The following is a 130,515-nucleotide window of genomic DNA, read 5'->3' as shown; positions in this document are numbered from 1 at the left end:
AAATAATTCAAGTGGATTATTTTCTAACAAAGCCAGTTTTATGGCAATTCTTTTTTTAAGCTTGATTCCTTTATTGCTCAAACCATTTTATTTCATCAAAAAATAATTTCTAATGAACTTATAAAGCATTGGGTTTTTTATCTCTTCTTTTATGAAATACATTTTTATTTTATTTTATGTAACTATTCATGTATGTTTTACACTTGTTTAACACTTAAGGTGTTTTTTTTTTTTTTATGACCTGTGGTGTAAAATCTACATCACAATAATGTTTGTACTGTACGGAATGATATCATGTTTGTACTGTACGGAATGATATCATGTTTGTACTGTACGGAATGATATCATGTTTGTACTGTAGGTAATGATATAATGTTTGGACTGTACGGAATGATATGATGTTTGTACTGTACGGAATGATATAATGTTTGTACTGTACGGAATGATATAATGTTTGGACTGTATGCAATGGTATGATGTTTGTACTGTACGGAATGATATCATGTTTGTACTGTACGGAATGATATCATGTTTGGACTGTACGGAATGATATAATGTTTGGACTGTACGGAATGATATAATGTTTGGACTGTACGGAATGATATAATGTTTGTACTGTACGGAATGATATAATGTTTGTACTGTATGGAATGGTATGATGTTTGTACTGTACGGAATGATATCATGTTTGTACTGTACGGAATGATATCATGTTTGTACTGTACGGAATGATATGATGTTTGTACTGTACGGAATGATATAATGTTTGTACTGTACGGAATGATATAATGTTTGGACTGTACGGAATGGTATGATGTTTGTACTGTACGGAATGATATAATGTTTGTACTGTACGGAATGGTATGATGTTTGTACTGTATGGAATGGTATGATGTTTGTACTGTACGGAATGATATGATGTTTGTACTGTATGGAATGGTATGATGTTTGTACTGTACGGAATGATATAATGTTTGTACTGTACGGAATGGTATGATGTTTGTACTGTATGGAATGGTATGATGTTTGTACTGTACGGAATGATATAATGTTTGTACTGTACGGAATGATATAATGTTTGTACTGTACGGAATGATATGATGTTTGTACTGTACGGAATGATATGATGTTTGTACTGTACGGAATGATATAATGTTTGTACTGTACGGAATGATATAATGTTTGGACTGTACGGAATGATATGATGTTTGTACTGTACGGAATGATATAATGTTTGTACTGTACGGAATGGTATGATGTTTGTACTGTACGGAATGATATGATGTTTGTACTGTACGGAATGATATGATGTTTGTACTGTACGGAATGATATGATGTTTGTACTGTACGGAATGATATAATGTTTGTACTGTACGGAATGGTATGATGTTTGTACTGTACGGAATGATATGATGTTTGTACTGTACGGAATGATATGATGTTTGTACTGTACGGAATGATATAATGTTTGGACTGTACGGAATGATATCATGTTTGTACTGTACGGAATGATATGATGTTTGGACTGTACGGAATGGTATGATGTTTGTACTGTACGGAATGATATGATGTTTGTACTGTACGGAATGATATGATGTTTGTACTGTACGGAATGGGTTTTCATTGAACAACATAACTCACAATTCAGTTAATAAGTTACATTTCACTGAGCTGTATTCTTTAAACACTAAAATGAAGTGAAATGAATACCATATTGCAAAATGTAGACAAACATAACAAATCAGCTATTTTTGCCTACATTTTACAATTCAGTTTTACACTTTTGTATTGGTGAATTAACCTCACAGTGTAATAATGTGGATTGTCCACAGGGGGGCAGTACATGGGAAATGTAAAAAGGGTCTTTCAGGCAATGACAAAGGAAAACATATGCCTTTCTAGGGGTGGGAGGTACACCTCTACTTGTATTAGAGAAGCACTGCCCCCTGCGTTATGATAGGTTAACGTGGGGGGGTGGGGGGTGGGGCGGACTGCAAGAAGTATTTATTTTTTATTGTCATTAAATGTACGTGTCCTTTGTATGTATTTTATGGACTTTTAAAACTGGTGCTATTGTAATATTGGAAATTCCATTTTCTTACAATATTTCTCTATATTTATATTGTTTGTAATCTGAATAAAAATATATTTATATTATTTTTGTAAGTTTAGTGCCTTTATTATTATATATTAATTATTGGGTTAATAACTCCATCCTTCATCTTTTCATTTCTCCAGCTCCACGAAAAGCCAAAACGAACCCAATTAATTCCTGATTTTAAAAAAATACCTTGTTTGTAAAAAATACTCATGGTCTGCACCCAGTTTGTTTTGTTTGTTTTTTAATGTTTTTGTTAATTATTAAATTAATAATAATAGTAATTAATACATCATACCCACTAAATACATATCACACAAACTATACCCCTTATACACACAGTGCACCCCTTATACACACACCCTACATCCCCAATACACACAGTGCACCCCTTATACACACACCCTATGTCCCCAATACACACAGTGCACCCCTTATACACACACCCTATGTCCCCAATACACACAGTGCACCCCTTATACACACACCCTATGTCCCCAATACACACAGTGCACCCCTTATACACACACCCTATGTCCCCAATACACACAGTGCACCCCTTATACACACACCCTATGTCCCCAATACACACAGTGCACCCCTTATACACACACCCTACATCCCCAATACACACAGTGCACCCCTTATACACACAGTGCACCCCTTATACACACACCCTACATCCCCAATACACACAGTGCACCCCTTATACACACAGTGCACCCCTTATACACACACCCTACATCCCCAATACACACAGTGCACCCCTTATACACACACCCTACATCCCCAATACACACAGTGCACCCCTTATACACACACCCTACATCCCCAATACACACAGTGCACCCCTTATACACACACCCTACATCCCCAATACACACAGTGCACCCCTTATACACACACCCTACATCCCCAATACACACAGTGCACCCCTTATACACACACCCTACATCCCCAATACACACAGTGCACCCCTTATACACACACCCTACGTCCCCAATACACACAGTGCACCCCTTATACACACACCCTACATCCCCAATACACACAGTGCACCCCTTATACACACACCCTACATCCCCAATACACACAGTGCACCCCTTATACACACACCCTACACCCCCAATACACACAGTGCACCCCTTATACACACACCCTACATCCCCAATACACACAGTGCACCCCTTATACACACACCCTACATCCCCAATACACACAGTGCACCCCTTATACACACACCCTACACCCCCAATACACACAGTGCACCCCTTATACACACACCCTACATCCCCAATACACACAGTGCACCCCTTATACACACAGTGCACCCCTTATACACACACCCTATGTCCCCAATACACACAGTGCACCCCTTATACACACACCCTACATCCCCAATACACACAGTGCACCCCTTATACACACACCCTACATCCCCAATACACACAGTGCACCCCTTATACACACACCCTACATCCCCAATACACACAGTGCACCCCTTATACACACACCCTACACCCCCAATACACACAGTGCACCCCTTATACACACACCCTACATCCCCAATACACACAGTGCACCCCTTATACACACACCCTATGTCCCCAATACACACAGTCCACTCCTTATACACACACCCTACATCCCCAATACACACAGTGCACCCCTTATACACACACCCTACATCCCCAATACACACAGTGCACCCCTTATACACACACCCTACATCCCCAATACACACAGTGCACTCCTTATACACACACCCTACATCCCCAATACACACAGTGCACCCCTTATACACACACCCTACATCCCCAATACACACAGTGCACCCCTTATACACACACCCTACATCCCCAATACACACAGTGCACCCCTTATACACACACCCTACATCCCCAATACACACAGTGCACCCCTTATACACACACCCTACATCCCCAATACACACAGTGCACCCCTTATACACACACCCTACATCCCCAATACACACAGTGCACCCCTTATACACACACCCTACATCCCCAATACACACAGTGCACCCCTTATACACACCGTGCACCCCTTATACACACACCCTACATCCCCAATACACACAGTGCACCCCTTATACACACACCCTACATCCCCAATACACACAGTGCACCCCTTATACACACACCCTACATCCCCAATACACACAGTGCACCCCTTATACACACACCCTACATCCCCAATACACACAGTGCACCCCTTATACACACACCCTACATCCCCAATACACACAGTGCACCCCTTATACACACACCCTACATCCCCAATACACACAGTGCACCCCTTATACACACACCCTACATCCCCAATACACACAGTGCACCCCTTATACACACACCCTACATCCCCAATACACACAGTGCACCCCTTATACACACACCCTACGTCCCCAATACACACAGTGCACCCCTTATACACACACCCTACATCCCCAATACACACAGTGCACCCCTTATACACACACCCTACATCCCCAATACACACAGTGCACCCCTTATACACACACCCTACACCCCCAATACACACAGTGCACCCCTTATACACACACCCTACATCCCCAATACACACAGTGCACCCCTTATACACACACCCTACATCCCCAATACACACAGTGCACCCCTTATACACACACCCTACACCCCCAATACACACAGTGCACCCCTTATACACACACCCTACATCCCCAATACACACAGTGCACCCCTTATACACACAGTGCACCCCTTATACACACACCCTATGTCCCCAATACACACAGTGCACCCCTTATACACACACCCTACATCCCCAATACACACAGTGCACCCCTTATACACACACCCTACATCCCCAATACACACAGTGCACCCCTTATACACACACCCTACATCCCCAATACACACAGTGCACCCCTTATACACACACCCTACACCCCCAATACACACAGTGCACCCCTTATACACACACCCTACATCCCCAATACACACAGTGCACCCCTTATACACACACCCTATGTCCCCAATACACACAGTCCACTCCTTATACACACACCCTACATCCCCAATACACACAGTGCACCCCTTATACACACACCCTACATCCCCAATACACACAGTGCACCCCTTATACACACACCCTACATCCCCAATACACACAGTGCACTCCTTATACACACACCCTACATCCCCAATACACACAGTGCACCCCTTATACACACACCCTACATCCCCAATACACACAGTGCACCCCTTATACACACACCCTACATCCCCAATACACACAGTGCACCCCTTATACACACACCCTACATCCCCAATACACACAGTGCACCCCTTATACACACACCCTACATCCCCAATACACACAGTGCACCCCTTATACACACACCCTACATCCCCAATACACACAGTGCACCCCTTATACACACACCCTACATCCCCAATACACACAGTGCACCCCTTATACACACCGTGCACCCCTTATACACACACCCTACATCCCCAATACACACAGTGCACCCCTTATACACACACCCTACATCCCCAATACACACAGTGCACCCCTTATACACACACCCTACATCCCCAATACACACAGTGCACCCCTTATACACACACCCTACATCCCCAATACACACAGTGCACCCCTTATACACACACCCTACATCCCCAATACACACAGTGCACCCCTTATACACACACCCTACATCCCCAATACACACAGTGCACTCCTTATACACACACCCTACATCCCCAATACACACAGTGCACCCCTTATACACACACCCTACATCCCCAATACACACAGTGCACCCCTTATACACACACCCTACATCCCCAATACACACAGTGCACCCCTTATACACACACCCTACATCCCCAATACACACAGTGCACCCCTTATACACACACCCTACATCCCCAATACACACAGTGCACCCCTTATACACACACCCTACATCCCCAATACACACAGTGCACCCCTTATACACACACCCTACATCCCCAATACACACAGTGCACCCCTTATACACACACCCTACATCCCCAATACACACAGTGCACCCCTTATACACACACCCTACATCCCCAATACACACAGTGCACCCCTTATACACACACCCTACATCCCCAATACACACAGTGCACCCCTTATACACACACCCTACATCCCCAATACACACAGTGCACCCCTTATACACACACCCTACATCCCCAATACACACAGTGCACCCCTTATACACACACCCTACATCCCCAATACACACAGTGCACCCCTTATACACACACCCTACATCCCCAATACACACAGTGCACCCCTTATACACACACCCTACATCCCCAATACACACAGTGCACCCCTTATACACACACCCTACATCCCCAATACACACAGTGCACCCCTTATACACACACCCTACATCCCCAATACACACAGTGCACCCCTTATACACACACCCTACATCCCCAATACACACAGTGCACCCCTTATACACACACCCTACATCCCCAATACACACAGTGCACCCCTTATACACACACCCTACATCCCCAATACACACAGTGCACCCCTTATACACACACCCTATGTCCCCAATACACACAGTGCACCCCTTATACACACAGTGCACCCCTTATACACACACCCTACATCCCCAATACACACAGTGCACCCCTTATACACACACCCTACATCCCCAATACACACAGTGCACCCCTTATACACACACCCTATGTCCCCAATACACACAGTGCACCCCTTATACACACACCCTACATCCCCAATACACACAGTGCACCCCTTATACACACACCCTACATCCCCAATACACACAGTGCACCCCTTATACACACACCCTATGTCCCCAATACACACAGTGCACCCCTTATACACACAGTGCACCCCTTATACACACACCCTACATCCCCAATACACACAGTTCACCCCTTATACACACACCCTACATCCCCAATACACACAGTGCACCCCTTATACACACACCCTACATCCCCAATACACACAGTGCACCCCTTATATACACACCCTACATCCCCAATACACACAGTGCACCCCTTATACACACACCCTACATCCCCAATACACACAGTTCACTCCTTATACACACACCCTACATCCCCAATACACACAGTGCACCCCTTATACACACACCCTACATCCCCAATACACACAGTGCACCCCTTATACACACACCCTACATCCCCAATACACACAGTGCACCCCTTATACACACACCCTACATCCCCAATACACACAGTGCACCCCTTATATACACACCCTACATCCCCAATACACACAGTGCACCCCTTATACACACACCCTACATCCCCAATACACACAGTGCACCCCTTATACACACACCCTACATCCCCAATACACACAGTGCACCCCTTATACACACACCCTACATCCCCAATACACACAGTGCACCCCTTATACACACACCCTACATCCCCAATACACACAGTGCACCCCTTATACACACACCCTACATCCCCAATACACACAGTGCACCCCTTATACACACACCCTACATCCCCAATACACACAGTGCACCCCTTATACACACACCCTATGTCCCCAATACACACAGTGCACCCCTTATACACACAGTGCACCCCTTATACACACACCCTACATCCCCAATACACACAGTTCACCCCTTATACACACACCCTACATCCCCAATACACACAGTGCACCCCTTATACACACACCCTATGTCCCCAATACACACAGTGCACCCCTTATACACACACCCTACATCCCCAATACACACAGTGCACCCCTTATACACACACCCTATGTCCCCAATACACACAGTGCACCCCTTATACACACAGTGCACCCCTTATACACACACCCTACATCCCCAATACACACAGTGCACCCCTTATACACACAGTGCACCCCTTATACACACACCCTACATCCCCAATACACACAGTGCACCCCTTATACACACACCCTACATCCCCAATACACACAGTGCACCCCTTATACACACACCCTACATCCCCAATACACACAGTGCACCCCTTATACACACACCCTACATCCCCAATACACACAGTGCACCCCTTATACACACACCCTACATCCCCAATACACACAGTGCACCCCTTATACACACACCCTACATCCCCAATACACACAGTGCACCCCTTATACACACACCCTATGTCCCCAATACACACAGTGCACCCCTTATACACACAGTGCACCCCTTATACACACACCCTACATCCCCAATACACACAGTGCACCCCTTATACACACAGTGCACCCCTTATACACACACCCTACATCCCCAATACACACAGTGCACCCCTTATATACACACCCTACATCCCCAATACACACAGTGCACCCCTTATACACACACCCTACATCCCCAATACACACAGTGCACCCCTTATACACACACCCTACATCCCCAATACACACAGTGCACCCCTTATACACACACCCTACATCCCCAATACACACAGTGCACCCCTTATACACACACCCTACATCCCCAATACACACAGTGCACCCCTTATACACACACCCTACATCCCCAATACACACAGTGCACCCCTTATACACACACCCTACATCCCCAATACACACAGTGCACCCCTTATACACACACCCTATGTCCCCAATACACACAGTGCACCCCTTATACACACAGTGCACCCCTTATACACACACCCTACATCCCCAATACACACAGTTCACCCCTTATACACACACCCTACATCCCCAATACACACAGTGCACCCCTTATACACACACCCTATGTCCCCAATACACACAGTGCACCCCTTATACACACACCCTACATCCCCAATACACACAGTGCACCCCTTATACACACACCCTATGTCCCCAATACACACAGTGCACCCCTTATACACACAGTGCACCCCTTATACACACACCCTACATCCCCAATACACACAGTGCACCCCTTATACACACAGTGCACCCCTTATACACACACCCTACATCCCCAATACACACAGTGCACCCCTTATATACACACCCTACATCCCCAATACACACAGTGCACCCCTTATACACACACCCTACATCCCCAATACACACAGTGCACCCCTTATACACACACCCTACATCCCCAATACACACAGTGCACCCCTTATACACACACCCTACATCCCCAATACACACAGTGCACCCCTTATACACACACCCTACATCCCCAATACACACAGTGCACCCCTTATACACACACCCTACATCCCCAATACACACAGTGCACCCCTTATACACACACCCTATGTCCCCAATACACACAGTGCACCCCTTATACACACAGTGCACCCCTTATACACACACCCTACATCCCCAATACACACAGTTCACCCCTTATACACACACCCTACATCCCCAATACACACAGTGCACCCCTTATACACACACCCTATGTCCCCAATACACACAGTGCACCCCTTATACACACACCCTATGTCCCCAATACACACAGTGCACCCCTTATACACACACCCTACATCCCCAATACACACAGTGCACCCCTTATACACACACCCTACATCCCCAATACACACAGTGCACCCCTTATACACACACCCTACATCCCCAATACACACAGTGCACCCCTTATACACACACCCTACATCCCCAATACACACAGTGCACCCCTTATACACACCCTACATCCCCAATACACACAGTGCACCCCTTATACACACACCCTACATCCCCAATACACACAGTGCACCCCTTATACACACACCCTACATCCCCAATACACACAGTACACCCCTTATACACACACCCTACATCCCCAATACACACAGTGCACCCCTTATACACACACCCTATGTCCCCAATACACACAGTGCACCCCTTATACACACACCCTACGTCCCCAATACACACAGTGCACCCCTTACACACACACCCTACATCCCCAATACACACAGTGCACCCATTATACACACACCCTATGTCCCCAATACACACAGTGCACTCCTTATACACACACCCAATGTCCCCAATACACACAGTGCACCCCTTATACACACACCCAATGTCCCCAATACACACAGTGCACCCCTTATACACACACCCTACATCCCCAATACACACAGTGCACCCCTTATACACACACCCTACATCCCCAATACACACAGTGCACCCCTTATACACACACCCTATGTCCCCAATACACACAGTGCACTCCTTATACACACACCCAATGTCCCCAATACACACAGTGCACCCCTTATACACACACCCAATGTCCCCAATACACACAGTGCACCCCTTATACACACACCCTATATCCCCAATACACACAGTGCACCCCTTATACACACACCCTATGTCCCCAATACACAGTGCACCCCTTATACACACACCCTACCTCCCCAATACACACAGTGCACCCCTTATACACACACCCTACATCCCCAATACACACAGTGCACCCCTTATACACACACCCTATGTCCCCAATACACACAGTGCACCCCTTATACACACACCCTACATCCCCAATACACACAGTGCACGCCCTATACACACACCCTACATCCCCAATACACACAGTGCACCCCTTATACACACACCCTATGTCCCCAATACACACAGTGCACTCCTTATACACACACCCAATGTCCCCAATACACACAGTGCACCCCTTATACACACACCCAATGTCCCCAATACACACAGTGCACCCCTTATACACACACCCTACATCCCCAATACACACAGTGCACCCCTTATACACACACCCTACATCCCCAATACACACAGTGCACCCCTTATACACACACCCTACATCCCCAATACACACAGTGCACCCCTTATACACACACCCTACATCCCCAATACACACAGTGCACCCCTTATACACACACCCTATGTCCCCAATACACACAGTGCACTCCTTATACACACACCCAATGTCCCCAATACACACAGTGCACCCCTTATACACACACACACAATGTCCCCAATACACACAGTGCACCCCTTATACACACACCCTACATCCCCAATACACACAGTGCACCCCTTATACACACACCCTACATCCCCAATACACACAGTGCACCCCTTATACACACACCCTACACCCCCAATACACACAGTGCACTCCTTATACACACACCCTACACCCCCAATACACACAGTGCACTCCTTATACACACACCCTACATCCCCAATGCACACAGTGCACTCCTTATACACACACCCTACATCCCCAATACACACAGTGCACCCCTTATACACACACCCTACATCCCCAATACACACAGTGCACCCCTTATACACACACCCTATGCCCCAAATACACACAGTGCACCCCTTATACACACACCCTATGTCCCCAATACACACAGTGCACTCCTTATACACACACCCTACATCCCCAATACACACAGTGCACCCCTTATACACACCCTACATCCCCAATACACACAGTGCACCCCTTATACACACACCCTATGTCCCCAATACACACCCAATGTCCCCAATACACACAGTGCACCCCTTATACACACACCCTATGTCCCCAATACACACAGTGCACTCCTTATACACACACCCTACATCCCCAATACACACAGTGCACCCCTTATACACACAGTGCACCCCTTATACACACACCCTACATCCCCAATACACACAGTGCACCCCTTATACACACACCCTACATCCCCAATACACACAGTGCACCCCTTATACACACCGTGCACCCCTTATACACACACCCTACATCCCCAATACACACAGTGCACCCATTATACACACACCCTACATCCCCAATACACACAGTGCACCCCTTATACACACACCCTATGTCCCCAATACACACAGTGCACTCCTTATACACACACCCAATGTCCCCAATACACACAGTGCACCCCTTATACACACACCCAATGTCCCCAATACACACAGTGCACCCCTTATACACACACCCTACATCCCCAATACACACAGTGCACCCCTTATACACACACCCTACATCCCCAATACACACAGTGCACCCCTTATACACACACCCTACATCCCCAATACACACAGTGCACGCCTTATACACACACCTTACATCCCCAATACACACAGTGCACCCCTTATACACACACCCTATGTCCCCAATACACACAGTGCACTCCTTATACACACACCCTACATCCCCAATACACACAGTGCACCCCTTATACACACACCCTACATCCCCAATACACACAATGCACCCCTTATCCACACACCCAATGTCCCCAATACACACAGTGCACCCCTTATACACACACCCAATGTCCCCAATACACACAGTGCACCCCTTATACACACACGCAATGTCCCCAATACACACAGTGCACCCAAAATATGCACACCTCTCTGTACGCACATTATATCCCTAAAAATACAAACTATGTCCAAACACACTGAACCCCCATATACAACACGCTGTAATGATCTTGAGCAGGTCAGAGAGGAGGCTTATACCAGGGTTTTTTATTGGAGTTATTAGACATGGTATGAACAGGATATCCTAGAATAGAAATTATAGGAAAGAGAGAGAGAGAAAACAGAAATAAGGGGGCTTAGGTAATATGCCCTAAATAGATAAAAACCAGGAATTAAAGAAAATAATAACAAAACCTATAAATCGTATTAGACCCCCAGCCCTGAGCCCTCCATGTGTCTCATTAGCCCCCACCCAGCCCTCCATGTGTCTCATTCCACCCCCTCCAGCCTTACATGTGTCTCATTAGCCCCCACTCCTCCATGTTTCTCAATCCATCCCCCCAGTTCTCAATGTGTGTCAATACTTTCCTCACCCCAATACCTCCAAGTGCCTTATTACCTCCCTTAGTCCCTCCATAGGTCCCATTAGCTCCCTTCCAGCCCCCATGTGTCCTATACCCATCTCCCAGCCCTTCATGTATCCCTATACCCCCCCAGCCCTTCATGTATCCCTATACCCCTTCCCAGCCGTTCATGTGTCCCTATAGCCCCCCCAGCCCGCATGTGCCCCCATTAGTTCCCCCCCAGCCCGCATGTGTTGCATTAGTTCCCCCCCCAGCCCCCATGTGTCCCATTAGTTCCCCCAGGCCCCATGTGTCCCATTAGTCCCCCCCCACAGCCCCCATGTGTCCCATTAGTTCCCCCAGGCCCCATGTGTCCCATTAGTCCCCCCCCCAGCCCCTATGTGTCCCATTAGTTCCCCCCCCGCCCCCATGTGTCCCATTAGTTCCCCCCCAGCGACCATGTGTCCCATTAGTTCCCCCCCAGCGACCATGTGTCCCATCATTTCCCCCCCCAGCGACCATGTGTTCCATCATTTCTGCCCAGGTGTCCCATCATTTCCCCCCCAGCCCCCATGTGTCCCATTAGTTCCCCCCAGTGGCGTACATACGGGGGGGGGGGGGGGGCCCGGACACCCTGCGACCCGGGATGTATGCGAGGCTGGCCCTGGTATCACCGGGCGGGCTGGCAGGCTGGCATGTTTGATGATATATTTCAGTAAATTCCCTTGCTTAATCAGCCCTCAGACAGTCACTGGGTTTATTGGGGGGGAGATAATATTATATACTTACATTAGGCCAGGGCCCGGAGCTGCTGCAGCTTTCTCCATGTGTTACTTCCAAGATGGCTTCCTGCGGACACTCTAACCCCGCCACCTGGCGCTATCAGCCAATGACGGCCCCTGAATCCTGCGGACAATCTAACCCTGCCCCCTGGCTCTATCAGCCAATGATGGCCCCTGAATCCTGCGGACACTCTAACCCCGCCCCCTGGCGCTATCAGCCAATGACGGCCACTGAATCCTGCGGACAATCTAACCCTGCCCCCTGGCGCTATCAGCCAATGATGGCCCCTGAATCCTGCGGACACTCTAACCCCGCCCCCTGGCGCTATCAGCCAATGATGGCCCCTGAATCCTGCGGACAATCTAACCCAGCCCCCTGGCACTATCAGCCAATGACGGCCCCTGAATCCTGCGGACACTGTAACCCCGCCCCTGGCGCTTTCAGCCAACGACGACCCTGAATCCTGCGGACACTCTAAACCCGCCCCCTGGCGCTATCAGCCAACGACGACCCTGAATCCTGCGGACACTCTAACCCCGCCCCCTGGCGCTATCAGCCAACGACGACCCTGAATCCTGTGGCCACACTAACCCCGCCCCCAGGCGCTATCAGCCAACGACGACCCTGAATCCTGCGGACACTGTAACCCCGCCCCCTGGTGCTATCAGCCAACGACGGCCCCTGAATCCTGCGGACACTCTAACCCCGCCCCCTGGCGCTATCAGCCAACAACGGCCCCTGAATCCTGCGGACACGCTAACCCCGCCCCCTGGCGTTATCAGCCAAAGACGGCCCCTGAATCCTGCGGACACTCTAACCCCGCACCCTGGCGCTATCAGCCAACAACGGCCCCTGAATCCTGCGGACACTCTAAACCCGCCCCCTGGCGCTATCAGCCAACGACCACCCCTGAATCCTGCTGACACAGTAACCCCGCCCCCAGGCGCTATCAGCCAAAGACGACCCCTGAATCCTGTGGACACTGTAACCCCGCACCCTGGTGCTATCAGCCAACGACCACCCCTGAATCCTGCTGACACAGTAACCCCGCCCCCAGGCGCTATCAGCCAACGACGGCCCCTGAATCCTGCGGACACTCTAACCCCGCCCCCTGGTGCTATCAGCCAACGACGGCCCTTGAATCCTGCGGACACTCTAACCCCGCCCCCAGGCGCTATCAGCCAACGATGGCCCCTTAATCCTGCGGACACTCTAACCCCACCCCCTGGTGCTATCAGCCAACGACGGCCCCTGAATACTGCGGACACTCTAACCCTGCCCCCAGGTGCTATCAGCCAACGACGACCCCTGAATCCTGCGGACACTCTAACCCCGCCCCCTAGCACTATCAGCCAATGACGGCCCCTGAATCCTGCGGACACTCTAACCCTGCCCCCTGGCGCTATCAGCCAACGACGGCCCCTGAATCCTGCGGACACTGTAACCCCGCCCCCTGGCGCTATCAGCCAATGACGGCCCCTGAATCCTGTGGACACTGTAACCCCGCCCCCTGGCGCTATCAGGCAACGACGGCCCCTGAATCCTGCGGACACTGTAACCCCGCACCCTGGCGCTATCAGCCAATGACGGCCCCTGAATAGAGAGGCCAATCGCATGCCTCAGTTTATGGACAGCTGACTCCGCCACCCGGATGGCAACTCAATGGAAATCCCTTCTTACAGGACAAACCAGCCCCAGATTAGGAACCTCTCCAAACAGCTATCAATGAGGGGGAGGGGCCGGCAGAACTCAAACCTATGGCCCAAGGGGTTACTATGGTGGCGGTTGCTATGTTATACTGGCTGCTATGTTACAGGTTGCCATGGTATCCTGGTTGCCATGTTATACTGGTTGCTATGTTACAGGTTGCCATGGTATCCCGGTTGCCATGTTATACTGGTTGCTATGTTACAGGTTGCCATGGTATCCCGGTTGCCATGTTATAATAGTTGCTATGTTACAGGTTGCCATGGTATCCCGGTTGCCATGTTATAATGGTTGCTATGTTACAGGTTGCCATGGTATCCCGGTTGCCATGTTATACTGGTTGCCATGTTATACTGGTTGCTATGTTACAGGTTGCCATGTTATACTGGTTGCTATGTTACAGGTTGCCATGGTATCCCGGTTGCCATGTTATAATGGTTGCTATGTTACAGGTTGCCATGGTATCCCGGTTGCCATGTTATACTGGTTGCCATGTTATACTGGTTGCTATGTTACAGGTTGCCATGTTATACTGGTTGCTATGTTACAGGTTGCCATGGTATCCCGGTTGCCATGTTATACTGGTTGCTATGTTATACTGGTTGCTATGTTACAGGTTGCCATGTTATACTGGTTGCTATGTTATACCGGTTGCTATGTTACAGGTTGCCATGTTATAATGGTTGCTATGTTATCCTGGTTGCCGTGTTATAATGGTTGCTATGTTATACTGGTTGCTATGTTACAGGTTGCCATGTCATAATGGTTGCTATGTTACAGGTTGCCATGGTATGCCAGTTGCCATGTTATACTGGTTGCTATGTTATACTGGTTGCTATGTTACAGGTTGCCATGTTATACTGGTTGCTATGTGTAACGGACCGTTTCAGCATAAAAGGGGAAAAATGCGTTTAGGCGATAATCCCCTTTTCCATAGACAGGCACAGCTACTGCAGAACATCAGAACTCACGAGCTGGATACGAAATAACACTCCGAACTGGAACCCCACGAACACTGGAACAGCTGAACAAGAAAAGCAGACATCGGCTTACACTCTTGGCAGTCAGCATACAATCCCATTCCCCCAAAGACCGAGACGACACATCGCTTTGAGGGTTAAGCAAGAACTCAAGACTGGGACACCCAGTCTGGCTTTTATTACAAACAAGTACATACAGGACACTCCCAGGGGGAGGATGAATTTAACCAATCACATGGATGTACCTCCCACACATTTCCTCCCCTTAGATTAGCACTTAACATAATTATACCGTACACCCTTTTCCCCAATTCCTGGATGTACCCCAAAAACAGGGGGTACACCTTTAAATTTTTGGCATTTTGGCCCTGCGGTCGGTCACAAACAAGGGAATGAAAACAGGCGAATTGCCTGTGTTATAGAGCCTGGAGAGGGTTTGAATGAATTCCCTTGTTTGTGGGGTTCTTTCTACCGAACGGCGGGTCATTCGGTAGTTTCCATACGAATTTCTGGAAGTATGGAGGTCTCAGCGGTGTTTGCCTAGTCAAGTGTCCGATTTTAGTTCCAGACACTCGACGGCAAAACACCGCTGTTCGGTAGTTTAAGATGGCCGCCGCCACGTGTTTGTTTCCCGAATGGCGGCCACCCAGAGGACAAAGGATACATTACACTGATTGCCAATTACCCGTTTGCAACATTGTTGCAAACGGTAATTGGAGGCACACTTAATCCTGGGTGGTCTGGTTGTTCGGTAGTTTCACTCAATACAATGAATGGAGTGATTCTACCGAACAATCAGATGAAGGCTGCATATATATAACCCAGGTAACTGCATACCACAATACATACATGACATTAAAGTATTAAAGGCAGGATTACTGTACTACGCTCCACAGTCTTAAAGGTACAGTAGTCCCAAAAGTTCCAATATGTCCATCGCTGCTTTTAAAGGGCCAGCAGCAGCAATACAAATTATTACCTGCCCAAATATAGTTTCTAAAGTGCAACACGTCCAGGGGCCATAGTCAGCGGGCAGGAGGCCAGCAGCCAGGCCTCTCCAGTTCACAGTGGCGAAGCTGGTTTCGCCACACTATGTTACAGGTTGCCATGGTATCCCGGTTGCCATGTTATAATGGTTGCTATGTTACAGGTTGCCATGGTATGCCGGTTGCCATGTTATACTGGTTGCTATGTGATACAGGTTGCCATGTTATAATGGTTGCTATGTTACAGGTTGCCATGGTATGCCAGTTGCCATGTTATACTGGTTGCTATGTGATACAGGTTGCCATGTTATAATGGTTGCTATGTTACAGGTTGCCATGGTATGCCAGTTGCCATGTTATACTGGTTGCTATGTGATACTGGTTGCTATGTTACAGGTTGCCATGTTATACTGGTTGCTATGTTACAGGTTGCCATGGTATCCCGGTTGCCATGTTATAATGGTTGCTATGTTACAGGTTGCCATGGTATGCCGGTTGCCATGTTATACTGGTTGCTATGTGATACAGGTTGCCATGTTATAATGGTTGCTATGTTACAGGTTGCCATGGTATGCCAGTTGCCATGTTATACTGGTTGCTATGTGATACAGGTTGCCATGTTATAATGGTTGCTATGTTACAGGTTGCCATGGTATGCCAGTTGCCATGTTATACTGGTTGCTATGTGATACTGGTTGCTATGTTACAGGTTGCCATGTTATACTGGTTGCTATGTTACAGGTTGCCATGGTATGCCAGTTGCCATGTTATACTGGTTGCTATGTGATACTGGTTGCTATGTTACAGGTTGCCATGTTATACTGGTTGCTATGTTACAGGTTGCCATGGTATGCCAGTTGCCATGTTATACTGGTTGCTATGTGATACTGGTTGCTATGTTACAGGTTGCCATGTTATACTGGTTGCTATGTTACAGGTTGCCATGGTATGCCAGTTGCCATGTTATACTGGTTGCTATGTGATACTGGTTGCTATGTTACAGGTTGCCATGTTATACTGCTTGCTATGTTACAGGTTGCCATGGTATGCCGGTTGCCATGTTATACTGGTTGCTATGTGATACTGGTTGCTATGTTACAGGTTACCATGGTATACTGGTTGCTATGTTCCCTGCGACCCTACAGGTGGCGCTGTCCCCACTCAGGTCACATGACCCTCTCTCGTTCTCTCTCTCTGAGCTGGCAGTCGCTGTGTTATACTGGTTGGCCGGCAGGTGGCGCTGTCCCTGCCCCCTCCCAGGTCAGGTGACCGGATGTTCCCTGTGAGCTGGCAGTCGCTGTCATCTTAGACAAATTCTATATCTATGGTTGGCACCATGCACTGTCCCCGCCCCCTCCCTCCCAGTGAGGTCAGGTGACCGGATGTTCCCAGTGAGCTGTCATTTGCTGTGTTGGTTGTACAGGTTGGCACTGTCCCCGCCCCCTCCCTCCCAGTGAGGTCAGGTGACCGGAAGTTCCCAGTGAGCTGTCAGTGGCTGTGTTGGTTGTACTGGTGGTTGGCACTGTCCCCGCCCCCTCCCTCCCAGTCAGGTCAGGTCAGGTGACCGGAAGTTCCCCGTCAGTTGCTGTCATGGCGGCCGTGGAGGCAGGCTCGCTGTTCCAGGCTCGCAGCGCGGAGGAGATCCGGGTGTTGGAGCGCGCGGTGCGGGCGGACATCGAGCAGAAGAAGGAGGAGCTGCGGCAGATGGTGGGGGAGCGATATCGCGACCTGATCGAGGCGGCCGACACTATCGGCGACATGAGGCGGAGCGCGGGCCGAGTGCTGGAGGCCGTCAGGAACATGGAGCGATCCTGCGGGGCCCTGGGAGCCGGGGGCCACGGGGAGAGAGGGGGGGACCAGAGCCCGGCCGCCATGGTAACTACCACTCCCAGCATCCCTGATAGTAACTACCACTCCCAGCATCCCTGATAGTAACTACCACTCCCATCATCCCTGATAGTAACTACCACTCCCATCATCCCTGATAATAATAACTACCACTCCCATCATCCCTGATATAATAACTACCACTCCCAGCATCCCTGATAGTAACTACCACTCCCATCATCCCTGATAATAATAACTACCACTCCCATCATCCCTGATATAATAACTACCACTCCCAGCATCCCTGATATAATAACTACCACTCCCAGCATCCCTGATATAATCACTACCACTCCCAGCATCCCTGATATAATCACTACCACTCCCAGCATCCCTGATATAATCACTACCACTCCCAGCATCCCTGATATAATCACTACCACTCCCAGCATCCCTGATATAATCACTACCACTCCCAGCATCCCTGATATAATCACTACCACTCCCAGCATCCCTGATATAATCACTACCACTCCCAGCATCCCTGATATAATCACTACCACTCCCAGCATCCCTGATATAATCACTACCACTCCCAGCATCCCTGATAATAATCACTACCACTCCCAGCATGGAGCGATCCTGCGGGGCCCTGAGAGCCCAGAGCTGGGAGAGAGGGGGGGGGGAGGGCTCTACACTTAAGTGGAGGATTCCCTTAACCTTCACAAACAGTCACATGCAAAGAAATAGAATATAAGTGGAGCACTGAAATACCTGTACAAACGAATACTAGATATATGTTGATGGAACCGTAATTACAATGTCCTGTAAATAATAAACAACCAAATCATATAAAAATAACATAAAAGATTCTACTGAATCAAAATAACATAAAATAAGTCCTTCAAGTAAGTCCAAAACGCGTTTCGCCAGTAACTGGCTTCCTCAGTTGGTGTAAATACTCGAATGCAGCCATCTCCTCTTTTATGTGGCTGTAATTGCCGGCAATTGAATGATTACAGCCACATAAAAGAGGAGATGGCTGCATTCGAGTATTTACACCAACTGAGGAAGCCAGTTACTGGCGAAACGCGTTTTGGACTTACTTGAAGGACTTATTTTATGTTATTTTGATTCAGTAGAATCGTTTATGTTATTTTTATTGTGATTTTTTATTTCACCCAATAAATTACTTCTCAACCATTTGGGAATCTTCCTATCTACATCTCTACTTAATCATTGGGAGTGGAGGAGACAAAGAAAGGGCAGTGGGTCCCCTTTAAAAGATCCCAAGGCGTTTACCACTAGAGCCAGGTGACCTTTTGGCTCTATTTTTGTGAGTTTGAAATTCATATGGTTTTTACTCTGTTTTACATCATATTACAAATATCTGCACTGTGATTTCGTTGTTTATTATTTACAGGACATTGTAATTACGGTTCCATCAACATATATCTAGTATTCGTTTGTACAGGTATTTCAGTGCTCCACTTATATTTTATTTCTTTGTATACAACTCCCATCATCCCTAATAACTACAACTCCCATCATCCCCGTTATAATAACTACATCTCCCAGCATGGAGCAATTCTGCAGGGCCCTGAGAGCCGGGGGGGGGGCCACAGCCAGGCCGCCATGGTAACTACAACTCCCATCATCCCTGGTATAATAACTACAACTCCCAGCATGGAGCAATCCTGCGGGGCCCTGAGAGCCAGGAGCAGGGGCCACAGCCAGGCCACCGTGGAAACTACAACTCCCATCATCCCTAATAACTATAACTCCCATCTTCCCCGATAATAACTACAACTTCCATCATCCACAGTATAATAACTACACCTCCCATCATCCCCGATAATAACTATAACTCCCAGCATGGAGCGATCCTGTGGGGCCCTGAGAGCTGGTAGCGGGGGCCATGGGGATAGGCAGGCCGCCATGGTAACTATAACTCCCATCATCCCTGGTAATATAACTGCAACTCCCAGCATCCACGGGGAGGCAGAGATAGCCACTATAGCGCGCCCATACAGCAACTCCCAGCATTCCAAGCCTCTGGATGCCTGTGCATACTGGGTATAGAAGTCATTGGTACAAAGCTTCTCATACAGTGTAATGATAAATAACCAGAAGGCAGCCCAGCCCACCTAGTCTTTGGCTGCCTGTGCATGCTGAATTTAGGAGAAATGGATGGTTGTCAGACACCTTATTATCTATAAAATGCAAATTGTCCAGACCTGTTATTTACAGCAGATGTTTCATGTGTTGTATTGCCTTTTGTTGACAGCAACTCCCAGGAAGCTCAGTCCATCACGTTAGGATTCCTGGATAGGCCAGAAGGTTCCCCTCGGTTTTAAGGAGATCTAAGGGCTCATTTTATTCCGGCTGCTGTGATGTGAGACATGCTGTGTATTTACAATAACTGGTCTATTCAGGGCAAATTAGTGAGTGTGAAACACTGGGGCCAACCTTTGAGACTTCTCTTTACACAATACTCAGCTTTTCCAAGTGTTAGGAGATGGATATTATATTCTGTAGAATCGGTATCATTAGATTGTCACAGGTTTAATCTGTGGTAACTTTAATAACGTACTGATCTGTGATATAACCCTAGGACTTTATTGTTGTTGTTTAGCCCCAGGAGAAGTTTTACAGCATGGCCGCTCAGATCAAACTCTTGCTGGAGATCCCAGAGAAGATGTGGAGTGCGATGGAAGCCTCTCAGTACCTGCATGCGACTCAGCTTTACCTGCTGTGCTGTCACTTGCATTCACTCCTGCAGCTGGACTCGTCCACGTCTCGCTATAGCCCGATCCTCGCTAGATTCCCCATTCTGGTGCGCCAGGTAGCAGCCGCGGGGACTTTCCGGTGAGTATTGTGAAATTACTCTTTAAAGGGCCGGTAATACCTTAGATGAAACTTTGACAAGTTCAGGGATAGCAGAGCTTGCTCCAGCAGATATTGTAAAACATGTGCATCTTGTGTTTCCTTCCTGGTCTCTGTATTGTCTTTAGCTATTAACATCCCACTTCACCCGCTCGTCATTCCAGAATTCGGGGTCAATTCGGGGGTGGAGCCATGGCTGGATCTCATATCTTACAGTAGTGATGGTGCGCAACAACAAAAATCGTATTCATTATGGACCTCTTATAGAGAGTGAAAGTAACCCTGTGTACATGAAATGAGGTGTTTACAGAGTGGAAATATTATAAATAATTGAAAAACAAACAGTGGTTGTGGTGAAACAAAACACAATCTGTAAGTATACTTGCAAACATGGAAATCACTCTGACACCTATTAAGGAGACAAACAGAAAGAGAGCTCCTAGTGCAGCATAGTAATTTACTTATAAATATATAGAATAAAGCAAACAGAGGTGCCTTTTAGGTGTTACACTCACAAGATTGGAGTGGTAAAAGCACCACTCGTTGCTATAGCACTCAGGGAGGATCAGCCCCTAGAGTGCGTGGGATCCGTGGAAAGGAAGCTTGCAATCCGGATCTCAGGTAAGTATACTTTAATAATAGCAATTTAAAAACAGCAAAACTTGTTGTGGAGGTAGTTAGTCCGCTCACCAGCCCCAGGAAACCGCAAAGAAAGTTCCATATACTCATGTAATGTAAAAAAAATCTTCCGGCTGCTATCCTGGCTGCTGTTGCCGACTGTCTCCAAATCACTTCCTGGTTCTGGGTCCGTAATGCATTTCGCCCCACCCACAGGGCTTTGTCAAACGGCTGATGCTTCCTCCCACTGTCCTGTGTCTTATATACACCAGTCCATGTTACCCACCATTTTAAAATCAATCCAAACTTTCTCATCAACATTTCAACTGATAGAAATGGGGTCTCAGATATTCAAAACTATGAATATAAAAAATAAAATAAATAAAAAACTAAGTTTTTTTTTTAAACTTGGAAAAAAATGGGTTATATTTCCTAAACCGATTTTTCACATATTTCTGTGGGCAATAAGAAACTCTACAAAAACTTATTGTATTCAATTGGCATTATGAATTTAAGTAAATATATGCATTTAAAATTCTAAATAAAAAAGACAATGTATTTTCTTAAAATGGCAGCACACATTCTCATAATACCACTAAAAGTTCATCTAAAAAACTGATTAGGGAACAAAAAACATATACACCCCTACATAAATGGGGGTAGTTAGCACTTTGAAACTTATTTCATGGCAGCTCATTTGTTTAGAAAAAAAGAGACAAAGAAACAACTACTTTTGAAAATACTTAAAACTTGATAAAAGGGGGTATATTGCCTAAACCAAATTTTGCACATATTTCTATATGTAATAAGAAATTCCCCAAAACTATTTTTGCTTAATTAGCATTGTGAATATAAATAAATATGTTCACGATGTAACAGTCAGTAAAAAATCTATACTACAAAAAAAAAAAAAAAAAAAAAAAAAAAAAAATATCCTTATATCATGGAAAGAGGAAAAAAAAAAAGCACAATTTAAGTTTAAAAATATAAAAACATAAATTTTTTTAAAATACTACAGAAAATTACAAAGTTCAAAATCTTTGTTAAGACCGGACCGAGTTAGTGTTTCCATTTGGAAGATCCATCTCATCTCCTCCTGTCCGATCTTACGAATAAAATCACCTCCCTCCAGTCCCGCTGTACCTTCTTAATGCCTATGAACTCTAGTCCCTGTGGATCCTGTCCATGCACTTTCTTAAAGGGACACTATAGTCACCTGAACAACTTCAGCTTAATGAGGTTGTTTAGGTGAGTGCTACAGCTACCCGGAGCCTTTTTCTTGTAAGCACTGTATTTTCTGAGAAAATGCAATGTTTACATTGGAAGCTTGGAACACCTCTTGTTGCAGTCAGACGGCCACCAGAGGGACTTCCGAGTTCAGAGGCCCTAAAAAGGCCTCTCGTCCGATGCATTCTGGGTGAATACATCAGATGGGCTATCAGCACACAAAGCACTGTGAACGCGCTGTGGGCGTGGCTTCAGCTGACAGCTGAAGCCCGAACCCACAGGGATGCTGTCTGGCCACAATAGTGGTTGAAGGGGTGGGGGGGGGGGAAGACCTACTCTCCTCCCCCCGGCCCCCACCCCTGTGAAGCGGGTGGGGGCCCTAAAATTACAAATAAGGGGGGGACCTACTGTCCCCCCCGGCCCCCACCCCTGTGCGGCGGGTGGGGGCCCTAAAATTCACAATAGGGGGGGACCTACTGTCCCCCCCCCCCCGGCCCCCACCCCTGAGCGGCGGGTGGGGGCCTTAAAATTATCAATAAGGGGGGGACCTACTCCCCCCCCCTCCGGCCCCCACCCCTGAGCGGTGGGTGGGGGCCCTAAAATTATCAATAAGGGGGGTCCTACTCCCCCCCCCCCCCCGGCCCCCACCCCTGAGCGGCGGGTGGGGGCCCTAAAATTATCAATAAGGGGGGGACCTACTCCCCCCCTCCGGCCCCCACCCCTGAGCGGTGGGTGGGGGCCCTAAAATTCACAATGGGGGGGGACCTACTGTCCCCCCCCCCGGCCCCCACCCCTGAGCGTCGGGTGGGGGCCCTAAAATTATCAATAAGGGGGGGACCTATATTCCCCCCCCGGCCCCCACCCCTGAGCGGTGGGTGGGGGCTCTAAATACAAATGGGGGGGGGAGCCTAGTTAACCCTCCCTCCCCCCCCCCCCAAATTTTTTTTTATCTCCCTACCTACCCCCCTCACCCTAAAAATAATGAGGGGGGACCCTTTAACTAAAAACCTGTAAAGAAAAAAAATAAGATAAAAACAACTTACCATTCGATGTTTTCTTTCTTCTAAAATCTTCTTTCTTCAGCCCCAAAAAAGGCCAAATAAAAAGCCATAATAACCGACGCAATAAAAAAAAAAAACCCGAGCGCAAAATAAATAATCCATCTTCACCCATGGAGGGCTCCGCGCAGACTGAGCTCCGCAGGGCGGGGAAAGGCGTATAAAGCCTTGCCCCGCCCTGCAATTAGGCTAAGAACACTCTGATTGGTGGGTTTAAGCCAATCAGAGTGCTCTTTGTTACATAGTTACATAGTTACATAGCTGAAAAGAGACTTGCGTCCATCAAGTTCAGCCTTCCTCACATATGCTTTTGCTGTTGCTCTGTGTCATTTTATAAGCGTGGGAAAGTAATTTGGAATTTTCCCACGCTTGTAAAATGACACAGAGCACTGTGATTGGATGGATTTCAAGCCATCCAATCACAGTGCTCTTTGTCATTTTACAAGCGTGGGAAAGTTCTTTGGAATTTTCCCATGCTTGTAAAATGACACAGAGCACTGTGATTGGATGGATTTCAAGCCATCCAATCACAGTGCTCTTTGTCATTTTACAAGCGTGGGAAAGTTCTTTGGAATTTTGACATAACTAGGGTCCCCCCCCCTTTGTGTTTAGGGCCCCCACCCATCGCTCAGGGGATGGGGGCCGGGGGGGGGGGGCAGTAGGTCCCCCCCCCTATTGTGAATTTTAGGGCCCCCACCCGCCGCTTAGGGGTGGGGGCCGGGGGGGGGACAGTAGGGCCCCCACCCACCGCTCAGGGGTGGGGGCCGGGGGGGACAGTAGGTCCCCCCCCTTATTGATAATTTTAGGGCCCCCACCCGCCGCTCGGGGTGGGGGCCGGGGGGGACAATAGGTCCCCCCCCTATTGTGAATTTTAGGGCCCCCACCCGCCGCACAGGGGTGGGTGCCGGGGTGGGACAGTAGGTCCCCCCCCTTATTGTGAATTTTAGGGCCCCCACCCGCCGCACAGGGGTGGGGGCCGGGGGGGACAGTAGGCCCCCCCCCCCTATTGTGAATTTTAGGGCCCCCACCCACCGCTCAGGGGTGGGGGCCGGGGGGGGACAGTAGGTCCCCCCCCTATTGTGAATTTTAGGGCCCCCACCCACCGCTCAGGGGTGGGGGCCGGGGGGGACTGTAGGTCCCCCCCCTTATTGATAGTTTTAGAAAGCGAGCTGAGCTGTCAGTCAGACAGCTCAGCTCGCGAACGCGCATTCCGCGCACATGCGCGGTAAAGCGCTCAGGTTCTTCATAGGGCGGCTGTCAATGCCGCTCTATGAAGAACGCGATTGGTGCAGCGCGAAGCCGCGCATGCGCACCACATCGCGATGACGCTTCTCTCAGAGAAGCGTCCTATTGGGCCCCGCAATTTCGTCATTTTGACGAAAAAGGGGGCGCGGCATGGCTGGGAGCTCGGCGCTGGAACGGAGGTAAGTTTTTAATATAAAAACGCCTCGAATTTTTTTTTAATTAAATGTAAGATCATATAAAAGCAAGAAGGAAGGCTGGGGGACCTGTCTTTCTTGCTTTTATATGGTGACTATAGAGTCCCTTTAAAATGTTCTGAGACACTATGACTTTCTAATCCTTTTCTAATGTTATACATATGTTCTCTTATCCTTATGTGGAGTGGACGGGTCGTCCTTCCCACATACTCCAGTCTACATGGACATTTCAACAAATAGATCACATTATTGCTGTGACAAGTGATGTGCTCTTTAATTTTGAATTCTCTTTGCGTTCTCTCTGACCTAAATTTTTCCACTTTGCTCTCTTTAATATTCCCCATATTCTTACACATCTGGCATCTGTAGAAACCGATGGGGTGTCCTAGGAAATTCTCCGTTACTCTCTTAGGCTTTTCTCTCAAGTAACTTTGTACAAGATTGCTTCTTAAACTCGGAGCCCCCCTAAAGGTAATTTTGGGTTTGGACGGGAGTAGCCCACTTAAGTCTTTGTCTGTTTTTAATATTGGCCAGAATCTGTTGATAGTTTTTTTTCAAATATTTATGCTGATTATTAAAATCAAAGACTAACACTTCATTAAAACTTTCCTGATTCATATTTTTCACTTTTTTTTTTTAATTAGATCTATTTGTGCAATTGGTTTCACCTCGTTAAAAGCTTTTTTTTAGGATATCTTCTGGATAGGATTTTTCCCTAAATTTCTTTAGAATGTCTTCAGCCTGCTGATCAAACACTTTTTCCTCTGTACAATTCCGTTTCAACCTAAGTAGTTGGCCCTTGGGTATGTTGTTAAGCCATGGTGAATAGTGCCCACTGTGATATGAAACATAACCATTCACATCAACTTTTTTTTAAAAAAGTCTGTGTTTTCAGGACCCCATTTTCTATGTATATCTTGAGATCTAAAAAATCAATGGATAAAGTGCTGATATTACTTGTAAGGCGTATGCCCCAAGTATTATTATTTAGGTATTCTAAAAAATCTCTAAAATGGTCTTCTGTGCCTTCCCAAATAAAAATCATATCATCAATATAACAGTGATAGGCCCGCACCCGCGCAGTCCAGCTATGTTCATTATAAATAAAAGAATTCTCCCAGTGGGCCATAAAAATATTTGCATAGCTGGGTGCGTAAGTGCTGCCCATCGCCGTCCCTCTTTTCTGTAAATAAAAGGAAGAGCCAAACCAGAAGTAATTGTTATTCAGAGTCCATCTAATACATTCTACTAAAAAATCAATTTGTGCAGGTAATAGTGTCTGATCTTGTTCTAAGAAATACTTGACTGCTGCACATCCTATATCATGTGGTATACATGTATATAGAGAAGTGACATCTCATATCTGTGTTTAGACCTTTGTTAGTAAATCTGTGTGTTTTCCAATACCATCTCAATGTGAATTTTGATTCTTTTATTTACTGCAATATACACTCTGCGTCACAGAGACACTTCAATTTAGAAGCAATAATAAAACACAATCAAATATTTAATTTGTACCAAGGATACATACTGACTACTAATCCAGGTATCGCCTTTTATTGATGTTTACAAACTACAAAGGCAGCATACAGGTAGCGTGTTCGTTTGTACCTCGCCCCTGTGTCTGCCTGTGTGTGCTGCGTCATGTAGGCTGCAAGCTTAGACCAATAAAATATTCTCCAGGTTGTGAAAGCCAACACGCTGCTTCCCGGGTTGTTGATCCAGAGCTTCATTAATAAAGACCTGCTTCTTGTTTTAGGATCATTTTTGAGATAGCCACATGTGGATTACCCTGGCCCGTGTCTGATGCAGGTCTATTATCTCTCCAGGTCCACCATCTTACAGGAGAGCAAGTCCCTCCTGAGATGTCCATCCGCCTCTGACCAAGCTGTTGCAGAGGCACTTTGCTCCATCATGCTCCTGGAGGGAAGTTCTCCTCGACAAGCTCTTGCAGACTTTCTATTGGCCAGAAAAACTGGGATCCAGCAGCTCTTAAATCAACCTCATCATGGTGTGTAGTTATTAATCTGCTCCATGATGTTCTTGTCAGCATCCACCATACACGTCTTGGGTCATTCAGTATGTTAAAAGAAATGTCAATCTTGTGTTTTCCAGGTTTGGGTATAAAAGCCCAGGTTTGTTCATTGGTGGAATTAATGGCCAACACCCTGTACCAAGCACATGCCCTCTTCTACACACAACCAGAGGAGGTCCTGCCTAGCGATGACCTTCCCTGTGGACTCCTGTTTTCCATGTTAGAGAGTGTTACAGCCCAACAAGCAGGAGGTAAACTCCCTGAGCTGCTCGGTGAACGCTCTGTATTGTTAGTCTGTTTCAGTGTGTCGGTCTGCGTTCCCCTGTTGCGCTGATAAAGTGTAATGTGCTTAAATTTTGGTAACTGGTTTTAAAAGAGAAATTATGGAACTACGAGGAGTGCAGCACATGCTACAACCTTTAATAGGGAGAATGGAAGATCCTGCATGAAAAGCTATGAAAGTTTTTTTCCTGTACAAACATTAACCGCACTGACCTGTTAATTAACCGTTATCTCAGTGATTTATTTCCAGGTTAGTTCGTCTCGGCCCAGCTTTTGTCTTGTATTACTTTAAAGATATTTTGTGACATTAATAGCCACAAAGATTACATGATGCAGCTTGTTTCATTACTCGTAAAGTAAAATGGGGTCAGCATAGTTAAAGGATGCCTCCTGCCCCAAAAAGTACCCAAACTCCCACTAGAGGTCGGGCATGAATTTAATGTCAACTTTAACTAAAGGCTAATATGCAGCTTCTATATCCCCGTTCTTTAAATACTTAGCAGGGAATTTGTAATTTATTTTTCTTTAATTACATTTGTGCATTTTTTACACGTGTTTGTTTTGTAATTCGATTTATATGTTGAGTGCGCCTGATATAGGTATACTAACTAGGCTAAACCCAGCCTGCTATGGGTATACTAACTAGGCTAAACCCAGCCTGCTATGGGTATACTAACTAGGCTAAACCCAGCCTGCTATGGGTATACTAACTAGGCTAAACCCAGCCTGCTATGGGTATACTAACTAGGCTAAACCCAGCCTGCTATGGGTATACTAACTAGGCTAAACCCAGCCTGCTATGGGTATACTAACTAGGCTAAACCCAGCCTGCTATGGGTATACTAACTAGGCTAAACCCAGCCTGCTATGGGTATACTAACTAGGCTAAACCCAGCCTGCTATGGGTATACTAACTAGGCTAAACCCAGCCTGCTATGGGTATACTAACTAGGCTAAACCCAGCCTGCTATGGGTATACTAACTAGGCTAAAACCAGCCTGCTATGGGTATACTAACTAGGCTAAAACCAGCCTGCTATGCGTATACTAACTAGGCTAAACCCAGCCTGCTATGGGTATACTAACTGGGCTAAAACCAGCCTGCTATGGGTATACTAACTAGGCTAAACCCAGCCTGCTATGGGTATACTAACTAGGCTAAACCCAGCCTGCTATGGGTATACTAACTAGGCTAAACCCAGCCTGCTATGGGTATACTAACTAGGCTAAACCCAGCCTGCTATGGGTATACTAACTAGGCTAAACCCAGCCTGCTATGGGTATACTAACTAGGCTAAACCCAGCCTGCTATGGGTATACTAACTGGGCTAAAACCAGCCTGCTATGGGTATACTAACTAGGCTAAACCCAGCCTGCTATGGGTATACTAACTGGGCTAAAACCAGCCTGCTATGGGTATACTAACTAGGCTAAACCCAGCCTGCTATGGGTATACTAACTAGGCTAAACCCAGCCTGCTATGGGTATACTAACTAGGCTAAACCCAGCCTGCTATGGGTATACTAACTAGGCTAAAACCAGCCTGCTATGGGTATACTAACTAGGCTAAACCCAGCCTGCTATAGGTATACTAACTAGGCTAAACCCAGCCTGCTATGGGTATACTAACTAGGCTAAACCCAGCCTGCTATGGGTATACTAACTAGGCTAAACCCAGCCTGCTATGGGTATACTAACTGGGCTAAAACCAGCCTGCTATGGGTATACTAACTAGGCTAAAACCAGCCTGCTATGGGTATACTAACTAGGCTAAATCCAGCCTGCTATGGGTATACTAACTGGGCTAAAACCAGCCTGCTATGGGTATACTAACTAGGCTAAAACCAGCCTGCTATGGGTATACTAACTAGGCTAAACCCAGCCTGCTATGGGTATACTAACTAGGCTAAACCCAGCCTGCTATGGGTATACTAACTAGGCTAAACCCAGCCTGCTATGGGTATACTAACTAGGCTAAACCCAGCCTGCTATGGGTATACTAACTAGGCTAAACCCAGCCTGCTATGGGTATACTAACTAGGCTAAACCCAGCCTGCTATGGGTATACTAACTGGGCTAAAACCAGCCTGCTATGGGTATACTAACTAGGCTAAACCCAGCCTGCTATGGGTATACTAACTAGGCTAAACCCAGCCTGCTATGGGTATACTAACTGGGCTAAAACCAGCCTGCTATGGGTATACTAACTAGGCTAAAACCAGCCTGCTATGGGTATACTAACTAGGCTAAATCCAGCCTGCTATGGGTATACTAACTAGGCTAAACCCAGCCTGCTATGGGTATACTAACTAGGCTAAACCCAGCCTGCTATGCGTATACTAACTAGGCTAAACCCAGCCTGCTATGCGTATACTAACTAGGCTAAACCCAGCCTGCTATGGGTATACTAACTGGGCTAAACCCAGCCTGCTATGGGTATAGTAACTGTGCTAAAACCAGCCTGCTATGGGTATACTAACTAGGCTATACCCAGCCTGCTATGGGTATACTAACTAGGCTAAACCCAGCCTGCTATGGGTATACTAACTAGGCTAAACCCAGCCTGCTATGGGTATACTAACTAGGCTAAACCCAGCCTGCTATGGGTATACTAACTAGGCTAAACCCAGCCTGCTATGCGTATACTAACTAGGCTAAACCCAGCCTGCTATGGGTATACTAACTAGGCTAAACCCAGCCTGCTATGGGTATACTAACTAGGCTAAACCCAGCCTGCTATGGGTATACTAACTAGGCTAAACCCAGCCTGCTTTGGGTATACTAACTGGGCTAAACCCAGCCTGCTATGGGTATAGTAACTGTGCTAAAGCCAGCCTGCTATGGGTATACTAACTAGGCTAAACCCAGCCTGCTATGCGTATACTAACTAGGCTAAACCCAGCCTGCTATGGGTATACTAACTAGGCTAAACCCAGCCTGCTATGGGTATACTAACTAGGCTAAACCCAGCCTGCTATGGGTATACTAACTGGGCTAAACCCAGCCTGCTATGGGTATACTAACTGGGCTAAACCCAGCCTGCTATGGGTATACTAACTGGGCTAAACCCAGCCTGCTATGGGTATACTAACTGGGCTAAACCCAGCCTGCTATGGGTATACTAACTGGGCTAAACCCAGCCTGCTATGGGTATACTAACTGGGCTAAACCCAGCCTGCTATGGGTATACTAACTGGGCTAAACCCAGCCTGCTATGGGTATACTAACTGGGCTAAACCCAGCCTGCTATGGGTATACTAACTGGGCTAAACCCAGCCTGCTATGGGTATACTAACTGGGCTAAACCCAGCCTGCTATGGGTATACTAACTGGGCTAAACCCAGCCTGCTATGGGTATACTAACTGGGCTAAACCCAGCCTGCTATGGGTATACTAACTGGGCTAAACCCAGCCTGCTATGGGTATACTAACTGGGCTAAACCCAGCCTGCTATGGGTATACTAACTGGGCTAAACCCAGCCTGCTATGGGTATACTAACTAGGCTAAACCCAGCCTGCTATGGGTATACTAACTAGGCTAAACCCAGCCTGCTATGGGTATACTAACTGGGCTAAACCCAGCCTGCTATGGGTATAGTAACTGTGCTAAAACCAGCCTGCTATGGGTATAGTAACTGTGCTAAAACCAGCCTGCTATGCGTATACTAACTAGGCTAACCCCAGCCTGCTATGGGTATACTAACTGTGCTAAACCCAGCCTGCTATGGGTATACTAACACTTTATTTGTGCTTCTATTTTAGGGAAGGGTCTCAAGGTTTTGAAGGAAGAAATGAAGTCTGTTGGCTGGTTCAAGCACCTCCCTCCTTCCATCGTAGCTTTTCAGCCTGCGCTTCGGACATTGGCTCATCCTATAAACCAGGACCACCTCCGGGAGACACTGCAACAGTGGATCAGCATGTATGGAAGCTAATCTTTCTTTATATTAACTGCAAAATCTAAATGTTTAGAGTGCGAAATGGACGAGCCAAGCATTACGGGTGATCTAGCACACCAGCTTTCTCTATGTAACCCTTCGTGGGTCTCTGAGTGCGGAGCTCTAACCAAAGCTTCCATGCCTCTTAGGTGCAACGATGACATCAAATCTGGCATCTCTGCCCTGCTAGTGTATGTCAAGAGTCTGAAGGGCTTAGCTGCAATCCGAGATGCGGTTTGGGAGCTCCTGACCAGTGAGTCGATGAGCCAGAACTGGAATAAGATCTGCAAGAGGCTGCTGGAGCGACCTGTTCGGTTTTGGGAAGATCTTTTGCAGCAAATGTTTTTAGACCGACTGCAGGTCCAATTTCCACCTGATTCTCTTTGCATGCTCCTTTTACAGTCTAAAATCTGACTCCAAGTACCATAACAACTGCAGCATGATAGTCCATTTCCCCTTCTCCCTGCTAAATGTTTTGCATAATATGGGTGCTGTTACTTTATCAGTATTGTTGGATTTTCTTTGCAGACATTGACCAGAGAAGGGTTTGAATCCATTTCCAGTTCGTCTGTGCAGCTGCTCCTCGCTTCACTGCAGGAACTGGAAGGGAATCCAGAAACATATAAACACATCCAGCACGAGAACAACATCTGTTCCTTCCTTTGGTGTGAAAACCCGAGTGACCTGGCACCAGACGCAGCTTGGGTGAATGTGGGCAGCCGGGTCCCGCACCACAGCAGCGGTTTATACCTGAAAGCCCAAGCGGTCACTCCATGCATTCAGAGCTTCTGCGCAGCATTGGATTCCAAGCTAAGGGAGAAACTGGAAGATCTCTTCACTTATCTGCCCCGAGAATCTCCTCCAGCCGCTGCCAAGCTCTCCGCTTTCGATCGGTATGGCGATGCCAGCACAGTACGAGAAATGCTAAGCTATCATTGCCTGAGTTGCATGCAGCACATCCAGGACTCGATCAGCGATCAGCTGCAGGCCGCTTCCCACACCAGACTGGGTGAAGACAAGGTGGCGCTCTTTAGCCCCAAGCTTTGTGCTGTCCTCTTCTTGGCCAGACTCTGTCAGTCACTAAGTGAACTGTGCCCTCACCTGAAACAATGCATTGTGGGTAAACCTGGCAGTCAGGAACACACTGTGCGGGATTCCCGGACTACCAAGAAGACTGGTAAAGGGAAAAATGTCAACACTCCTCCCACGTCTTGCAAGTGGCAGGAGCTCAAAGACAAACTGATTAAGCAGTCCCTGGATGCCTATTCTATCTGGAATTTTGCCGTGGTAAAGGTAAGTACATCTGGGAGCGTATAAATTCCTGGGTTAGAATCTAGTTCCTCCTCTTCAGTCTGGATGTACTACATCCTGTCATTGCTTGATTACACTCCTTGTGTTTAAATCACTGCTGTCTGTCAGGGTCCATATTGGGGATCAACCGATATTGATTTTTTAGAGCCAATACTGATCATCTGTGAACTTTCATGCGGAAGAGGACCCAGAACAGGTAAGTGACAGAAGGGGGTTATTAACCCCTTCTGCACCATGGGGGGACCGGGTCTTGATAGAGGGGAAAGCAATAGTGCCAGGAAAACAAATTTGCTTTCCTGGGCTGCCTGTGCCAAGTTAACCCATTGGCCATAATACAGAAAAACGTGTCACCCCTCTCCTCTCTGTATGATTAACTTCTCTTCATCTCATTTTAATTTATATTTCTCCCAGCAGCACATATATCCAGTACGAAGGGGGCACTTGTTATTATCAATTGTATAGTGCTGATATATTACCCAATATAATACCCAGGGCTTTATTATCATTTATAATATAGTGTCAATATATTACCCAATACAATACCCAGGGCTTTATTCTCCTGTATAATATAGTGCCAGTATACTACCAAGGGCTTTATTATCATTTATAAGATAGTGCCAATATATACCCAGAGCTTTAATATCATATAGTACCATGTGACATTCCCTCCCCCCCTCACTGACTGAGTGAGTAACTATGTTTATTGGTAAATTTCCTTTTACAGACCAGAAGGATACATTTGGCAAACCAATTGGTACACAAGCAGCAGAGCAGACTGCACGGCAGCTAGGCAGCACTACTTAAGGCGCAGGTCTCCAGCACCTCTCTAAAAGTCTTGCGAATCGCTTGCCTGTGTTTGCCACATTCTTTGCCACATTCTTATTAGACGGATACAGCGCCCATATTATATACACATTCTTATTAGACGGATACAGGGTCCATATTATATACACATTCTTATTAGACGGATACAGGGTCCATATTATATACACATTCTTATTAGACGGATACAGCGCCCATATTATATACACATTCTTATTAGACGGATACAGCGTCCATATTATATACACATTCTTATTAGACGGGTACAGCGTCTATATTATATACACATTCTTATTAGACGGATACAGGGTCCATATTATATACACATTCTTATTAGACGGATACAGGGTCCATATTATATACACATTCTTATTAGACGGATACAGCGCCCATATTATATACGCATTCTTATTAGACGGGTACAGCGTCTATATTATATACACATTCTTATTAGACGGATACAGCGCCCATATTATATACGCATTCTTATTAGACGGGTACAGGGTCCATGTTATATACACATTCTTATTAGACGGGTACAGCGTCTATATTATATACACATTCTCATTAGACGGATACAGGGTCCATATTGTATACACATTCTTATTAGACGGATACAGGGTCCATATTATATACACATTCTTATTAGATGGGTACAGGGTCCATATTTTATACACATTCTTATTAGACGGATACAGCGCCCATATTATATACGCATTCTTATTAGACGGGTACAGCGTCTATATTATATACACATTCTTATTAGACGGGTACAGGGTCTATGTTATATACACATTCTTATTAGACGGGTACAGGGTCCATGTTGTATACACATTCTTATTAGACGGATACAGCACCCATATTATATGCACATTTTTATTAGACGGGTACAGGGTCCATATTATATACACATTCTTATTAGACGGATACAGGGTCCATATTATATACACATTCTTATTAGACGGATACAGGGCCCATATTATATACACATTCTTATTAGACGGGTACAGGGTCCATATTATATACACATTCTTATTAGACGGGTACAGCGTCTATATTATATACACATTCTTATTAGACGGTTACAGGGTCCATATTCTATACACATTCTTATTAGACGGGTACAGGGTCCATGTTATATACACATTCTTATTAGACGGATACAGCACCCATATTATATGCACATTTTTATTAGACGGATACAGGGTCCATATTTTATACACATTCTTATTAGACGGATACAGCGTCCATATTGTATACACATTCTCATTAGACGGTTACAGGGTCCATATTATATACACATTCTTATTAGACTAATACAGCGTCCATATTATATAACATTCTTATAAGACGGGTACAGGGTCCATATTATATGCACATTCTTATTAGACGGATACAGGGTCCATATTATATACACATTCTTATTAGACGGATACAGGGCCCATATTATATACGCATTCTTATTAGACGGATACAGCGTCCATATTATATACACATTCTTATTAGACGGATACAGCGCCCATATTATATACACATTCTTATTAGACGGATACAGGGTCTATGTTATATACACATTCTTATTAGACGGATACAGGGTCCATATTTTATACACATTCTTATTAGACGGTTACAGGGCCCATATTGTATACACATTCTTATTAGACGGATACAGCGTCCATATTATATACACATTCTTATTAGACGGGTACAGCGTCTATATTATATACACATTCTTATTAGACGGATACAGGGTCCATATTATATACACATTCTTATTAGACGGATACAGGGTCCATATTATATACACATTCTTATTAGACGGATACAGCGCCCATATTATATACGCATTCTTATTAGACGGGTACAGCGTCTATATTATATACACATTCTTATTAGACGGATACAGCGCCCATATTATATACGCATTCTTATTAGACGGGTACAGCGTCTATATTATATACACATTCTCATTAGACGGATACAGGGTCCATATTATATACACATTCTTATTAGACGGATACAGGGTCCATATTTTATACACATTCTTATTAGACGGATACAGGGTCCATATTTTATACACATTCTTATTAGACGGATACAGGGTCCATATTATATACACATTCTTATTAGACGGGTACAGCGTCTATATTATATACACATTCTCATTCGACGGGTACAGGGTCCATATTTTATACACATTCTTATTAGACGGATACAGGGTCCATATTATATACACATTCTTATTAGATGGGTACAGGGTCCATATTTTATACACATTCTTATTAGACGGGTACAGCGTCCATATTAAATACACATTCTTATTAGACGGGTACAGCGTCCATGTTATATACACATTCTTATTAGACGGGTACAGCGTCTATATTATATACACATTCTCATTCGACGGGTACAGGGTCCATATTATATACACATTCTTATTAGACGGATTCAGGGTCCATATTTTATACACATTCTTATTAGACGGATACAGGGTCCATATTGTATACACATTCTTATTAGACGGGTACAGCGTCCATATTAAATACACATTCTTATTAGACGGGTACAGCGTCTATATTATATACACATTCTGATTAGACGGGTACAGGGTCCATATTATATACACATTCTTATTAGACGGGTACAGCGTCTATATTATATACACATTCTTATTAGACGGTTACAGGGTCCAAATTATATACACATTCTTATTAGACGGGTACAGCGTCTATATTATATACACATTCTTTAAGACGGGTACAGGGTCTATGTTATATACACATTCTTATTAGACGGATACAGCACCCATATTATATGCACATTTTTATTAGACGGATACAGGGTCCATATTTTATGCACATTCTTATTAGACGGATACAGCGTCCATATTGTATACACATTCTCATTAGACGGTTACAGGGTCCATATTATATACACATTCTTATTAGACGGATACAGCACCCATATTATATGCACATTTTTATTAGACGGGTACAGGGTCCATATTATATACACATTCTTATTAGACGGATACAGGGTCCATATTATATACACATTCTTATTAGACGGATACAGGGCCCATATTATATACACATTCTTATTAGACGGGTACAGGGTCCATATTATATACACATTCTTATTAGACGGATACAGCGCCCATATTATATACGCATTCTTATTAGACGGGTACAGCGTCTATATTATATACACATTCTTATTAGACGGGTACAGGGTCTATGTTATATACACATTCTTATTAGACGGGTACAGGGTCCATGTTGTATACACATTCTTATTAGACGGATACAGCACCCATATTATATGCACATTTTTATTAGACGGGTACAGGGTCCATATTATATACACATTCTTATTAGACGGATACAGGGTCCATATTATATACACATTCTTATTAGACGGATACAGGGCCCATATTATATACACATTCTTATTAGACGGGTACAGGGTCCATATTATATACACATTCTTATTAGACGGGTACAGCGTCTATATTATATACACATTCTTATTAGACGGTTACAGGGTCCATATTCTATACACATTCTTATTAGACGGGTACAGGGTCCATGTTATATACACATTCTTATTAGACGGATACAGCACCCATATTATATGCACATTTTTATTAGACGGATACAGGGTCCATATTTTATACACATTCTTATTAGACGGATACAGCGTCCATATTGTATACACATTCTCATTAGACGGTTACAGGGTCCATATTATATACACATTCTTATTAGACTAATACAGCGTCCATATTATATAACATTCTTATAAGACGGGTACAGGGTCCATATTATATGCACATTCTTATTAGACGGATACAGGGTCCATATTATATACACATTCTTATTAGACGGATACAGGGCCCATATTATATACGCATTCTTATTAGACGGATACAGCGTCCATATTATATACACATTCTTATTAGACGGATACAGCGCCCATATTATATACACATTCTTATTAGACGGATACAGGGTCTATGTTATATACACATTCTTATTAGACGGATACAGGGTCCATATTTTATACACATTCTTATTAGACGGTTACAGGGCCCATATTGTATACACATTCTTATTAGACGGATACAGCGTCCATATTATATACACATTCTTATTAGACGGGTACAGCGTCTATATTATATACACATTCTTATTAGACGGATACAGGGTCCATATTATATACACATTCTTATTAGACGGATACAGGGTCCATATTATATACACATTCTTATTAGACGGATACAGCGCCCATATTATATACGCATTCTTATTAGACGGGTACAGCGTCTATATTATATACACATTCTTATTAGACGGATACAGCGCCCATATTATATACGCATTCTTATTAGACGGGTACAGCGTCTATATTATATACACATTCTCATTAGACGGATACAGGGTCCATATTATATACACATTCTTATTAGACGGATACAGGGTCCATATTTTATACACATTCTTATTAGACGGATACAGGGTCCATATTTTATACACATTCTTATTAGACGGATACAGGGTCCATATTATATACACATTCTTATTAGACGGGTACAGCGTCTATATTATATACACATTCTCATTCGACGGGTACAGGGTCCATATTTTATACACATTCTTATTAGACGGATACAGGGTCCATATTATATACACATTCTTATTAGATGGGTACAGGGTCCATATTTTATACACATTCTTATTAGATGGGTACAGGGTCCATATTTTATACACATTCTTATTAGACGGGTACAGCGTCCATATTAAATACACATTCTTATTAGACGGGTACAGCGTCCATGTTATATACACATTCTTATTAGACGGGTACAGCGTCTATATTATATACACATTCTCATTCGACGGGTACAGGGTCCATATTATATACACATTCTTATTAGACGGATTCAGGGTCCATATTTTATACACATTCTTATTAGACGGATACAGGGTCCATATTGTATACACATTCTTATTAGACGGGTACAGCGTCCATATTAAATACACATTCTTATTAGACGGGTACAGCGTCTATATTATATACACATTCTGATTAGACGGGTACAGGGTCCATATTATATACACATTCTTATTAGACGGGTACAGCGTCTATATTATATACACATTCTTATTAGACGGTTACAGGGTCCAAATTATATACACATTCTTATTAGACGGGTACAGCGTCTATATTATATACACATTCTTTAAGACGGGTACAGGGTCTATGTTATATACACATTCTTATTAGACGGATACAGCACCCATATTATATGCACATTTTTATTAGACGGATACAGGGTCCATATTTTATGCACATTCTTATTAGACGGATACAGCGTCCATATTGTATACACATTCTCATTAGACGGTTACAGGGTCCATATTATATACACATTCTTATTAGACGGATACAGCACCCATATTATATGCACATTTTTATTAGACGGGTACAGGGTCCATATTATATACACATTCTTATTAGACGGATACAGGGTCCATATTATATACACATTCTTATTAGACGGATACAGGGCCCATATTATATACACATTCTTATTAGACGGGTACAGGGTCCATATTATATACACATTCTTATTAGACGGGTACAGCGTCTATATTATATACACATTCTTATTAGACGGTTACAGGGTCCATATTCTATACACATTCTTATTAGACGGGTACAGGGTCCATGTTATATACACATTCTTATTAGACGGATACAGCACCCATATTATATGCACATTTTTATTAGACGGATACAGGGTCCATATTTTATACACATTCTTATTAGACGGATACAGCGTCCATATTGTATACACATTCTTATAAGACGGGTACAGGGTCCATATTATATGCACATTCTTATTAGACGGATACAGGGTCCATATTATATACACATTCTTATTAGACGGATACAGGGCCCATATTATATACGCATTCTTATTAGACGGATACAGCGTCCATATTATATACACATTCTTATTAGACGGATACAGCGCCCATATTATATACACATTCTTATTAGACGGATACAGGGTCCATATTATATACACATTCTTATTAGACGGATACAGCGTCCATATTATATACACATTCTTATTAGACGGATACAGGGTCCATATTTTATACACATTCTTATTAGACGGATACAGGGTCCATATTATATACACATTCTTATTAGACAGATACAGGGTCCATATTATATACACATTCTTATTAGACGGGTACAGCGTCTATATTATATACACATTCTTATTAAACGGGTACAGGGTCCATATTATATACACATTCCTATTAGATGGATACAGGGTCCATATTATATACACATTCTTATTAGACGGATACAGGGTCCATATTATATACACATTCTTATTAGACGGATACAGGGTCCATATTATATACACATTCTTATTAGACGGGTACAGGGTCCATATTATATACACATTCTTATTAGACGGGTACAGGGTCCATATTATATACACATTCTTATTAGACGGATACAGCCAAACTGAGTATTTACGATAGGCATCAAGGAGTGATAATAAAGTCAACCACCTGATTTAATGCCTCAGACGCCAGTTTCTAAACGCCTGTTTCCTGCGAAACACATTGGTTAATTCAAAACCACCAGCAGATGTAGGGTAGGAGGAAGGGGCAGGTGCACTAAGCAGTTAGCTCTACCAGGCAGTACATGGATTCAGCTATTTATCAAGTTAGTTATAAACCAGTGTAGTTTAATTATAACCTTAAATGTAATAAGTGCTGAACTTTCTGTACTGCCAGATTTAACCCCTCCATGTTTAGTGCGCCGACTCCTTTATGCCCATATTATTTGTTGTCACTTGTCCTAATGACCAGGGATCATGCTTTAAGAACGAGGGACGAGCCCCGCAGTATTTTAGATTTTCTTAGCATGAATTCAGGACTCCTATACTCACAGATAATCTGTTTCTTTCTCCCACAGTATTTGGTCAATTTGTTCTCACAAACCCTTCTTCAAAACACTGCTGGATCGGTCCTTGCCACTGCCACTCATTGGGATGAGATTGAAATTCAAGAGGAGACGGAAGCAGGAAGCAGCGTGACTTCTAAAATCCGTCTCCCTAGCCAAGTAAGTCACGTTGGTTTTGCCTGATGATTGAATCTATTTGTTCTATGGGGCAGATTGCTATTTAACCTCTGGCAGTGAGTGTTATCCAGTTACTCAGTCTGTCTTTGTGCCGGTAACGTAGTGTGAATACGAAGTATTTGTGTCTTCCTGTAGTGCTCCTGTTATGTCCAGACCCTCCTATTCAATCTGTGCCAAGCTGTGAACCGCGTCGGAGGGCATGCGCTTCCCAAAGTCACCCTACAAGAGTTAATGAGGCGCTGTCTGGAAGAAGTGATCGCTGCCTACGAGAAACTGTGCCAGCGGTCTGTGGGCAAGATGAAAAGTGTAAGCCTTTATCTGTCTCTTGTGTATAAAACTTAGATTCACTTTCTCTCTGTTTCAGTGATTAGAGCACTGCACCTTTTGTAATACGCAGCCATCCATAAAGCAGCTCGGTCACCATCTGGGGTCTTTACATAATTTGCTAAGACCCCCCCATGGTGACATCGCTGCAGGTGGTCCGGTGGGGCAGAATATACTTTCTGAACCTGTCTCTCGCATGCGCTGCCATCCTCTCCTAGCGCTTCAGCTGCCAGGGGCCATCGTCGGCTCTGTACTCTTGTGCATGCGGGAGAGTACTGCATCGAGATCTATGGAGGATCTCGTGAGACTGGTAAAGATATACTGAGACAATGCAGGGACAACTTACTCGGTATCTTGGTATGTCTGAATTCAAAGGTCTATCTTGTCATTTCCCCCAGCCATCACGATTAAACATTCATTGTGTTATAGAAAATTGTATCGAATAAGCTCCCAGCAGAACTGCCATTTTTTTTTTTATTCTGTTTTTACGAAAAGCTGAATGGTGACCGCTGCTTTAAGCTTACTGTGCAACATGAGACCTAGATTTAAATCTTCTGTAGCCAAGATTAGACATCACTTGGTTAGGAGGGCACAATTAATTACACCAGAGGAACTAGTATATATGGCTTTATGTACAGGCAAAGAACAGCACACTCTGACAAAACCCAGTAACCCCAGAAAAGCTGAGCGACGCTGATCACACCACCACCCGTGACTTTTACATTTTCTGTAAACAAACATTTACTGGAATGGTCCGAATTCTGTGTTTTAGAGCGCAATCTGTTCGGTAAAGCGATGTGAGCGTAGCCTGTATCAGGGGTGCGGTCTGTAAGGGGTCAGTTTAGATCTTTGTAATTTACTTTGAATTCCTCACCGTGCACACGTTAGTGAATAGCTCTTTCTGATTCAGACTTGTGGAAAGGTCCCAGCATTTCAGCCATTGGTTTATTTATAAAGATCTGCAGTGTATTCATTGTCTTCCGTCCGAATAAAGCACAGCCGATGGTGACAGTAGGTGTGCTGGACCATTTATTAGTCTCTTCACTGGAATATACTCTGTAGAAGAGCGGGCTTGCCACCACAACATCTATTTAGCATTTAAATTTTGACCTGTAGCTTATTTTAATGGTATGAGTATGACAGAGGATTTTATTTCGTAGCAGAAAGAAGGAAATCCCCTGACACAGAGCCGAGCCCTCCAGCTTCTGTTTGACATGCGGTATATAAGTCTCATTCTCAGCTCCCGCTGCGAAGATGTGAAAAAGAGCAAAGAAGGCCCCAGGTGAGTTTAGTTCAAAAACTGAAATATCGCCAGATTGTCAAATCCCAGCAATTATCTAACCCTGTGCTTTGCTTTAGAATTCAGCAAGTTGCTGATCAGCTTGAAAGTTGCATAGATCCCTTTGACCTCGATGTGTTTACTCCACACTTGAATGCAAACCTGAATCGCCTGGCACACAGAACGTCTGTAAGTTCAACACAATCACTGCGGGCGTTATTGGCCCTCATAGTGAGGTGACTGTGAGTGTTACCGGCCCTCGCATGAGGTTACTGTGAGTGTTACCGGCCCTCGCGGCGAGGTGACTGTGAGTGTTACCGGCCCTCGCGGCGAGGTGACTGTGAGTGTTACCGGCCCTCGCGGCGAGGTTACTGTGAGTGTTACCGGCCCTCGCATGAGGTTACTGTGTGTTACCGGCCCTCGTAGTGAGGTTACTGTGAGTGTTACCGGCCCTCGCATGAGGTTACTGTGAGTGTTACCGGCCCTCGCATGAGGTTACTGTGAGTGTTACCGGCCCTCGTAGTGAGGTGACTTTGAGTGTTACCGGCCCTCGCGGCGAGGTGAATGTGAGTGTTACCGGCCCTCGTAGTGAGGTGACTGTGAGTGTTACCGGCCCTCGCGGCGAGGTGACTGTGAGTGTTACCGGCCCTCGCGGCGAGGTGACTGTGAGTGTTACCGGCCCTCGCGGCGAGGTGACTGTGAGTGTTACCGGCCCTCGCGGCGAGGTGACTGTGAGTGTTACCGGCCCTCGCATGAGGTTACTGTGAGTGTTACCGGCCCTCGCATGAGGTTACTGTGTGTTACCGGCCCTCGTAGTGAGGTTACTGTGAGTGTTACCGGCCCTCGTAGTGAGGTTACTGTGAGTGTTACCGGCCCTCGTAGTGAGGTTACTGTGAGTGTTACCGGCCCTCGCATGAGGTTACTGTGAGTGTTACCGGCCCTCGCATGAGGTTACTGTGTGTTACCGGCCCTCGCGGCGAGGTGTCTGTGAGTGTTACCGGCCCTCGTAGTGAGGTGACTGTGAGTGTTACCGGCCCTCGCGGCGAGGTCACTGTGAGTGTTACCGGCCCTCGCGGCGAGGTGACTGTGAGTGTTACCGGCCCTCGCGGCGAGGTGACTGTGAGTGTTACCGGCCCTCGCGGCGAGGTGACTGTGAGTGTTACCGGCCCTCGCGGCGAGGTGACTGTGAGTGTTACCGGCCCTCGCGGCGAGGTGACTGTGAGTGTTACCGGCCCTCGCGGCGAGGTGACTGTGAGTGTTACCGGCCCTCGCGGCGAGGTGACTGTGAGTGTTACCGGCCCTCGCGGCGAGGTGACTGTGAGTGTTACCGGCCCTCGCGGCGAGGTGACTGTGAGTGTTACCGGCCCTCGCGGCGAGGTGACTGTGAGTGTTACCGGCCCTCGCATGAGGTTACTGTGTGTTACCGGCCCTCGTAGTGAGGTGACTGTGAGTGTTACCGGCCCTCGCGGCGAGGTGACTGTGAGTGTTACCGGCCCTCGCGGCGAGGTGACTGTGAGTGTTACCGGCCCTCGCGGCGAGGTGACTGTGAGTGTTACCGGCCCTCGCGGCGAGGTGACTGTGAGTGTTACCGGCCCTCGCGGCGAGGTGACTGTGAGTGTTACCGGCCCTCGCGGCGAGGTGACTGTGAGTGTTACCGGCCCTCGCGGCGAGGTGACTGTGAGTGTTACCGGCCCTCGCGGCGAGGTGACTGTGAGTGTTACCGGCCCTCGCGGCGAGGTGACTGTGAGTGTTACCGGCCCTCGCGGCGAGGTGACTGTGAGTGTTACCGGCCCTCGCGGCGAGGTGACTGTGAGTGTTACCGGCCCTCGCGGCGAGGTGACTGTGAGTGTTACCGGCCCTCGCGGCGAGGTGACTGTGAGTGTTACCGGCCCTCGCGGCGAGGTGACTGTGAGTGTTACCGGCCCTCGCGGCGAGGTGACTGTGAGTGTTACCGGCCCTCGCGGTGAGATCCACTGACTATTTTTATATTCTGTCCAGGTCTTGTTTGGGTTACTGACCGGAGCTGAAAGCCAGTTTACCAGCAGGAGTTCTACTTTGGGATTGCAAGAAACACACAATGTATTGCCACTGGCATCCAGTCAGATACGGTAAGATTGTTTTTGGATAGATTTTAAACTTAGAAATTCATGCTTTTGATAAAACTTGCAGCAATTTACAGGGAAATCATAAGATAAACACATTAGTGAATTGTGCTGATGAATTAAAAATCACAACAGAATCAACCCAAAAGGCTCAGAGGTTTTATTACACATCAGTGCCGTAATAAGCTATTCTTGTAGGATACACCCGGCACCATCTCTGCAGTAATCCATCCAATAACTGCTGATCACCGGGAATATTTAATTAAGATTAAATCTAAATACTCTTATTGATGGTTTGAACATTGAAATTTCAGTGCAATCAAATGCTGTCATAAGACAAAGTAGAGACTTATGGGCAAAGTGCAGGTTGACAGACAGAGCTTCCACTGTCCACGTTTGTCAATGGTGGCAGCTGTTAGTGGATAGTGCATTGATATCATCTTCTGCCCTGCATTCATTACCTGGGTTTTTAGTCCAGTGTTCACCAACAGTCCAAGTTTAGTCAGTAAAACAGGGAAATGCATAAATCCTGGATTGTTGGTGGGCCACGAGGACTGGGTCGGGGAATCTGCACATTTTAATTTAATTTGCATTTTCTTCTACATTTTTTTTCTTTCTCTCTCACAAGATTTGGACTCCTCCCTCTCAGTATGTCTAGTTCACGGAAATCAAAACCATTGAGCAGAACTACGGAAGATGTGAAAATTCAGGTAGGTAAAGAATATAGGCAGTCCTAGTCTCAGTATGTATATGGAATGAGCAGGAATGGTGGTCTGTACACAGAAGATATATTGTGTTTCGAGCTCTGTCATTGTCCCAGTGGTGTAAATTCACATTGCTGCAAGCAGTTCTCATTACATACAATGTGCATTGAGAAATTTCAATGTTTGTCTTTTATTTAAATTGCATCAGGAACCCAAAAATGTCTGCTGCTACGCTATCAGTATGGTAATGCTGCGGCTAGCGATGGACGTTTTGGTTATTTGGCCAGCTGTACACACATCCCTCATGGTTCAATTTCACAATGCTGTCCATGCACACAGCATGCTGGGACTGAGCCAGAAGGATTCTTGGAGGTGAACCGATCATTGCAAGATCTCCTCGAAATGTGCTGTTCAATGGAAGGTAGTAATGGTATAGTGTACCACGCTGGGCGCACGTGCTCTGACTTATTTACTGGAACTAGTTCCCATCCTGTTTAACGGGCCTAATGCAGGACCTCAAGCTTGGAATACCTCTATGGGACATGAAATGTATAGAATATCCATAAACCAATTCATTAATCACAGAGGATTTTCAAAAGGAAACGATTTATCATTTTACTCCTCCAACGCATGAATAGTACTGAGCAGCATTTGATGTTCTAAATGACCAGTAAAATGGTGTGAACGTAGTGGGGATTTACTGCCTTCCACTAATAACTGCTCTCATAGAAGGTTATGTAGGCGTTTGTAATGTGTCTGGAGAATATTTTGTGTTGTGTATAAATGATTCATTCCATGATCCCTTCTAAATGTCTGTAAATTCATTTCTAGCTGCTATACCGTGATCTTCATCTTTAGAGATCGCAAGCTGACTGCTGGGGTATTTAATGTCTGCGTCTGTGTGCATTTCATTAGCTTCACGTCCTATTGTTAATGCAACTTGCTTGGTTTGACGCCGCTTTGCCCAGAAAGCATTTTATTGGAACTGTAATGCTTTAACTAAGAGAGTGTGCTGTGGAAACTATATTATTATATCTAACCACTGCTTCTTAGCACGCAGTGCTCCCTACCCAGTCTTTGATTTGGGCATTTCACAATTCTGTGCCATTGGTGCTTTGAGGATTGGACTGGCAAGCACTGATGCCCTGCACAGGAACGCCACTTTCAGTGTTCTATATCTGATAACTGTTCTCCCATTTAGCTAAAAGGGGGTTTAAATGGATAATGATCTCTCCTTTCTTATAAAGCATGATATAAGGGAACTGCCAGCCAGCAGATGGTGGTGTGGACTTTAACAGGATCATGTCCTTTATCGATGCTGTAATGAAGGGCTAGTGGATTAGGCTATTTTTTTATTAATCTCTATTGTTCCTTATTATGCCAGGCGGTCTCCGTCTTCTGTATTCTAAAATAGATCAGTAGACAAATCTGCACATTATGCTTACAGTTAGTTATTCCACTCTGTGTTATTTCTCAGTTTGTCATTTATACAGGACATAGTCTTAAATTAGAAGGGCAAAGGTTTTAAAATAATATCAGGAAGTATTACTTTACTGAGAGGGTAGTGGATGCATGGAATAGCCTTCCAGCTGATGTGGTAGAGGTTTACACAGTAAAGGAGTTTAAGCATGCGTGGGATAGGCATAAGGCTATCCTAACTATAAGATAAGGCCAGGGACTAATGAAAGTATTTAGAAAATTGGGCAGACTAGATGGGCCGAATGGTTCTTATCTGCCGTCACATTCTATGTTTCTATGTACTTGTTGGTGCCTGAAATGTTCTCTCTTTACAGGACGTTGCAATAATCCCACCACCTGAGGAAGATCCCTTCCGCCCCGGCTCCTTGTTCAGACAGCTGGCCACGCAGGAAGAGGACACGCAGGCTCCATCTCTCTTTAAACTGGGTTGGCTTTCCAGTATGACCAAGTGACCACCCCGACCCCTCTGAACGACACTATACGCAGTGTATACGCTAATTTGGAAATTAAATAATTTTATTGTACAGTAATTGTTGGCATGGTCTATATTCCTCCTGGTCATCTTGTCATTATTTTAGGTGGACATCCGACGAGTTCCTCTTTAGACAGCTCACATTCAGAATCTTTGTCGTTCTGGGAGAGGGCAGAATTGGCGATGAGACCCTGTAACATTGAGTTTCAGGAAAAAATAAAAACAAAACATTGTCATTTCCGGATCAAACATGGCAATATATACCTATTGGCAGAAAGGAAAGGAAATAGAACTCTGAAATTGGTATAAATATATCCACCCCCTCCCAAACAGGCAGTTTAATTTTTCTTTTATGCTCATCAGGCCAATATTTGTCTGGCACAGCCAGGGTTCTGCCTCTAGTCTCTGAAGAACCAGCAAACCACACACACATGTTGCCTCCCTGGGCACCCCCTTTAGTGACCGGAGATCTGCGTTAAATGACGGCAGTCCAGTGGATACATGAGGTCCGGCTGGGGCTCTTTCTCTGAAGACCCAGTAAACAGCACTTCCATAAGGTGACCACCTGGGTATACCTCTTGTATGAATACCACTATGTCCGGGGCCTGTTTTAAACCTTCTCCCACTGGTGATGGTGTATGGAAGCCTAAAGTTTAGACTGTCAGTTGGTCAAATCCCCATTTTGACGCTGAAACACAGGCCAGCAGCTGTTCATCTGTCCCCATGGCTGTTTAGTATGTTTTTCCACCACAGGTAAGTGCATTAATATTTTACATTAAAGTCTAGTATAAGAAGCTGGGTTTCTATTTCAATTCCTCCCGGTTTCTTATTTTCGGCTTCTTTCTAACAAGTCGGTCACATTTAGGAGGTTTTTTTGTGAGCGTTTAGGTTGATACGACTCATGACTCACGTTGATAAAGGTGCGTGAGTGGTGGTTTGGCACTTACGATAGAGCAGAGTTGAAGGTATTGTGAAGAGAAATCCAGCAGTCGCCCAATGCTCCTGGAGTTCCTTCAAGTGCTTTGGTTACGCTAGTTGCCCAATATTGTGAGACCATGTTTCTTTTCTCCATGATTTGAACGACACATAAGGAATATGTTCAAAATATTTTATGAGTGTAAGTTCCGTTAGATTAGTTAATGCCGAGTGTGTCCTGCCCACTTTATCCGAGACCTTTATTGAGAGCCTGGAGGTTGGCAGTGAGAAGACAGTGAAGGTCTCTGTGATGGTGGAGTCAGGAGAAAGGACTGGATCCTCCAAGGACTGACAGAATCTTCGATATCCAGATTAAAAATTTATTTTTCTTAATTTTTTATTTTTTTTTTGCCTTTGGATATGTACAGCTTTTGAGGCCTTTATTTGAAACAGAGATAAGTATACATTCAAAACATTGTTTAAATATTTATGGATTGGAGTCCATGCTATAGTTTGTTCAATCATTGACTATAAGGTGAAGAAGAAATGGATTAGTAGAAATGAACTAACAATCATAAAATCGCATCATGTGCACTTTCCAGCACTGAGCTTAGGTCAACAGAATCTTCGATATCCAACCATTGGTCCTACACTCTAGGGACAAAGAAGAAAGGTTGTGCCTCGTGATTTCCTAACTAGAGTCTGAACAGGAAGGAGAGGTGCGGAGCAGCGCTTGCTGGACCTCCGGTAAGAAGTCCAACCTGCAGCAGTTTGACTAGATAGACTGGGATGTTAAAGAAACACTATAACATTATTAATGCAATGTGTATTCTTAATGCTATAGTGCATTGTTAATAGTTTGCGTCGGGCCCCTCTTTGTGGAAATTTACTTACCTTTTCTTTCTCTCTCACAGCATCCCGCCTGTGGCAAAACCGACTTCGCCACGTGTCCTTGGAGGGGGCTGCTTGCCTTCTGACTATGGCCCGGGAAGATGTGGCCCTTTAATTACAAGATTTTGGCATAATGGATTTTTGTTGTGCTGCTGCTGGCCCTTTAACTCCCAGAGACAGGATTTGTACTTTTAAATTGGCACTTTGAATGCTTCTGAAGTAGTCGAAGTGGCCGCCATTCGAAAAACGAACACGTGGTGGCGGCCATCTTGGTTCCTTACATGCGGTCAGCCCGCGAACACCGCTAAGCCTTACCTTCTCCCACGGTGATTTTGCAGCCGCAGAGACTAAGTCCTGTTCGAAGATTCGAACGCTCATTCGAATGGGACTGTCATTTTTTCAGCCTGAAATAGGCCGACCGCACAGCCAAATCTATGGAACTGTTTTGGGCAGGAAAATGTGCTTGCGGTCGGTCCTAAAGTACTTCCATATAACTTTTTAACCCCTGAACCGATTGCCCTGATTTTTGAGTATGTGTTTATTTCTCGTATGCTGATTATGAAAATATGTTTTTTGTTTGTGGCATGTATATTTTAGAAGTTATTAATGTTGTGTAAAAACTGTATTCCTCTGCCTGTGATAATGAGATTACCCATTGTGTTCAGTAATCATATCACAGGCAGAGGGGAGGATTTTGTGTGGGAGTGTCTGTGTGTATTGTACGGATGGATTGGTTGTTCTGTAAAACCCTGTGGGCTGTACTATGTTTGTGGATTGAGAATAAAAGAGACTGTATGTGCCAGTACAGTGAGATTCTGCTTCACCCTCAAAACAAAGTGTTGTCTTGTTCTTGGGGGGAATTGGATTGTATGCTGATTGCCAGGAGTGTAACACTTTCGCATGGTTTTCCTGTTCGGCTGTTTCCCGGGTTCGTGTGTTTCCAGTTCGGGAGATTGGTGCTTACAGTAGCTGTCGGTGCATCTGGAAAGGGGAATATTGCCTAAACTGTGTTTAACCTCTGGTGAGCAAAATGGTCCGTTACACCGCCTCCCTGGCTGAGATAATCCAGCATTTTCCCATAGGAAAGAATTGGGGTGCCAGCGAGGACGCTGTGCTGCACCAATTGGATGGCTTCAGTAAGACTGTCTGTTAGAAATGGCTGCATTTCAGTTGGCCATTTCGTTGGAAGCGCCTCTAGTGGCTGTCTGTGAGCGATGCTAGAGCCATGTGAATCCTGCAACGTAAACTGCTACTCCTATAGAATTTCAATGTTTAATTATGTATTTGTGGTCGGGGAGAAAAGCCGTGGAATAAGTATGTAGGTAAAGGGAACAGGCGCTGTGGTGTGCCGGAACAGAGGTGTAAAGCCGCAAGTAAAATAAATAAGGCATGTAGTTCCACCCCCAAGACTGCATCCCTGGCAATAACTATAACAGAACTAGGAGCCCTCCCATTAAGATAATATATGAAATGGACAAACCAGCGTTCTCCAATAGTGAACTAAGGAAAATAAAAGCTATATCCCATATCCACTATTAGCAGGGCATAGGATGTTTTATTATTGACGATTGGACATGGAGGAGGTTGGACTGATTAATGGCTAGTATGCAATTTGTACAGAGGTAACCAGGTACTGTCACACCACCTGTATGGTGGTATTGGAGCCCCCCACGTCTAACTGTGGGAATGTAGCTTGATGGTAATCTGTAAATGTGTTAATCGAGTTATTGTGATAAGTGGGTAGTTGTATATAGGTGACTGTTTGAAGAAAAATAAACCATTTTAAAACTAATTAGAACCAATGCATTGAATAGAGGTACTAATCCAAGTTTGTCTAACCGCCTTCACATAGTATTACCCAGTCTGCGTTCCGTGATTGCCGCTAAACCAATTGGACAGGTTGTGCGAGTGATAGGACATTTCTTAGTTACAGTTACCATTGAACAAAAATGCTTTGTGAGTTTTAGAGGTGGAGTTTGAGATGTATCTATGTCAAGACAGCGGTAGGACATGTCTAGCATGGAGGTGGATAGTGTCAGGTGGCGTAGAGGTAAGCTTCTGGGAACAGGCAAACAAGGAGGCTACAACAGCTCCTGTCCCCCAGAATAGAGGAGTATGAACAGGCTGGTAAATCCCTCTCACAACTGCAGGCTTAACACCATTTTCATCTATTTAAAAAGAACAAACTGCCATTTTATTTTTGTTTGTTTTTTTACTTCAAGTTTGTTGAGAACCAAATAATTATTTGAAAACGCATCCCAAACCTTTCCATGTATTGGTAGCATTTATTGGTGGCAGTCCAAGGAGACGTAATGACGACGTTGCAGGCAGTAAAAATGAGCTTCCTTCAGCATCGTATTGATGTGGACGTAATAACTCTGAGCATGGTAAGGTGGCTCTGATGAAGAGTTATGCTGTGGGGTCACATCCTGAGTTTTGATGGCATTCGTACTTGTGCTTTGTGAAAACTGGAGAGAAAAATAAATATCAAAAATATTAAAACCTATAACCATACACAACAAAACTACATCTGGTGCTAGCTAAGCTCTGGGCACTTCGTGTTCTATATCATTACAATAACGTTTAATTAAAGAATTCAAATCTGACCCATCAATGCTAAGGCGGGCATATTTCCAAAACTTGGGAAAAGGTAACGGTAATAACATTGATCCATTTCCAGCACCCCATGAAGTAATTCTTAAGTCAAAACACCAATGTTTAATTATGTACTTGTGGTCGGGGACAAAAGCCGTGGAATAAGTATATAGGTAAAGGGAACAGGCGCTGTGGTGTGCCGGAACAGATGTGTAAAGCAGCAAGTAAAATAAAAATGGCTTCTTAATATTTCTGTTCTATCTCATTTTTACTGAGGACATCACCTGACTACCTTACCTACTCCCTATTCATGCTTCTTTGGTCAGAATGCGTGGTTGTATAGGGAGAGGTATTAGCAGTAGAAAGAGGGAAGTGCTCATGCCATTGTACAGAACACTGGTGAGACCTCACTTGGAGTACTGTACGCAGTACTGGAGACCGTATCTTCTGAAGGATATTGATACCTTAGAGAGAGTTCAGAGAAGGGCTACTAAGCTGGTTCATGGATTGCAGGATAAAACTTACCAGGAAAGGTTAAAGGATCTTAACATGTATAGCATGGAGGAAAGACGAGACAGGGGGGATATGATAGAAACATTTAAATACATAAAGGGAATCAACACAGTAAAGGAGGAGACTATATTTAAAAGAAGAAAAACTACCACAACAAGAGGACATAGTCTTAAATTAGAGGGACAAAGGTTTAAAAATAATATCAGGAAGTATTACTTTACTGAGAGGGTAGTGGATGCATGGAATAGCCTTCCAGCTGAAGTGGTAGAGGTTAACACAGTAAAGGAGTTTAAGCATGCGTGGGATAGGCATAAAGCTATCCTAACTATAAGATAAGGCCAGAGACTAATGAAAGTGTTTAGAAAATTGGTCAGACTAGATGGGCCGAATGGTTCTTATCTGCCGTCACATTCTATGTTTCTATAATGTCTATAGTGCCTGCGCTCACAATTTTGAAAAGTGACAGACCCTTACAAAATAGTGAGCATCATAGATCTGACAATCTGACAAAAGGTGTACAAAGATGGCAGTCAGAAAGGGGGGAAGGTATGTAAACAATTTCTTGAAAAATTTCAGTTTACCTAAATTTAAAATAACTAAACAGGTGGCATTACATAACTACATTAAAGGGACACTATAATCTCCAGAAGAACTGCAGCTTCATGTATTCTGGTGAGTAGAATCATTCCCTTCAAGCTTTTTGCTGTAAACACGGTCTTTTCAGAGAAAATGCAGTGTTTACATTACAGCCTAGTGATAACTTCACTGGCCACTCCTCAGATGTCTGCCAGAGGTGCTTTCTGGGGCAGTGCTGCACTGTGTGACTGGCATTCATTGTCTCCACCCTCTGCATGCAGACACTGAACTTTCCTCATACAAATGCATTGATTCAATGTACCTCTATGAGGAGATGCTGATTGGCCAGGACTGTATTTGGCTTGTGCTTGCTCTGCCCCTGATCCGCCTCCTTGGCAGTCTCAGCCAATCCTATGGGGAAGCACTATGATAGGCTGAGAGAATCACTTCTGATGATGTCAGCAGGCAGATGAGGAGCAGAGGCAGCAGCTGCAGGCTTGAATACAAGTAAGATTTTGCAATGGGCTATATGGTGGTTTTAACACTATAGGGTCAGAAATACATGCTTGTGTTCCTTTAATCACCTCCTGTTCACGTTCTAAAAACTGATAATCCATTCTATGGACAGTTTATCCTAAAAATAGATAATTCTGTAATATCTGCTACCCATGGTCCCCAAGTTACCAATAACTGATCAGTCTCTGAGATCTGATTATTAATGTGAATACCCATCTATAACCGAAACACGCACCTTCATCTCCCGGCACATGCAGCTTGGGGTGCTCCGCTTGGGGTGCTGGAACAGGTTGGCCTCATTAGAGCTTCTTTGTCTCTTCCTACAGAAAATAAAAAGATAAATTGTCTGATCTATTTACAGATCATTCCAGAAACAAGTTGGAACAACATTCTTTCTGGGTCAGCAAACCGATCTCTGCAGATTAATAAATTACAATATTTACCTTAGCACCTCCACTAATAATTACTAAAAGTTTGTGCTATGATGGACTAAAATTGTTTAGTTTAGAAAAAAAAAATATATATATATATATATATTCACCTCATAAAGGCCCACTCTGACACGGAGCATGCTATGTATTGGCAGTGCATCATGGGAAATGTGGTGTAAAAACATCTGACACTGGGCCTCCTCAAAATGATTTGTTGGTAATTTCCTCTCAGTAAATCTCAGCTACGGCCTGAAGCTGGATTGAATTTCCATCAGGAAATAAATACACAGGAACTGACAATTTTGTGGCCAAAGTATCTGAATTAGAAACACTCCCAACTCAATTATTTAACCAGCTTCACTATTTTTGCTCAATATGTGAAATTCCCTCATCCTTCCTGTACTATTGATCGTTCAGTTAGTAAACCCCTCAGTACCATTTCACAATGAAAATGTCTGTCACTTACATGATCGAAAACAGCGTATCAGTAAGTAGACAATATATAATCCATGGTGCTAGTTTTTTTCTGGTGCCTTGTAGCACATGCTTGATTGAAGTATACAAACTCCTGTTGCACTATGGGTAACTAACAAGCAGCTCCTCGTAGGTAGAGACTAGTGAATGGGTGTTAACAAGCAGCTCCTCGTAGGTTGAGACCAGTGAATAGATGTTAACAAGCAGCTCCTCGAAGGTTGAGACTAGTGAATAGATGTTAACAAGCAGCTCCTCGTAGGTTGAGACTAGTGAATGGGTGTTAACAAGCAGCTCCTCGTAGGTTGAGACCAGTGAATAGATGTTAACAAGCAGCTCCTTGAAGGTTGAGACTAGTGAATAGATGTTAACAAGCAGCTCCTCGTAGGTTGAGACTAGTGAATGGGTGTTAACAAGCAGCTCCTCGAAGGTTGAGACTAGTGAATAGATGTTAACAAGCAGCTCCTCGTAGGTTGAGACTAGTGAATGGGTGTTAACAAGCAGCTCCTCGTAGGTAGAGACTAGTGAATGGGTATTAACAAGCGGCTCCTCGTAGGTTGAGACCAGTGAATAGATGTTAACAAGCAGCTCCTCGTAGGTTGAGACTAGTGAATGGATGTTAACAAGCAGCTCCTCGAAGGTTGAGACTAGTGAATAGATGTTAACAAGCAGCTCCTCGTAGGTTGAGACTAGTGAATAGATGTTAACAAGCAGCTCCTCGTAGGTTGAGACTAGTGAATGGATGTTAACAAGCAGCTCCTCGAAGGTTGAGACTAGTGAATAGATGTTAACAAGCAGCTCCTCGTAGGTTGAGACCAGTGAATAGATGTTAACAAGCAGCTCCTCGAAGGTTGAGACTAGTGAATGGATGTTAACAAGCAGCTCCTTGAAGGTTGAGGATACAGAATAGATGTTAACCAACTGAATGGTTGCTACCAACAAACTCCTCATAGGTTGGGCTTACGGAATCTAATGACATCACATGGCCGGCCTTAAAGGAAAACAGCCATGAAGTTTCCACATTACATTTTTCAGTAGTATATGTTCGTTTAATTTATTTCTGTAAATTGGCCCATTACCGTTACTCCATTCTTCTGACAGTTGCCATTTTCAATGTACGAGTCAGAAGGAACTTTTATCCAACCCAATGATCATTTGCTTTCCTGCGGTGTTCACCGATTTAGGGCTAATCTGCTCAGGCTTCCAGTCTGTCATCACATTATTACATTTAGCAATTTCATCTACAGGATTATTTACTAAAGTGAGACATTGTCAGCTAATCAAAGTGAATTTCCAATGCAAGACCAAAATATCCAAATGTGGCCTTGGTTTAGAGTTCACTTTGAGTTCCTGGCAATGCTCACCATTGTAAATGACCATGTTAGATTTAAAATGGCAGAGAATCAACGGCTTCCCTTTTCTGCCCTCCCAGTTACTTTAGAATGGTTGGTTCCCAAGACACTGACTGTACAGGAGATCCAGATAAAATATGTTTCATGACAATTGTCATTTAGTAACGCTGTAGCTTAGTTTTCCAGTATGACCACCCGACCCCCTGAAAGAGACTGCACGCAATGTAACACCAGTGTGGAAATTAAATCATTTTATTGTACACAAATAATTGTCACAATCTATATTCCTCCTTGTCATCACGTTAGTAGAACACAAAGGCTTTGCACTTTTTAAATATGATTTGCCCCACAAAGGGGCAGCGTGCACCGAAAGAGATCTTTCACCTACAGTTTATTTTATTGTACACATTTCCTTGCATCTCTCCCAGTTTGTGGAAACACCTCATCATAGCACACCCCCTATACACACACTCCGGGTGCTATATATCATGGCATCCGTCCAGATCCATGCTCACACCTCACATGCCTGGAGTGAAGCCTTAGTGATTTGTCATGTTTGACAGATGGGGAGAGTGGTCCATAAGAAGCAATGAACAGCTGGCATTTTTCAAAAGTAAAATATACATTATAAAATAGTGAGCTGCAGGTACAGTAACCCCAAAGTGCCATTTTATTTTTAACTTCCCAACCCAATATAATAACTGGAGTTACAGAACACACTGGATTAAACGGGTAAAGCTGGAGGCTGTTTTGAACTCTCTAGACTTCATTCTGTTCAGATCGCCTTCTTTTCCAAAATCCACTTCAATTATTACTTCTCCACAAAGAAAGAAAAAAAATAAATAAAACAAAATTGTCTATTGGAGCCACCAGAAGACAAAAAGGGCAGGTCATATTTAACTGATAGCCTGCTAATCAAAGCAATATCCGAGGCAACGGGCAGCAGCTGCTGTAACTGGTTTGCACATTAAAATAATGGCGCTTCTCAATGGTTCATGTGCTGAATGCATTCATAGATGGCTGACCACGGAGGCATTGGAACGCTGCTGTAAGCTGGAGAAGTGCGCCTCCTTCAGGATTTGATTGATGTGGACGTACGGTCCTTGATTGAGTGCAGACTGCTCCGGTGCAGAGACTTGCTGTGGCGTAGCTGGGCCAAATCCAGCCACAGTCTGTGTAAAGTCATTCGTGTTTAAGGTGCCGTTACTGCTGTCGCTGCCTGAAGACTGGAAAGTAAAAGAAAATAATGTTAAAATCTATCAGTGATACACTACATCTGGTGCTAGCTAACCTCTGGGCTGTTTCCTGTACTATACCGTTATAGTAACGTTTCATTGAAGCATTCTCTTCTGACCCCCATCAATTCCCAGAATGGAATAAATTACACCCAGTTCCATCATCCCATGATAAAGGAATGCAGGGATTGCTTTCTTTTTATAACACACCTGACATAATTAAGGTGGCCACAGCGCTTAATTAATTTGCCGAGCTCAAGCGTTAATACAATGTGAATATCGCCAGGAAAATGGTTAGGTATAATGAACACGGCATTGGCCACATACAGGCATCTAATATACCACATTGTGCCGGCACAGTTCAGTGTATAATCAAAGCCCTGTTATAAATTATTACAAAGATGCAGACAGGAGCCGCACTCAATCCCAGAGAGTACCCGGTGCACTGGAATAGGACCAGCAATCCCACAACGATAAGGCAACAAAAAGAAAATCTACAGACCCTCAGGGTGTTCAAGCTGTAGGCAGATTTAATGGTACAAAAAAAAACGAACAGCGACGTTTCTAGCTGCCAAGAGGTTTTGTCAAGCTGTCTTAGCAGGTCGAAACGTTGCGGTTCTTTTTGTACCATTAAATCTACCTGCGGCTTGAACACGCTGAGGGCCCGAGGTTTTCTTTTTGTTGTCAGAGTTTTTTTTATTGAATATTTTCAAAGTTATTATAATACAATGTTTCAAAACTGAATATTTTTTTTATAAAGATTTTCGTTTGGTTGCCTGTTATAAACAATGACTAATTTGATTAGGCATATCTTGCGATCCAAATACTTACATCTGTCTCCAACTCCTGCAACACAGAGTTTTGAGCACTCCTCTTGGGTTGGGGGAACTGGGTGGCTTCATTACAACTTCGTTGCCTTTTTCTGGGGGAAGAACATTCATTGTCACAATTTTTATTTATTTTTTCCCATTACATTTTTATTGAGCAGTATACATATATCATGTTACAGACATCTGAATAAAAATTGCAGCACATCATCATAGTAAGTTTAGAAGAAAAGAGATTTACTTTACAACAGGGCTTGACAAGTTTATTTGGAATCTAGGAGCCAGCTAATAAAGTTAGGAGCCAGTTTTTTGTTTTTTTTAAACTAACAAAGTTTAATTTAACGAGGAAAATTCAATTCTAAAAGGGACACTATAGCCACCAGAACCACTACAGCTTGATGTGTCTGGTGTCTATAGCATGTTCCTGTAGGCTTTTCAGGGAACACCTCTAGTGACAGTCACTCAGATGGCCACGAGAGTGTCCTGGGTCACTCCTGCACAGCGTGCAGCACCCATGTTCAGGGTCTCCAAGCTCTGCATGGAGGCGCTAAATGTTCCTCATAGAGATTAATTCATTCAGTGCACATTGCTTGGTACATTTGCTGCGCATGCACACAATCCTCCCAATGCTTTCCTAAGGGAAAGCATTAGCTTAGCTGAAATCATAAAGACTGATAATCTCAGTCATGGAGGTGGGACCAGCCCTGGCAAAACTTGCACAGGGTGGGAAAAGGGGGGATTAAAAACTACTTTCTCAAGCCATCGGAGGCGGCAGGTATCTGAACGTGCTCACATTTTTGTATACATTGAAACCCACTCAGCCTTCATACCTTTGGGAGAGCTGAGTGGATCTTTCCCTGTGGTCCAGTGCGGTCTAATCTTCTTGCAGCTCCTCACGGCTTTCTGCGTGATGCCGGGGCCGTAGTGACATCATACTCCGGCTCCCGATATCACTAAGCAGCGCGAGGGAGCTGCAGGAACAGTACTGCTCCCTCGCGCACTGCCTCAACCAGCCACCTCCATGCTCTTCAGGCCTTCAAAGCTCCCTCGACAGTCACATTAACTAACTTAACCGTGGCATCTGGGATTTGCCAGCACGTGAAATTTCTAGTCGCCGTGGCGACCTGGGATTTGTCGTGCCCTGGATTACCATATTGATGATGGTGTCTTTCAAAACCAATTGTACACATGATTTCTTCAAAATGTTTAAACATGAATGGAATTTGCCCTTTAACCCCTTCCCACATACCAGATAAGTTTGACAATAACCGTCCGATAACAACCTCGGACGTACCTGGTACGTCTGATAGTAAATCCCCACTTACCTAATCACTGGCAATCCCCCGCTGGCGATCGAGATCCTGGGGTCTGCCTGGGAGCTCAGACAGAACCCCTCTGCCCGATTCAGCCCTCCCATGCCATGTGATTGCGGGGTCCTCACGATCACATGGCCGGAATAGCCTGCTTGTGCAGTGCCTGCAGGGTGCCTGCCTGAGCTCTCAGGCAGTACCCCTAATGCCTGTACAAATGTTTAAAAAAGTTAGTAAAAGTTGCAAAATAGTTTTTAAATAAAATAAAACTACTTAAATCAAATATCACACATAAATCATTAAAAGTGTATTTTAATATTAATCTATATAATTACATATATTAATATTAAAATACATTTAGAATAATGTTAATTATATAACAGGACCTGTTATCTGACCCTGAGGAAAGTCCAGAGCGGGGACTGAAACGTTGGTCGCTGTTTTTAATTTGACTGAATAAAGAATTGATATTTAAAGACCGGTGAGCAGCTACTTTTTTGGCATTGTATCTTTGGAGTCCAGGCTTTGGCACTCGGCTATTGAGAAACTTCTAAGCGTGAGTGCGGGGGGAGTGGTGTGCGCGCGTGTGTGTATATATATATATTAAAAATCAATAAATAAATTTAATTAAAAAAATAATGAAATTTCATTTTAAGGAAATTATATACCGGTTTAAATTTGTTCTAACTGTATTTTGATATTAATATACACTGCACACTGCAGTGCTACCACTGGCACAGAGGACATTACAGTCCATATTTAATGTGGTGGACTCCTGCTCCTAATCGACTATTCTAATCAGACGTAAACCTATACAGTTATCTTATACAAAAGCATGACCTAACATACTACTAGCTAAGCTGGTTTGCACAGTAGCCTCACTGTTAATGTTGACACTTTGCTGACCTAACCGACCAACCTGCTTGCATATCAAACCTACTAGTGACGATGATGCTCCAAATGACATAACTGACCAAGCATGTCCACATGGAAGTCTTTCTGACGCTAAAGAGGCTCTAATGACACAACTGACCAAACTTGTATGCAATGTGTTAACCTTTACCTAACAAAAAAAATGTGCATGTTCTCTCATATTACCTCAATGTTATACATAACTATGAAACGCTGGAGGATTGCCATTGGGGTACCTCACATGCGACTCTTACATGACTATGCACTGCAAAAATTAAAAAAAAAAAAACCTTCAGCCACCTTAATCCAGCGCCGGGCTCCTTTGGCGCTGGTGACCTCTCCTTCCCCGTCGACGTCAGTTCCCGAGTGGAGCCGAATGTGCATGCATGGCCGGAGGCGTGCACGCATTCAAATCCACCCATAGGAAAGCATTACTCGGTGCTTTCCTATGGGGATCTTATTTGACACTGGAGGTCCTTGAGGACGTCCAGCTTCAAAAAAGTGCAATTTACTCAGTGTAAATCGCGGAAGCGGCCTGTAGCGGCAGTCAGGGAGCCACTTCATTGAGCGGAAGTGGTCTAGGTGCCTATAGTGGTCCTTTAAGTTCAATGAAGTGTGAGTGCAATTCCAATCATTATTATTTAGATTTTATTTTCCTGCTTAAGCAGTCTGCACTATTAGCTTTCATTTTGAATCTTGAACTGATACTTGTCAATGTAAAAGCAGCTGGGATTGTGATCATTGGACTTTATACATTATTTACTCATTTTATCTTTATATCCAGCCATTGGCACAACCTGTTTTTGTGTATTTTTTGTTGCTCATGTTTTAGGGTTCGAGAGTATCCTTTATATCCAGGGTGTGCTGCCTATATTTTGTCAGTTCTTCTAGCGATTATCCCTACCTGTGTTTTTAGGGAATGATTATACTCACTAGAACAACTTCATTAAGCTGTATACCGTACATTAAGCTGTATACCGTACATTAAGCTGTATACCGTACATTAAGCTGTATACCGTACATTAAGCTGTATACCGTACATTAAGCTGTATACCGTACATTAAGCTGTATACCGTACATTAAGCTGTATACCGTACATTAAGCTGTATAATATACATTAAGCTGTATAATATACATTATGCTGTATAATATACATTAAGCTGTATAATATACATTAAGCTGTATACCGTACATTAAGCTGTATACCGTACATTAAGCTGTATACCGTACATTAAGCTGTATACCGTACATTAAGCTGTATACCGTACATTAAGCTGTATACCGTACATTAAGCTGTATACCGTACATTAAGCTGTATACCGTACATTAAGCTGTATACCGTACATTAAGCTGTATACCGTACATTATGCTGTATACCGTACATTATGCTGTATACCGTACATTATGCTGTATACCGTACATTATGCTGTATACCGTACATTAAGCTGTATACCGTACATTAAGCTGTATACCGTACATTATGCTGTATACCGTACATTAAGCTGTATACCGTACATTATGCTGTATACCGTACATTATGCTGTATACCGTACATTAAGCTGTATACCGTACATTATGCTGTATACCGTACATTATGCTGTATACCGTACATTATGCTGTATACCGTACATTAAGCTGTATACCGTACATTAAGCTGTATACCGTACATTAAGCTGTATACCGTACATTAAGCTGTATACCGTACATTATGCTGTATACCGTACATTAAGCTGTATACCGTACATTAAGCTGTATACCGTACATTAAGCTGTATACCGTACATTAAGCTGTATACCGTACATTAAGCTGTATACCGTACATTAAGCTGTATACCGTACATTAAGCTGTATACCGTACATTAAGCTGTATACCGTACATTAAGCTGTATACCGTACAGTAAGCTGTAGTTGTTCTGGTAAATAGATTCTATCCAATGCATCCACTTTGGACCAATGCCCAACATCTCCAGTTCCGAGTTGAGGAAGAACAAGTCCTCTCTGTCGAATGCCTTTTCAGCGTCTATAGATAATAAAATAGAGGGTACCCTTTGTGGATCCGGGCCAATGTACAAAATATAGCATTTTTGCGGTGTTGTCTTTGACTTGACGGTACAAAACCTTTGTGGTCAGGGTGGACTAGGCCCTTCAAGAGCCGCCGGAGCCTGCAGGCGCTTCACGTTGATTAAAGATATGGGGAGGTAACTAACTACCACAGGCATCTGGATCTTTCAGTGGTTTAGTATTAAGAGTTATAATGACTTCCAGGCTGGGCTCCGGGAGCCGGCAGGTAGGGGAAAGGGAGTGCTACGCTTTAAGAAAGAAGGGACTCAACTCTTTCTGAAACTATGTATAATAAAGTGCTGAAAATCCATCTGGACCCGGACTTTTATCGGACGGTTTATTTTTAATTGCCATTTCAAGTTCATCCTCTGAGAATGGTTTGTCTTAGGAATTTATTAGATTACTAGTTAATGCCTTTTTAAATTTATCCTGTAAGTATGCCTTTATGTCATTTTTTATTTGGCAATCCGGCTTTTAAAAATCATATAGGGAGTGGTAGTACTCCCTAAAAGCCTCCGCAATATCTGCAGTAGTATGGACTAGGCTGTTTTTCTGGGAATATACATTGTTTTCGTTTCAAGTTTTCTGCATCTGTTACCATGGGCAAAGGATTGTTGTTTAACCCATAAGAGAGTGTTTTGGTTTTTTTTGCTTTGTAATTCAACAATATTTTCCAACCAGTTGGCAGTGAAACTAGTGCATGGTAGTCCGTATCGGAGAGTGATTCTTACATCTTCTCGTTAGATGCACCCGATTTAATTTTAGTTTCTCCCAGAGGACACATTTGTGAGCCTCCCATTGTATAGGCAGGGGATGTATCTGATAATAATCACCTAATGCTTTCAGCAGTGGCTTCACGCACCATTTGGTTTTTCAATATATTTGGGACACTTAGTCACCTGAACAACTTTAGCTTAAAGCGGCACTGTCATGCCGAACTTACCTTTCCTCAATCTCTTCCTCTTCTCCTCCTCTCTCAGGATCTGTTCTCCGTTTCTTCCTGTCTGCTATAGTTTTCTTTAAATTCATAAGACAAAGTAGGGACTCTTTGCCTTATGGAGGATTCCTCCGCTTGACCAGCTCAGACCAGCGGAGGAGCAAAGTGTGCTTAATTTCCGCTGGTCAGAGCAATTTTCCCATAATTCTTACCTTTCCTCCCTGTTCCCACGATGCTTCCTGTCATTTTAGCCGATACTGCCGAATTGAGTTCTAAGTGAATGAGAACAGTATGTTTGTTTGTTTTAGAACGCAATTCGGCACTTTGTTCGGATCGCAATTTCATTCGAATGAATGAAACTCCGATCCTATTCGTGCCGCGGCTGCATCTTGCAGCCGCTTAGTAGATAACTCCCTAATTCCCACAGTAAAAATTTAAAAATTACTTAGTATTAGTATGCTGCCCCTACTCGCTATACTGCGAGTTGGGCCATGTCTAGTAAGCAGTGAGCAGCCTATGACCCCCATAATAGCATAAGGGAGATTAAAATCTCCCGAATGCCCCTACTCACTATACCGCGAGTAGATACATAATGATAATGAGGGGGGGGGGAAACCTACTCTCCTTCCCCCCCCTTTCCGGCCCCCACCCCTGGGCAGCGGGTGGGGGCCGTAAAGATAATGAGGGGGGGACCTACTGTCCTCCCCCTCTCCGGCCCCCACCCCTGGGCGGCGGGTGGGGGCCATAAAGATAATGAGGGGGGGACCTACTGTCCTCCCCCTCTCCGGCCCCCATCCCTGGGCGGCGGATGGGGGCCATAATGATATGGAGGGGGGGACCTACTCTCCTCCCCACCCCCTCTCCGGCCCCCACCCCTGGGCGGCGGCCATAAAGATAATGAGGGGGGGACCTACTGTCCTCCCCCTCTCCGGCCCCCACCCCTGGGCGGCGGGTGGGGGCCATAAAGACAATGAGGGGGGGGGACCTACTGTCCTCCCCCTCTCCGGCCCCCATCCCTGGGCGGCGGATGGGGGCCATAATGATAATGAGGGGGGGGGGACCTACTGGGGGGGAAAGGAGAGTACGCCCCCCCCCCCCATTATCATTATGGCCCCCACCTGCCGCTCAAGGGTGGGGGCCGGGGGAGGGAGGACAGAGTACGCCCCCCCCCCATTATCATTATGGCCCCCACCTGCCGCTCAAGGGTGGGGGCCGGGGGAGGGAGGACAGTAGGTCCCCGTCCCCCATTGTAATTTATGGCCCCCGCCTGCCGCGCAGGGGTGGGGGCTGGATAGTAGTTTTTTTTTTGTTTTGTTTTTTACAGTGAGCAGCCACATGCTGCTCACTGTTTAGTGGACATGCCCCTACTCGCGGTATAGTGAGTAGGGGCATTCGGGAGATTTTAATCTCCCTTATGCTATTATGGGGGTCATATTGACCCCCATAGAGTGAGAGGGGGACCTGGGGTGGCTTAGGAAGTGGTGGGGAGCACTGCTCCCTGCCGCTTCTATCTTTACATATTACAAGGAGGGAGCTGCAAGCCGGTAGCTCCCTCCTTGTAATAAACTGAACGAACAAACTAACACTGATATTCGGTGTTCGTTTGTTCGTCTGATTTTTCTATTCATTCATTTCGTCTGTCTGATGAATGAATGGATGAATGAAATTCCCGTTCGCATGTCCAGGTGTTTCACTGGGCATGTGCGGGAATCTCACAGTCTGTCTAGTGTGGGCAGATGACGTGTCCCACAGGGACTTCACCTACCCACACAAAGATGGCAGCGCCCTGAATAAAGATCGGGGCAGAAAATAAAGATTAATAAATAGGTAATATGGGGGGCTTAGGGGCATTTGGGGGTGACTAAGGGGTCAATTGGATGTAGTGGAGGCGGGAGGGGTGTTAAAAAAAAAAAAAAAAAAAACGGGATTCGGCATGGCAGTGCCGCTTTAATGAAGCAGTTTTGGTGTATAGAACATGCCCCTGCAGCCCCACTGCTCAATCCTCTGCCATTTAGGAGTTAAATCCCTTTGTTTATGAACCCTAGTCACACCTCCCTGCATGTGACTTGCACAGCCTTCCATAAACACTTCCTGTAAAGAGAGCCCTATTTAGGCTTTCTTTATTGCAAGTTCTGTTTAATTAAGATGTTCTTATCCCCTGCTATGTTAATAGCTTGCAAGACCCTGCAAGAGCCTCCTGTATGTGATTAAAGTTCAATTTAGAGATTGAGATACAATTATTTAAGGTAAATTACATCTGTTTGAAAGTGAAACCAGTTTTTTTTTTTTTCATGCAGGCTCTGTCAATCATAGCCAGGGGAGGTGTGGCTAGGGCTGATAAACAGAAACAAAGTGATTTAACTCCTAAATGACAGTGAATTGAGCAGTGAAATTGCAGGGGAACGATCTATACACTAAAACTGCTTTATTTAGCTAAAGTAATTTAGGTGACTATAGTGTTCATTTAAGGCTTCCATTGGCATTTTTTTTAAAAATTTATTATTATTATTATTATTATTATTACTACAATTGTCTGGGATAGCTATTTTGAGGAATATGGGTGAGTGATTGTACCATGAGATTTGGCCAATGGTGGAGGATTTCATGAAACTTAAAGGGACACGATAGTCACCAGAACAACTACAGCTTATTGAATTTGTTCTGGTGAGTAGAATCATTCCCTTCAGGCTTTTTGCTGTAAACACTGTCTGTTCAGATAAAATGCAGTGTTTACATTACAGCCTAGTGATAACTTCACTGGCCACTCCTCAGATGGCTGTTAGAGATCCTTCCTGGGTCATGGCTGCCTAAAATGCATCCAAACATTCGGTATCTCCTCCCTCTGCATGCAGACACTGAACTTTTCTCAGAGATTCATGGATTCAATTAATCTCTATGAGGAGATGCTGATTGGCCAGGGCTGTGTTTGAATTGTGCTGGCTCTGCCCCTGATCTGCCTCAGCCAATCCTATGGGGAAGCATTGTGATTGGATCAGGCCATCACTTCTGATGAGATCAGAGGAAGTTCACAGGCAGCAGCTTCAGAATCGAATACAAATAAGATTTTACTGTATTTAGGGAAGCAAAGGGGGCCAAGGGTGCTAGATAGTGGTTTTAACACTATAAGGTCAGGAATACATGTTTGTGTTCCTGACCCTATAGTGCTCATTTAAGGGGCACCATGTGGCACAGGTAAATCTCTTATCCGCAAATTCTTTTGCCTACCCCTATTTTCAAGATTGTATATTCTGTAGTACCATATGTGTAAAGTTGTTTTCCAGTATATTTTGTCTTTCGTTGAGAGAGTGCAGATTAGATAGGGCGTCTAACTTCCTCCAGATGTCCCACTCTGTGCCTTATTTGGCGAATGTCACCCGCCAAAGCGGCAATTTGCTCCTGAAACGACGTCTCCAGCCGGGTCAACTTTGAGGCCAGATCATCTTTAGAAGGTAAGTTCTGCAAAATGTCCTTATTATCTGGTTCTCTGGAATCTAGAGATTGTTCTGATAAGGCTGGGCTCCACAGAGGTGAGCCATGCAAAGATGCCATCCAGTGTTCGTGCTTCGATCCTTCCCTGAAATACTTGTCTAATTCACTAGTTTTTTTTGTGTGTGGCGTCTGGTCCACCTGGTCCTGAGACAGTATAGACTTCTTTTTATTCCCCATTTGGAGCAAATTCTTCCAAAGGCTTGATACAGGTTATGTGATCCAGGAGCTCACTCATGGTGCATCGGTTTACATTGCACGCTAGGCCATGCCCTTATTGTCACAATATTTGTGTTAATATGCAGGTTAAACAGTGTGGTAGAGTAATGCAGACACGGAAATCTGTGCAATAGACAGCAGCACATTCTTTCATCATGTTCAAACAGAGCAAAAAAATGCAACTCTTACTTCTGGGTATTTCCTAAAAATAATTACGGAGAAATTCATAATGACGATTGAATCCAACAAAAGAAATGACTTTGTCTAATGGGTAAAAGGCTTCCGGAGTCCGTGTTTGAGATTTCCCAGCAGCTGTTTTAAGTGGGGACTATTTTAGAGAGGGACACGGGCTCCTGGTAGACGTGCCACAAGATGCAGACAGACACCAGAAGAGAGACGCAGGTTTCCACAAGTGAGAGTTGCAGATAAGTCTCTCCCCTGGTAGCTTGTCATAGAACGTGACGGCAGATAAGAACCATTCGGCCCATCTAGTCTGCCCGATTTTTTTTTTTAATACTACTGCAATAACCTTCTCAGTGGTCTTACGTGTTCCCAGATTGCACCGCTGCAATTAATAAGGAATGCGGCGGCGAGGCTTACTTTCCTGTCTGCTCGCACCTCTCACGCCTCCCCGCTCTGTCAGTCAGTGCATTGGCTTCCAGTTAGATATAGAGCTCAATTTAAAATTCTGGTGCTTGCTCACAAGTCAATACATAATGCTGCTCCAACCTACCTATCCTCCCTAATACACAAGTATGTCCCGTCGAGGCCCCTACGCTCTGCCAAAGACCTACGCCTATCCTCTGCCCGGATCCCCACCTCTGACGCTTGCCTCCAAGATTTCTCCAGGGCTGCACCTCTTCTGTGGAACTCCCTTCACTTCTCCGTTAGACTTTCGACCAGTCTCCATTCAAAACATCATTGAAAACTCACTTCAAGAAAGCATATCAATTAAACTGTTAGCAGGTTTTTATCCCCCATGACGCCTCTCCTGCAACTGTCAAAAATTACCTACTAAGCCCTCAGTGAATACTTTTCTAACAACCTACTTCGTACCCCTACTTTTACCCTTTGCATCACTATACCCCACTCCCTCTAGAATGTAAGCTCATTGAGCAGTGCCCTCCACCTCTCTGTTCCTGTACGTCCAATTGTCTGGTTAAAATTACATGTCTGTTAGTCCACCCATTGTACAGCACTACGGAATGTGATGGCGCTATATAAATAATAAAATAATAATTAGTCCCTGGCCTTATCTTATAGTTAGGATATGCTTATGCCTATCCAACGCATGCTTTAACTCCTTTACTGTGTTAACCTCTACCACTTCAGCTGGAAGGCTATTCCATGCATCCACTACCCTCTCAGTAAAGTAATACTTCCTGATATTATTTTGAAACCTTTGCCCCTCTAATTTAAGACTATGTCCTCTTGTTGTGGTAGCTTTTCTTCTTTTAAATATAGTCTCCTCCTTTACTGTGTTGATTCCCTTTATGTATTTAAATGTTTCTATCATTTCCCCCCCCCCCCGTCTCGTCTTTCCTCCAAGCTATACATGTTAAGATCCTTTAACCTTTCCTGGTAAGTTTTATCCTGCAATCCATGAACCAGTTTAGTAGCCCTTCTCTGAACTCTCTTTAAGGTATCAATATCCTTCTGAAGATACGGTCTCCAGTACTGCGTACAATACTCCAAGTGAGGTCTCACCAGTGTTCTGTACAATGGCATGAGCACTTCCCTCTTTCTACTGCTAATACCTCTCCCTATGCAACCAAGCATTCTGCTAGCATTTCCTGCTGCTCTATTACATTGTCTGCCTACCTTTAAGTCATCAGAAATAATCACCCCCAAATCCCTTTCCTCAGATGTTGAGGTTAGGACTCTATCAAATATTCTGTACTCTGCCCTTGGGTTTTTACGTCCAAGATGCATTATCTTGCACTTATCCACATTAAATGTCAGTTGCCACAGCTCTGACTATTTTTATAATTTTTCTAAATAATTTTCCATTTGGCTTATCCCTCCTCGAATATCAACCCTGTTACATATCTTAGTATCATCAGCAAAAAGACACACCTTACCATCAAGACCTTCTGCAATATCACTAATAAAAATATTCAAGAGAATGGATCCCTGAGGTACCCCACTGGTGACAAGACCATGCTTCGAATATACTCCATTGACCACTGCCTTACCCATTCAACAATATTGGAATCCAAACTTTGCCCACCAGTTTGCCACACACCAAGCAGGCAGGTCACTTTGAGAGGCCTTAAAAGACCCTGAAAATGGAAGCAGTGCTGTACGTGCACTAGCTGCACCATGGAATAGCACACTGTATATAATTTACAGTTTTAAAGCGGCACTGTCATGCCGAACTTACCTTTCCTCAATCTCTTCCTCTTCTCCCCCTCTCTCAGGATCTGTTATTCTTTTCTTCCTGTCTTCTTTAGTTTTCTTTAAAACCATAAGACAAAGTACGGACTCTGTCTTATGGGATTCCTCCGCTTGACCAGCTCAGACCAGCGGAGGAGCAAAGTGTGCTTCATTTCCGCTGGTCAGAGCAATTTTCCCATGATCCCTAGCTTTCCTCCCTGTTCCCACAATGCTTCCTGTCAGTATTGCCGAAAGTCCTGTCACTTAGACAGAACGCCGGCAAAACTGCCGAATTGCATCCTAACAGAATGAGCACCGTTTCTCCATTGGTGTTAGGATGCAATTCGGTACTTTGTTCGGATCGGAATTTCATTCTAATGAATGAAACTCCGATCCTATTCGTGCTGTGGCTGCATCTTGCAGCCGCTTAGTAGATAACTCCCTAATTCCCACGGTATCAGGGAGCTATCTACTAAAAGGCTGAAAGACCTGAATTGGTCTTTCAGCCAAATTTACTAATACTAAGTAAAAATGACTTGGTATTAGTAAATAATATGCCCCTACTCGCTATACCGCGAGTAGGGGCATGTCTAGTAAGCAGTGAGCAGCCTGTGGCTGCTCACTGTAGAAAAAAAATAAAAAAAATATTGCCCCCCACCCCCAAATGACGGGTGGGGGCCGTAAAGTAAAATAAGGGAGGGAGACCTATTGTCGTCCCCCCCCCCGGCCCCCACGTCTGGGCGGCGGGTGGGGGCCATAATAGTAATAAGGGGGGGGGACCTACTGTCCTCCAGCCCCCGGCCCCCACCCCTGGGCGGCGGGTGGGGGCCCTAATGGAAAAAAGGGGGGGGGACCTACTGTCCTCCCCCCCGGCCCCCACCCCTGGGCGGCGGGTGGGGGCCATAATAGTAATAAGGGGGGGGATCTACTGTCCTCCCCCCCCCGGCCCCCACCCCTGGGCGGCGGGTGGGGGCCATAACGATAATGGGGGGGGGACCTACTGTCCTCCCCCCACCCCCACCCCTGGGCGGCGGGTGGGGGCACTAAGTAAATTCCCCCCCCCCCCCCATCAAGGTGACTAGGGGTGCCCAAGCCCCTAAGAACTTTCCAAAGAACTAGGGGTTCTTTCCAAAGAACTTTCCCACGCTTGTAAAATGACACAGAGCACTGTGATTGGATGGATTTCAAGCCATCCAATCACAGTGCTCTGTGACATTTTACAAGCGTGGGAAAATTCCAAAGAACTTTCCCACGCTTGTAAAATGACAAAGAGCACTATGATTGGCTTAAACCCACCAATCAGAGTGTTCTTAGGCTAATTGCAGGGCGGGGCAAGGCTTTATAAGCCTTGCCCCGCCCTGCGGAGCTCAGTCTGCGCGGAGCCCTCCATGGGTGAAGATGGATTATTTTTTTGTGCGCTCGGGTTTTTTCTTTTTCGTCAGGTTTTTTTTTTTGCGCTCGGGTTTTTTTATTTTATTTTTAGTTCGACGGCTATGATGGTTTTTTATTTGGCCTTTTTTGGGGCTGAAAAATGAAGATTTTAGAAAAAAGAAGACGTCGAATGGTAAGTTTAATTTTACTTTACAGGTTAGCAATTTTATTCCCCCCTCACTATTTTTTAGGGTGAGGGGGGTAGGTAGGGGCATTTTTTATTTGGGTGGGGGGGTGGGTGACTAGGGGCTTGGGCACCCCTAGTCACCTTGATGGGGGGGGGGGGGGGGAATTTACTTAGTGCCCCCACCCGCCGCCCAGGGGTGGGGGCGGGGGGAGGACAGTAGGTCCCCCCCCATTATCGTTATGGCCCCCACCCGCCGCCCAGGGGTGGGGGCCGGGGGGGGGGGAAGGACAGTAGATCCCCCCCCCCCTTATTACTATTATGGCCCCCACCCGCCGCCCAGGGGTGGGGGCCGGGGGGAGGACAGTAGGTCGTCCCCCCCTTTTTTCCATTAGGGCCCCCACCCGCCGCCCAGGGGTGGGGGCCGGGGGCTGGAGGACAGTAGGTCCCCCCCCCCTTATTACTATTATGGCCGCCGCCCAGGGGTGGGGGCCGGGGGGGAGGACAGTAGGTCCCCCCCCCCTTTTTCCATTAGGGCCCCCACCCGCCGCCCAGGGGTGGGGGCCGGGGGCTGGAGGACAGTAGGTCCCCCCCCCTTATTACTATTATGGCCCCCACCCGCCGCCCAGGGGTGGGGACAGTAGGTCCCCCCCCCCCCCTATTACTATTATGGCCCCCACCCGCCGCCCAGGGGTGGGGGCCGGGGGGTGGAGGACAGTAGGTCCCCCCCCCCTTATTACTATTATGGCCCCCACCTGCCGCCCAGGGGTGGGGGCCTGAGGGGAGGACAGTAGGTCCCCCCTCATTCCCATTATGGCCCCCACCCGCCGTCCAGGGGTGGGGGCCGGCGGGGGAGGACAGTAGGCCCCCCGTCCCCCCCTTATTACCCTTTTTTTTTTTTTTTACAGTGAGCAGCCACAGGCTGCTCACTGTTTAGTGGACATGCCCCTACTCGCGATATAGCGAGTAGGGGCATTGGGGAGATTTTAATCTCCCTTGTGCTATTATGGGGGTCATATTGACCCCCATAGAGTGAGGGGGGGACCTGGGGGGCTTATGAAGTGGTGGGGAGCTCTGCTCCCTGCCGCTTCTATAGTTACATATTACAAGGAGGGAGCTGCACGCCGGTAGCTCCCTCCTTGTAATAAACTGAACGAACAAACTAACACTGATACACAGTGTTAGTTTGTTCGTCTGATTTTTTCTATTCATTCATTCGTCTGTCTGATTCGTCTGTCAGTGTTTCACTGGGCATGTGCGGGAATCTCAGGGCTATCTAGTGTGGGCAGATGACGTGTCCCACAGGGACTTCACCTACCCACACAAAGATGGCGGCGCCCTGAATAAAGATCGGGCAGAAAATAAAGAATAAAAAATAGGTAATGTGGGGGGCATAGGGGCATTTGGGGATGACTAGGGGGTCGATTGGATGTAGTTGAGGCGGGAGGGGGGTTAAAAAAAAAAACGGAATTCGGCATGACAGTGCCGCTTTAATAAAAGTTAACTGCTTATTGAGGAAAGTTAGTGCTACTGAAAGCAGGGAGTCCTTACTGTCACAATATTTTCCATATAAACCAACTCTAACACAAGACTTTCTACTTCTTACATCATGGACAACGGAGATCAAAAATGGAGCTAAGAAGTACCGCTATTAGCTATGACTTCAGACAGCAGGTCCGGGACTGGCAGACATTGCCCCCTCTCTGCTTGCCGTTAGTACCTAGTCCAAAAGCTGGTATTTGTAGCCTGTGTGATTCAACGTGGAGGCAGCTAAATGAATGTAGTGATATAATTTGCAATGATCACATTCATTAGTATTACAGTAACATTTTCCGCCTGGCGAGCCCAGAAATCATTATACAGCTGCAATTTCCATCATTAAAGGACCACTCTAGTGCCAGGAAAACACTAGTTTTCCTGGCACTATAGTGCCCTGAGGGTGCCCCCACCCTCAGGGTCCCCCTCCCGCCCGGCTCTGGAAAGGGGAAAAGGGGTAAAACTTACCTTTTTCCAGCGCTGGGCAGGGAGACCTCTGCCTCCGATCCTCCTCCGTTCCGCCCCGTCGGCTGAATGCGCACGCGCGGCAAGAGCTGCGCGCGCATTCAGCCGGTCGCATAGGAAAGCATTTACAATGCTTTCCTATGGACGCTTGCGTGCTCTCACTGTGATTTTCACAGTGAGAATCACGCAAGCGCCTCCAGCGGCTGTCAATGAGACAGCCTCTAGAGGATTATGGGGAAGGCTTAACCAATTTATAAACATAGCAGTTTCTCTGAAACTGCTATGTTTATAAAAAAAAATGGGTTAACCCTAGCTGGACCTGGCACCCAGATCACCTCATTAAGCTGAAGTGGTCTGGGTGCCTAGAGTGGTCCTTTAAGGTTGAAACACGTTGTACGTCTCTAGAAAGGTTTGTCTCTGCTAGTTACTGGACTGTTCTACTCTGGGGATTTAACTGGTTATAAGCGTCTACATTACAAGCCAGCTCTAAACCATGGCAATGCTTAGATAAGATGCCTGGCACACGTCAAACGTAACACAGCTTGTAAATGGTTAACAGGACAGAGAAAGCAGGCCCCCAGCACCCCCCAGGTAAATTGCCAAACTGTTCACAAATGACACCATATCCACTACAGCAGTCTGTGGAGGTTATGGCGCCAGGAGTGTTCCTTTTCAGATTGGCAAAGCATCACAGGAGTAAGAATTCCAAAACAGACAAGGACCAACGGATTAGTCCAATGAAACACATCTAGATTAGGACCCCAAAAGAAGATTTCTGCAAGAAGCATGATCCTCCCCGATTAACATGACATGTTTTACTGCAATTAGATTGGAGAATCTTCTATACATAGTGCCCAATAGGGAAAGGTCCCCCTGCTCCAAATGGTTAAAGTAACCCTTTACAATTTCATGGTCAATTCTGGGTTTTTGTCTTAAAGGGTTACCGCTAAAGGTAACGCACCATAAGCGAAACAGCTATGCGTATAATTAGAGCTCAATGTATGGGTTACATTGTCTAAAGAGTCTAGGTGGCATTCCCAGTTTAACATAATCTAGCCCCCCGCCCCCCCCCATTAAACAGCACTGATAAAGTGGAACCCACACTTCACTATTGCTCAATTAACCACCACCCTAGTTGGATAGAAATGAATGATAATATGGAAGGGTTAAACCTGCATTGCCAGTTTGAGGAGAGGGCAGTCTCCGCACACCTGGGGATGACCATATAAACTTTAAGGTAAAATAAAACCTGCAACATTGAACTGTAAAACAGACTGTATTGGTAATTGGCCAATAGTGTCCCTTTAAATATGGGTTCCATTGTATCTTTACATCAATATACTTGGATGGATATACTGTGTGTGTGTATATATATATATAGCAACCACCTCTAATCATCAACTAGCTATTCAGTGTAACTCACCTGCTTTCAGGCAACATTTGGGCGATGAGGTCCTGGCTGGACCAAGCTTCCTAGATCTAGGGGCCCCTGTATGTCCGATGAAAGGCTTAAAGGGCCAGATAGATGCTTGAAGATTGAGGATAGACCGGCTCCCAGGAACTGAGGGTTCTAGGCCTTGGTATTGGGGTACACAGAGCCTTCGTGGGGTTCTAGGCTTTGGTATTGGGGTACACAGAGCCTTCGTGGACTGGGGTTTCTAGGCCTTGGTATTGGGGTACACAGAGCCTTCGTGGGGGTTCTAGGCCTTAGTATTGGAGTACACAGAGCCTTCGTGGGGGTTCTAGGCCTTGGTATTGGGGTACACAGAGCCTTCGTGGACTGGGGGTTCTAGGCCTTGGTATTGGGGTACACAGAGCCTTCGTGGACTGGGGGTTCTAGGCCTTGGTATTGGGGTACACAGAGCCTTCGTGGGGGTTCTAGGCCTTGGTATTGGGGTACACAGAGCCTTCGTGGACTGGGGGTTCTAGGCTTGGGTATTGGGGTACACTTAGCCTGGGTGGACTGGGGGTTCTAAACCTGGGTATTGGGGTACGCTGTGGTTCTAGGCCTGGATATTGGGGTACACTAGGGCCGGGTTCTGTGGTACTATTGTGGTTTTGGGCCCGGGTTCTGTGGGGGTGGCCCGGGTTCTGTGGGGGTGGCCCGGGTTTTGTGGGGGTGGCCCGGGTTTTGTGGCGGTGGCCCGGGTTTTGTGGCGGTGGCCCGGGTTTTGTGGCGGTGGCCCGGGTTTTGTGGCGGTGGCCCGGTTCGGCCCGGGTTTTGTGGAGGTGGCCCGGGTTTTGTGGCGGTGGCCCGGTTCGGCCCGGGTTTTGTGGAGGTGGCCCGGGTTCTGCGGCGCTGGCCCGGTTCGGTGTCTATCTGGCTGACGGTCTGTCCCCGAGGCTCCGGCCCCGGCTGCTCCCAGCCCAGCTCATACTCTGTCTCCCCGCCGGAGAGCCTCTCAGGCCCCGCTGGGCTCCATACTCCAGTCCGAGGCTGCGGCCGGATACGGCTCCCGTGACGTCAAAGCGCTCACAAAGCCCAGCGACGCTCAGCGCGAGCCAATGGCAGCCAGCCTGGGAGACACAAACATGTCGCCGGTGCATAGCGGACGCCATTTTGTTGGTTTACGTGCAAGTCATAGGCCCTCGTGACGTCACCTTCCCAATGTGAGCCAATAGGAAATCGGCTGGAGAACTGAAGATGTCGCTGCCATGGAGAGCGGCGGCGGCCATTTTATTGGTGGTGTAACCCAGGCGGCCATTTTGTTGGTTCTACACCACATGACTGTTTATATTGGTTCATGATTTGTGTGTCATAGTCAGTCAGGACCCCTAATCTAAAAATAAAACATAAGGGATACTTTAGGCCAGAGCAACAAATTGAAGTTTTGTATTGAGGGAAATAATTAATTGAACGTGATATTATTATTATTATTATTATTATTATTTATATAGCGCCGTCACATTCCGTAGCGCTGTACAATGGGTACAATTATAAGTAGAGAACGTATCGGTCACAGCGTATACTGCGCAGTATATATCGTACATGGAACCGCCATGAACAATGGGATAAACGTTACACAGACAGGCCAGGGAAAGAGATATTTAATTATCAGAATGTAATCTCAGATCCATTGGGGTCAGGCGGGGCGCCATTGCCATCGCCATCTCCGCCCACGAGAGTCTACAAATGTCTCCAGCTAGGGGTTCACACATGGCAGAAGGAGTCTGGGGTTAATAGGATAAAGTGTGTGAATTGGGGCGAGACCGGGGTTAATTCAATCATATGAAGTTTAAATATTTTAATAAAATTTAGCAAAAAACTGAACTACTGTCTCATCCTGTCTGAATGTATATACAAAATGATTCTGCTTTCTCTCTCTCAATCTTGTAGCTGGCCTGCTCTCTCTTCATCTTGTAGCTGGCGATGCTGTCTCTCCTCCATCTTGTAGCTGGCCCTGCTCTCTCTCCTCCATCTTGTGGCTGGCCCTGCTGTCTCTCCTCCATCTTGTATCCGGCCCGGCTGTCTCTCCTCCATCTTGTAGCTGGCCCTGCTCTCTCTCCTCCATCTTGTAGCTGGCGATGCTCACTCTCTCCTCCATCTTGTAGCTGGCCCAGCTGTCTCTCCTCCATCTTGTAGCTGGCCTTGCACTCTCTCTCTCTCTCTTCATCTTGTATCTGGCCGTGCTGTCTCTCCTCCATCTTGTAGCTGGCCCTGCTCTCTCTCCTCCATCTTGTATCCGGCCCTGCTCTCTCTCCTCCATCTTGTATCCGGCCCTGCTGTCTCTCTCCATCTTGTAGCTGGCCCTGCTGTCTCTCCTCCATCTTGTAGCTGGCCCTGCTGTCTCTCCTCCATCTTGTATCCGGCCCTGCTGTCTCTCTCCATCTTGTAGCTGGCCCTGCTGTCTCTCCTCCATCTTGTAGCTGGCCCTGCTGTCTCTCTCTCCATCCTGTAGCTGGCCCTGTTGTCTCTCCTCCATCTTGTAGCTGGCCCTGCTGTCTCTCTCCATCTTGTAGCTGGCCCTGCTGTCTCTCTCTCCATCTTGTAGCTGGCCCTGCTGTCTCTCTCTCCATCTTGTAGCTGGCCCTGCTGTCTCTCTCTCCATCTTGTAGCTGGCCCTGCTGTCTCTCCTCCATCTTGTAGCTGGCCCTCCTGTCTCTCTTAACTTTGTTTTAAAGCAAATTAATCAGTTGTGTTTATGAATTATTTTAATCAGAAACACACATATCCTGCAAACAAAGAAAAGCTGCAAATGTCCTGTTATCCTTTTAATGTATAAGCACATCTTGCTTCTGTAAGCCGTATTCTTTACTCAGACACAAGTATTATATCTACTGCCTTTACCAATATGGCCGAATCTGCCTGTTCCAATATGGCCGAATCAGCCTGTACCAATATGGCCGAATCTGCCTTTACCAATCTGGCCGAATCTGCCTTTACCAATATGGCCGAATCTGCCTTTACCAATATGGCCGAATCTGCCTGTTCCAATATGGCTGAATCAGCCTGTTCCAATATGGCCGAATCAGCCTGTACCAATATGGCCGAATCTGCCTTTACCAATATGGCCGAATCTGCCTTTACCAATATGGCCGAATCTGTCTTTACCAATATGGCCGAATCTGTCTGTACCAATATGGCCGAATCTGCCTTTACCAATATGGCCGAATCTGCCTTTACCAATATGGCCGAATCTGCCTGTACCAATATGGCCGAATCTGCCTGTACCAATATGGCCGAATCTGCCTGATGACTGACCCTGGGAGCTTCGGCCAATCGGATTGCAGGAGAGGTGCTCTCACGTGACCCGTGCAGCTGTCGCAGTGTGCTGGCTCCAGCATGGCTGCTTTATCCATGTGCTGGGAGTGATGGGAGCAGTGACAGGCAGCTGAGCATTCTGGGAGTGGAAGAAGGACCCTGGTAATACTGAGAGCAAGATTTTATAGAGTTCTATGAGAATTTCCTGGAAACCCCCATTTTATAAACTAATTATAATAAATCATTACCTGAGTGCAAACTATTCATATCTGCTTTATTTTACTCATAGTGAGATTATTGATTAAGGTTTATATCTGTGACCTATGATCACATGATGGCTGTCATTGACATCTCTCATCATCCTCAGCCAGCCACCAGGCATGCTTACTGTGGGAGGGAGACACTGGAGAAATATGGTGCTTAGTGCATCACATTTAAAGGGACACCACTCTGACTAAATCCAAAATAATCGCTGATTATATATGCATCCCAATGAAAACATTTTATATTAGCTGTATATCGAAAAACAGCTTGCAAAAGCTGCAGATCTGTTGTCTGCAGCCTTTACAATGTTACAATTTCCCAACTCCCCTGTATTCAGAAACAGGCTATTTTACAATGTAGCTTTTATTCCCTATTTAAAAATGTGTTTAACTACCATCTGACAATCAATTCTTCAGCATAGAGAAATGATTGGCAGGGGAGCAGAAGATAACCTCTCACAGGTGGTCCCTCTGCTCTGCACTCAGATGCTCGCAATGCCGCGTTATGGAGGAAGTTTGCCAAGAAGTGCAAAACCCACCTCTGTCAGTAGATCGCGGCAGGAGAGCAGGTAAATGGTGTCAGGTTCCCTTTATTTCAGTAACCGCCTTACATGATTTTTACAATCCAACATAACTTTTTAGATGGATTAGGAGCCCTAGACCCCCCCACGTCCACATGCTGTGATGAAAAAGAATCTGGCCAGTAAAACAAACTGCGGAACTGGCACTTCTCAAAGAATAGGCAGGTCGGCCATCTGCCTGCCAATCATCCAGGTCCACTAAGCTTTATTTCAGCGCACTCTGCAGGGTCATTAGTGTAGCATGACCGTGTGTAATGATGCCCGTGCACTATGTTTTCTGTGGACTATTTTTTAACACATATTTCGGGATATCAGGAAACAAAGTCTGGATAGCAGGACAGGACTATCCAACCAAAATGGGGATTATTGAGATGTTCGGTAGAGGAGTCTCTTCTTTATAACAAGTCATAGCAACCACTAGACGTTTTAAAAAAAGTATAAAGTAGAATAGACCGGTGACATTTTACAGAGACTCACAATATTTTTTTCAATATATTTGATTTCAGACCAAAATTTTATGTCTCACACTATGAACCATTGAGCGTAATTCAGGATTCAAAATATTAAACTGATCAAATGTGTGGGGAAAGGCTGACTGACACGCATTGTCTTTGCGATGCTTTATAATTAATATTTGTTCTGTATATTTATAGAAATGAAGAATCCTGTTCCTTCCTCGCCCTTGGACACCTGTCCTTTCTGTGGAAAGCCTTTCAAAAGGTTAAAATCCCACTTACCTCACTGCAAAATGGCCAAATCCAAAAAGAACTCGGAATCTCCTGCTGGTGATACACAGATGGTGAGGGACGATATACAGATTTCTAGAATAAATCGAAACCTGAGAGATGGCTCCTTGGTCAGTATGGGTACGGTTGGGGCGAACAACAAAGGAAAAGTTAAGATGGCAGCAGTGAGCGACGCAGGACAACATACAGGCATGCTTCAGGAAGGCAGTGAACCGATCACAACTAAATTAAAAGTCAGCAGAGTTACCACGGATAGCAAACTGACACAAAGACCAGAAAGACAACATAAGGACGTAACGAACGTCAGATCATGGAAAACACCAGCAAAGATAGATTCAGAATTTGACAACAGTTTGGACATCCTGTATCTCCAAGGTGGTTCACCCTCTTCCAATGTCCAGGAACATATTTTGTTTAAGCATTCATCAAATGATTCAACTCATCCCATGTTGTCAGGACTTGACGTGAAGGTTGCTATACACGAGCAGGTCACAAAGAATCTGTTTGGGGTGGAGCTCGGGGAACATTTACCGCAAACTGTCCCAGAGGGCTCGCTTCCTGAAAGTCAAGATTTAAGTGATAAGAACACGCCCGTAGGAAGCCAGACACAGAATGGCCTTTTAGGAACATGGCAGAACCTGCATACAGATCGGAACAGGTTATTACCGGAACATGAAGATCTCACTACAGAGATTGGATGGGGAACAGGGGAGGTTCTAGTGCCTGGTAAAACTCTGGTTTGGGATCATCTGAAAGGATCGCTTTGTGGGAAAACCTGTCTTGAGAATCGAAATGAGATTTTGAAGCAGATTCCATTGCTCTCCCATAATACCAAATCCTCCCAGATAGACGCTCCTTATGGACCTAAGCAGGAGAGACTTAGAACGCAAATGTTAGGTGACACTTTTGCTGTTCAACTGCAGCCTCCAGCAGAGAGTCACTCTGCCCTGGGATCCAGTGGTAAAACAATGGAGAACATCTGGAATCTAAAACTCTTCCTGGATGCAGCTCCTGAATCCAAACCCGAGACGCTCTCTTCGCAGTCTCTCAGTGGTGTCTCTCCAGATCGTAGTCTGGGAATGCAGTGGATTCCTGAACTTTACCCCAATTATATGCATCTTCATGTGGTCCCAGGAAGACAAGATGATTGGAACACAGAGAAGACAACAGTAACATCCAGGATACCAACAGAAACCCAGCATGGTAAGGTTTCCTGACTTGGCTGACATTGGAGAGCTAATAGAATAGATGTCCCAGTTCACGATTAGTGAGCACGGCTATTTCCAAATCATTCTCTTCATTACTTTGCAGATGTCTCCTTACTATCTAAACATCTGATGGATGTTAGACTTGGAGAGCTGTCGTCATGGATTGCAAACCAGCATTTTTCCATCCAATCATTGGCGAGATCAGCACCGAATGGTAAGAGAGCAAATCAATGTTCTTTTCTGCCACCGCAGAGGCACAGTCTGTCAATCCGTTTTCATTCAATAGATATCGGTGTGCGATACAGTGATTTTCCTGTAATTAGATCTCCTGGTGCTTGGTTGTGTCCACCATGTCCGTTGTCTTTGCTATGTCATTCATTTTTCCTTCTTACTCTGGCAGCTTGGGATCGATACTACAACAAGTATATTAACGTGAAACGAGGTGGCGTGGGAGGCCTGACCATGATGCTGGCCGGATATTGTGTCCTCAGCTATGCCTGGAACTACAAACACATCCGTAAGATGCTACCACATGTTATTGTGGCTCCTATTAAAACTGGATATTTATTTATTTTTAGTTAGTCTTCCAGAATCATAGAGACTGTCAGGCAGTTTTGTAAATTGTCTCTGTTCTACTGTTAGCTGTAGAGCAGTTCTGCCCAGTTGGAGGTTGAGGATGGGAAACCAATAATGAATCATTTTTTAGGCCAAAATGGCTAAAGTAGCAGACCATTCCGGTGCAATGTTAGTCATTTTTCTGCTGTTTCCATCTTAGTAAATAAGCCCTGTAGATTAAAGGACCACTCTAGTGCCAGGAAAACATACTCGTTTTCCTGGCACTAGAGTGCCCTGAGGGTGCCCCCACCCTCAGGGACCCCATCCCGCCCGGCTCTGGAAAGGGGAAAGGGGTTAAAACTTACCTTTTTCCAGCGCTGGGCGGAGAGATCTCCTCCTGCTCTCCTCCTCCGATCCGCCTCTTCACCTCCCCGTCGGCTGAATGCGCACGCGCGGCAAGAGCTGCGCGCGCATTCAGCCGGTCACATAGGAAAGCATTCATAATGCTTTCCTATGGACGCTGGCGTGCTCTCACTGTGAAAATCACAGTGAGAAGCACGCAAGCGCCTCTAGCGGCTGTCAGTGAGACAGCCACTAGAGGACATAGGGGGAAGGCTTAACCCATTCATAAACATAGCAGTTTCTCTGAAACTGCTATGTTTATGAAAAAATGGGTTAACCCTAGAAGGACCTGGCACCCAGACCACCTCATTAAGCTGAAGTGGTCTGGGTGCCTAGAGTGGTCCTTTAAGTTATACTTTTACTAGAAATGTTGTGATGTTGCGCATGAGAAGCTCACTCCCCTAAAAGAACTCTGTGATCTCTGGAAAGGCATTGCGCAACATTGTGTATAATGCATTATGGTAACTGCGCCGTGAGGCTTTCGCAACCTACGTGCCATCAGAGGCTGCGCATGGGGGAGACCGTTTAGATGGGCGGTCATTATGAATAACAATGCAGATTATTAAGTCTTATTAAGTCAGATTATTAAGTCTCAGCTGAATAACGCTAATGCGTCCATACAGATTAGTAATGGATTACGCACTCGCCCTGGATACATCACTACAAGCGGCATTGCGGCTGCGTTAGTAGATAAATTATAACTCTGGCTTCATTAAACGCCTGTGAATATGCCATGTCTCTTCTATACAAGAGATTTCTACTTCACATATAACATTTGTTACATCAAAAGCTTTCTGCTCTGTGCGGATCATTAACCAGATCCGACCACGCGCCAGCTGGGAATATCCAATGGCAAGTTAAAAAGAGGAGTAAGATTTCCTAAAACAGATCAGCTACTATAGCAGTTTAATTGGAGAACCCTTCAGTCCCTGAACTAATGGTTAACCTGAGTCTCTAGTTGTAGTATTAAGGTACAGCTTAATGGAGTATCGAGGATATTTAAATTAGCTAATGGGTTCTTAACTAACAAAACTGCAGTGTTTAGGGTTAAATTAATTATAGAATCCTTTTTTTTTCTTTCTTATTTTGCAGATTTATAAATAAAATAATGTTCAGAGATCTTGCTTCCCTGTTCCCACCAGTGAGTCTGTTTCCTATATACCAGCGTAGCACTCTATCGTGAATGCCTGAGTGACATCATCCCAGGGGGCTTGGAGGCAGGGCGATGGTGGTCTACCATTACAGCCTGAGGGGGGAAAGAAATTCCCATGAGCCTCCTTTCAAGAGGTTTTGTTCCTGCGGGCTGTGCTTGTATCTCCCATCGCTTCCTCCATTAGTCACACCGTAACTATGGCAATAGGCACGTTGGTTTAAAAAATAAATCACACAATTCGTTTCTCAATTGTTGTCTGCCACCATATCTGATGTTATTTGCTAAAATCATGTAGCTTTTGTGTGTTTTCTTATTATTACAGAACAAGATCGCAGAAGGAGGTTCCACTGACAATTCTCATACACGTAGAGCCAACGTAGATATTCTGACATCACCGCAGCAGCATTCAGTCACAGATCAGCATGGCAGGGGGTAATAGCGTCATGTACAGGAGGAGACAACGTTAACACTGTGACTCTGTTTACAATCTTTTTGTAGTTGACATGCTGTGCTTTTATAAAAGACCTTCGTATTTTCGTAATGTGTGTGAAATTAACACACTTTAGCCCCAGAAAAAAACAGATTATTTTGTATTACAGCGGGGAATAGATTTTTTTTATTTTTTTTATTTAACTGATATTTATAATATTATTAAACAGAGTGAAATGAAAGAAAGACTGCCGTCTCTAATCTCTAATAACAGATCTCAGAGTCAAAGAACGTTCGTTATAGATCGATGACACGAAGCACTACTTCGTTACTAAAACCACTTTCCATTTATCAGGAATTCCTGCTTCGCATGTTTACAGATATATTTACCTCCATTGTGATCAGCATTGACTATTTTGCCCAGAACTCATTGTTTAGTTAATAATCGACTTGGCTCCCATTTAATATTTAACATTATTTCTAATTAATAATTGTTCTCAGTTTAAAGTTTAATTACTCCAATAAAAAAGTTCTATAAAGAATTCCTCAAAGCAGTTCCAGGTTTATGAGACGTTTACTGTACTTTGGGAAGATACCGTATAACATTATTTATTTTGTTAACAGTATAGTGGATTCTAGTTCAAGAAAGAATGAAGATCTGTAGGTCTACATTTGTGATACCGATTATGTCCCAGCATTTTTTCTACATGCTGGTTATGCTAATAGCCCCCCGTGCTGGTTATGCTAATAGCCCCCCGTGCTGGTTATGCTAATAGCCCCCCGTGCTGGTTATGCTAATAGCCCCCCCGTGCTGGTTATGCTAATAGCCCCCCCGTGCTGGTTATGCTAATAGCCCCCCATGCTGGTTATGCTAATAGCCCCCCATGCTGGTTATGCTAAATAGCCCCTCATGCTGGTTATGCTAAATAGCCCCCCATGCTGGTTATGTTAATAACCCCCCCATGCTGGTTATACTAAATAGCCCCCCATGCTGGTTATACTAAATAGCCCCCCATGCTGGTTATGTTAATAACCCCCCCATGCTGGTTATGTTAATAACCCCCCCATGCTGGTTATGTTAATAACCCCCCATGCTGGTTATGCTAAATACCCCCCCATGCTGGTTATGTTAATAACCCCCCCATGCTGGTTATACTAAATAGCCCCCCATGCTGGTTATGCTAAATAGCCCCCCCCCCATGCTGGTTATGCTAAATAGCCCCCCATGCTGGTTATGCTAAATAGCCCCCCATGCTGGTTATGCTAAATAGCCCCCCATGCTGGTTATGCTAAATAGCCCCCCATGCTGGTTATGCTAAATAGCCCCCCATGCTGGTTATACTAAATAGCCCCCCATGCTGGATATGTTAATAGCCCCCCATGCTGGATATGTTAATAGCCCCCCATGCTGGTTATGCTAAATAGTCCCCCATGCTGGTTATGCTAATAGCCCCCCATGCTGGTTATGCTAAATAGCCCCCCATGCTGGTTATGCTAATAGCCCCCCATGCTGGTTATGCTAAATAGCCCCCCATGCTGGTTATGCTAATAGCGCCCCATGCTGGTTATGCTAAATAGCCCCCCATGCTGGTTATGCAAATAGCCCCCCATGCTGGTTATACTAAATAGCCCCCCATGCTGGTTATGCTAAATAGCCCCCCATGCTGGTTATGCTAAATAGCCCCCCATGCTGGTTATGCTAAATAGCCCCCCATGCTGGTTATGCTAAATAGCCCCCCATGCTGGTTATGCTAAATAGCCCCCCATGCTGGTTATGCTAAATAGCCCCCCATGCTGGTTATGCTAATAGCGCCCCATGCTGGTTATGCTAAATAGTCCCCCATGCTGGTTATGCGAATAGCCCCCCATGCTGGTTATACTAAATAGCCCCCCATGCTGGTTATACTAAATAGCCCCCCATGCTGGTTATGCTAATAGTCCCCCATGCTGGTTATACCTAATAGCCCCCCATGCTGGTTATGCTAAATAGCCCCCCATGCTGGTTATGCTAAATAGCCCCCCATGCTGGTTATGCTAAATAGCCCCCCATGCTGGTTATGCTAATAGCCCCCCATGCTGGTTATACTAAATAGCCCCCCATGCTGGTTATGCTAAATAGCCCCCCATGCTGGTTATGCTAAATAGCCCCCCATGCTGGTTATGCTAAATAGCCCCCCATGCTGGTTATGCTAAATAGCCCCCCATGCTGGTTATGCTAAATAGCCCCCCATGCTGGTTATGCTAAATAGCCCCCCATGCTGGTTATGCTAAATAGCCCCCCATGCTGGTTATGCTAAATAGCCCCCCATGCTGGTTATGCTAAATAGCCCCCCATGCTGGTTATGCTAAATAGCCCCCCATGCTGGTTATGCTAAATAGTCCCCCATGCTGGTTATGCTAATAGCCCCCCATGCTGGTTATGCTAAATAGCCCCCCCATGCTGGTTATGCTAATAACCCCCCCCCCCCCAATGCTGGTTATGCTAAAAGCCCCCCATCGACCTGACAGTTTGGATTCATAATCCTCCATGTACAAATTCATTTTAAATAAACAGTGGGGTTTATGTACAAACATTCCACAAAGCCACGGTGCCGGTGTGGAGTGCCCCGATCACACTGGCCAGCACAGCAAATTCCCAGGGACATAAAGCGGCACTGTCATGGCCGCATCTGTTTGTTTTGTTTTTTTTAACCCCTCTCCTGACTCGGCTATATCTAATTGTCCCCCTAGTCACCCCCAAATACCCCTAGGTCCCCCATTTCACCCTTTTTTACCTTTTAATTTCTTGCCTGGACCTAAGTCCTGGACTCCGCCATCTTAGTGTGGGCAGATGAAGGCCCTTTTGTCCGAAATTTGAATGGGTATTTCAGCGTGTTACGACACTCACCGCCTGGAGAGTGAAGCCGCCGTTTAGTCGATAATCCCCTTTCTCCAGAAATGCAATTCCAGTATAACCGATCATAAAACTCCCGAACGGAGCATACGAATGCGGTAACTCCCGATCAGCAATCCATCCGAAATCCTTCCACAGCTAGAAATAAACGAAAACGCTGTCCCAATAGTCAATCCCTCCACAAACGAGACAAAGCTCCGTTTTGAAGGTCAAGCAGAATGTGTTTAATGGGGGCTACCTGCCCAGTATTTATGCAGGTCTCCACCAGGTAGACACTCCCCTAGGGGACCTGGTGGAAGACTGAAAAATATATTAAACGGTAGCCAATCACAGTGGCTATAACACAAGCCCTTCCCATTTTACCCACAATACATCTCTTCCTATCCTGGAGATAATTAGGGAGAAACCTAATTAACTCAGAGGATAGGAACCATCGCCATCTTAAACTCAAACACAAAAAAATGCAATAAAATACATAAAATCAGAAGTACCGAATATAAAGTGTTCGTGTCACGTATCCCCAGATAGCCTGGATCTGAGGGCATATTCCTACCGAATAGCGCTCAGGTCCGATGTACACAGTCCAATCGCCATGGAGTCAAAGTCTCTCATAAGTCCTTCGGTATACGAATGACTCCATGGGACGGCTATCTGGGTAAGTTCATACGGATGAAAGAAACTCCCGAACGGAACAGGGTTCGTATGCCTCCAAGGGAATAGAAGGGGAGACGGCCGTCTCCAGCGGTGTTCGGTAGATAAAGAGTCCGATTTTAGATCCATGGGTTTTGCACCGAACACCGCTGATTCGCCTCGTGTCCAAAATGGCCGCCGCCTCGTGTTCGGCATACGAACGACGACCACCCGTACGAAATGGAATGGAGAGGTGTTTGCGGTTAACCACAACGTTCTAATTTGTGGTCAAGGTGTTAATGAGCCGCACACTCCTCTCCTGGGTGGCCGATGTTCGGTAGTTCCAATCGGTACTTTAGGAAACGTACGAACAACAGCGTACGGACAGGAAATTCACGAATCCAATGAAAACAGACGACCCAGCAATACAGGTCTATGCAGCAGGGTTCGTCACACAGCGATTTGTTCATTTGTCAGAAAGATGAATGAGCAAATAGAAATGACAAAGAACGGACAGTCTTCAAACACCGTTCAGTTTATTACAAGGAGGGAGCTATCGGCTCGCGGCTCTCTCCTTGTAATATGTAAAAATAGAAGGGTACCAGATCCACCACCCTTTTATCACTGAAATGCCTCATCCACCGGCCCCATGCACAAGACATGCCCCTACTCGCAGCATAGCGAGATTTTAATCTCGCTTATTTACTAATACTAAATCATCTTTACATAGTAGTACAATTGGCTGAAATACAATTTTGGTCTTTCAGCCTTTTGGTAGTGATATAGATCCAAATATCGATCTTTGTTATACTCAGAGGAAACCCAAATTATTATTTCAAGTGCACTTGGAGGAGCGAGAATTAGACACCAGACACCTGTTGGTAATCAAAATAAGCCTCTGTCGTTTATTCGTCAGTTGGGTTTTTATACATTAAAAAGGAGGTGCCTACGTGCAAATACTTATTGGACAGTAGTAGGAAGGGAATGAAAGGAGTACAGATAAGACATAGGGATGAACGTCATCTACGTATAACAGATAAGTTCCGGGAAAGAGAAAGAACAGACTGATTTAGGAGAGACAGCTCAGGTGGGGGCTATCTGCTCCTGGAACTAGACATTTATGGTCTTAAAGGAAAACTCCAGTGCCAGGAAAACAATCCGTTTTCCTGGCACTTGAGGTTCCCTCTCCCTCCCACCCCCCAATCCCCAGTTGCTGAAGGGGTGAAAACCCCTTCAGTCACTTACCTGAGGCAGCGACGATGTCCCTCGTCGCTGCCACCTCCTCCTGTCTCCGGTGGGCGAGACTGATCCCGCCCACCGGCCGAGGATACCTAATGCGCATGCGCGGCAATGCCACGCATGCGCATTAGCACTTCCCATAGGAAAGCATTGAAAAAGATTTTGCATGATGCAGCTGAGGCACTAACCGGATCGGAATTTCATACCGAACAAAAAGTACAAAAGTTCGTCCTAACACGAAAGGACAAACTGTACTCATTCTGTTAGGACGAAATTCAGTGAATTCACCGGTGCCCTGTCTAAATGACAAGGCGTTCGAATGGCGAATGAAGCAACGATTGACTCACGGAGGAGAGGGTGAGTATTGATCACAAGAAATGGAGCTGACTTAAGCTCCTTCTTGGGTCAAAGAAGGTCAGGCGCAGGAAAAATACATAAGACAAAGTAGTCCCTACTTTATCTAAATGTTTTAAAGAAAATTAGATCAGAAAGAAGAACAGATTCTGAGAGAGGAAGCGTTTGGGGAAAGGTACGTTCGGCATGACAGTGCCGCTTTAAATACGGGACCCAATGTACGGAATATTATTATCAAAGACAGGGTCTTTGATAATTATACTTTTAGTATCATGGGTTGTCGATGTTTTGTTAAACATATACAGTATAAAATTCACGCAGTATTTGGTTTCAAATATATATAAGCCACGAAGCTGGGTGAGTCCCAGGGAGATATGAACCACAAAATTAAAGAGATGTAAGAATGCATCCGATAGAAATTCACTGATACGCTTGTGGGTTTATTAAAATCAGAAACTTGCACCATGGCTTGGAAACTTCTCTCCTGCTTCGAAGACGAAGAGAGTGAAGAAAGGAACGCACAGATAACCAGCAAATCGCTGCACGTATTGAGAGGGTGGGGAAGAAAAACAGAACGCCGACTCATCCAATCAGAACATTTTGAATCGAGTATTAATGGCTTCCATTCAATGAATGAGCCCATGGTAACTTAGAACACAGACTTATCAAGGCCGGCAATTTGCTGCAAAAGTAAAACATTTATTAATAAATATATTTTAGTGCGTGACAGTGAATGGTGATGCCCCATTCAACTCCTTACATCACATGCTCTATGCCACGCCAAGGGGTCTATGTAGTGATTATCTTCACTTTATTGAATCTGAATAGACATTGTATAGATATAGTCTACAAACATCAGTCTGGCAAGTAAGAACATCTAGAATTAGAATAGTCACTTCTGCTGGAAGTTCTGGAAATCGTCCAAGCCTTTCCCAAAACGACAAATTATTGCGCAATGACACTTGTGGGTGGGTCCATCGGTTCCTCGCTATCTCAGCATTTTCTCAACATCAAGGCAATGCGACTGTTACTGCACTTATTAGCGTAGTGCCCTCTCTCTCCGCACTGCAAAAGTAGACATAGAAAAGTAAAAATGTCATTTTTATTAACGCAGATATATTAAAGTGCACAGTGACAGTTCCTCGCTCCCGCACCTCACTAAACGTCGTTACATCACTTACTGGAGTGAGGACTGACATATAAACACATTTACTTCAGCAGTATTGTAAAACTACAATTTCGATCTTTCAGCAGTTTAGCAGATAAATCCATAAATTGATAGCTTGCGACTGCCACCTTCATTCCTTCCCCACGGGGTATAATAAACATCAGAATTTTGAAAATTAATTACATTTCAGACAAAATTCGGTTTGTTTAAATCTATATAAATCAGAATTTCAGGTGAAACACAGTTTGAAAATTAATCGAAACAAAAGTCCCCCCCTGTGCACGTCTTCTGAGGACACTCTGCTAACTTGTAGATGTTGCAATGAACGAAAATTGAGCTATTTGGTGAACATGGCTGTTGTACAGGCTCTCTCATGGAAAACTATGGGGGAATCCTAAACAAGTTATTAAATAGGTTATGGCCACTCGAACAACCAAGTCTTGTGACAACTCACAGTGGAATTAGAATGGCAATGTTACTGTCCAACAAATGATCTGATGCCAGTCTCAGGTTACAACACGCTCCTGGTCCCACGTACCTTGAAGCAGGTGACTTGGTCCAGGGGTCTCAGCCCATTACATGTGTGTTCCTGCATGGTTCTGAATCGCTCCTGCATCAAGCTGATCACAGTCAGGTGTGAGAGATGAGGAAGCTCCAACATTAAGCCTGGCTGATGTGACACGTGGTCATGTCCCGAAGGCGACAAGGTGGTGTGTTTCTGGTAACCAGCGCTAATCTATGGTAGTCAGAAGCAAAATGAACAACAGGGTCAATAGGGGAGACTGCAAAACAGCGATAACAAACAGCCTGGCAACGCACTGTTAGTGTTAGCGAGAACAAAACTGATTGAAAAGTCTTATAATTGGAGACCGTGTTAATTTTAATACCAACCTTCGTGTGGTCTGAACTGCACAGAATCAGGTCTGTCTTGGGACTGAAAGACAAGAAAAAGAATTGTACAAGACCACCTGTGTGTAAATCTGTATCCAGACACGTATTCAGGTAAGTATACACGTGTGTAAATCTGTATCCAGGTAAGTATACACATGTGTGTAAATCTGTATCCAGACAGGTATTCAGGTAAGTATACACCGGTGTGTAAATCTGTATCCAGACAGGTATTCAGGTAAGAATACACCTATATGCCCATGAGAGTAATATCTGCGTGTACATGTGAGTATACTTTCTGGGTGTACATGTAGGTGTACTTTCATACTAGGTATTATATAATTATCGGAAATCACCAAGTTCCTTATTCCACCAATTTCCACACTTACTGCATGTATTTACACCTGGGGCCCTCCGGACAGAATCCAACCAGATAGTTTGCGCACATTACCCTGCGCGTGTGACGGTGCTTACACACAGGTCCTGGAGAAGAGAGAACCGAGAGGTTATTATTAAACAGTAATGGCTCTCTCTGTGTCCGACATTCTGCTACACTGAGTTATCTGCTAAACCGTGCATTCTCGGGAAATCAAAGTTTTGTTCAAAAGTCATTTATGTTTCTATTTGGTTAGTGGTTGTTTGTAAAAAAAAATATATATATTTACTTTGAACGGTTCATTTTGTTTTGGTGAATAATCCAATCGGTAAACGTGCTACAAGTCATTGTTTAGTGAAACGTAGCACGGGGCTGATTAATGTCTACTATTCAAAAACAAACATGTTAATAGGAACGGTCCATTGAGATTAAAAAAACAAAACTCTGAGCACCATAACCACTACAGTCTGTAGTGCTGGGAACTCCTCGCTCCTAGCCAATGAGCTGAGCCCTGCACTGCTAGAATTAGCTCAGACGGAGAGCTATAGGTGAGTTCGGGAGTGGCACGATGGACCAAGATAAGAAGCTCTAAAACAGTTCAATGACTTACATTAGGGCATTCCTGGTACCATAAACACTGCAGCATGCTTTAGTGGTTATAGTGCTTGGAATGTTCCTTTATCTTGCTGAGTTGTTTCATTCATGTTTTTTTTTCTCATAAATGAAGCTACTTGCAGCTGGACTTAACTAAAATAAAAAAAGAACAACGAGGGGTGTGTAAAAGGAGTGTATGGCTAAAGATGATCAACTTCCTACCAGGACCTAAATACATCCCAAGCGTTAAATAAAATGGCATAGATAAAAACTAAATAAATAAAATAAAACAAAGCAATTATGTAAATACAGAACCAATAACATAGTGTAAAAAAATCTCCTTCATGTTGCTGCAACGTGATATGCACGGCCTGTAAAATGGAATAATACACAAAGTAGCAGGGCCGTCTTTAAAGTGGGGCAAACAGGGCAGCTGCCCCTGGCCCAGTTACTCCTGGGGGGGCCCAAAGCAGTTGCCCTGTGGGCCCCCTGACGGCAACCAAACCCTGTGTGCTGCGGCACCTGATGTAATCAGGGGCCCCCCTTTCATGTTGCCTGATGGAAGCAAGTGAGGTGAGATAACTTCCTCCCAAGTAACAGAGCGCCTCTGGGGAGGTGGAGGAGGAGAGTCAGACTGCCATCAGCCTTGGCCGTCCAGCTCCCACTGGACCCCGGGGAAGTCAGCCTTCTGTACCCAAAAGGTAAGTAAACAGGAGGGTGGCTAGAAAGAAGATGTAAATTTATATATGTGTGTGTGTACCTGGGTCTGAGTCAGTGCATCTGGCTATATATGTGTGTGTCTGGCTGGGAGTGTGTGTGTCTGGCTGTGAGTGTGTGTATGAATTTGGCTGTGTGTGCCAGTGTGTGTATCTGGCTGTATATGTGTGTGTCTGGCTGTGAGTGTGTGTATGAATTTGGCTGTGTGTGTCAGTGTGTGTATCTGGCTGTATATGTGTGTGTCTGGCTGTGAGTGTGTGTACCTGGATGTGTGTGTGAATTTGGCTGTGTTTGTGTCGGTGTGTATATATATCTGTCTTTGTGTGTGTATCTGGCTATGTATCTAGCTTTGTGTGTATCTGGCTAGGTTTGTGTCAGTGTGTGCATCTTGATGTGTGTCTCTGGCTGTATCTGTGTATGTGTACTTGTGTGTCAGTGTGTATGTGTTTCTGAGCATGTGTGTGTAATTGCTGCTGATCTATTGAACAGAACGAAGAGAGACATGAACTGCCTCAAAAATCAAAAAAATGTGAAAGAAACGTAGGCCGATACGAAACGGTGCTTGGGGGTACTTTTAACATTTTTGGCCACTGGAAGGAAGTCACAATATGGTTTACGGATACCACCAGGTACACAGACAGATCTGTTTATTCAATAATTCTCTTGACGTGATTATTTTGGGCCTTTTCTCTGTAATAACCAGAAGCAACGCACAAGGGGAAAAACAAACAAAACACTTGGGACAGAGGTACAGAGAGAAGGGGCCCAAAATCTGTCTGACTGTCGCATGATGGAGACTGGTGGGAGATATGAACCTACTGACTGGTTTCCGGTATCTAGTCCCCTAGAATGAAAGCTGGTTTGAGGAGGGCAATTATCTCCCTCTGTTCCCACGTCCAGCTCGTCTTATTGCAGATACTTGTCTGTTAGTCCACCTATTGTACAACGCTGCAGAATAATAATTAATGGTCACTGGGCCAGCTTGCTGACAATTGTTCGGACGTGGTGTGAGAATTACCGTGTTTGCAGAATCCTCTGTCATACCATGGACAGTCCTTGATCTTGGAAGCCGGGTCGATATGTAGGAAGGGACAATCCTTGTTGCTGCAGTCTCCTAAAAGTGAATATCAAAGCGATCCCAAATTAGAGAAGGTGCACACAATCTGAACCTCGTGTTAACGCTTTTATTACCATGGGGAAATGTGTAAACCTTGTAAAGTAGGACAGAATGTGTGTTAAAAAACAAGCCGTATATAGTTCTGAATTATTGCGAAAACATTCAGGGTGTGATTATAAGGGCCAGCAGATGGCAGCAGTTGGCCACTAGTTAAAGCCGTACATTCCAAAACAAACTGGTTCAGTGGGCGCTTCCTGGATAAGTTTTACATGAGTTCCCTTAAGAACTGGGATATTTTGGTCTCTGTGATATAAGTCATGTAAAAATCACATGATTACACTCTATTCTGGGTTATTTCTTGAATTGAGCATTGTCGGGAATTAAAGGACCACTATAGTGCCAGGAAAACATACTTGGGCCCCCCTCACCCTCAGGGCCCCACTCCTGTCGGGCTCTAGGGTGATGAAGGGGTTAACCACTTACCTTTTTTCCAGTGCCGGGCTCCCTCGGCGCTGGGGAATCTCCTCCTTCTTCTGCCGTCATTGGCTGAATGCGCATGCGCAGCAAGAGCCGCGCGCGCATTCAGCCAGTCTCATTGGAAAGCATTCTCAATGCTTTCCTATGGACGCTGGCGTCTTCTCACTGTGAAAATCACAGTGAGAAGTTTCTCTGAAACTGCTATGTTTACAGCTGCAGGGTTAATCCTAGAGGGACCTGGCACCCAGACCTCTTCATTAAGCTGAAGTGGTCTGGGTGCCTATAGTGGTCCTTTAAGAATGAATTTAAAGCATAAAAGGTTACTCAAGCCACCACGAAACGCGGCACATTCAGACAGATTTGGGTTTTTGTGCTGATGGCTAGTTACAGCCTGATACAAGTAACGTTGGCAGCTCAGAACGCTCGGTTCCATTATACCAAATATAATTTCTGTGCAAAAAAAATCCATCCATCATCAGCACGCACTGCAGGCTGACAATGGACGTAATTAGCCCAATTAAGATCCAAACCTGCAAATAGGGCACGATGATATAGCGTTAGGAATACGGATTTCCCCGTATTAGACAAACCTTTCAAATGATTTATCCTCAACAATTCCATAAACTTTAATGGTGGTTTCTATATTTAAATGGATGCGTTAATTTGAAGATCACTATAAACCGTCTGATAGTTCTCATGCTAGTGTATAAGCCAGCAAAGATGCAGAATTGTGTCTGTTTTTCTATTAAGCGGATATTAATTCCTATGTTTTGTTTAGCCCAGACATCGCTACAGTTTAAGCTGATTTCTGATGGAAATTCAGAGCAGAAATATTCTCAAAACAAAGCTACGTATGGCTCCAAGGAGATCTGGAACTCACAATATACATTAAAGCAGGGGTTGTTAGGTTTTTTAAATTTTGTTAATTTTTTTATTTTTTTATTAAGACCTTCATTTATGTAGATGACACAAGCTTGTTGACGCATTCTTCAATACAATAGATACTAGAATAAATTCTGCAAAAAGCACTTTATTTAGATTCCACTTGTTAGAAGGAATCCCCTCTACCGTACGAAAAGCAGCGAACATACAATAAAGGATGTATTGTGGAGTATGGGGTCGGCTGAATGAGACGTTCCATCTTAGATACATGGAGACCCTCGCAGACAGCCAGGAGACACACAGAACCCAGAGGTTGGAGCCACTGAGCAGGAATAAATCGAGCTTCACACCCCCCATCCACAAATAAACAACCCCCCATCCACAAATAAACAACCCCCCTGGCCGGGGCCAGACCCATCCATCAGAACATAAGGAATATTTCTACCGCCTCACCGAATTTGGAGTAGAAGTAGCATTCTGGCATGCGCCCCATATCATACACGTGAAGAAACTCGCAGTTATCTCCTTTCTTGCACAGACCCCTCAGCCAGTGCTTGCAGACCACGGTCTTCTCCCCACAAAGATGACGGAAGGGGCACATGGGCCCTAGAACAGAGCATATCGAAACACAAAGGTTAACAGACAGACATGTTCCCCATGATGTGATATGTAGGCATTACAGAACGATAAGATTTGATGGGATGGACCCCTATTGGGATGCAGGCAAACCTGCAGAGATTAGAGGATCGGGGGTCTCTCGAGCTTTACTTTATCCTGGAATCTAGGAAGCAGAGAACTCTACATTATGCTCCCTCTCTCACCTGCCTGGGGCTTACTGATTTCAAACACCAGGCCAATCCGATACATAGCCTGGGAGGGTCAATACGATACATAGCCTGGGAGGGCCAATGCGATACATAGCCTGGGAGGGCCAATGCGATACATAGCCTGGGAGGGCCAATACGATACATAGCCTGGGAGGGCCAATACGATACATAGCCTGGGAGGGCCAATACGATACATAGCCTGGGAGGGCCAATACGATATATAGCCTGGGAGGGCCAATACGATACACAGCCTGGCAGGGTCAATACGATACACAGCCTGGCAGGGCCAATGCGATACATAGCCTGGGAGGGCCAATGCGATACATAGCCTGGGAGGGTCAATGCGATACATAGCCTGGGAGGGTCAATATGATACATAGCCTGGGAGGGTCAATGCGATACATAGCCTGGGAGGGCCAATACGATACACAACCTGGGAGGGCCAATACGATACATAGCCTGGGAGGGCCAATGCGATACATAGCCTGGGAGGGCCAATGCGATACATAGCCTGGGAGGGCCAATACGATACATAGCCTGGGAGGGCCAATACGATACATAGCCTGGGAGGGCCAATACGATACACAGCCTGGCAGGGTCAATGCGATACATAGCCTGGGAGGGCCAATGCGATACATAGCCTGGGAGGGCCAATGCGATACATAGCCTGGGAGGGCCAATGCGATACATAGCCTGGGAGGGCCAATGCGATACATAGCCTGGGAGGGCCAATGCGATACATAGCCTGGGAGGGCCAATGCGATACATAGCCTGGGAGGGCCAATACGATACACAGCCTGGGAGGGCCAATACGACACACAGACTGGGAGGGACAATACGACACAGCCTGGGAGGGACAATACGACACAGCCTGGGAGGGACAATACGATACACAGCCTGGGAGGGACAATACAATAGAGAGAATTATATTATAAAGTTGTTTTTTTAAAGCTACTTCATCACCTTAACCCCTTAAGGACACATGACATGTGTGACATGTCATGATTCCCTTTTATTCCAGAAGTTTGGTCCTTAAGGGGTTAAAGGAAACTGCTGTGGAATATGGTAGCACTGTATAAATAATAATAATAATAATAAGACTACAAATGTAATTTACACAGATTATATTTCCATATAAAAAAGTGCTTTTGTATTTCTCTCACTAGCCAATTTATTATTTATCATTTATTTTTTATTTGTGGTTTTATTTTTCTATATTTTCCTGGACAAAGAGGAGATCTTTCTATGTCCGGGACTTACCTTTGCGGCATATTCCTTTAAGGTAGTAGTCGCACACAGCTACACCGGACTCTGCGTGAGGACACAATACACAAAACACAGTGATTGTTGTACATGTACACAAAACCCCTTTGTTTACATTAACACAGCACTGCGTATCCTCAAACACAAGCCACATTTTAACCCTTTCTGACATGGTCAGATCCCCAGACGAGACACAGAACTAACCGATAACTGACCGATAACTGACTGACAACTAACCGATAACTGACTGACTACTAACCGATAACTGACTGACAACTAACCGATAACTGACTGACTACTAACCGATAACTGACTGACAACTAACCGATAACTGACTGACAACTAACCGATAACTGACTGACATCTAACCGATAACTGACTGACAACTAACCGATAACTGACTGACATCTAACCGATAACTGACTGACAACTAACCGATAACTGACTGACAACTGACCGATAACTGACTGAACACATGCCTCTTCCTCCCAAACGATCCTCTTTAACCTGCTTGTGGGGTTTACTTACTAAATCATGAAATGTTGAGAAATGACTACAGAACTGTAAACTTTAGGCCAAATAACGGAGCCGGGGCAATGCCGGAGCAATGTTGTCGGATCAATGTCGGGGCAATGCCGGAGCAATGTTGTCGGAGCAATGTCGGGGCAATGCCGGGACAATGCCGGGACAATGCCGGAGCAATGCCGGAGCAATGCCGGGACAATGCCGGAGCAATGTCGGGGCAATGCCGGAGCAATGTCGGGGCAATGCCGGAGCAATGCCGGGACAATGCCGGAGCAATGCCGGGACAATGCCGGAGCAATGTCGGGGCAATGCCGGAGCAATGATGGAGCAATGCCGGGACAATGACGGAGCAATGTCGGGGCAATGCCGGAGCAATGTCGGGGCAATGCCAAAGCAATGACGGAGCAATGCCGGAGCAATGTCGGGGCAATGCCGGAGCAATGTCGGGGCAATGCCGGAACAATGTCGCAGCAATGCTGGAGCAATGACGGAGCAATGTCGGGGCAATGACGGAGCAATGTCGGGGCAATGTCGGGGCAATGCCGGAGCTGTGGATATTTCCAGTTTGACATGTAGAATATGTATAATATATTTGTCATCTTTCTACAATTCTCGGTTTAGTGGATAAACCCCTCTCCTTTAACTGTGAATACTTATATGGCGTATTGAGCAGGACAGCAATAAACTCACTATAGCCCACACATATATTTAATCCTTGGAAATAGCATGAGATCATATAAAGCTGGCAGGAATCCAATCTGATCATTTCTTATTTTATTTTGTTATTTGGAACTGTTATGTCTCAATCCAAAGTGTCCACCACCTCCCCTGGAAGGCTCCTTCATGTATCTACAATGCTTATTATGACTTTCCTCTGAATTTCCAAGTGATATTCTGGCCAATCCCGTAGTAAACAGAACATCACCCGCCTAATAAAATATAAATGATCTATTAAAGGGACACTATAGTCACCAGAACAACTACAGCTTTTTGTATAGTATTATTGTGTATATACAGCTTTTTGTGGAGTATACAGCATAATGTATAGTATACAGCGTAATGTACAGTATACAGCGTAATGTACAGTATTCAGCGTAATGTACAGTATTCAGCTTATTGAATTTGTTCTGGTGATTAGAATCATTCCCTTCAGGCTTTTTGCTGCAAATACTGTCTTTTTAGAAAAAATGCAGTGTTTACATTACAGCCTAGGGACAACCTCCACTGACCACTTCTCAGATGGCTACTAGAGGTGCTTCCTGGGGCAGTGCTGCACAGTGTGACTGCCATTGAGTGTCTCCACCCTCTGCATGCAGACACTGAACTTTCCTCCTAGAGATGCATTGATTAAATGTATCTATATGGGGAGATGCTGATTGGCCAGGGCTGTGTTTGAATTATGCTGGCTCTGCCCCTTATCTGCCTCCTTGACAGTCTCAGCCAATCCTATGGGAAAGCATTGTAATTGGCTCAGAGAATCTCATCTGATGATGTCAGTCAAGCAGACAGATTAGGGGCAGAAGCAGCAGCTGCAGACTTGATTAAAGTTAACACAGGGTCAGGAATACATGTTGGTAAATGACCATACAGTGTTCCTTTTTTCGAGTACCCTATTGATTCACTGACCCTATGGTCAGTAAACGAATATATAAATGAATTTAGGTAAATTAAATAACTTAAATAACTATTAATAGGTGTTGAAGTTTTGTCAGCTGCTGGTCTGCTGCCTTGTAACCACTCCAAAGACTTTCTTGTCTGTACAGGATATTGTGAAGCATTGTGGATAAATTGTGCATGCACAGGAGTGGCCAATCATATACGTATTACATGTATTAACTGAGTGAAAGCGTTGCCATGAGCGTGCGCGATCGGAGAGTCGAGTGTTCGTCTGCTCAGCTCACATTCATTCCTGGTTTCCCTCAATTCCACTTTGAACTATAGCTGAAAGTGAGCGAGGCCGGAAACTCTCCCATCGGTCTGACTGACAGCACAGAGGATAATTTATTAACTTACTGTCCATGCCCTGGAACGGAAGGAGAAGAGCTCCTCTCTGACCTTGAATATCCCTCTCAAGGTCAAAATTGAACTTCTCCAGTCCCGCAATCAGTTCCTGCATGACTGGACGGCACTTCTAGACAGACTGAAATCCTGGGCGTCACGCTAAATGAGAAGAGGACAAAGAGTTAGGGATATCGAGATCTGCATTCCTAGCTTTTAGCAGATAGATTATAAGGAAGTAAAATTAAATTATAAATAAAATGCGGTCCTGTTCAGTTTGTGGTTTGTTTGTTTTCTCTCATTATAAAAAAATCTCTTCTTATAGGGGAAACCTGGTCACCTGATGGACACATGCCACACCCACTGCCATGGGCGTCCGCAGGGGGGGGGGGGCAAGAGGGGGCACTTGCCCCCCCCCGGATTTTTCAGCTTGTTCTGCTATTTTTCGTGTGAGATTTAAAATGAACTGCAATACCGGCGCCGGCCAGTAGGTGGCGCTGTGTATGGAGAGAGACAGGGACAGGAAGCTGCATCTATCCCTGCTTCTCTCTGCTGAGTGTAACCGCAGGGGAGCAACACATGCAGCCAGAGACAGCCTACAGACCAGGGAAGGGAGGGATGGGGGCAGGCAACAGAGACAGCCTACAGATCAGGGAAGGGAGGGATGGGGGCAGGCAACAGAGACAGCCTACAGACCAGGGAAGGGAGGGATGGGGGCAGGCAACAGAGACAGCCTACAGACCAGGGAAGGGAGGGATGGGGGCAGGCAACAGAGACAGCCTACAGATCAGGGAAGGGAGGGATGGGGGCAGGCAACATAGACAGCCTACAGATCAGGGAAGGGAGGGATGGGGGCAGGCAACAGAGACAGCCTACAGATCAGGGAAGGGAGGGATGGGGGCAGGCAACAGAGACAGCCTACAGATCAGGGAAGGGAGGGATGGGGGCAGGCAACATAGACAGCCTACAGATCAGGGAAGGGAGGGATGGGGGCAGGCAACAGAGACAGCCTACAGATCAGGGAAGGGAGGGATGGGGGCAGGCAACAGAGACAGCCTACAGATCAGGGAAGGGAGGGATGGGGGCAGGCAACAGAGACAGCCTACAGATCAGGGAAGGGAGGGATGGGGGCAGGCAACAGAGACAGCCTACAGATCAGGGAAGGGAGGGATGGGGGCAGGCAACAGAGACAGCCTACAGATCAGGGAAGGGAGGGATGGGGGCAGGCAACATAGACAGCCTACAGATCAGGGAAGGGAGGGATGGGGGCAGGCAACAGAGACAGCCTACAGATCAGGGAAGGGAGGGATGGGGGCAGGCAACAGAGACAGCCTACAGATCAGGGAAGGGAGGGATGGGGGCAGGCAACAGAGACAGCCTACAGATCAGGTAAGTGAGGGATGGGGTGGGGGGGTTAAAATAGCCTATAGATTAGGGGAGTGAGGGATGGGGGGCAGCCATTATATTAGGGGAGTGAGGGATATGGGGGGGTTTAAAATAGCCTATATATTAGGCAAGTGAGGCATGGGGAGGCAGCCTATAGATTAGGCCAGTGAGGCATGGGGGGGGGGGGGGGGGCTATAGATTAGGCAAGTGAGGCATGGGGGGGGCTATAGATTAGGCAAGCGAGGCATGGGGGGCAACCTATAGATTAGGCAAGTGAGGCATGGGGGGGGGGCTATAGATTAGGCAAGTGAGGCATGGGGGGGGGCTATAGATTAGGCAAGTGAGGCATGGGGGGGGGGGCTATAGATTAGGCAAGTGAGGCATGGGGAGGCAACCTATAGATTAGGCCAGTGAGGCATGGGGGGGGAAGCTATAGATTAGGCAAGTGAGGCATGGGGGGGGGGGGGCTATAGATTAGGCCAGTGAGGCATGGGGGGGGGCTATAGATTAGGCCAGTGAGGCATGGGGGGGGCTATAGATTAGGCAAGTGAGGCATGGGGGGGCAACCTATAGATTAGGCAAGTGAGGCATGGGGGGGAGGCTATAGATTAGACCAGTGAGGCATGGGGGGGGGGGCTATAGATTAGGCAAGTGAGGCATGGGGGGAGGCTATAGATTAGGCAAGCGAGGCATGGAGAGGCAGCCTATAGATTAGGCAAGTGAGGCATGGGGGGGGGCTATAGATTAGGCCAGTGATGTGCGGGGGCCTAAATGCAGGGGCAGGAAGGGTCTGCAAGGAGCAGGGGCAGCAAGGAGCAGGAAGGGTATGCAAGGGGCAGGAAGGGACAGAAGAAGCACAAAGGTAAAGGAGCAGAAAGAATCAGAAGGAGCACAAAGGTAAAGTAGGAGAAGGAGCAGAAAGGGTCTGCAAGGAGCAGAAAGGAATCAGAATGAGAAAAGAAAAAGAAGACTGTCAAATGAAGGAGAAGAAAAGGAGATTGGAGCAGGAAGGACAAATGAAGTGAACCCTCCACTTTATTCTGGACACCACACCATAAGGCTTTGGTACCTGGGCCTGGCAGGGAAACTCTGGACCTTCTCATCTCCCCAGGTAAAAAAAATATATTAGTGTTAATGTGTTCACTTTTATTTACTGAGTGTCAGGAAGCACATAGTGCCGCTGGGTAGGGGTGTTGCTGATTGGCTAGAGCGGTCAGCTGGCACTCTAAGCCAATCAGTAGCTCCCCATTCATAAAAAAGTAAAACACTTATGAACCGTGAACTAGCGATTGGCTTAGAGCGTCAACTGTCAACTCTAGCCAATTAGCGCCATCCATGCCTAACGTCAATCTGCACTTCCTGACACACCGTTTCAGATGCCGAATACCACTGAGGGACCTGAAACTGGAGGAAGCCTTTGGGGTTAAACCATTTGAGAGCGGTTTAACCCCTAAAGGAAAGAGCACCCAGGGGCTTCCTGGCATCATAGCATTTTCATTTAGATGAAGTTGTTATGGTGACCAGAATGTTCCTTTAATTTGCTTAAAGGAACGCTATAGTGTCAGGAATACAAACATGTATTCCTGACACCATAGTTGTGAAAACGCTATTCACCCTGGCATTATGTGATAATCACTATGCTCCTCCCCTTTATGACACTGTCAAAAAGGGGCCAAGCATGGATGTCATTACAATTATGCCCTCCCCCCCCCCTGGAAAAATTCCTGCAGACGCCCATGCCCACTGCGCTCTCAATGACATGGTAATACGTCTGTTTGAGGGGCCGGGGGGTTGGAATAAGACGTAGGAGTCCGCCAATCAAAGGGTTAATGTGTGATACATTTCCTCACTGCAGGTTTCTTTCCAGACAATTACTAATCACTTCAAATCTAATTTTGCTGGATTTTTTAACTATTTAAACGTTTTCACAAAGAATTGCAGTATTCAATCAGGTGATAATCTGACCTATACATTGACTAACACATGTATTGAGCAGCAGTAAATATTTATACCCCACCTCCTACAGACTGTAAGCTCTTCAACCCATCGTTCCTGTAAGTTTTTGTAATTGTCTCATTTATTGTTAAATCTCCCCCTTTGATAATATTGTAAAGCGCTACGGAATATGCTGGCGCAATATAAATACCAATAATAATCCCAAACAGCTAATTTAGTCTAAATGTTTCAATCAGTTTTCAGTTCACATCAATCGGGCGCTTGGTGAATAAGAACCAGATGGACTTCCTATTATTGAATGGTTATATTAGACCAGGGATTAGGAATGGACAATAAACACTAAAACCCACTAATAGTCCGAGCCTGCACTAGGATTGCTGAGCAATACATTCATTCCATTTAGTTACGTTTCCTGCTCCCATTGGTTTCAATGTATCTCTTACCTGTTCATCACACAGGTGTGCACAGGAAGTGATGTCACAGCCAGCTTGACCCAGGTATTGTCTAATAATATGGAGGGAGGGCTCCATGGCTGGTTAGCTACAAACATTCATTACATGATTAACCTGTATCTCACTGACTTTATTCATATCTAATCATGGACAATGGGCGCCTTATTGCTAACACAGCGGATCTGGCTGGCAAACACCAGGACATGGCTGTGGATTTGGCTCGGAGATGGACAGGTGAGCTAGTAGAGAATGGCTGAAACTGTGGTTCCAGATCCCACTGCCAGACTGGGGCTTATTCACTAAGCAGGTAACTGAAGAGAAAAAAACCCAAAAGGCGAATAATTTCGAATGGGTCTTTGGGAGAATGGAGAGCTCCAGTATGGTCATGGTTTGGCTGTTTTTAATCTGAAATTTTGCAATATTATTATTTTTCTTTTTAACCCCTTAAGGACCAAACTTCTGGAATAAAAGGGAATCATGACATGTCACACATGTCATGTGTCCTTAAGGGGTTAAATTCCCCAGCATTTACTGTTTGTTGAACAAAGTGTGGACGCAGATAAAGTGGGGCCCTAGGTGTGTGTTCCTCTGTTCAATAATTGTTTGGCTCTTAAAGGAGCAGGCTAGCGTTATAAATACACATCAGTGAAGATAATGCATAATTAACAAATGCCCCCGAAAATGTTAGAGATTACCCTTTCTGATACGGGTTAGGCACTAAGCTGGGGAATGTAGAATACCAAAAATAAAACCGCACGGTTTAGGCCAAAAGAAACAATTTGGAAAAATTGGCCAACTCCGTTCTATTACTAGCAAAGTTTATTTTTCTCTGAAATTCACAATTCCTAAAGATTCCCAGTTTAGTGAATGATTTCCTGTATGTGATATCTTAGAGGGGGATAATGAGTGAAACTGAACGCCTCAGTGCGTGGAGACATTTAATGCGCTACAGCCTAGGGTTGTCTATTACCATTTCTTTAAATATTCACTTTTTCAGGGTCACATGGGGTAAAACGCAGCCCTGGAGCAGTCATACTTTACTATGCAATGTCGGCTCCAGGAGAAAGGATTATCACAGACTGATGATGACTGTACTGGCCCTTTTAATTAGTGAACCTGTTAAGATGGCATCCTGCAGGGCACCAACAACATAACGCAAACCCACCAGACACGTGTTCCATAATCTGTCCCAGAGAAACCTGAAGTAAAGGCCTTGTGTTTATTATTAAAGCAGATTCCAAGTTCCATTGCATCCATTATTTTATAAATGTAAAGGGAAAAAATAAAAGCAAAATGCACACATTTAGAACCCCTTAATTAGACTAACTCTAGTCAACCAATGAGATTGCACCAAACCAGGAAGTAAGTTAAAGGGAACCTATCACAGACTTGCCTTTCCCGTCGCAGACTTGGCGTCCGATCCCGCACTGCATTGTCCCACCCCCGATGCTTTGGGTTATTGTCCTGTTTTGGAAGGAAATTGGCTCAAATCAAGCGCTGAGGGTAAAGCGTGTCGGCCTTCCTCCTCTAATGTTCGCCTTACCCTGTATAAATTTTACTTTACCGCCACCAAAGCACCCTGGGCCATCACATAGCCTCTACCATGCTTGACAGATGGCGCCAACCACTCCTCTTGCACCCTTTTTATTTCTGTGTTGGAGCGTTGAGCCTTCGCTGCGCCACACCCCTGGGGCTGAGATTAGCAGAGATCGTCTATAGGAAAGCATTGACAGGACAATGCACATGAGCGGCAAAATGCATGAGATCGTCTGATTGAAATAGTCGGGTTTCACTTCGCTATTCCAGCGAAAGGACAGGAAAAGGTTTCAGTTGCAGAGTTAAAACTAGAGTGATATGACCTCTCAATGAAGTGGTGTTGGTGCCTATAGTATTCTTTTATGGGGTCACCCTAAGCAAGGCATCCTGGGGTGAAGTCCTCTGGTTTTTGGCCAACTCCTCTCTTGCCATTGTGTTAACAAGGGATTTATCACTTACCTTAGAAGTACTTACAGTATATGAAGGACACCTGCAGTGCACACAGACTATCACTGCCATCCAAATTTAAATAACAACAATGTGAATTTTATCAATATATCGAGAACTGCTTAGGGTGCCAGAAAAAAATCTAGCCTCCACACAAAATAACCACTACACTGAGCTGCAGTAATACAATAAGCTGTGATAATACACTGAGCTGTGATAATACACTGAGCTGTGATAATACACTGAGCTGTGATAATACACTGAGCTGTGATAATACAATAAGCTGTAATAATACAATAAGCTGTAATGATACAATAAGCTGTAATGATACAATAAGCTGTGATAATACACTGAGCTGTGATAATACACTGAGCTGTGATAATACACTGAGCTGTAATAATGCAATAAGCTGTAATAATACAATAAGCTGTAATAATACAATAAGCTGTAATAATACAATAAGCTGTAATAATACAATAAGCTGTAATAATACAATGAGCTGTAATAACAATAAGCTGTAATAAAATGTAGTGGTTACAGTGCTTATGGTGGCCCTTTTAAACATATCTGATGAGATGATATGAACACACCACACAATGCTACATTTCCTTTTTTTCAGATTTTTTTGTGTCATATGTTTGTTTTATTTTTGGTGAAAAGGTCTGAAAATATATGTGGCCAAAATGAACGCAGACCCCTTTTATCCTAGTTGCGTGTGTGTTGTGGTCTCAAATGGTGAGTTGTTTAAGCATTCCTTAATAATAACTTTATTAGAATTCCAGGTATTAAATCTCTTACAGCAGCGATGTAGCCGCTTGCCATTACTATCTATGTCAGGTTCTGATTTATTTACAGGTCCATAGCTTTTATTAAAGGGTTACTTCAGTGATTTGAAGTGGTGATGGTGGTAAAGCTCTGTATGTGTAGCGTTTCTGATGGAAACTGCACATACAGGGTATATTCTGCACTAGTGTGCAAGGGACTGGGTACACTCCTGGCACACGTGACTTGGGCAGTCCAGAGCTCTGTTTCAGGCTTCGTAACCCCTTAAGGACCAAACTTCTGGAATAAAAGGGAATCATGACATGTCACAGATGTCATGTGTCCTTAAGGGGTTAAAGGAACACTATAGGGTCAGGAAAACAAACCTGTATTAAATCTAACACAAACTTGTATTCCTGACCCTATAGTGTTAAAAACACTGTCTACCCATTGAGGCCCTGGCTGCCGTCTACAAGGGGCTGCTTGGAAGCCTGCACCCGGAGTTTCACCTGGCACAGGATTTAAATTGAGTAAAAAAAAATTTTTTTTTGCAGGTTTCACTGCAAATGGAGTGGTTGGCGTAACCTTTTACCAAGTAAGCCGAATAACTTTTTCAAAGTTGTGCTCCCCCACGCTGCAACTGTTTTTTAAACTTTCTTTTTATGCAAACTGTAAGGTGTTGATATGAAACGATGTAAATGAAAGGTAAACCCGAAGCACCATAACCACTGCAGCTCAGTGTGTTATGACAGCTGATTGCAATATTACAATTCGCTGTAGTTTTTGTAGGTGCAGTCCCCCAGTTTGAGTGATTAACAATCCTATGGCTCTCCCTGGCACCTAAAGTGTGGCCCTCAGCGGCCCTGAGGCAATATGGTAATTACAAAATCCTGGACAGATATGATTGTGCGCAGTGGGCGTGTTGGAGCATGATGAACATGTGTTGAGGGTTTGGGTGCTGGGGAGAGGCCTGGTTTCTGTAAATCACTCAAACTGTTAAGCACAATCATGGCCCCCAAATCTTTCAACCATAACCACTACAATGACCTCTAGTGTTTATAGTATTTAGAGTGCCCCTTTTAGATGATGCATAGAAATGATCTAGCAGCTAAAGGGTTAAAAAAGGCACATTATATTATGTTCTCAGATGCACATTAAGTGTTAACCCCGGGCTGGATTGTTGGCTTTTCTGAAATGTCGTCCTGGAGGCTGTGGTTGTTCATTCTTCGCCACTTGATTCTGCTACAATTCTTCAATCCGCGTAATAAAATGCATAATATTCACTTTGGCAGGATTCCCGGCGCAGCGCACTCTGTGCTTTATTCACTGGGGTTAAAGAGCCCTTTCACTAGGAGGGCCTGCTCCGTGCTAGGTCTATGGCTGAAGCCAAGGGCTGACAATAATAATGATATATTATAGAGAGAATTGGGGCTTTGTGCATCCCGAGTGCTTGTGTGAAACAATGGTTTGTAAATAAACACCCAGAACGGAGTTAAACACAGTGTGCCCAATCTAATCCCCAGCCACATGGGCAGAGCCAGTAGGTAGTCTGTTCCCTGTGTCGTCCTCATTGGCAGCGACATTTATCACACAAAACAATATTATTAAAGAAACCATGTACATTTTTACTACATCCCCAAAACAGGATCATTTAACCCTTTCATAGTCCCAAAATAACAAACCACGAATTTCTCTCAGTCGTGGCCCTCCCAGCAATAAAGATTGTAGCAGCACTTTAACCCTGATTAGGATATAATAAACATGAGGCGGATCTTGTAGAGGAGCAATTTATGATTTTATTTGGGTCACTGTGGGTAACACGTCACCATGTACTCCGCATGGCCCGTCCAGCGCGTTAAAGATACAGAGTAATTATACACAGTAGACAGAACCAAATTCTTCTCTCTTTGTAGAGAAATAACCGAATTCTTTCTGAGCTGAATGTGCAATACGCACTGCCTGGCTGCTAAAGGGTTTGTGCAAAATTTATTTGGTTTTCTTTTCATTAAAGAAACAAACTATGGTACGAAGGACAAGCCGAACGTTAATTACTTCTATAGGCCACAATCTCCTCTGGATGGTCGGACGTCTGAGATACGTGTAATATATTGCTTTTCTAACAAGCTAGTGTAGGAATTGGCTTACTGCCAGGAACAGGAGATGTTGGGTTCGGATTGTCTGACGACCAGTTGGGTTCACTGACTAAACAGCAAATTGTAGTGAAATGAAAAAAATTGAAACATGTAGCCAAAAATAAAATTCTCTACCTCATCTGTAGCTATCGTTTATTTAGCGGAGGCCACGGTTTAATAAACTTTCTGATTCAATACGGTTAGAATAACTTTAATACTGATTTATCCACATGGTCATTATTGCCATTTATGGGGATTTTTGTAGATAAAACATTTGGAAATTTGTAACTGTGTTGAATCGCTTATTATAGCAAGGCTGTAGTCTGCATTTTCCTCACTTAGTTTTCCGCTCCCTAATATTAGGAGTTTTTAGACAATAAACTCCCATGTATTCTCAGAAGCTATAGTAGCAATTTGTATTGATCAGTAAAAACAGATGCTCATGGGGTAATGCAGCATTTAAAGGGGGCTGACACAAATTGGTAACATTGTATTGGTTACAGTTTATTTTGCTGATCATTGTGTCCCAGCTCTGCTGAGCGCATAATATAGCCAGAGTCACTGCAGAAAAACAGGGGTTCATAGGATACGATCAACCCCCACAGACTGGACTGGAATATTTCCACTAAACAATGATTTTAGATAGAAACGTTTGTGTTTTGTTACGATGTTGTTGGTGTTTGTTTCGTGTGTGTATATGTATATAATGCATTAACACTTTCGGTAAATGTGACCCCTCTAATTTCCCTTTTTATAGGAGTATAAACTGAATGGGAGTCCCACAACATCTTCTCCCATAAAGCTGGCCCCTCTTAAAGGAACACTATAGTCACCTAAATTACTTTAGCTAAATAAAGCAGTCTTAGTGTATAGATCATTCCCCTGCAATTTCACTGCTCAATTCACTGTCATTTAGGAGTTAAATCACTTCGTTTCTGTTTATGCAGCCCTAGCCACACCTCCCCTGGCTATGATTGACAGAGCCTGCATGAAAAAAAAAACTGGTTTCACTTTCAAACAGATGTAATTTACCTTAAATAATTGTATCTCAATCTCTAAATTGAACTTTAATCACATACAGGAGGCTCTTGCAGGGTCTAGAAAGCTATTAACATAGCAGGGGATAAGAAAATCTTAATTAAACAGAACTTGCAATAAAGAAAGCCTAAATAGGGCTCTCTTTACAGGAAGTGTTTATGGAAGGCGGTGCAAGTCACATGCAGGGAGGTGTGACTAGGGTTCATAAACAAAGGGATTTAACTCCTAAATGGCAGAGAATTGAGCAGTGAGGCTGCAGGGGCATGTTCTATACACCAAAACTGCTTCATTAAGCTAAAGTTGTTCAGGTGACTATAGTGTCCCTTTAAATTAAATTGGATCGTGGGCCGAAGGGGCTAAAGTGGCTGAGTGAACATCCTCTCAAGGTGGCGCCTTAATTGGAGATCAGAGGTCAAAAGTCAATGATCAATAGTAATTACAGCCGAACTGGCAAATATTTTAGTTGATTTCTAAATATCCGAATGGTCGATCAAACAAAAATAAGATTAATTCACCAAAGTAAACCGGTAGGTAAATCTCGCTATGCTGCAATAAACCTTTAATATATGACAGCAAACGTCACTTGGTCTCAGCTCGGAGTCCTGCAAGCTGCATAGGATACATGTATTTAATAAAAAAAAAAACATTTATCATAAGGGGCATTCTGCCAGGCACGGTCACTCTTTACTGTGGTCCGTGAAGAAATAACAGCGTAGTGTTTTTATTCAATAAATAATAATACAAATAAAAAGTTTCCCTAAATGAGACCATAATAAAAGTTAAATAATAACACCCTTTATTTCTCCCCTTCTTTCTCAAGCAAAAAAATGACTGGCCAAATGTAAGACCAGCAATTCTGGAGCAAAATTCTAAACGTGAAGCTGTCACCATGGCAACACAGGGGAGTGTCCCTACTGAGTGATTGGGTCACACAATATGTAACCCCCCGGCCCCCGCAGAATCCTTCCTTATACATCTGGGCCAATACGTAGACTAGCAGTAACAGAGAACCGATAACCTCTGCGCTAATTGGTCTCTGCTGTGAAGGAACACCGCTCCTTCTATCAGTTGTTGGACTACAACTCTCATCTCCTTAGCCAACTGATGAAAGATAGTGTCAGTCCTAACAATGCAGCAACGTTATAGAAGAATCGTGACGTTCTAAAACCTTGGCTTTGTTAAAATACTGCTTCCCCTCCAAAAGAATCCGGGTCGGGGGGTGTAGCGTATGGCTTGGGAAAAATTCAGGACACTTGTCTTGGTCCTACTCAATGTTTGAGCTGCCAAACACATGACAAATTATTGCCACATTCCCGGATTCAGATCCTTCATTTGTTTAATAGCTGTAGTGAGTTTCAAAGTCACAAACATTAACTGTGACTTTGAGGACAAATAATGGATTCGAGAAGAATGGGGAACTGGCTAGAGTTTAAACTGTCTCCATGTGAATGGGGCTGTAAACTCGTTAGTAGAAATGTGTGGGGGGAAAAAATGGGAGGTCAGCAAGTGTCAAGAATTTATAATCTACAACAAAACTTAAAAAACAAATTTACATCCTTTTGGAGGGAGTCTTCAGACAGTCAGATGTCTGGCATACAACAAACCGTTATTGGTTGTCCTAATTGGGCTACCACCTTAAACATGACCCATTGCCCCAGGGGGCGATTCTAAATGTGACATTCAACCACTGGGCTGCTTTACAGCGTGACGCTAATCTCTCTCTGTCGTCCATTCTGTCTCTGGGATCAGCTGCTTGCTTTTAACATTTTGCCCCAATTAGAAAGCTTTTTGTCTTGGTTGGAGTGGAAATAGAACACAGGATCCACTCACATAGTCCTCAGCACGTTCTAGGTCTTGCATATTCACGGAAGGATCGTGCCAGTCTGTTTGGAGTGCTTTATCGCCATTCAATGTCTTAAAATGGCTTACAAACTCCATTCTTGGTTCCACGAAGCACACACGAGGCACATGGGAAAAGGGTCAATGCCTGAATAGCTTCCCAAGATCAACAAGGGGGTGAGCCAGTTTGCTTTACATTTGGGCAGTTTCTCCATTGAATAAAGAGACTACAGATATATTTGCTTTTTCTACACCCTAATCTCATCTTCGTCTTCCTCCTCGTCCATGAAGGAAAAGTCTCTTCCCTTCCTTACCTTTTCACCTGATTTACTTCTGGAGTCCGAATTCTTGCCTTTGGTGTCCTGGCTGTTGTGGTTAATGCCAGATGTAAGGCGAGACGTGGCTGCCTTACTCCCAGGATCGGGTGCATATGTTTGGTGTCCTGGATGTGAAGGACCCGTGCGCCAATTGGACACAGATTGCTGGCCAGACTGTATCCCATTTCCATCGAGATCATCCAGACTACGGTCCAGATCGTGTTCCCAATCACCTTTGTCCATGACGCTTAAAATGTCTCCAAGCATGGATGGCCCTAGGTCAATGTGAAAGGACATGATGGATTCTGCATGCTTCATGCCGTAGTTGCTTTTAGAAGATGGTTCTGGTAGCTCTGTTAATTCCCCAAACTCTTTCTCAGCCAGTGCAAGATCGTAAATGGGTGGTGGGCTCTGAGCCGAAGCCCCATTTATGTGTTGCTCAGGTACCTTTTTGACGGGGCTGGATGACAAGCTTTTGGGCATTTTCTTGCTGGAGGAGCTTTTCTCCATCTCCTTTTCAGTTAACTGGGGCAAAGAAACTGCATTTTTAACAAACAGGGCAGAGTCTCTGAGCGACCCGAGCATGTCCCTTCGATCGCTGCGGGTAACTGACAGAGAGCGTTTGCTGCTGCGGAAATGTCTGGATAATAGACCAGGCTTGGACACAGATTCTTCGGGCTCGGGTTGTTCCTCTCCTTTGCTTTTGAGAAATGAAGTATCTCCAAATGCATCTCCAGCCCTTCCAATGTGCATCGTGTGGCGAAAATCCCCCAAAGGAGCGCTAATCATCTCCGCTGTGAGGTCTGCTCGAGAGCGTCGCTTGGATACATTGGGGTTAGTGACCAACGGCTTTAAGATGGGCATCTTGGCTTGCTTGACCGTCTCACCGCTATCCCCTTTCACACACAATCCAATACAGAGTTAACAATGTTTCCCAAGATTGATAACAACGTGCCAAGGAGTGACGTCAGCGTATCCTCAGGGTGTTTCTCAAAACTGTGATGGGTTGTTATATAGACAAGTCCACATCCAAGGGTACCTGGAGGGGAAAAAAAAGCAGAAAAGTTAGGTGTTTATGTAATCATTGTGGAGCGTTCACATTGTAAACAAATCAATACGTAGAATAAAGCTCAACAAATACGACAAATAACAAAAAGAGTCCCCTATAAACCATATACAAGTGTACGGCTATTGATTTATTAAACCCCTCTGGACAAGGAGTTAGTCTCATGGTATTGTGACAGTCATGGCAGGTCTCTTGAACTGAAAGGGGTGAATTCACACATGTCTGAAACCATTCCAGTGCGTTTTCCGTCTGTATCGACACCATTAGCCATCACATTGCCGCAGTTACCGTATAGATCTGATTCATCGAGAGGGGGGAAAACGGAGGAATTCTAGGCAGAAGAATTTTGGATGGAGGTAAAAATGTTTAACGTTGGCAAGAAGGGATGAAAAAATTAGACTGGGCTGTAGGCATTGATGGACTGAAGAAGGGCTAGGGAAATGAGAGGCGAAAAGGGGCATCAAATGGCAAGACTTGAAACAGAAGGTGCAAATGGTTTGAAGATGGTGGGAAAGGAGAGCGGGTTCTGTACAAACCGATATTACATGTATTCCCTAATTCTAATGGTATTAAACTGATATTCAATGTATTCCCTAATTCTAATGGTATTTAACTGATATTGAATGTATATCCAAATAGTTATTTAACGGATAGCATTACAATATTTAAACCGGATGTAGATACATTTAACTTTCGTTAGTTTGTAATGATCGGCTTTGACAACCAAATAAAATAATTCAGAACGTCACAGCCTTGGAAGGATAAAAGGCTGTGAACAGGTATTGGAGATCTGGTACTGGGGAAGCAATATGATAAAAGGATGAGGACTGGAGAAGCGACAAATGTCAGAGTATTCCAGGAATACAAAGAAAGGAACGGGTATATTTTGTGCTTTTTTCCTTTTTATCTAAAGAATCAGCCTGTCACTTTAAATTAAGCATTTACTTCACATGTCCGCCCCCAATCTATCAGTTAGCTATAGGGGGATCGCTCTCTAGACTTGCAGAACTGTTCTTAACGGACGGGATAGGGTATTAATGGTGACAGCCGTCAAATCCAGCAGCGTCCCTGACACTCTAAGACGGTGACGGAGTTAGCCAGCCAGAAAACGCTGGCACTGCAATGGGGGAACAGACTGCCGGGTCTGCAAGTCGCTCGGTTTACAAAGCTGCGAATATGTCTACCTCCAGTGATGACGTGAAGGGGTTAATACAGCATTGCTTAGCAGTTACAGTATTTAGAGAATGGGCCGCATGCCCAGCATTGTAAAATCTAATTCCAGCACATTTCAACGTGCGCTGTTAGCCAGTTACTATGAAAGTCTATAAACTGACTATTTAACTGATACTTAGTGCTTTTAGCAAAACTGGTGGCGCTTGCTTGACGGGTATATTTACAGGATTACAGCTTTCACATCAGATCAACCTCGCACTCAATGGTGTTCATACAATACCTCTCGTTACGGAAAGCATGACATTACAATGGCAAAAAAAAAAAAAAAAATATATATATATATATATATATAAATAGATCCTGTGATTAATGTAAACTCTGCCCTGTGTCTAAAGCAGTATACAAATTATACAAAGTACATCTAATTAATAATTCATATTTTTACTTTTTTTTTTTATGGGTTACTCCAAGCACCATAACCACTTCAGTGATTTGAAGTGATGATCGTGCATGGAGTCTGTATGTGCGGCATTTCACTTTGAAAGACTGCACATACAGAGTTTTAACCCCTCTGCTGCTGGGGGTGTGACTATAGGAGGTCATTGGCTGAAAGCAATTAGCTGAACTCTCCGTGAAGGAATGGTGATGGCCGCGGCTCTGCAGAAGCAGGAAGCACCTCACGGGACCAGATACCGGGCCACTACCAGAGAGCTTGGCCAGGGTACATCTCACATCACTGCAGGGATTGAATGATTGGAGTAAACCTGTATTCCAGAGCTAAGGCACACTCCTCGCTGCAGCTTGATACGCCATGGTAAGACCCTTACTGTGGGCCTACCGTGCACGCGCAGCAATCTGTGCTCAGCCAACCCAATCCTTATCTATGAGAAGCATTCATCGCATTCAGTGTCGTCACGATGTACGTGATGGCGCTGAACATAAAGAACAATAAAGGTCTGTAGGAAGCTCCTCTAGTGATGGTCAGTCTGACGGCCACCAGAGTTATGGTTTTTGGACTAATGTAAATACTGTGGGGTTTTTTCAGAAACCGAAATGGTTACATTGCGTAAGAAAAGGGACACTATCTGTGCACCAAAACCACTAGAGAGGGGGCATGCCGTCCTCATTTAACCGGATATGCAAGTACAGACTGTACATGCGCTGTCTGTCCAGCCATCCCTTTCTCACAGAGGGCGACCTGGATAATTATAGAAGAACGATATTCTATTTAAAAAAAAAAAACAACAACAACAATAACTTTATTTTAGGGGATTTATTGTTTGAGCTGAAGGGATTGTCCGCTGTGTCCACGTGGAATTACAAATGAATTCCTGTCTTCTAGCAGAGTAAATAAACACCAAACAGCCAGCGTTATTGGCCCAAAGCATTCTGGGTATGAATCTGATATGACTGCAGTTCTGTGTTTGACCGCCCATCAGCAGAGGGGCCAGAGCCAAATCGTGGCGCTGTCATTGCAAGTGTAAACAAAACACTGTGACGGGTTTCATTGTGCCTGGTCGGCAGAATCTGCCGATCCTCCCGGGATATCCTGACCCAGCTCTATCTGTATCAAAAAGTACTCTGCTCACATGTTAACCACTTCCTTTCCAGACACCGGGCCACCGCGCAGCGCCATGCTTGAGCCTTTTACATTTTAACCCTATAAGTACTCTAAAGTGCAAACCGTTAGCATCATGGGGACACCACAAAAACAGTCTTCTTAATAGTCGGTGTGTAGAGAATCTTTGTATATGTATCAAGTAAAGCGAGATTTTATGTATGAAGTCAGTTGCGCTGTACAGTAAGCGCCCATTGCAATGAATGTGAGACCAGGGATTGATTGATAATAGCACCCTCTCTGCCTTCCTAGCAGATATTTTAATACATTTTCCAGTGCGGTTCTGTATTTGGCTACCCCAATGCCTGGAAAGATCTCTATTATGGTTTTTCTCATTTATATCTCCATTATGTATTTTATATATGTTTTTAAGTTAACGCATAATTTCCATTTATCTACCAAATTAAAGAGTAATCGAAGCATGTTAACCTCTACGTGTAGACGCAGTGATTATGGTGCAGAAGCAGTGGCGGATCCAGAAAATAGTGCAGCTACCTCATATGGGGCCCTTTGTTAGATGGGGCCCCTTTAATGTTGCAGGGAGTGCTGGGAGGAAGTGACTGTTACTTCCTCCCAGCTTACAGACTTAGGGGGCTGGGAGGACACAGAAAGTAGGAGCTTCAGACTCCCATCATTATCAGCCAGCCCCAGGAAGTCCCCTTCCTGCAACCAAAAGGTATGGAAGCAGGGGGTGGTTAACAATATGTAAACTGCAATTTGTATGGGTCTGTGAGTATGTGGGGTGTGTGTGTGTGTAGGTATGTATGGGTCTGTGAGTATGTGGGGTGTGTGTATGGTTATGTATGTGTCAGTGAGTATGTAGGGGTGTGTATGTATGGTTAGGTATGTGGGTGTGTATGGTTAGGTATGTGTCAGTGAGTGTGTGTGTGTGTGTGTGTAGGTATGTATGTGTCAGTGAGTGTGGGTGTGTGTATGTAGTTTGTGTGTGTGTATGGTTAGGTATGTGTCAGTGAGTGTGTGTGTGTGTATGGTTGAGTATGTGGCTGTGTGGGTGTGTATTGCTAGGTAGGAGTCAGTGAGTATTTATGGGTGTGTGTGTGTGTGTGTATGGTTAGTAGTGATGTCCCGAACTGTTCGCAGGGAACCGTTCGCCGGCGAACATAGCTTGTTCACGGCGGGCGAACATATGCGATGGTCGGTCCGCCCCCTATTCGTCATCATTTGAGTAAACTTTGACCCTGTACCTCACAGTCAGCAGACACATTCCAGCCAATCAGCAGCAGACCCTCCCTCCCAGACCCTCCCACCTCCATGACGAATAGGGGGCGGACCGACCATCGCATATGTTCGCCCGCCGCGATCAAGCTATGTTCGCCGGCGAACGGTTCCTTGCGAACGGTTCGGGACATCACTACTGGTTAGGTATGTGTCAGTGAGTATGTGTGTGTGTTATTGTGTTTATGTCCCCGTGTGTGGCCTCCTGCTGCAGCCCTTTTATCCCCGCTACAGCCCCCACCAGTGCCCCTCCCGAGACTTGGTTCTGGATCCACCCCTGGTGCTGTTAGACTGCAGGCACCGTTCTCCCATTTTGCAGCCACAATATTTAAATGACTTGATGAAAACAGGGACATCCGAGACCCCTGTGGCCTGCGCCCGCTCAGCAATTACTGCGGTGTGTTAATTTTATCCTATTTCGGATGGGACTGATTGTAAGGATCAATTGACTATCGGCCGATTACGACCAACGAAATATGGATGACATGGAATTAATATGGAAATTGAAGGGGAACTTTGTTCTGGGCCGCAGGTGATCAGGGGGTGGAGCCACAGGTGTCTCTGGGAACCCCTGGTCTTGGTCATATCGCAAAGTTTGACAGAGACCAGGTGATGGCGCCTGTACCCTATACGCACTATGTTGGCATGTAGTGGTTATGGTGCTCAGAGTGCCCCATTTAAGAGGTTAAAACATTTTTAATAAAAAACTGAATGATTGTTGGGACTTCAAAGTGAATTTCAGTCAGCCATAACATGGCTGACTGAAAATGTGATAATTTAGCCTGAAGTTTTAAATTCAACATTGAATTCGCAATGAATAACCTTTTCTGGGATTTATTTATTAAACGATGAATTGTAAACCAAACTGCGCTATCCAGGGCAAAGATGGTTTGAAGAATTCTCCAGCTCGGTATAGTCACGGCCTGGCTATTTTCTAGAGGTCATTTTGCAATAAATGTTTCACAATAAAACCCTGCCTGTTCCTGACGGCTCTGTGAGGACACAGATTGTGGTCAATAGATTGCTTTCCTCCAATCAGCACTGAAATCCAATATTATTCTGTTTTACCACTTCTGCTGGGATGCTGTTCCCACTAACCAGTCGGATGACATTGCTGGGAACCTGTGGCTCACTCCCGCTGTAGAAGCAGAGGATGCTGCTGGTAATGCGGTTTATTTGGAATAAGGCAGAGCCTGACTGATACAACATATTATTCCCCTGACTCATTGCCCGCATTAACCAACGTCCCAAAGAAAACACTAGATCGACTCCTACGTGACTGAGCGTGTTGCTGCTTACATCTGGACTGAGTGAAAAAAATACAATATCTCAGAATGTGGACAGCCACCCGACAAACAAATATTATTAATGTTTAGCTCTGTAGCTTCCAACAAACCCGAATCCAGAGTGACAGTCCTGATGTGGGACTACTGGTCTGATAACTGTGGTGACCTCAAACGGCAGAGTGCTCCGTTAAATGCCGCTGGGCGAGAGCCTTTCCTAAGATCGCTCTGCACGGTAGTCCGCTGTTTTAAGGTCAGGCAGACTTCCTTTCTGTTCTTAATTCAAATCCAAATAAATATGGGTAAAATCTGCAGCCACGTAGCTGTACAGCGTGGGCCCAGAAAACGGCAGGTGAAACCATTATATTGTCACAACCACAGGAGCCATCATTCAATTCAAAAACACACTCCTGGCAATACTGCGTATGCTAAACCACTATCTTTTGTAAATCATTGTCATATATCTGTATGAAGACCATTCCTGTCTCTGCAGCAACATTCAAAGTAATTGATTACCAAGAAATAACCAAACAAAAACCGCGTCTATGGAAGGCTCGTTAATGCATTATCGCTAAAATACGTTTTTATAAAGACACAGGATGTCTGGAAAGCCTCAAGTAATTCCTTAAGGAGTTTAGTGTCCCTCAACACTCTGACACTCAAAATGATTTGCATAATAAATGTGCATTTATAATCTCAGCAGCTGCTATGACATCACGTGCTGCCGACATGTCAAGTTATTTCATTCATGTCTTTTCATGAATGAAGCGATTGATGACGTTATAAACTCATGCTGGCCTAGGGCTCATGGTATGTGCTCTGTGTGTGTCCAGTGAAAACGATGGAGCAATCAGGATTGGCTGAGAAATCCCAGCCAGTTACTGATGCAGGATACATGGCTGACTTTTAGAATTGTGTTTTATAATGTATAGGGAGAGCAAGAGCTGTATGTACAGCAGTGTGTACGTGTGTGTCCATTGTATCACTCCTCATTATAGCAACAAAATGCTACCAGGTGTTCTCTAATTTGTGCTCCAGAAATATGTGTGCGTGAACGGGCCCTGGGCATCGATTTACTGCAATTCCTCCTGTGCACACGTGTTCAAGGAATCATGGGATAATTTCAATTTATATTGTATGCCAGGCTGTGCCAAAACAAAAACCCAAATCACCATTTTTAACAAATAGTCTGACATTTCTTTCACATTTCCAAATTACTTGTTATATGTCCACATCTTTTACTTATTTTTTTGGTATATCAGAGATGGTAAAAATCACAGGATTAAAAGCCGGCCTGCATGTTTTTGGTACACAAACCCTTAAACTTTCTTTTTATAAATAAATACTCTATTAGCCACTCGTGGAAATAGCCACGTTTGCCCACTGGGTCACTACAGGCCCACGCATAAAATAAATATTCCCTAATAACCTCCACGGGTATAATAACCAGAGAATAAGCACAAAATCTGCCTGTGTTTTGTATCTGTATTTTTTTTTTGTCCACTAACACATTTGATACAATCAATGGGGATTAGAATAGACCCCCATTTTAATTGTAATGATATTTTTAGATAGTTATCCCTCTTCGCCCTCAGACCACCTTGATTTCCAGAACTGACAGCCATTTTATTTTTTTAAATCCTAAATAAATGCAATCTTTAAAGAATGACGGCATTTTGGCACTGAATATGTAAGTGCGCCTGACTTTCGACTGTCTAGTTTGTGTTCCTTTAAGGATGTCTAATTACCCGTACTAGGCCTCCAGCAGAAAGTGAAAATACAGGCTCAGACAACACAGAGGGGAACACTGTTCTACCCAAGCAGTCAGCCAACGTGCAACCCTTCCAAAAAGGCCGGGAGTGCATCAGCTTCACACGTCCCGTGCAAACGCTGCTGGAGGAGCCTTAATATTTGGGATCCTGTGACTGGTCGATGTGAATGGACTCCTTTTATACACCGCTGTATACCTCCTCATAACCAGCCCACTGGACTCTCCACCACAAAGACTTAGTGTGCGAAGTTAATACTCCACTGGACGAGACCATCGTGACTAGAGATGGGATACTGGGGTTGTGTACTGTGCTGTGCAAAGCCTTCTATTTAACCCATTAAAGATCCCAATTATCTACATCAGGGTAATAATCTGGTACTTGGGGACCCGCCTCCAGGGCTGGATTTAGATGAAAAGAGGCCCTAGGCTATTCCACTTATGAGGCCCTTTCACCTCCCATTTTTAAGTTTGTAAATTACATGAGAGACAATAAAATACATCATTGCTGTGATATATATCAATATGTTAAATAAAACATGTTGTGATTGGTACTAACCTTTATAAAAAATGTGGCACGGATAATTAAAAAAAAGTCGAGATGAGGAGAGGGGGTGACTAAAAAAAATTACCTTAAATCCCTGGTGGTCCGGTGGGGTCCCTGGTGGTCCGGTGGCCCTTATTTCCGGTCTGCAGCTCCGCAGCAGACCATGGATCTTGCGAGACCCAATCAGAGCGTTGCCGGGGTGACCCGCGGCAACGCTCTGATTGGGCAGTGCACGCAAGATCCATGGTCTGCAGCTCTGCACATTGCAGAGCTGCAGACCGCCGGTCTCGGCGATCGCTAGAGCCAAACAGGCTCTGGCCAATCAGGTGTCCCGGTGAAACTTCAGATATCTGCTAATACGAAAAGGTGGTGAGGGACAATCCTCAGTTTATACATTGCAGCACGTAGAGGTAGTGATTTCAGATCACTTCATTCCAGCACTTGTAAATGGGAATCTGCACTGGAGTCGAGCAGCCCGCAGCTGCTGTAGCAGCTCCTGCCCTTGAGCTGTACCTGGTCAGTCGGGTCCCCACTGGACCCCAGGGAAGCCACCATCACTGCTAGCATAACCCTCCCCTCATACAAATAATACGAACAGCCCACACACAAACACAACACAATCCGCACAAACGTAACCCCACTGACAATCCACATACATGCACACAACCCCACATGCAGCCCCTCACATACACACACTACCAAAACACACAATGTGACATATCCACACACACACTACCCCAAACAGCTCCTCACATACACACACTACCAAACACACAATGTGACATATACACACACACACACACACACACACAATACCCCAAACAGCCCCTCACATACACACACTACCAAAACACACAATGTGACATATCCACACACACACACACACACACAATACCCCAAACAGCCCCTCACATACATACACACAATTCCACAAGCTGCCCCCATTCATAGGTGTCATACAGGATACCACAAACTACTCGTGAACATATACAATATAACAGCTCATATACGCACAAATACAACGATACAAAGCAATCACAGTATCAATAACACAAGCAGAATACGGCAACATACACACCTCAATTTAAAATAATGGCTACGGGCCATCACAATCCTATTTCGGCACAATGCTCCTAAAAGGTTGCCTACCCTGTCCTAGTACATCAGCACTTTCATTTTAATATAAAATATTGTTACATTTTTCCCTAGCCAGCTTTCACAAGCAGGAAATGTTGTACTGCGCTGTAGAATATGTTGGCACCTTACAGCTAAATACATTTGAGATATTTCCTTTGTAAAGGCAGAATTACTTTTAGATGCTGCATAACTTTAAAACATTTTACCCTCCTCTAACAGGAACCAAAATAGTTTTTCCCCTAAACTGTCCACCTGTTGGTTCTGTCTGAATGCGCTCATTACAAGTTGGTTTGTTCATTCCTGTGGATTAACCCTGTGTATGCCAGAGGACTCGCTGATTCCAAGTGTTTTTATTAAGTTTTTATTAAGTTCTAGCCAGGATATAGATTGTACATCGCCGTGATGCTACCGGATCACTTATTAGAGTTTTAAAGTATTATATTCAGGAATTCCTTGATGTGGATTTGTTAAAATGATTATTTTATATGCTTTACTCACCCTGAAGGCTGGCCGTCTCGTTAATGTGAGCTTATGTTATAGAATAAGGGACATCTGATGGGATTGAGTCATTGGAAGGGATGACCTCATATACACACAGGCAAACAGAAAAAGTCCCAGAGCTTCAGGCTAGGAATGGGTGGGAACTCCCCACAAACTGCTACAATTGCCCAACGCTGTTAAATACTCCCTTTATCACGCTCATACAGTTTGTGTGTTTCGAAGCTCATTCTGTTTTTTTACTACAACTCCCATAATTCTCTACCAGCCATTTACAAATGAATATCACACACAGAAGAGAAAATAGCACAGTCAGTAAAAAAGGGGGACAAAACCTTTTTTAGATACATAAATGAGAAAAGAAAAGTAAAACAAGGATTAGTTAGATTAAAAACAAAAGAAGGAAGGTATGTAGAAGAGGATAAAGGTCTAGCTGACTGCCTCAATGAATATTTTTGTTCGGTATTTACAGATGAAAATGAAGGAAAGGGACCTCAGTTAAGAAAAAGGATAAATGAGTCATTTATTACACGTGAGTTTACAGAGGAAGAGGTTCTATTTCAACTGTCAAAAGTAAAGACAAATAAGTCAATGGGACCTGATGGAATACACCCAAAGCTATTAAAAGAGCTTAGTGGTGTACTAGCAAAACCATTAACAGATTTATTTAACCAATCATTGATAACAGGAGTAGTCCCAGAAGATTGGAAGTTAGCGAATGTTGTGCCCATTCACAAGAAAGGTAATAGGGAGGAGTCGGGCAACTATAGGCCAGTAAGCCTTACTTCAGTAGTGGGGAAAGTGATGGAAACCATGTTAAAGGATAGGATTGTTGAACATCTAAAAACACATGGATTTCAAGATCAGAGACAACATGGGTTTACTTCAGGGAGATCATGCCAAACTAATCTTATTGATTTTTTTGATTGGGTAACTAAAATTATAGATCAGGGTGGTGCAGTAGACATTGCTTACCTCGATTTCAGTAAGGCTTTTGACACTGTTGCACATAGAAGGCTTATCAACAAACTACAATCTTTGAGTTTGGATTCCAATATTGTTGAATGGGTAAGGCAGTGGCTGAGTGACAGGCAACAGAGGGTTGTAGTCAATGGAGTATATTCGAAGCTTGGGCTTGTCACCAGTGGGGTACCTCAGGGATCTGTACTTGGACCCATTCTCTTTAATATTTTTATTAGTGATATTGCAGAAGGTCTTGATGGTAAGGTGTGTCTTTTTGCGGATGATACTAAGATATGTAACAGGGTTGATGTTCCAGGAGGGATAAGCCAAATGGAAAATGATTTAGGTAGACTAGAAAAATGGTCAGAGTTGTGGCAACTGACATTTAATGTGAATAAGTGCAAGATAATGCATCTTGGACGTAAAAACCCAAGGGCAGAGTACAGAATATTTGATAGAGTCCTAACCTCAACATCTGAGGAAAGGGATTTAGGGGTGATTATTTCTGATGACTTAAAGGTAGGCAGACAATGTAATAGAGCAGCAGGAAATGCTAGCAGAATGCTTGGTTGTATAGGGAGAGGTATTAGCAGTAGAAAGAGGGAAGTGCTCATGCCATTGTACAGAACACTGGTGAGACCTCACTTGGAGTACTGTACACAGTACTGGAGACCCTATCTTCAGAAGGATATTGATACCTTAGAGAGAGTTCAAAGAAGGGCTACTAAACTGGTTCATGGATTGCAGGATAAAACTTACCAGGAAAGGTTAAAGGATCTTAACATGTATAGCATGGAGGAAAGACGAGACAGGGGGGATATGATAGAAACATTTAAATACATAAAGGGAATCAACACAGTAAAGGATGAGACTATATTTAAAAGAAGAAAAACTACCACAACAAGAGGACATAGTCTTAAATTAGAGGGACAAAGATTTAAAAATAATATCAGGAAGTATTACTTTACTGAGAGGGTAGTGGATGCATGGAATAGCCTTCCAGCTGAAGTGGTAGAGGTTAACACAGTAAAGGAGTTTAAGCATGCGTGGGATAGGCATAAGGCTATCCTAACTATAAGATAAGGCCAGGGACTAATGAAAGTATTTAGAAAACTGGGCAGACTAGATGGGCCGAATGGTTCTTATCTGCCGTCACATTCTATGTTTCTATGTTTCTAATATGGATCGTCCATCAATTCTTTCATAAACTATCGTCCCTGCAGGCAAAATACTTCAATAATACTTTGCGGTTTGTGTGAGAGTATTAGGTTTGCCCTGGGGCAAAATGAAATCACCATGGTGATATCACATCTCTGGAATTGTGTTAGTTAATACACACGGTAAAAAAAAAACAACCACAACCACACACAGCGTTACAGGATGTGCAACACCTGCCCGTAACGTCTTCAATCACCAGCAATAACTCCACATGGAGTCTCCATTAGACGTCAAGTTGGACGCAGCCACGGGCCACAAACAATGGCTATTCAATGATTCCAGCCGTGCAACAACATCTGTCAAGGGCCCCCGGAGTACACGTCAGCACCCCGTCTCAAAAGCTTTTAGAGCTGGTCTACTCTGGTTCTAAATCAGGAGAATTCTACAGACCGCAAGATTAGAACTATTGTAGCCATTCCATCGCGATAACTCTTTATAAACATTCCACCACCCGTTTTCTGCTGCCAGTCCATATATACCTATTGTACAGCGCAGCGGAATTTGTTGGTGCTTCATGAATAATAATATAAAAGGACCGAGGATTCGATCTGTACATGTCTGTGTTATGGGCCACGGACAGTTTGGTTGTGGCCTGGTGTTATTGGTTTCTCAGCCATTTACCAACTGCCGGGCCGGCTTTGTTGGGACTTGAATTGAGAAGACTGAGGTGTAGATATTGGAGGATTTGATGACTGTGAAATGTCCACATTGCTTTGATCCAGCAGCAGACGGGACAGAGATAAGATCTCAGGTGACAGATGGTAAATTCTCACTCTGAAGGTAAAATGGCATCAAATGGCCGTATTGCACGTTTATCGCCGACCACTTTACCCGAACCCTGGGTGAAAGACGCTCTAATCACCATATGACATGCCAGTTACACCATCCCACCAGCGGCGTCTGGAAAGATAATGGGGCCTATTCACTAAACATCCAACTGCAGTCAATTTGCAATAAATGCTGGTTTGCTAAATATTCTCTAACTGTAATAGTCTCAGCTTGACGCGTTCTTCGCCACCGTGAGAGCTGACACAAACTTGGAGACAAAAATCACAAACTGGGAAAAGTTAACAGTGTTTTCAGCTACTTTGGACTAAAACGTCTCTTGAAATTCCCAACAATTCCCTCTTTAATAAATCCCTTTTTTATTTTTTATTTTTATTCAGCTTTACATTCCAACAATTCAATGTTTAATGACACTCTCTTCCTACATTTTAATATTTTACCCCATCGTGCATATTCTGAAATAAACTCCCCAATCCTAAATAAACGTAACCCTGTGAGTGCCAGCACAGTCCTGATCCTTGTAATCTCAAGCAGCCATCATTTTCTAGCTACACAAAACTATTTAGAAAACTCACACAGAGATACAGAGCGTTTACATCTTCATAGAATCGGATTGTAAACGTTCCAAAAATCCCAAACAAACCAAAAGCCCTACAGCCAAGTGAAAAGACCCTCCAAACCCCCAGCAGTGAATGGGCTGCAGCACACAATGAGGGCAGTCAGGCCTTTGTGTTGCTTTTGAACACACGCACCCCATGGCTGGGACCAATGGCAGCACATTCTAGTAAATGCCCACCGCCCATCCCTCCAGGCCAGGCTGTAACCACTGCAGTGCTGGCTGCAGGATCCCACACTAACCACCCTCCCAGCTCACTGCAGATCAGCAATGCAGGGGTTAACCAATGTAGCAAGTCCACATTGTTGCAGAGTATTGGAAGCCCAGACAGGCTGCATGCTGGATACAATGTAGCAGAATGTGTTATTATTTATATAGCTCCAACTTATTCCGCAGCGCTGTACAATATTATAAAAGGGGAAATGTAACAATAAATGAGACAATTACACAATGTTACAGGAACAATAGGCTGCTGAGATAATGACTTGGCAGAATTGAGGAAGCTTCTAGCAGAGGCCACTTACCTGTGCTGATACTGTGGCAGATTCTGAGTCCGGCGTACGCTCCCAGGGGCCGAGATCTGTGCCATTCGCCCTCTCAGAGGAACTGTGCCAGTCTGTGCTCACACTCACATAAAGACCTGCAGTACAATGCAGGCCCCTCCCTCTCCCAGCAGGCCCCGCCCACCACACTGTTTAAAGGGACAGTCCAGCATGTGTGTCTGCATGAGAACATATGGATTTCAGCTAAACAAGCCTGTAAATAGCGTTTATTGTCAGAGTATCGCTTTCAGAGACAAATCCATTCAATTTACTAACAATGCAATCTAATCTACTTTTAGATTAGTGGGTAATACAATCAGGAGAGATCTCTCTCACTGAGTTAACTACTAAAGGGAGAATTGTCAGGAATTCAGTGATTTTCAGATTTAAAGCAGTCCCGTCCCACCTGCACAATCCGTATTTCAGAACGATAGAAATACAGAATCTAGAAAATACTCATTCTGAGTTTTACTGAGATTACTGAGTTTTACTGAGATTCCAGCCCAGTAAAGAGATACTGAGACAGATTAGGGCAGGCTTTCCCAAACTGCTGAACTACAACTCCCATCATTCTATGAATGAAATAGGCTGGGAATCATGGGAGTTGTAGTTCAGCAACATGTTGAGGGCCGGTGTTTGGGGAAGCCTGGATTAGGGACTACTTGGTATATTTCCTGACAGTTCTAGACCCTGCGCTGAGCTACCGCCGTCTAGAACTGTCAGTATATTAGCTGTGTTTATCCTGCAGTCTCATGGGATCCTCCATGGACGTCAATGCTGTAATCTTGTGCATGCGCGAGAGTACACCAATCCTGTCTGCTCCTGGTGCTGTAGCTGAAGAGGACCAGCCGGATGAAGATGGTTCGCTGACTTTGATATATTATCTACCAAACCTGTATTTAAAGCGTGGCTATTTAAATGGTTCTTTCTATTTATAATACCATACTGAGCATTATTCAATAGGTCCCCCCCCCCCCATACAAAAAATAAGTCTAATAACACCTGGGGGAATCCAGTGCTTCACCAAGCACCGCACATTGTGCGAAACCGAAAATATCTCAATATGTGCTTCACAAACGGACTCCTACAACCATAACCACTTCTAAGAGTCCAAGTAGTCATGGTGGTTGGAGTAACGCAGTGTCTGACTTGTGTGCAATTTGTAGCCATGTGACCCAAAGCCAGGCTGGCAGTAACGTATTTACACTATTAATAATACTTATATTTTTGGTGCTATTACATTTTTTTTGTATTTAAAACATGAAAAATACACGTAGTTTGAAGGAACCCTATAGTGTCAGGTACACAAACCCGTATCCCAGACACCACAGTGTTCCAATAACTAATATACTCGCCAACCATTGCAGTAAAACTCCATGGCTGAGATATTCAATCTTCATCAACCAATCATCTCTCCATAGAAATACATTGTAAGGCGACTGTGCATGATATATACTGTACTGTACGATAAGCTGTATACTGTACGATAAGCTGTATATTGTACATTAAGCTATATAGCGTACATTAAGCTGTATATACTATACATTAAGCTATATACTATACATTAAGCTGTATACCGTACATTAAGCTGTATACTGTACATTAAGCTGTATACTGTACATTAAGCTGTATAATATACATTAAGCTGCATACCGTACATTAAGCTGTATACTATACATTAAGCTGCATACCGTACATTGAGCTGTATAATATACATTAAGCTGTATACCGTACATTAAGCTGTATACTACACAATAAGCTGTATACTACACAATAAGCTGTATACCATACATTAAGCTTTATACCATACATTAAGCTGTATACCGTACATTAAGCTGTATACCGTACATTAAGCTGTATACCGTACATTGAGCTATATACCGTACATTGAGCTATATACCGTACATTAAGCTGTATACCGTACATTAAGCTGTATACCGTACATTGAGCTATATACCGTACATTAAGCTGTATACCGTACATTAAGCTGCATACCGTACATTAAGCTGCATACCGTACATTAAGCTGTATACCATACATTAAGCTGTATATTGTACATTGAGCTGTATACCGTACATTGAGCTATATACCGTACATTAAGCTGCATACCGTACATTAAGCTGCATACCGTACATTAAGCTGTATATTGTACATTGAGCTATATACCGTACATTAAGCTGTATACCGTACATTAAGCTGTATACCGTACATTAAGCTGTATACCGTACATTGAGCTATATACCGTACATTAAGCTGCATACCGTACATTAAGCTGTATACCGTACATTAAGCTGTATACCGTACATTGAGCTATATACCGTACATTAAGCTGTATACCGTACATTAAGCTGTATACCATACATTAAGCTGTATATTGTACATTGAGCTGTATACCGTACATTGAGCTATATACCGTACATTAAGCTGTATACCGTACATTAAGCTGCATACCGTACATTAAGCTGCATACCGTACATTAAGCTGTATATTGTACATTGAGCTATATACCGTACATTAAGCTGCATACCGTACATTAAGCTGTATACCGTACATTAAGCTGTATACCGTACATTGAGCTATATACCGTACATTAAGCTGCATACCGTACATTAAGCTGTATACCGTACATTAAGCTGTATACCGTACATTGAGCTATATACCGTACATTAAGCTGCATACCGTACATTAAGCTGTATACCGTACATTAAGCTGTATACCATACATTAAGCTGTAGTTGTGGTGGCTATAGAGTCCTTTTAATGTCTTTTAGTTTATTTCCTATAAATTCTCCCTTATTTTTCCAATTTAAGAATAAAAACCTATGTTTTATCAGTTTAAAGCCAGCTGACCGTGCCATTGTTCGTTTTACTGTCTATAAAATGATCCGGTTTGCAGTAATCACTGTATCAGTCACCAGAGATTGTCTGAATTTAGATACAGCCTTTATTTACTTCAAATCAGATTTCAACTCCTAATGGAGAGAATCAGAGTATCTAGAATCTGAGTGATCAAGACTCTTTCTGGTATCTCTGAGAATCTGCCCCTTCACCCCGTGACCCCGGGAATCTGCCTCTTTACCCTGAGAATCTGCCCCTTCACCCTGTGACTCCAGGAATCTGCCCCTTCACCCTGTGACCCAGGGAATCTTCCCCAATCACACTGTGACCCCAAGAACCTGCCCTTCACCCTGGGATCTGATCCTTCACCCTGTGACTCTTGAAACCTACCCCTTAACTCTGATAATCTGCCCCTTCACCCTGTGACCCTGGGAATCTGACCCTTCACCCTGTGACCCAGGAATCTGCCCCTTCACCCTGTGACCATGGGAACCTGCCTCTTACCCTGATAATCTGCCCCTTCAGTCTGTGACCCTGGGAATCTGCCCCTTCAGTCTGTGACCTTGGGAATCTGCCCCTTCAGTCTGTGACCTTGGGAATCTGCACCTTCAGTCTGTGACCCTAGGCATCTATCCCTTCACCCTGTGACCCAGGAATCTACCCCTTCACTCCGTGACCCAAGGAACCTGCCCCTTCACCCTGTGACTCCAGGAATCTGCCCCTTCAGTCTGTGACCCTGGGAATCTTCCCCTGTGACCCCAGGAACCTGCCCCTTTGCCCTGTGTGACCCAGGAATTTGCCACTTTACCCCGGTTCAGAAAACACAGATTGGATTAAAAAGCTTCAATCTAAGTTTTGTTTGTTTTTATTTACATAAAAGATCATGTAAATGTATAGTTATATCCCCGGCACTCTGTTTCTCTGGCGCCTAACATCAATCGTGCGTTAAAATTACTGCGTGCTGGTGACGTGAAATTAGCTTCTCCCACCCTGCGCTCCCCGCCCCCGCCTGCTTTCAAAATGTATTTAAAAAAAATAAGAATTAAAGTCCTCTTCCACGTCCCTCCCCTCACCGATCCAGACCGCGTGCATTTGCGCTAAGCCGGTGAAACGGTCAGATGAAATGCTTATTTTTTCTTTTTGAGAAGTATTTGGTTGGACCATGGATGACGCGATGTGACATCAGACAGGGTGTGGAAATTAAGCGAGGAGGACCTTGCTCCGTTCTTGATTCAAGGTAAGTTTTAGAAGTTTAAAAATAAACAAGGGGGGGGGGGGGGGACACAAAATCACGCTGGTGACACAATGTCACAAAAAGTGTAACCCTTTAATGCCACATTCTGAGTGTGAGCCCCTTTTTTTGGCCAGACCATGGGATGGGGGGCCCCACTTGCTCGCTATTATCAGGAGGTGAGGGGCCACAGTCTTGCTACGCCTGGTACAGTTGGGTTATGTTATCAATATTAAATATAAATACCCAGGTAATGGACCATCAGGACCCCCTGGACAGGTCACACTCTTAGATATTGACACGTGAGCCCCATGTTACGTTAGAACCAATGCTTATCACCAATCTGTGTGTCTACTCGCCTTCTGTAAATATAAGCCTAATCCTTTTTAAATGCTCACCAAACACATTAACCAAACTCCTCTTTTACCCGCATTCATAAAACCAAGTCTGGGACTTTAAGAAAGCCTGTGAGATGCAAACTGTGTCTGTGGAAGCTTTACGACAGCCTGCCTGCCTGCCTTAGCTGTGACTGCAATAGGTGCCTGTCTATAGCATTTGGAACCATGACAGCCTTCGTGGTCAGCAGCATGTTTATAGTTATTACACAG

At 44.7% G+C, this 130,515-nt stretch overlaps 5 protein-coding genes across 7 annotated transcripts; 2 read left to right on the top strand and 3 right to left on the bottom strand.

Moving 5' to 3' along the window:
* The first annotated feature begins 18,435 nt into the window (after nucleotides 1-18,435).
* On the top strand, nucleotides 18,436-48,416 carry COG1 (component of oligomeric golgi complex 1). Its single transcript, XM_063456669.1, has 15 exons — nucleotides 18,436-18,499; nucleotides 18,882-19,264; nucleotides 21,852-22,084; nucleotides 28,274-28,455; nucleotides 28,560-28,730; nucleotides 32,523-32,679; nucleotides 32,845-33,055; nucleotides 33,224-33,988; nucleotides 41,834-41,980; nucleotides 42,134-42,304; nucleotides 43,483-43,604; nucleotides 43,682-43,790; nucleotides 45,600-45,709; nucleotides 46,332-46,413; nucleotides 48,201-48,416. The coding sequence occupies exons 1-15, from the start codon at nucleotides 18,436-18,438 to the stop codon at nucleotides 48,336-48,338; spliced, it is 3,045 nt and encodes a 1,014-aa protein (XP_063312739.1). The 3' UTR covers nucleotides 48,339-48,416.
* Nucleotides 48,417-52,364: 3,948 nt separating this feature from the next.
* On the bottom strand, nucleotides 52,365-76,003 carry VCF1 (VCP nuclear cofactor family member 1). 3 transcript variants are annotated; one of them, XM_063456343.1, is made up of 3 exons: nucleotides 74,960-76,003; nucleotides 54,600-54,684; nucleotides 52,365-52,632 (listed from the first exon to the last, which is right to left on the bottom strand). In XM_063456343.1, exons 1-3 carry the CDS (start codon nucleotides 74,974-74,976, stop codon nucleotides 52,450-52,452), a joined length of 285 nt encoding a protein of 94 aa, XP_063312413.1. In that variant the 5' UTR covers nucleotides 74,977-76,003; the 3' UTR covers nucleotides 52,365-52,449. The 3 variants fall into 3 exon arrangements, with proteins under 3 accessions (XP_063312413.1, XP_063312414.1, XP_063312412.1); XM_063456344.1 differs by lacking the exon at nucleotides 74,960-76,003 and adding an exon at nucleotides 55,262-55,604; XM_063456342.1 differs by lacking the exons at nucleotides 52,365-52,632; nucleotides 54,600-54,684 and adding exons at nucleotides 56,855-57,844; nucleotides 58,685-58,775.
* A 2,254-nt stretch (nucleotides 76,004-78,257) lies between these two features.
* MTNAP1 (mitochondrial nucleoid associated protein 1) lies at nucleotides 78,258-83,742 on the top strand. The gene is made up of 5 exons (XM_063453443.1): nucleotides 78,258-78,400; nucleotides 79,736-81,031; nucleotides 81,140-81,250; nucleotides 81,437-81,553; nucleotides 83,469-83,742. Exons 2-5 carry the CDS (start codon nucleotides 79,738-79,740, stop codon nucleotides 83,495-83,497), a joined length of 1,551 nt encoding a protein of 516 aa, XP_063309513.1. The 5' UTR covers nucleotides 78,258-78,400; nucleotides 79,736-79,737; the 3' UTR covers nucleotides 83,498-83,742.
* Nucleotides 83,743-89,379: 5,637 nt separating this feature from the next.
* Nucleotides 89,380-103,361, bottom strand: CPSF4L (cleavage and polyadenylation specific factor 4 like). Its single transcript, XM_063453442.1, has 9 exons — nucleotides 103,309-103,361; nucleotides 99,539-99,685; nucleotides 96,998-97,048; nucleotides 95,364-95,516; nucleotides 93,453-93,548; nucleotides 91,137-91,230; nucleotides 90,751-90,793; nucleotides 90,398-90,595; nucleotides 89,380-89,756 (listed from the first exon to the last, which is right to left on the bottom strand). The coding sequence occupies exons 2-9, from the start codon at nucleotides 99,639-99,641 to the stop codon at nucleotides 89,685-89,687; spliced, it is 810 nt and encodes a 269-aa protein (XP_063309512.1). The 5' UTR covers nucleotides 99,642-99,685; nucleotides 103,309-103,361; the 3' UTR covers nucleotides 89,380-89,684.
* A 6,245-nt stretch (nucleotides 103,362-109,606) lies between these two features.
* CDC42EP4 (CDC42 effector protein 4) lies at nucleotides 109,607-125,955 on the bottom strand. Its single transcript, XM_063456337.1, has 2 exons — nucleotides 125,822-125,955; nucleotides 109,607-112,427 (listed from the first exon to the last, which is right to left on the bottom strand). The coding sequence occupies exon 2, from the start codon at nucleotides 112,250-112,252 to the stop codon at nucleotides 111,320-111,322; it is 933 nt and encodes a 310-aa protein (XP_063312407.1). The 5' UTR covers nucleotides 112,253-112,427; nucleotides 125,822-125,955; the 3' UTR covers nucleotides 109,607-111,319.
* Between the last annotated feature and the right edge of the window lie 4,560 nt (nucleotides 125,956-130,515).

Source organism: Pelobates fuscus, chromosome 5, assembly GCF_036172605.1.
Source record: "Pelobates fuscus isolate aPelFus1 chromosome 5, aPelFus1.pri, whole genome shotgun sequence".
NCBI classification, from domain to species: domain Eukaryota; kingdom Metazoa; phylum Chordata; class Amphibia; order Anura; family Pelobatidae; genus Pelobates; species Pelobates fuscus.
This window is presented reverse-complemented; position numbering and strand designations above follow the sequence as displayed.

What these genes read in the sequence shown, in the direction of transcription:
- VCF1 (XM_063456342.1), bottom strand. An exon ending in TGCAGGAGTTGGAGACAGAT is followed by an intron (nt 57,845 to 58,684) that starts GTAAGTATTTGG and finishes TTTACTTTCCAG; the next exon opens with TCTTCAGGCAGCGACAGCAG.
- CPSF4L (XM_063453442.1), bottom strand. Translation starts at nt 99,641, where the DNA reads ATGCAGGAACTGATTGCGGGACTGGAGAAGTTCAATTTTGACCTTGAG. An exon ending in TCCGTTCCAGGGCATGGACA is followed by an intron (nt 97,049 to 99,538) that starts GTAAGTTAATAA and finishes GTCCTCACGCAG; the next exon opens with AGTCCGGTGTAGCTGTGTGC. An exon ending in CAGAGGATTCTGCAAACACG is followed by an intron (nt 91,231 to 93,452) that starts GTAATTCTCACA and finishes TCTCTTCTCCAG; the next exon opens with GACCTGTGTGTAAGCACCGT.
- MTNAP1 (XM_063453443.1), top strand. Translation starts at nt 79,738, where the DNA reads ATGAAGAATCCTGTTCCTTCCTCGCCCTTGGACACCTGTCCTTTCTGT. An exon ending in GGCGAGATCAGCACCGAATG is followed by an intron (nt 81,251 to 81,436) that starts GTAAGAGAGCAA and finishes TTACTCTGGCAG; the next exon opens with CTTGGGATCGATACTACAAC. An exon ending in CTGGAACTACAAACACATCC is followed by an intron (nt 81,554 to 83,468) that starts GTAAGATGCTAC and finishes TTATTATTACAG; the next exon opens with AACAAGATCGCAGAAGGAGG.
- CDC42EP4 (XM_063456337.1), bottom strand. Translation starts at nt 112,252, where the DNA reads ATGCCCATCTTAAAGCCGTTGGTCACTAACCCCAATGTATCCAAGCGA.
- COG1 (XM_063456669.1), top strand. Translation starts at nt 18,436, where the DNA reads ATGCCGGTTGCCATGTTATACTGGTTGCTATGTGATACTGGTTGCTAT. An exon ending in TGTTTTTAGACCGACTGCAG is followed by an intron (nt 33,056 to 33,223) that starts GTCCAATTTCCA and finishes TTTTCTTTGCAG; the next exon opens with ACATTGACCAGAGAAGGGTT. An exon ending in GGAATTTTGCCGTGGTAAAG is followed by an intron (nt 33,989 to 41,833) that starts GTAAGTACATCT and finishes TTTCTCCCACAG; the next exon opens with TATTTGGTCAATTTGTTCTC.